Here is a 144,179-nt window from a genome sequence, read left to right on the forward strand (position 1 = left end):
TTACTGTCATCCAATCATGAATTCAATTGTTCTCAGTTCATTCATTCTAAATTCCATTTTCAATTTCTTCTTCAAGTTCTAGCAACCTTATTCCCAGACCCAAACATCCGATTTATCTGAAATATCCGATGTATGATCAGTTTTGTGCAAAATATCTTGAAGCAAGTACACATTTTACCCCCACCGAAGCCATTGATATTAACCCAGATGACAGCATACTAGCAACCGTAACCGTGATATCAGTATTTTGTATAGATGCGTGACTTCTTGTAGCGGAATTTCGATTTGAAAGCCTGGACCCGCTAGCTAATAGTGTTAGGTTTCTTCCCTTTTCATTGTTAAACCCTGTAAGGCTTTGAATCAACTTCCTTATATTCAGTTGGGAAATACACTTGCTATTCTGTAGTTTGAAAAGTATTTTGTCTTGCTTTAACGTTACTTATCTCTTCTTCTCTGTCTTTCTTTATTGATACATTGTATGTATCTGAAATTGGAGAAAAAAACCTTTATTACTTCCAGTGATATGGAACGTCTTTTAAAAATATTTTCCTCCCTAGATAATAGGAAAAAAGATATATCTTAAATAAAAATCGCTTCTTACAAAAAGTTTTTTTTTCTCGTACTTTCTTACATCTCAAGCATATAGTTCAATCTAATTCTCCACTGCCTGCCAGTCAGACCTTGTCATGTATACAATACTAGTTTGTGTTTGTGGATAAAATATCTCAGCCCTCTAACCACAACTGACAGAGCGTTTCACAAATCTCATCTCACACTCATCTCTCAACCGAGGAAAGCAAAGCAACGCTAAGAAAAACTACAAATAGCGTGGATAGACCGACCTTCTCCGTGTTCAGTCACACACCGATTCAACGCTGCAGCGAGTGAACACACATAAGCAGCTCTGTCGATTGTAGCAATAAATTTATTTTAGATATCAGATGGGAAGATAATTGATTAAGAAGGAAGATTTATCTTTTAAGGAGCTGTTATAGGCTGTAAAGATAGCAGTTATTTAAGTATCATCATCCATCATACGTGGGAACACGCATGCCTGAAACTTCTTATTGCCTGTAAGCTGTTTGCTAACAAGTGTATACAACTTATCATCAGTCGTGAGAGGATCTTGATTTCCGAGTAACGGTCAAAAATACTGAAAGCATAATTTACTACATGTCTGTGAAATCGATGTTTTATAGATATATTTATTGTTCATCAACCATATCTACAACGGAGGCCAGTGAACCCGATGTGCTTTGCTTCTAAAAAGCATGGATTAAATTAATGCTGTATTATACGACAACTCCGTGGATGGAAGATATACAGCAATTTGCTTTTTTCTTCGTTTCCTAACTTTGATATGAAAAATATGCGTTGCATTCAAGTGCATATACTTGTTGAGATGCTGTGGGAAGCAATTATCCTGAGCGTATAGAGAAGAGACCACGATGGATTGATATTCAGATGGGTGTTATGCTATCGAGAGAATGCAATTATAGCCAGATATTTTCTTAACATTTCAATTGTACCTCAATTGGAAATATATAGTTGATGATTGTAGGCTGGCATACTTTTGTGGGAGTTATACAATGATTTTAGACGCAACAGCTAAAATATTGAGCCTGCAGACTTGATTATTTTTTAATATCGTCACTGTTTTCACCTTTTAAGTGTTAGATGATTTATCATCTGAAAGTTGCCATTTGGGATGTTGTATTACTAGAGTGAATTGATACCTTGTCAAGCAAGTCCACCTGTGATCAAAGTTCATCCTATATATCAATTTAAACTACTGTGCTGCAGAGATAATTTTATATACTCTAAAATGTTTGTCGGAGTTGCAATAAATGATTTCTACATAATGTAAATATTACCTTGATATATTGTAGCCGATACGACTCTATTCAGGTTCGTCCTGTAAGCACGGAACATTTCACAGAAGCAATAAATCGCTTCTAACTCTTCAACAAGACGCAGTTTTGCAGAAGACATCAATGCATTTAGCAGTACCGCAAGATCCTCATTTAGTTAGTACTACCCACCCTAGTCCAAACCCTAGCCCATCCCAACCAGCCATTCCAACACTAGTCACGAGTCCTCCTAGTATCACCTATTGCACAGTCTCCAACCAATCCCTGGATGTAGACTCTTCCACCTCATGCAATCATTCGGAAATTGACCCTGATGCTGAAGATCATGATCACAGATGCGAAGCGGGTAAATTGTGCACACATACCATCGTAGAAACGGAAGTGGAGTCTTCTGGTCTTTCAGGACCTCGAGCAGCTCCCTGTATGCCTACCATCGTAGTGGAGAAAGAACCGGATCCTAATAGCATGGCAGATGCAAGGATAGTCATTTTAGGAGCGCAGAAGGTTGGCAAATCTGGTAAGTGACAATGTTCTTTATTAAAGATCAGAATAAAAAGTAAAATACCATCATGACAACAGTAAAAACGGCAGACTGTGACATAAAGCAACATGTTACCAGTCAGTCACACGGATTACATCAAAGACATGTCTAGCACGAGACATATAGTCCTATAATCCTAATGTACCTGATGCCACCGCAATCATAAGCTTTCTGTAGAATGCGCGTTGTTTTATTTTACTTGTAACTAATGTATCTTAATGTTTTTTGGATTGTTCACCTGTTGTTAGATAACATGGTCGATAATTCATATGGAGCCTTACCATATTGCTGTTAATCTGAAACTTTGATCGGACTTTATAGATCGGACATTACGTTTTTCGAGAGTTGTAAATGAGCAATTTTGTTTACACATACCCCATCTTTACACACGTTGACAAAAAGGTATAGAATCAGATAGACATTACATATAATTCTACATCCTGATGTTAGGGTTAAGGGGGTGCTACACCCCTGGCCAATTTTGTGCCTATTTTTGCATTTTTCTCAAACATTATAGCGCATTGGTGGTAAGTAAGATATGTATATTATAGGGGCAAGGACTACAACTACTGCACTGAAAATTCAGCAACTCAAGGCAAGTAGTTATTGATTTATTGATCAAATATTGGTTTTCCCTCATTTTTGACTGTAACTCCACAACTGTTGTCTGTGCTGAAATAAAATTTCCAGTGCAATAGTTGTAGTCCTTGCCCCTATAATATACATATCTTACTTGTCACCAATGCGCTATAATTTTTGAGAAAATGCAAAAATAGGCACAAAATTGGGCAGGGGTGTAGTAATTTTAAGGATATAGGGCAATCCATTCATATTTTCGAAAGGTTTGGTGAATCAACATTGCCATACAAGGGGAAGCAAATTGAACATTCTTGAAAAATATGAAATAAAATTAGGGTCAAAAAACGGTTTCACTGTGTTGCATTGAAGGTTATGAATGCAAAGCTTTGTTTTCATACTTTGTTTTCATCTCAAAATGTCAACTTTGGGATCTACAAACTGATCACGTTCAAGATCAATTGTCAGTGGGAATTAAGAACGACTGTCAAGAAGTCAGTTCCGTTTGGATCAAAAAAATTAAATTGTCACATTGTTAAAAATGTCACACTCACATTTTGCCAGTAGAGTTATGGTACACGCATTTGAATGGAGTTCCATACTTACCAATACTTTCAATCATGTGACAACAGCAGACTGTGGCATAAAGCAACATGTTACCAGTCAGTCACACGGATCACATCAAAGACATGTCTGGCACGAGACATATTATCATAATGTACCTGATGCCACCGCAATAGCTTTCTGTAGAATGCGAATTGTTTTATTTTACTTTAATAAATAGCAAACTTATTTATAGCTACAAAATGTATCTTAATGTTTTTTAGATTGTTCACCTGTTGTTAGATCAAAATGAACAGTTTAATTATGGTCGATTATTCATATATAGCTTTACCAGCCATATTGCTGTTAATCTGAAACCTTGATCGGACTTTATACATGATATTACGTTTTTCGAGAGTTGTAAATGAGCAATTTCTTTAATACACACCCCATCCTCACACACTTTGACAGACAGGTATGGAACCAAATAGAAATTACACTACATAGAATTCCACATTCTGGATTAGCATAAGTATTATTAAGTATTATTAGGGCAAGCCATTCATATTTTCGAAAGGGTTCATCAACATTCTCATAAAAGGGGAAGCAAATTGAACATTCTGGAAAATATGAAATAAAATAAGTTTGATGGACGTCAAAGAATATATATCTTGCACATTTATGTTGGTTCTGGAGTGCATGACAAACAAAATTTCGCAATGCATGTCAGATATTTAGAGTGAAACATCAAACATACCATGATAATCTTGTTTTCTTTATAGCAACAATGCATTTTGCTTGTTGATTCAATAATAGATGCATGATGGAACAGAGAGTAATAAGGATATTTCTATTGTATGTCTGAACAAGTATTCAAATTAATGCTCTTATGTAACGCTTATTTAGCTTCCCATCAAGCGTATAATTATGATGATAAAAATATGATTTAGATTTGCATCTCAAACATGATCATTAAGCTATAAACATGATAAATATATTTTAATCCGGAACCATTATTTAGACATCTTGCGCCATGCTTTAACGATTATGTGGCTGGGTTAAAAGTGTGCACAACTGGTGCAAATTCCGTTGCAAAGACAAACATATCTTATGGAGATTGCGTGCTTTTTCAGCTTCTGCTCTCAAACTATGGAACTCTCTGCCATTAATATAAGGGGCTGTGCAATAATTATGAGCCCGGGGTAACATTTCCAAACGGCTCGCCAAAACTCGCGTGTTTCCCCCCCTCAGCCTGCCCAAAATAATTGCACAGCCCCTAATGCGTACAACAACATCTCTGGACATTTTCAAAAGCATGCTTAAGGGATTGGACAGCAACGTTTGCACAGTATTTTTTGTGGGACTTGACAGCACATCAGGCACATCAAATTGCATTCTGAATGCGAGGAATGTCCTTTTGATATCAAATAATTTTCATTTTTTGAAATTCCCGATGTAATACAAATTATTAAAATTTGATATTTTTTACATTTAACAGTCCTGGAAGTAAATTTTTATCAATCTAATCTCCCAGCTACATACACTTTAAGTACATATCATTAGATTTACTTCGAGGACTGTTAAATATAAAAATAAATAAAAAAATATCTATTTTTGGTAATTTTTAATAAGTTGCCATTAAATTTGTATTATAACGCGAATTTCAAAAACTATCAACATTATTTGATATCAGAAGGACATTCCTCGTATTCAGAATGCAATCTGGTGTGTCTGATGTGCTCTCAGGTCCCACAAAAATGCGATAAGATGTCATTCCATTCACACAAAAAATGAATTGAATTTTTTGTAATGCACTTAAAAGTTCAGGCCACGCAGCATCTGGAACACTATCGAGGATACAAATTAATATTAAAAGCTTTTGAATTGGAACATCACTTTTAAAATTATTGTTTTATAGCTGTTACCTTTTACCATGTTTAAGCACAGTAAAGTTCGTGACAATTTTGGCAAGTTCCTCGTAAGAAATTTCGATTTAGTCATGCTTTTGCATCGTCCAATTTGATGTGTGCATAATACATGAATCGCTGTACATCTTTGACTGAAAGCAATTAATCATGTGAATCGAAAATTGTGATGATAAATGCATGGATCCGTATTCCTGGCTGAAAAGGTATATTGCGTCCCTGGGCATAAGAGATCCTATGTACATTTGTACGGTCTATTTCATTGGCAAATAGGAAACAGTAATAAAATGTCAAATTGGGCTATTCCATTTAAAATCCACACTACCCCTGTGAAAATTTTGGAAATATCTGCCAGGGGGGTATAAATTTCCAATGGAATGAACACAATAGGCAGCTCCATCTGAATATCCTACACCTCTGAGACCTGACTCTTCCATTGAGGGAGAGTGAGTTTCAAATGGAATTACTCCCCCTTTGGAAGATATTCCCAATATCTTCCACAAAGGCAGTGTGGATTTTAAACGGAATAGCGCATTGGACGGTCTTTTAATTTTACATGGGATACAAAACACTCTTAACTTATAAATCTTTGAGCAGATTTTGTATCCCTTAAAAATTGGATTTTTTACAACCATTCCCTATTTCCAAATAAGTCACAGTAAAATTAATGCACACAGAAGGTTTTTACCGGTCTTCTTTACTGCCCAAGCAGTAGACTTCTCCGTAGTCCACTTGCCCATTGTGCATACTCTTTCTATTACATTTAGCATAAACCTCCAATTTACACTAATGTGTGTACAATTAATCGATTTTCACATCTGATCTTTTCAGTCACCGTACTCTCTCTGTTTGTTAGCTTCTCATGTGATATTTTTTACTGTGTGTTCACTTGGGAGGTGCAGAGATTAACATCAAAAGCATCCCTGCTTGGGTAGACTATGCCATATACCAACACATCTTAACAACCAAAAATCACATTTTCATCAAATAACTTTTATTTTGTAGCCTAGATGTAAGAGTATAATCATAGGTAATTTCAATTGCCTGGCTCGTAAGATAACAGAGATATGATAATGGAGGTAAGACTTTTTGAATTACCCTCGTTTTAATCATTAAAGATATTATAATCATACTGATATATTATATTTTTTATACTTTGAACATGTTGAAAACCAAACCATCTCACACGTATCAAAGATACGGTAAAACACGATTCGAGTGCAGAATATGAAATGGATTTCTTGGAAATGCTTCAACCTTAATGCAAGCATCACTTTTCACATTCATACTCTGAACTTGCACTGCTCAAATCTCGTTTACCCTAGCTGCCAATATTATGCGTTATTCTCGTCAAATATTTTCTTGGGAATAAAACATGTAACACAGAATTTGAATAAGGTTTATGTATAGGATAATGGCCGCTGATTAGAACGTGAGTGGCTAAGAATGGCCGTGGGCCGGAGGCCCTAGGCCATTCTTAGCCACTCACGTTCTAATCCTTGGCCATTAACCGACTTAATACACACTTATGACGTCGCGCTATTGTTTTACCGCTCCATTATTTTCCACGAATGGAGTGTTATTGAAATTTGATGCTCTTTACAAATTGATCAATTGCTCACACTGAATACACTATCAAATACACTAATAGAATGATCGTACTAGGTGCGGGTGAAAAATACACGGACTCAGCTTTATGTAAAATTTCTATAGAATTACCCATCATATCACGATCCAGGTGTTTAGTTTAAATCATCCGTAACCACGTTCTTGAATTATAAAGATCTAAAATGTTTGTTACCCAAATTGAATAAACGTAGATTCGTAAAATCATTAAAGTGATTAGAAGTACAATCAATAGTTCTTTATGCCCACTTCTAATGTGTTAACTATTGACATGATTGAAGTAGTTGCGTTAGGTCTGTATTTTGCATAATAAAGAAAATTGGCAAACTGGTCATAGGTTAATATGAAATAGTTAAATGCAGATCATTGCAGTTTTGTACCTCAAGAAAGGTAGACCTGCCGCTATCATGAGCAATGATATTCTTCTCTATGAATCGAGTGTTCGATTTTGGACAACCTTGCAATTATGGACACTATTTATTTATCTTGGATACTAGTAATTATAATTTGTGATGGAATCATTCCGAGGATATATATCGTTGATTCGCAGCAAGGACCTAAATCAGGTATGATTCTACTTTAAGCCGAAGTAAGGTACGAAAATTTTATATGTGTAAACTTAGTTTTATTTGGTTGGCCTTATTGCAACCCATTTTACCTAGGCCTATTATGTCCCTGAACTTCGGCGGCAAAAAAAAACAACAAACAAACTTCGCCGCTTCCTACGCGAAATAAAAGCTCAACTTCCAGTCCCCTCCCGAAATCAACTGGAGCGTCCCTAACATTATAATATTTAATTATCGGATAGGCCTACTGATCGATGTAAGTAAATATTCAAACATGCCAAAATACTATCAGATGAAACATCAGATGTACTAAAGTGAAATAAAAATTATACCGAAAATAGACCTACTGTGGCTTTTATCATTATTAAACATGCCCAAAGCAAACGATTTAAAAAAACAGATACATAGGCCTAAATACATGATACATAATGTGTATTATGTAGCAATGTTGCCCAAAATGTAACAAATTAAACGTTGGTCCCAAGCCACTGAAAACGTATAAAAATATAAAGAACAAAAAAAATGATATAAAAAACACTAAGCGTAGAAAGAAAGGTCCAAATAATTTAAAGTTACGGGCTTACTAAGTTAAGCCTAAATAAGCATTTTCCACCAAAGTGAGGGTAAAAACACATCTTGCATAATAAGTATATACAACTTTTAACCTGCCCGTTTTGATCTTGCCTTACTTTTCACAGATTGCATTGTAAATTTATGTTTAAGGGCTCGGATAGCGACGTTTTCACGTGTAGGCCTATATAATATATTTGAGGGACCTGAGAGCAAATCAGACACATCGAATTGGATTTTGAACACGAGGAATGTCCTTCTGATATCAAATAATTCTGATTTTTATTAAATTCGCGATATATACATTACACATTTTATGGCAAATTATTAAAAATTGTAAAAAATAAAAAAGTAAATTGTATAAATCTAACGATATGCACCTAAAGATTATGAAGTTGGGATGAACAGCTGTCCATCATATGAAAATTTTGACCTTCATTATTACAGATTTTTTCCTCAAAACACTAAAAATGTAGGTCTTTTTGGAAAAAATGTTTATGTTCAATATGAAAGGTCAAAATTTTCAATTCGGCTTTTCATCCCAGCTAGGCCTACATAGGCCTACAGTTTCATTACATATCATTTATTAGATTTATAAAGTTTACTTCGAGGACTGTTAAATTAAAAAATATGACATTTTAATAATTTGCCATAAAATTTGTATTATATCACGAATTTCACAAAATCAAAATTTTTATTTTTTTTTTATATCAGAAGGACAATCCTCGTATTCAGCATGTAATTCGATATGTCTGATGTGCTCTCATGTCCCATAACAATAATGTGCAAATGTTGCTATCCGCTTCCTTAATTTATTGTATTAATGAAAATCATAGTTTTGTTGTTTTTCGTATCATTGTTTTGCATGAATGAAGTGATGATAACAATACTGCACTTTACGCAAATACATGCTTTTCGAAAGTGCAATTGTTATTAACACTACATTCGTAAATGCCAGTACTTTTTCCCTGAAAAGTATTTGCTTTTCAGAAAAAAGAGAAAGGCATTTACGAATGGCGTGTTATTGTAATCATCGCTCCATTCGTGGAAAATAATGGAGCGGTAAAACAATAGCGCGACGTCATAGGTGTGTATTAAAGATTTAGATATTCCTCTTGGCATAATGTTCGAGGCATCCATATAGCGCAATATAACGATTTTCTTGCTCTGCTGGTTAACTCCAAGCTTCCCTGACTCATCATGTTCATGTACAACTAGTTTTGTTGGTCGATTTAGAATCAATGATCCAACATTCCCATAAACATGCTAAAATAAATACATGTAAACAATATGAAAGGAATATTCCAGGAAACAGGAAGGAAATTATGAAAATCGAAATAACCTTGGTAACAGGAAGTGGCGGATCAAAGAAAGAAATTAACTTTAAACGAAAGAAATGAATAGGGAATAAAGGATCGAAAGTGTGCGAGTAAAGGAGAGACCGACCCGGAGACAGAATGAAAAGTAAGCAAGACAAAACATTTTTTTTAAAGATAGAAATTAAGAAAGAAAGAAATTCAGAAAAGAAAAGAAAAGAAAGAAAGAAGAGAAAGAGAAGAAAGAGAAGAGAAGAAAGAAAAAGAGAAGAAAAGAGAAAAGAAGAAAAGAGAAGAGAAGAGAAGAAAGAAAGAAAGAAGAAAAGAAAAAAAAAGAAGAAAGAAAGAAAGAAAGAAAGAAAGAAAGAAGAGAAGAAAGAGAAGAGAAAGAAAGAAAGAAGAGAAGAGAAGAGAAGAGAAGAGAAGAATAAGAAAGAGAAAGAGAAGAAAAAAGAAGAGAAGAGAAGAGAAGAAGAGAAGAAAGAGAAGAAGAAGAAGAGAAGAGAAGAGAAGAAAGAGAGAGAAGAGAAGAGAGAAAGAGAAGAGAGAGAAGAGAAGAGAAGAGAAGAGAAGAGAAGAGAAGAGAAGAGAAGAAGAGAAGAGAAGAGAAGAGAAGAGAAGAGAAGAGAAGAGAAGAGAAGAGAAGAGAAGAGAAGAGAAGAAAGAAAAGAAAAGAAAAGAAAAGAAAAGAAAAAGAAAAGAAAAGAAAAGAAAAGAAAAGAAAAGAAAAGAAAAGAAAAGAAAAGAAAAGAAAAGAAAAGAAAAGAAAAGAAAAGAAAAGAAAAGAAAAGAAAAGAAAAGAAAAGAAAAGAAAAGAAAAGAAAAGAAAAGAAAAGAAAAGAAAAGAAAAAAAAGAAAAGAAAAGAAAAGAAAAGAAAAGAAAAGAAAAGGAAAACAATTACAGAAACGGTAAGAAAGGGAATATAATTAGTAATGAAATTGCCAAAATACAGAAAGATGTTGCCATGTGGAATGAATTTGAGTGGCGTGATGTAAGTATAACTCGGCCATCATCTGTTTATAAGTGCAAAGAAAATATGAACTCCAGGCATTATATTTCAATATTGCAGGTCTTACTGCTAAACCAAAGTGTTAGTAAACCTTTGGCGGTGCAGTGTATAGAATGTACAAAATTGTATAATGAATTCGTCATTATAGTGCAGCATATGAAATAAATTTCTTGGAAATGCTCATGCATGCATCAGTTTTCACATTGCATACTCTGAACTTGGAAAAAAATTGAGAAGCTTCACGAATTTCGTTTACCCTAGCTGCCAATACTATGCCTTACTAGCATCAAATATTTTCTTGGGCATAAAACATGTACACAGTATTTGAATAAGGTTTATAGATTTAGATATTCTCTGGGCATGTAATGTTCGAGACATCCAAATAGCGCAATATAACGATTTACTTGCTCTGCTGGTTATCTCCTGGAGCCGGTTTCCTTGACTCATCATGTTCATGTACAACTAGCCAAGAATAATGTCGGTTTTGTTGATCGATTTAGAATCAATGATCCAACATTCCCATAAACATGCTAAAATAAATACATGTAAACAATATGAAAGGAATCATCCAGGAAACAGGAAGGAAATTATGAAAATCGAAATAATCTTGGTAACAGGAAGTGGCGGATCAAAGAAAAAAAATGAAGAACTTTAAACGAAAAAAAATGAACAGAGAAGAAAGAATGACAAGAGAGAAACGAGAAAGAAATGAAATAAGTGTAAGAGCAAAACAGAGACAGAATGAAAAGAGTAAACAAGACAAAAAATTGAGAAAAAGATAAAAAAGAAAGAAAGAATAAAGAAAGAAAGAAAGAAAGAAAGAAAGATGAATGAATGAATGAATGAATGAATGAATGAATTAATTAATTAATTAATTAATGAAAGAATGAAAGAAAGAATAAATGAAAGAAAGAAAAAAGAAAGAAAGAAAGAAAAAAGAAAGAAAGAAAGAGAAAGAATGAAAGAAAGAAAAAAGAAAGAAAGAAAGAAAGAAAGAAAGAAAAAAAAAAAAAAGAAATCAAAAGTTATTACAGAAACGATATGAAAGGGAATATAATTAATAATAAATATGGCAAACTACAGAAAGATTTTGCCATAGCAAAGGAAGAAAGTAAAGTATGCACAGTGAAATGGAATGAAACATTAATTGTTCAAATAGAGTCCACTTTTCTTACATTTGAGTTCAACATTAACTGAAAAATTCAAACATGATATTGATCGAAATATGAGTGGCGTGATGTAAGTATAACTCGGCCATCATCTGTTTATAAGTGCAAAGAAAATATGAACTCCAGGCATTATATTTCAATATTGCAGGTGTTACTGCTAAACCAATTATGTGTTAGTAAACCTTTGGCGGTGTATGAAATGTATAATGATTCGTCATTATAGTGTGAGTCGAGGGATAAAAAAATAAAATAATCTAAAGAAGATAGATATCTCATGAAAAAACGGTGTTTTTTCGACGGGAATACGCAAACTATGATGAAATTTTATCAGTATCGTACTGATAAAATTTCATTATAGTAAAAGCTATCATCTGAGCGTGTCTGTCTCAGATCCAGTGGCCAGGATATTTAAGACCAGGAAGGGGTCAAGGTGGCTTTGAGGGGGAAATTTGACGAAACTAAAATGGTCGAAAAGGTCTGAAAATCGAACATATCACGACGGCCAAAATCCCACGGGGGCAAGAGATGAGGGGAGATGTTTCAGGTGGGCAACTTTCCCCTTTCCCCTTAGCAACACTACTGCTCAGATCATGCCTGTAACCGAGCACATATTTTTATTCTTAAAGTTGTCTATTGTTAAGATATGAATATTGCCAAAAAATTACAACCGATTCTTTGTTATAAAAGTCTTTTTTTTGTGATTTTTTTTGTTCGCCGTATTTTATCAATTGACGCACCAATATAATTCATTACATGCATTCATACATGTTTCAATACTGATATGATATAGCATATACTATATTATTAATTTATGAAAGATTATTCACATAAATAGATAAAAAAGAACAGTGAACTCTGAGCTGAAACGTTGAGAGATTCAAGTATAAAAACTTATATAAAAATTATAGAATTTCCCTTTTTTGCAATTCCATTTTCATCTACAAATTCACCTTTCCTTCAAACATAGGGGCCTGTCTATGTCGAGTAACGCAGAACGTTTTTCTGCTTAGTTCTAGTCAATCAGGTCGACGATTGCATCAAATTAGATTAATATCGATTGACGACTGGCAATCGGGTAATTTGAAAACACTATCAATGGGAAAACACCGAATTCGTTGGAATTATTTTATACCTTGCTAGTGTGTACCTAGAACAAAAATAATTCCCAAGACATACAATACCTGGAACTTATTAGCATAGTTATAGCATGCTTATTTCATATGATAATAATGCATTATAAATATTATCTTTCGAGTAACGACACATTCTTGTCAAAGTTCTCCGACATATAGCAACCCCACGGCATGCGTTGCACAGGTAATATGTATTCTATAAATAAAACGTAATTTGTTTGAAATGTGTTTAAAAGGCGTATAAATTCTTCGTTTTGACAAGTTTTGACGATTTGAAAAGTCTGTGTTGAAAAGATAATATTATGGAATGGTTTTTTTCACTGAAATCCAATATGTATATTTCTAAGATGAGGTTGCAAGGAATCGAACAGAACTGAAAAGGGATTTTTTATTGTTTGACTCTCCTTTTGGTTCCTTTTCTTTCGCTTTATCTTTTCCCTTTTTTTTTAATCCTTTGTTTTATTTCTTACCTGTCTCTTATTTTATTTTATTTCTCCTGTTTCCTTTCTTCTTTCTTTCATTCCGTTTAATTTTCACGTTTTTTGATCTTTTCGTTCACGTTATTTGTCTGACTCTTCCTTATATTTATTTATTAAATCTGATTTGCTTGATTTCTTGTGTTGCTTTGATTTTCATTTTCATTGTTGTACATGTGATATTAAGACAAAAATATACGTTTGTTTGCTTGGTTACTTGGTGCTTTTGATAGGAATCGAACTGCATTGACACCCAAACCGCAAAACCATATTGCACTAGAGTCCTGACATGCCTGACGTGGCATACTCAATCTCAAAGATATAATAAAGATCCAGTAGAAGAAAGTCGCTCTCTTCAATTCATATGATCATTTGTCAACGCTTCGGTCAATTGAATGGAAATTCTGAATCCCAATGGCAATTGCCACCGTAGCGAAAACATCTTCAACTGCTATCTACTGAAGACGTACACAGTTTTTCTACATCTTCAACTGCTATCTACTGAATACGTACGTAGTTTTTCTAAACCTGCAACTGCTCTGTACTGAAGACGTACGTCGTTTTTCTACAACTTCAACTGCTATCTACTGAACACGTACGCAGTTTTTCTACATCTGCAACTGCTATCTACTGAACACGTACGCATTTTTTCTAAACCTGCAACTGCTATGTACTGAAGACGTACGCAGTTTTTTAACATCTGGAACTGCTATGTACTGAAGACGTACGCAGTTTTTCTACATCTGCAACTGCTCTGTACTGAAGACTTGCGCAGTTTTTCTACATCTGCAACTGCTATGTACTGAACACGTACGCATTTTTTCTAAACCTGCAACTGCTATGTACTGAAGACGTACGCAGTTTTTCAACATCTGGAACTGCTATGTACTGAAGACGTACGCAGTTTTTCTTCATCTGTAACTGCTATCTACTGAAGACGTACCCAGTTTTTCTACACCTGCAACTGCTATGTATTGAAGACGTGCGCAGTTGTTCTACATCTTCGACTGCTATGTAGTGAAGACGTACGCAGTTTTTCTACATGCAACTGATATCTAATGAAGACGTACGCAGTTTTTCTACACATAGAATTGCTATCTACTTAAGACGTACGTAGTTTATGTATGTAGGAAATGTCAGCTATTTGAAACAAGCTCTAGGGTCATCTACAGAGGTGTATTTCTGTAGAATGGCCTGAAGGGCATTTTGTTTTGCTTTCACGTTTTTCCTGTACTTTACTTAAAAGTGTTAAGGGGTCTCATAGTATAGCGACCCTTTTGTAGTGAAGACGTACGCAGTTTTTCTACATGCAACTGCTATCTAATGAAGACGTACGCAGTTTTTCTACACATAGAATTGCTATCTACTTAAGACGTACGTAGTTTTCTACATCTGCAACTGCTATCTACGGAAGACAAGAAAGCACAATTGAAGAGAAGACGTGCCCACTGATGCTGCTCGTATCACGGTTGTTTCAAGGATATACCTAGAAAATAAAGTTGATGAAGAGGCTTGTTCCAAGTTGATCTGCAACTGCTATCTACTGAAGACCTGACTACCCAGTTTTTCTATTTGCAACTGCTATGTACTGAAGACGTACGCAGTTTTTCTACTTCTTCAACTGCAATGTACTGAAGACATACGCAGTTTTTCTACATCTGCAACTACTTTCTACTGAAGACGTACTTAGTTCTTACAAAAGGTACATGAGAAGGTAGATAATAATAACAATTTGGCTAAATGCCTAACTTGTTTAAAAGGTGTTACCTTTAGGGCTTTACAGTCTACATCTTCAACTGCTATCTACTGAAGACGTACGCAATTTTCTACATCTTCAACTGCTATCTACTGAATTCACCCAACTGCTATGTAATGAAGGCGTACACAGTTTTTCTACACCTGCAACTGCTCTGCTATGTACTGAAGACGTATGCATTTTTGCTACATCTTAAACTGCTATCTACTGAAGACGTACGTAGTTTTTCTACATATGCAACTGGTATCTACTGAAGACGTAGGCAATTTTTTTTTTATATCTTCAATTGCTCTGTACTGAAGATGTGCGTAGTTTTTCTACATCTTCAACTGCTCTGTACTGAAGACGTAAGCAGTTTTTCTACATATGCAACTGCTATCTACGTACGCAGTTTTTCTACACCTGGAATTGCTATCTACTGAAGACGTACGTAGTTTTTCTACATCTGCAACTGCTATCTACTGGAGACAAGAAAATGCAATTAAAGGGAAAACATGACCACTGATGCTGCTCGTATTATTGTTGTTTCAACTATATTCTATATACCTAGAATATAAACTTCATGAAGAGACTCGCTCTAAGTATTTATTATGAGGAAGTCGCCGCTGTGTAATAATATTTCCTTCCATGATGAAAAATAAATAACCTGCCCACAAATAACCTATAATAACGCTGCTCATTCATACAGTGCATATTATTAAAGGTGATACATTTTTAAAGTTTTATTTTACTTAGAATCCGTCAATATTTCACCCGCCTTTTCATCTTTCTTTTGATGTAAATTATGTTAATTGTTGTCTCTTCGTGCTTATAATATTTTCCACTATTTCTGTTAAGATGAAATATTAAAATACACAAAGTGTATACATGTAAACATCGCAAAGGCATTAAATATAATGGGCACTAACTTGTATAGCAAAAATACTTTCATAAACTGTGATGACAGTTCAGAAATAGAAATGCCTCCTATGTATGAACCCATGTGCCAAAATAGTATCATTCATATTACTGGCATGTAGTGTGTAACGAGGAACTTGCCCAGCGGGTATATATTTAAGCACATAGTTGAATGCTTGTATGTGACTTTAATGCCTCCACGTTCTTGGGTATATAATGGTTTCTAAGAGGCCTGCTACGTGTGTTGATCACGGGCTTTATGTATGTAGGAAATGTCAGCTATTTGAAACAAGCTCTAGGGTCATCTACAGAGGTGTATTTCTGTAGAATGGCCTGAAGGGCATTTTGTTTTGCTTTCACGTTTTCCTGTACTTAAGTGTTTAGGGGTCTCATAGTATAGCGACCCTTTTCAGGTTAGCCCCTGCTGAAACGTAAACCTGACATACACCAACTATCATGGGTGAGAATTGCTATAGGTCAGTGCATGTCACTAACTTTTATATCTGGTAAGTTTTTGGTGGCAAATGAGTGAAAAGCGGTATTTTGCACATTAAAGAGATGTGCATTAAAGAGAAATGTCAAGAATAATTGGCGGTTATACAAAGTGTTTTTTCGTATGATTTTAGTATACCTTCGCGTTTCTGACTTACTGTAACACTTCAATGGTCCCTAATTTGACTATTTACCGTTTTTACATATGTACTCACAATAACAATAATTTTTCACAATGACATGGCCAAAATGTATGTATTATGGTAGACACTTCTTCCCAAGAAGCGCATATTTGTTCAAGTCACCCTTCTGGTGTATTTTGGTTGATATACCAAAGTTTGCATTACAAATTGACATGTGCCCCCCTAGACTGCTGCCCTCAGTCGTCAACCGTCTGGATTGACGACTGAGAAAACTACGTGGAAAAAAAGTGACGGATTTTGCAACAGGATTCCTGTGGCATAGAGCGTGCGCAGTTGTGTCCAAATTGACCTTTTGACCGAGTTTGTTGTTTTTAGAAGTTCAGAGCGCGATCTTGTCACAGCGGCGCGGTACAGCGACGCGGTACACGGGCGCCGCTAGTCAGTCTCGCTATGGCGCACAACCAAAGTCTCATTGAATAGTTTTCAGAAGTCCGTCATGATATTGGCTGTAAGATAATCAGTCGTCACTACGAAGCATACACAGTACATGCGAAGTGTAGACGGCTGATTGGAATTAGTCTCCCCCCCCCCCCACATTTTACCCTCCCCCAGGGCTCATAATTATTGCACAGCCCCTTACCACATGTACAAATCCGTAAACAAATAACATATATGAGTTCGAAATAACTTTGCACCCCACAATTCGCCTGTTGCGATACAATTTTCAAAGTGTGGTGCAAAATTGCGATACCACATTTCACTGACTTTATGTGTTTGACTGATACTTCAGACTGCCCTGACTGAAAATCTAAAAAGGAATTGGAAAGAATATGCATATAATTAGGTCATCAGTTTCAGTTATTTTTCATTTGTAGTGCACACAATAGTAAAAATCATTTTTGTAGTGCACTTAAAGGGAGACCACACTGCTGCAGTGTCTGGGAGTTGAAAATTACCTTTGCCAACAGCTGCTTCCTCTACCTCCCTATCGAGCGCATCGGACATGAAGAGCAAATCTGGATTTTGTTCGGACCAACGTGTCGGTCACGAATGTGTGCATTAGCACGACAATCCACGCCGTCAGGAGTGTGTTCTTCTACATTCGTTACGTAACAATTCTATTAAACGAATGGAATTTTCAGCATTTTTTAAATTTCATCTAAAATTTCCCTTTCGAATATAGGGTACTACGAGTCACGCATTAACGTTTTTTTTTTGTTTCTGACATCAGGTCGACGATTGCATCAAATTAAATTAATATCAATAGACAATTGACAATCGGGTAATTTGAAGACACTATTTCAGTGGAATGACACCGAATAATAATAATACAATTCCCAAGACACATATTTCTGAAACTTATTAGCATAGTTATATTATTTATATGACAATTGCATTCTAAATATTATCTTTTGAGCAATAACATATCCTTGTCAAAGTTCTCCGACATATAGCAACCCCACGGCATGTGTTGCGCAGGTAATATTCTATGAATAAAACGTAATTGGTTTGAAATGTGTTTGTGGAAGGCGTATATGATCATTGTTTTGATGAGTTTTGACAAGTTTAAATATGAAAGGAAAAGAACAGAACATTTCGCTTCTATTTCTATCTTTTTTCATTTCTTTTGTTTTGTTTCCTTTTTTTCTTACATATACTTTTGCAGACTCAATCTTCTTCCTCTATATTGAGTTATCAATGTACAAGAGCTGGGTTGCTTGATTTCCAGTGTTACCTATGTTTTCAGTTTCATTGCTGTGCGTGAGATGAATACATCACAAAGATTAGCTTCTTTTTTAAGTGAATCGAACTAAATTGACACCCAACCCACACTAATACAACCCTCGGGTCCTTTTGTGACATACGATAAGACCTAATAGAAGAAAGTCACACCATATAATGAAAATGATCACTTGTCAAGTTAACAGACATTTTGAATCTAACGGCACAAGGAGAACAAGCGAAGGTTCCTTACATTTAATTAACATCAATCAATACCCTTTAAGTACACAGTATGCTGCTTAAGTAATGACTTATAATAATTATGAATTTAAAACCCCACAGCAGCTGTGTAATAGCCACGTAACTATGTTATAGCTATTAGGCTTCTGCACCATTCATGTATACACTCTGAAAATAATGGGTAAAATTCAATAACATTCATGGGTCATTATAAGCGTAAACTGCGAAACAAAATCTAAATCAGCCTTAGAATGCATTATTACACAACAGGTGAAGTAAAACGTGACATTAAACCTGTATAAGCATCGGCAAAATGTTGTCCAAAGGGTAAATATGCACCTAAATTATGAACCCATCTAGTACATCCATTGATGACCAATGTTTTAAACTGAACATATTTACATCCGATAAAAAAGATACCTGTCGAAAATACCGGGCAAAATGGACATTCGCGTTTCGTAATGTTTAAAGCAATCTTTCTGACGTAGAAATGTTGATTGTCAAAAATTCTTCCTAAAGAACAAGCGGAGAACAAGGTAGATGTAAAATAGTGTATACATTTCTTATATTTAATAGGTCAATGGCATGCTCACTTAGCTTCTGTATACATGTCATTAGACAACAGCATACCTCAGACAAACATTGCCCATGTTTCATATCATATCAAATGATCTAAGATATTATTGCTGACGTCATCTAGTGTGGAAATGAAACTTTCCATCTGTCATCAGAAGAGTTAATTAGAGATGATGTGACTGTTCATTCTTACGTCGCCTCATATCACATCAGCTCAACACGGCAATGATATATGCTCAAGTTGATCGACATTCTCTGGGACATCGTGATCAATACATGCTAAAAGGGTGGTTTCCAGTGGTGACGCTAGGGGAATGAAGCGGCAAATGCTCCAAATTACAGCTTCCCCCAGTTTACCCTCCTTAAAACAAACAAAAATCACTGAAAATTTACAATTTTGCTCAAATTTTAGCCTCCAGTGAAATTCACTTCACCGTCACCGCCACTACAACCAACCGATAACAACACCAACACCGTAAAAAGCAACTGAGCGACGACAACAACAACGTCACGACAATGCTATAACACCAACCACCAACAACATCCCACTATAGTATTAGCACCACCACTACAACAACAACAAGACTTAGACATATTTAGATATAGTATACTATAAACCTTTTTTGCGAAGGCCTCGCCTATTACAGTTTCATGATATCCGTGATTACTAATAGGAAATATGAAGAAACATTGTTCAGAGCTATTTATTGTTCTTGTATCGTTTTCAAATATCAGTTCAATTACAAATTGTGACGATTTCCAATGCAAATTTTAAGCAGTCGAAGTCACCTTTTCTATATCTCTGCAACTGATACGACTGAAGACGTAAGCAACTTTTCTACATAAGCAACTGCTATCTACAGAAGATAAGAACGCGCAATTCAAGAGAAGACGTGACCACAGATGCTGCTCGTATCACTTTTGTTTCAAGTAGATATACCTCGAATATAAACTTGATGAAGAGGCTTCATTTTTTAAGTAGTCGAAATCACCTTCTCTATATCTCTGCAACTGATACGACTGAAGACGTAAGCAACTTTTCTACATCAGCAACTGCTATCTACGGAAGATAAGAACGCGCAATTCACTTCACCGTCACCGCCACTACTACCAACCGATATAACAACACCAACACCGTAAAAAGCAACTGAGCGACAACAACAACGTCACGACAATGCTATAACACCAACCACCAACAACATCCCACTATAGTATTAGCACCACCACCACCACTACAACAACAACAAGACTTAGACATATTTAGATATAGTATACTATAAACCTTTTTTGAGAAGGCCTCGCCTATTACAGTTTCATGATATCCGTGATTACTAATAGGAAATATGAAGAAACATTGTTCAGAGCTATTTATTGTTCTTGTATCGTTTTCAAATATCAGTTCAATTACAAATTGCGAACGATTTCCAATGCAAATTTTAAGCAGTCGAAATCACCTCTTCTATATCTCTGCAACTGATACGACTGAAGACGTAAGCAACTTTTTTACATCTACAACTGCTATCTACGGAAGATAAGAACGCGCAATTCAAGAGAAGACGTGACCACAGATGCTGCTCGTATCACTTTTGTTTCAAGTAGATATACCTCGAATATAAACCTGATGAAGAGGCTTCATTTTTTAAGTAGTCGAAATCACCTTCTCTGTATATCTGCAACTGATACGACTGCTTTTCTACATCAGCAACTGCTATCTACGGAAGATAAGAACGCGCAATTCAAGAGAAGACGTGACCACAGATGCTGCTCGTATCACTTATGTTTTAAGTAGATATACCTCGAATATAAACTTGATGAAGAGGCTTCCTTAAGGGGGTACTACACCCATGTGGTAAATTTGTGACAATTTTGCATTTTTCTCAAAAATAATAACACACTGGTAACAAAAGTTATGTATATTATTGGGGCAAGGAATCCAATTACTACACTGAAATTTCAGTGACTCAAGACAAGCGGTTCAGTATATATGATAGGAAACGAGGTACATCCTAGCGGTACCTTATTTCTTATCATAAATAACAAACCGCTTGCCTTGGGTCACTGAAATTCCAGTGTAGTAATTGGATTCCTTGCCCCTATAATATACATAACTTTTGTTACCACTGTATTATTAGTTTTTGAGAAAAATGCAAAAATAGACACAAATTTATCGAGGGGTGTAGTACCCCCTTAAAGTATTTGATATATTTACTATGAGGAAGTCTCCGCTGTGTAAATATTTCCTTACCTGATGAAATACAAATAACCCGGATTCACAAGTAACCTACCACGCTGTTCATTCATAATCATACAGCATATTTCTCTTTAAGGTAGTACATGTTTTAAAGATTATTTCATTTATCTTCCTTTTTTTCTTCACCTGTCTTCGCATGGAAATTATGTAAATTATTGTCTCTCCGTGCATGTAATATTTCCTAATAATTTAAATAATTTATATCAAGGATATCGCAAAGGCATTTAATATGATGAGCATACTTTTATAGCAAGAATACTTTCACAAAATGTGATGACTTTTTAGAAATAGAAATGCCTCAAATGTATAAACCCATAATAGTGTAATTCAAATTACTGGCATGTAGTGTGTAACGAGAAATTTGCCCAGCAGGTATATATTTAAGCACATACTTGAATGCTTGTATGTGACTTAATGCCTCAACGTTCTCAGGTATACATGACTTGTTAGAGGCCTGCTACGTGTGTTGATCACGGGCTTTATGTATTTAGAAAATGTCAGCTATTCATAACAAGCTCTAGGGTCATCTACAGCGGTACATTTCTACTAAATACCTAAAGGGTATTTTGTTTTGCTTTCACATTTTTCCTGTGGTTTTTTACGCGAAATTAGTTTCAAAATGAAAATTACGCGCGGAGAACTTGCTTTCCCGCCATCAGCCAGGTAATGGTTGAATTGCCTTTGTTATCATCTTGCATGAAGCACCCATTCAGAGTTATATTAGCGTGGATTTAATGTGAGGAATGTAATTTGTAGAATTCTCTGATTTGATAGTACATTAACCCCCTGAGGATTCACGTCGGTAGTTCATAATTATATCCTCCCTCTTGTAATGGGACATTCACATCAACTTGTAAGAATTCAAATTGAATCCATATCCTTGCGTTTTGCATCATGATATAAAAGCGCGTTCGATCAAGCGGAAGTTTGAAGTTGTTTGAACACTGCGTACCAAAGGTCAGGATTATGTGGATCCAGATGTAACCCAATTAATTTAAAGCGTGATTTAGACCGGGGGATTTAGACCATCTAGACAGTAAACAGTAGCTATTAACAGTCCCGCGTGATTTTATATATAGTCCCTATATTGTAAATGAACTGTCAACAAAGTGCTGTCCGCAAAGGTTGAACTTTTTAGCGTAAATGTTAGACAACTTTAAAATTAAACCTGCGCACACTGTTCACTATTAACCCTACCTTAATGTTAAACTTATAAGTAATCCAAAGCCCTAAAACCTTAAACGTTGAGTTTTTGCAGCAGAAGGTACAAATGGTGAAGCTGAAATTAGGTAAAAAATGATAATTCGTTCATTTGTTTTCTAACTGTCGCTTTTAGGTTTGGTTTGGTGGTGTTTTTATGGTTTTACAGCTTTTTTTTTACTACTTCAATTGCACAGGTGCGGGAAAGTAGTCAAAGTACCGTACTCGGACGTTGTCGTTATTAACCAATACGATGCCTTGACTACCTAATATTTATGAGGTATAGTAACATGAATTACGCTACTGGTCCCTTAGAGTTTTTAGCATTTTTGCTATACAGATTTAGTCTCTTAAGGAATTCTTTACGTGTTCTTGAGATTATAAGTTTACCAATTCGTCGCACAGTCGAGGGCAATATATAACACATATACCAGTTACATCAGATGACCTTTTTCAATCCAGCTTTCCAGAAATCGACCATCACCTGAGTTGATTAGCATTATAGTTCTCAAATGTTGACAGTTGGTAACACATGTCATGCTGGAAACATTTTGGTAATAGTGTGGTTAAATGCGTTATTATCGCTTATTCAGCTTCAACGTTGGTAAAATAGGACTGGTTTGTTTAACGAGGCATTTCGTGATCCACAGCCTCATCCCCAACTTTTCTCCACAAAAAAAGTGAGATTTTTGTACTTTTGGACTGGAAACCTCTGACTACATAATACTTATGTACGAAAAAAAATTCTGCAGATTAATTCGTTTACCAAAAATATGGTCAAATTTGATTTACGTTCTGGTACTCCAGAACGAAATTACAACACAGTTGCCTATGATATATGGAGCAGTGTACACATAATCATGTGTAACTCGCAAACGCAAAATCGGAATCAACTGAAATTTTGGGAATAAGTTTTTTCGTGAATACCTGCTGAGAAGTGTCATTAAAAGAGGATGCTAGGATCACGAAATACTATTTTCAGGAGTCTTGTAGCCAAAAGGGGCAACGGTTAGCAAAACACATGGTATTGTTTGAATATACGCAAAAAATAAATGATTTTATCATTATGTTTATTAAAATTGCTTGTAAATGCAGGGTACCCACACGGCATCATTTCAAAACTGAATTATTGTTCATAGGTCGTCAAAATAGATATAAACATGATAAACTGTATTAAAACAATGTGATCCATCGTGGGAGTAAACATTCTGTAGACATGTTATTATATATATATTTCTTGGAAAGTAGCAGCAACAACAACGGGTAACAAATATAAATTCATGAGTGTTATAACATGTATAATAAGTTTTTTTAATATAAATTACATGATTTTGATCTGAGACAAGTATGCCTCACAACAGGTATAATGGTCTGAAGCTTGAACAATAGGTATGTCATTCGTAGTTTGACAAAATGAAACGCGTGAAGAATATCTAATAAACATCTTTAAAAAAGTAACTTACCCCCCCTGGCTTACCCCCTTAAATAATGACCATTATTCAAAAACGGGATTTTGTATTACAAATCTGTAAAATGCGTTGGAAGCAGAATTTATTTCTGCACATTTTGACACCTCATTTGCAGCAATTGACTAAATATTGACGTCATAGCGTACATTTGAATCAATGTAACCCAAGATTTGAAAGTTGCAGTAAATTGTATTGATTTTGTATTCAGTGTAATGGAAGGAAATATGTGTAATGATATCTAACTGTTTTGATATTGTAAAAATTTGTATGTAAGTGCAACTTTCAAATCTGGACCTCACTACATTAAATTGACCGGTGTGGTATCGTATCAAATGAGGTGTCAAAATGCGGAGAAATAAATTCTGCTTCCAATGCATTTTACAGATTTGTAATACAATAGCCCCTTTTTGAATAATGGCCATTATGTAAGGGGGTTAGTTACTTTTTGTGAGATGTTTATGAATGAAAAACTGAACATTTTCGTTTTCATTTTACTAGAGCGCTCAGACAGTACGCAACAAAAGAATAATCTCGAATGTGATAAAAATTAATTTAAGGCTCAAGTTGCCGACGAACAGCTCAGATATCATTCATCGTAAATGCTTCCGTAGTGGGAAGGGTAAATAACATCTAGGCCTGCATTAAGCAAGACCCTAATCGAAAAGCTTCGAAATAGTGTGACAGTCGGTGCCTAGGACTTAATCCAGCGAGTGATGAATGGGTACTGGATTCAGGGGAAAATAGTGCTAGCTTACACAAAAGAGAGATTTCCACAATAATGGTTGAATTCAAAAGACATTGACAATGCCTATCTTTCTGTAGGGACTAGAAATAAATTATTATACATTAGAAAAGAAAGCCAATAAATCTTAACATTTGTTATTTTTATACGTGATTAGAAAATGTCCTAATAAATGTTTATCAAGCTTATAGTAAATACCAAACATGCACTCATGTTGCTTTGGAAAATTCGACACAGTTTACATTTTTGAAAACAGACAAACAAATACAAACCTCTGAATATTGTGTCTGTGAAATGAGTCATTTTATTAAGTGTTGTTTGAAATTTAGTTTTCCACTTCTTGAAATACCATTCAACAATACTCAAGAAAGAAAAACAGAGAGAAAAAAAAAGGCAACGATAAAAACATTTGGCATAATAAGCAGCCATTTTGAGTCAGTGTACTTTTGTGTTCATCTTTATTAACAAGTGATTTCAAATCTGTGAATGCAATTAAGTTTGACGTGTTCCCATTAGTATACAAATATACTACTGAATTGCCCAAGAACTACTGTACTGTCTCAATCTGTCTGTAGCTTATGGGTGCACTACACTAAATCCTTCCGCATTTGGTATAACCCTTCATAGTTCCGGTAAAAATAGCGCCTATGCGAAATATATCGGCGTCCCGAGGGAACCAAATTTGAGTGACTCTTGGTTGTTTTGATAAAAACGATAGAATAGGAGCTCAACATTACATATCTGTTCAGAAAATTTTCTGAATCGAATGTGCATGGGTAATAGGCCCTCGGAACAATATCATGGCCGGAACTGGTAAGGAGGCGAGCGTGTCGGCTGAAATTCGGGATGGCGCTGTTCAGGAGTTCGTATCTCTCAAGTTTGTCTTAACTTGTCCCAAAAATTAAATTTAAATAAAAGTTTAATCTTTATTTAAGACATTGGTTTGATCAAAATAATAAAAATGTTGTTACATGGGGTAGAAAAACAAACTTACTTTCTTGTATTTTCCCGTGTATTTCAATGGGACGATTATTTAGTGGTGTGTGCCCTTATAGTGAACATCATTAACTGCCTTTCCTGCCAAATAGATTATTGTAGTAGTCTCTTGGGACAAGTATAATAAGTCTAACGTTTTCGTGTATGTTTCTTCCGTTTCCACAAACGCTGGTATGCCTTTTACTGATGTTACTTTACGGATACTCTCATCAAAATGACAAGAAACTCATCAAATTTGGTAATATTGCCTTGTCATTTTTAAAAATGAATAGATTCTTCTCAAAAATGACAAAAATAAAATGTGAATAGTTTGTCTTATCCAAGGGGATACAACAAATTATTCTCAGGTAATTATTGTGAATACTGTGAATTTTCTTCCTGCGATATTTATTGTCAGAACAAAATAGTGTTGAATGTGGCTACCGGCATCACATTTGACATGTTTGAGGACAGATTTTGTCAAAATATTACGTAACCTCCTATAATTATACGGTGATGTGATCAAGCAAAATGAGTCGGATGTCGAGCATATTGATTTTGAGATATAGCCAATAATAGTATTCAATTTCCTTGTTCTGAGCAACACTAACTGAATGGTCATATCTCTGGAACCGTAAAGCTAATTATATTGTGATAGTGTTTCAGCAAAATAAAGCTCTCAGAATGGCTCATGTAATGAAATTATTGAAATCTGTACTTGAACGAGGGATGTTAAATTCCAGTTTAGTTTGTTAATTTTAGTTTGATGCGTTCCATTAGCTCCTGTACGTATAATAGGGAATTGCTATTGGACCGGAACTACATCTGCGTGCATATGAATGGATTGAATAAAGAGGGCATTAGATTTATTTTGAATTGAGGCGGGATATTCAGTATCTGTTCGAGAAGCCTCCTGCAAGTAGTTGGCAGGACTAATAGTTATTCTCAAGGGTGAGTGTGGAATGGAGTTGATGGTTTATTTGGGTGGGTGTATGGGATGTGTGGGTACTCTGTATTGACACACCGTTTTAAAGGAGATTTAACTCTTCTTGCAACATCTTCTTGCTGTTATTGCAAGACGTGGAAAACTAGTATTTCTTGTGTGCTTTTCCAGTACTCTAACCGTTATTGGCGGCAATAGAGGAGCTGATTCTTTACCAGACTGAGGATGTGTGCCGCCTCTATCTGCCTAGTTCAGTTTCTCTTCTCTGTCATCTTTTCTGTCACTTCAATATAGCAAATTTGATTTTTCCTTCCTTTTGCAACTCAATTTACTAGGATAGGAAAGCAAATTTATTTGGCTTAATTGTATGTCATCGCTCCATCCTTGGTTTGCCTAGGATACTAGGTTGCCATCCTACTTGCTAGGGTTAGAGGCACATGATTCGGGGAAAGATCAACACTTAACCAGAATCAGGACACATATCCCCAGTCTGAAGGTGACAAAGCATCCTCATACGGACAACGCCCTGTCCTACTTCTTTGTGTTGTGTTGTCAGGTAAAAGTTAGTGTTGGTGCAAACTGGTGTTATGAATATCAGTTCTAGAGAAATAGGTACAAGCTTATTACCCTCGCCACCTGACACAGAGATACAGAGAGTTTAAATTAAAAGGGGGAAAGTTCCCATTATTAACACTAGTACATGTACTTGCACGCAAGCATTGGATGACCTTACAAATGCTTGCTCTAGTTCGGACCAAGTCGCACCTACCCACCAAGTTTCGAGAATAAGAGGAGACTTCCATTTTGAACAACACGTGATCGCTTTATGAGGCATCAATTTTGATATTTTGTCTAATTTGTATTTTACCATGTTTACTGGATAAATATTCAATGTATTGTAAATGGGATGTAAATGGTGAGTACAATTTAGATTGCCTAGTTGAAATGGATTGGATAAACAAATGTAAAATAGATACCAAAATCACAAAAATTAAGCTTATGAAAAACTACTTACAACACTGAGCCACAGAGATACAGAGAGTTTAAATTAAAAGGGGGAAAGTTCCCATTATTACACACTAGTACATGTACTTGCACGCAAGCATTGTGCTACATTGATTATGTGTGATTCAACAATATGCAAGAAGTGAAAAACTACATTGTTTGTATGTGTGTGTCTCTCTTTCTCTTCTCGTACCCTGCTCTATTAAATCCCCTTTATGCTTCTTATAGCTGCAATAGTTCAAATTGACAGGAAAATCCTCTTTATACACTTCGTACTTGCAAGCAATCATTCTGCTACTTTAATAATCGTGTTAGCACAGTTGAGAGTATAGATGGATTCTTTTGTTTTTCAACGATAATAATGATTAGTTTGATGCATCCCATTAGCGACTGTAAGTAAATTTGGGAATTGCAATTGGGCTGGGACTTTATAATGCTGTCTGTATATTAATGGATTGCGTGAAGATGGCATAAGATTAACTTTGAATTAAGGCAATATATTCAGTGTCTGGTTTGGGAAACCTCTTCGAAGTAGGATGGCATGATCAGATTTTCTCAAAGGGGAATGTTTGAGTGAGATGTGTTTCTGTTGGGAACCGGGTTAGGGGTGTGAAGTGTGAGCCCTGGTAAGTGGCGTGATGTGAGACTGGGGGTTTGTAAGCGCATGTTCCTTTAGCGCTAGTATTATTGTGGGAAGGGGGTAAAGATATTGGTATTGCTAGAAGCTGAACAATTACATTTGAACAAATTGTATTCGCTCTCTAAAATATTTTTTTCTATTATTTCCAAAAAAGGCATCTTTTGGTAGTTGTTTGCTCCAAAATAGGGCATAGCGTGTAGCTATTGGTTTATATCAATATTATAAAGTTTTGTTTCAATGTTCTTGATCATCACCATCCCAGCAGACACAAATGGTATATAGCGGGTATAAAACGTTTTAATAACATTCAAACATATTTCATGAAAGCTTACTGCAAAACATTCCAACATAATGTTATTTAAGTGTTGTCAAAATATTTTGCAGAAATATTTGCCAAAACAATATTTTACAATTACAATTACATAACTACAATTTTAAAATGTTGTTATAGTCTCAAAATGTTTCCACATGACCTCTATATAAGTCGACATTTGAATGTTGGTTTCAGGTTTTCGCCAAATCAGACACGTTTTTAACACATTTACGATATTTCAGTTTTGTGTTTGCTGGATTCATACCTGTTTTACTCAAACTGGTTAAAATAGGCCATAATTATTAATAACTGTAACACTATGGACCACAATGGCCTCAATGGCATAGTTCAATAACCTCAATTATTATAGTGCAAAATTTGACCTCAAGTTACAGAGTATGAGTTTTTTTACCCATATTTTCAAAGGTCATTCAATGAACCAAGTGTAAGTGCAAAAAGTATTGACATGTGTGAAATGACTTCTTACGCATGCCAATAGGCAATATTATAGCGTGCAAATGTTCAAATTGAAATGGGGAAAGTTCTCTTCTATCACTTTGTACTTACAAGCAAGCATGCTACTTAACCGTTTTAGTTGTATAGCCCCGGATTCTTTTGTGGTTCAACAATACTAAACGAGGGATGTTAAATCTTCCAATGTAATTTACTTTGATGTGTCCCATTAGCGGCTGTAGATATACTTGGGAATAGCACTAGGACTGGGACTGTATAATAATGTCTGCATATTAATGGATTGCATAAATACTGCATTAGATTAAGTGTGAATTGAGGCGACATATTCAGTGGCTGTATAGGAAGCCCAGCTACAGTTATTATGGGTAGCCTCAATAATCTCACAGGAGGGTGTTTGACTCAAACACCCTCCTGTGAATAATAAACGCAGGCTACAGTTTGAGAGTATTGTGGGGCGTGTGGAGGGCTGAGGTTATTTTTCTAGCTTTTCCTGGGGCCCAAAACAAAACCCTCCAATTTCCCACAATGACCTCAAAATAGATGGTGCGCAGTTATTATCGTCTAATTAAAACATTTTGAATAAACGTTTTAAGAACATTTTTGGGTTTTTGTAGTTTTTGTGTGTTTTTTACAGTTGTTCCATATAATAAAGAGTTACAATAATCAATTCGAGAAATAACAAGTGAGCGGACAGCGTGGTTGCAAGTATCGTTATCAATATAACAGCGAATGCGTCCTATATTACGAAGATGATAATTTAAAGAGCGAGAGACAGCAGATATTTGAGATGACATAGACATGGTTGAATCAAAAAGAACTCCAAGGTTGCGTACAGAATCAGATGGTTTGATAATTGTTCCACATACATTAAGAGTTGGTTCATATATATATTTCAAATTATATGCAGAGCTAGCAACAAAGAATTCGGTCTTATCTTCATTCAGTTTAAGCTTATTTACATTCATCCAATTCTTGATTTCAGCAATACATGATTCCAATTTGAAAAGAGCAGTTACACTATCTCCAGGTATGCGGGGATTAAATTCTGTATATATTTGCGTATCATCTGCGTATATTTGATAGTTCAATCTGTGTTTCTGGATAATTTTTCCAAGTGGGTATGTGTAGTAGCTAAACATCCCAGGACCTACCACTGATCCCTTGGGTAGGCCAAATTCCATTGTTTGAGTTTTAGAAAAATCACCACCTATATCAACTTGGCTATTGCGTCCTTTGAGGTAGGAGAGTATCCAGGATCGCACGGCTCCATTAATGCCAAGAGATTTTTCAAGTCTATCATTCAAAATATCAAAATCAATAGTGTCAAAAGCTGCACTTAGATCTAATAATACAAGATAAACAGCTTTTTTGTTGTCCAGTGCACATAGAATATCATTTTTTTTTTTTTTTAGAGCAGTTTCTGTTCCATGATTAGGCTTGTAAGCAGATTGGTAAGGCTCCAGCAAACAATTTGTAGACATATGGGAAAACATCTGTGACATAACACATTTTTCCATAATTTTTGAAAAACATTTAATATTGGAGACAGGTCTATAATTTTTAAGTTCATTGGAATCCAGGGTTGCTTTCTTTATGATAGGGGTGACAATAGCTTGTTTCAAGGAGTTGGGAAAAGTGCCAGACTTTAGTGATATGTTAATAACTGTAGTTAAGGTGGGAATAATTGATGACATGCATTGCTTGAGTAGCCAGGTTGGAATAACGTCAAGAGAACAATTCTTATTTGGTAACTTGCATATAATTTTTCTGACGATTTCTTCCTCTACCAAATTAAATTCTTGCATTGACTGTATTTGATTGAGTTCTTGAACTTCTGTATGTATTCGGATGTTATTACCATTTTTGTCCAGATTATTTCGGATTTTGACAATCTTGTTTTTGAAGAAGTCGGCAAACGAATCGCTAAGTTCTTTATATGAGTCACATGATGGTAGAACTTTGGCACCCTTATTGGAAGTTTATTTATAATTTGAAAAACCTGTTTGTTGTCAGCGGCTGCTAGTTGTTCATTATAATAAGTTTTCTTGGCTTCATGTATGAGCTTATTTACAGACGTATGTTGTTCTTTATAGGCTTTTCGGTTTTCTTCAGTGTCATGTTTTTGCCATTTACGTTCTAGACGTCGGCGAATGCGACGTGCCTCTTTGATTTCATCATTGTACCAGGGTGATACTGGTCTTACTGTCCTGATTCGTGTTGTTGCTGGTGCATGTTTGTCAAGGACATTTTGTATGGTTTGTTCAAATAAGTCATAAGCAAAATCAGCATTCATGTTTTCATTTAGATCAAGTTTTGACAAATCCAGATTCAGATCATTTATGAAAGATGGCATATCAATTGTTTTATATTTGCGAGATACAGATTTGATTTTCTGAATTGGTGGTTTCTTTTTGCACACATCGAAATGTATAACATAATGGTCAGAACTGAGACTATTTGCGCACATTACAGTTCTTAATTATATCATCATCAGACCTCGTTATAACCAAGTCAAGAGTATGACCTCGTTTGTGAGTTGGTTCCAAAACATGTTGAGACATATTCAAACAAGATAAAATAGATATGAAAGATGCAACTTCAGGTTTGGTTGGGATATCAACATGCAAATTAAAATCACCTAAAACTACAATTTTGTTAGCACTCATATTTACATCAGAAAGAAAATCATCAATTTCAGTTAAATAGTCCTTAGTCTTAAACCCATTTACAGTAGACGGTGGTGGTCTATACACTACAATATATTCTACACATCTTAAAACATCCGTTACAATAGCAATTAGACAACGCACCGCATCGCAAAGCAACGCATCGCAAATGCGGTGGTAGTATGAACGGACCTTAAGTCTTTTACGTGGTATTTTAGTATACCACTGGGCATTATAATTATGCAAAAAGTAGAAATCCGAGTAAAATTGAGGGCGTCACTGTGAAGCAAATCACACATTATGGCTTTAACTCTTCTTGCAACATCTTCTTGTTGTTATTGCAAGACGTGGAAAACTAGTATTTCTTGTGGGCTTCTCCAGTACTCTGACCGTTATTAGCGGCAATAGAGGAGCTGATTCTTTACCAGACTGAGGATGTGTGCCGCCTCTACTGCCTAGTTCAGTTTTTCTTCTCTGTCATCTATTCTGCCACTTCAATATAGCAAATTTTATTTTTCCTTCCTTTTGCAACTCGATTTACTAGGATAGGAAAGCAAATTTATTTGGCTTGATTGGATATCATCGCTCCATCCTTGGTTTGCCTTGGATACTAGGGTAGGCTGTCATCCTACTTGCTAGGGTTAGAGGCACGTGATTCTGGGAAAGATCAACACTTAACCAAAATCAGGACACATATCCCCAGTCTGAAGGTGACAAAGCATCACCATACGGACAACGCCCTGTCCTACTTCTTTGTGTTGTGTTGTCAGGTAAAAGTTCGGACCAAGTCGCACTTACCCACCAAGTTTGAGGGCCATGCAACCTGTCAGTTCCGAGAATAAGGGCGAAGAGACTTCCATTTTGAACAACACGTGATAGCATTATGAGGCATCAATTTTGATATTTTGTCTAATTTGTATTTTACCATGTTTACTGGATAAATATTCAATGTATTGTAAATGGGATGTAAATGGTGAGTACAATTTAGATTGCCTAGTTGAAATGGATAAACAAATGTAAAATAGGTACCAAAATCACAAAAATTAAGCTTATGAACATGAAAAACTACCTACAACACAACACAAAGAAGTAGGACAGGGCGTAGGTGCGACACCTGACACAGAGATACAGAGAGTTTAAATTAAAAGGGGGAAAGGTCCCATTATTATACACCAGTACATGTACTTGCATGCAAGCATTGTGCTACATTGATTATGTGTGATTCAACAATATGCAAAAAGTGAAAAACTACATTGTTTGTGTGTGTCTCTCTTTCTTTTCTCGTACCCTGCTCTAATCCCCTTTATGCTTCTTATAGCTGCAATAGTTCAAATTGACAGGAATAATTTCCTTTTTATACACTTCGTACTTGCAAGCAATCATTCTGCTACTTTAATAATCGTGTTAGCACAGTTGAGAGTATAGATGGATTCTTTTGTTTTTCAACGATAATAATGATTAGTTTGATGCATCCCATTAGCGACTGTAAGTAAATTTGGGAATTGCAATTGGGCTGGGACTTTATAATGCTGTCTGTATATTAATGGATTGCGTGAAGATAGCATAAGATTAACTTTGAATTAAGGCAATATATTCAGTGTCTGGTTTGGGAAGTCTCTTCGAAGTAGGATGGCCTGCTCAGATTTTCTCAAAGGGGAATGTTTGAGTGAGATGTGTTTCTGTTGGGAACCGGGTTAGGGGTGTGAAGTGTGGGCCCTGGTAAGTGGTGTGATGTGAGACTGGGGGTTTGTAAGCGCATGTTCCTTTAGCGCTAGTATTATTGTGGGAAGAGGGTAAAGATATTGGTATTGCTAGAAGCTGAACAATTACATTTGAACAAATTGTATTCGCTCTTTAAAATATTTTTTTCTATTATTTCCAAAAAGGCATCTTTTGGTAGTTGTTTGCTCCCAAATAGGGCATAGCGTGTAGCTATTGGTTTATATCAATATTATAAAGTTTTGTTTCAATGTTCTTGATCATCACCATCCCAGCAGACACAAATGGTATATAGCGGGTATAAAACGTTTTAATAACATTCAAACATATTTCATGAAAGCTTACTGCAAAACATTCCAACATAATGTTATTTAAGTGTTGTCAAAATATTTTGCAGAAATATTTGCCAAAACAATATTTTACAATTACAATTACATAACTACAATTTTAAAATGTTGTTATAGTCTCAAAATGTTTCCACATGACCTCTATATAAGTCGACATTTGAATGTTGGTTTCAGGTTTTCGCCAAATCAGACACGTTTTTAACACATTTACGATATTTCAGTTTTGTGTTTGCTGGATTCATACCTGTTTTACTCAAACTGGTTAAAATAGGCCATAATTATTAATAACTGTAACACTATGGACCACAGTGGCCTCAATGGCATAGTTCAATAACCTCAATTATTATAGTGCAAAATTAGACCTCAAGTTACAGAGTATGAGTTTTTTTACCCATATTTTCAAAGGTCATTCAATGAACCAAGTGTAAGTGCAAAAAGTATTGACATGTGTGAAATGACTTCTTACGCATGCCAATAGGCAATATTATAGCGTGCAAATGTTCAAATTGAAATGGGGAAAGTTCTCTTCTATCACTTTGTACTTACAAGCAAGCATTATGCTACTTAACCGTTTTAGTTGTATAGCCCCGGATTCTTTTGTGGTTCAACAATACTAAACGAGGGATGTTAAATCTTCCAATGTAATTTAGTTTGATGTGTCACATTAGCGGCTGTAAATATACTTGGGAATTGCACTAGGACTGGGACTGTATAATAATGTCTGCATATTAATGGATTGCATAATACTGCATTAGATTAAGTGTGAATTGAGGCGACATATGCAGTGGCTGAATGGGGAAGCCCAGCTACAGTCAGTCGGGTATTCCCTGTTATCTCACAGGAGGATGTTTGAGAGTGTTGTGGGGCGTGTGGCTGAGGTTTGGCCCTGGGTGTGTGTGGAGTGGCAGTATAGGAGTTCTTGTAGGGGTTGTTTTATGGAGACTCAAATGCATTAGAAGGAGTTTTTCAAGAAACGGACAAACTGCATTATGAAATTTTGCCTGTTCGCCTGTCTGTCTGCCTCTCACTCGGTTCAAATATTTATAAAGGTGATTCCTGGTAAAGATATTGTTTTGATTTGGTTGGCTTCTTCAAGCTTATACGGGCAGTGTGCAATTTTAACCGAAGAAAATGTAACTTCCTAGTTCGTATAGCTTATCTGACATGCATACAACTCTATCCTCTTCGGATAACATATCGTTGATGTTGCATATTTATGGCCTTACATATTTTGTCTACTGCTTATATTTCTGTTTTTATTGATCAGATTGTAGACGTCCATTTTGCCGCAGGATTGTAGCCGATATGTAATCTACTAGGTTCAAATAGTTGAAGGAGAAGAAAAAAGGGAGAGAAATTATTATCGACCATTGCCGGCAGACATGGGATATAAAATCATCATGCAATTACGTTTGTTTAACCAAAATATAGTTTATCAATATGAATGCATATTTACAAGGTTGCAATATTGTCCCTTTATATTCGAAAAGCTTATTTCCAAACCGCGTTAAGTCCACAACCACAAGTTTCTCATTTACGATCACAATTTATACTTTGACAAGTTTGACATTAGCAACAATGAGTTGTACCATCAAAAAGCCATTACTTACCACAACAATGGTGGTTAACAATATGCAGGCTATTGTTTTTAGTTTGGGAAACAAAGGCCTCACACAGTATTGTTACTGTGTGTCCATCCACTGCTTGCTTTGTAATGGTGCATCCAACTGATATTATAATACCTATAGCATCACAACACATAGCAATATCGCACAGGTAAATCAGCAACATGGGTTTGTGGACTTAACACGGTTTGGAAACAAGCTCTTCAATTTTATAACCTATGAGGAGATTCATATTTGAAAATTTAATAATATTAAAGCTACTCATGTATTACCTTCGATTGTTTCATTGAGGTATTCCCAATTCATTAAATCAACTATGGCATCACCGTCTAATTGAAATCACCAGATTTAGCAAAAAATAATTATAGGTTAATAACTGCGCATTAGTTATTTGGAGGGCATTGTGAAAAATCTAAACATTTTGCCTTTGGAACCGAGGAATATCCCGAGGGGCGCAGCAAACAAAATCATATAACTGATGCAAAGTTATTAACCGAATTCATAACCGTCACTTTTAACTCATCACTCAACCAAATCTCAAGATTTTATTCTCCGAAATTTGTTGAAATAAACAATTTTTATCAAAACTTATATTTCGCCCTTCAAAAGTCGAACAGGCTAAAACGGACTTACCACTTACAGCACTGCGCAATCACGCCATGTGCAAATATGGTAGTTGCGTGCGTGTGTAGAGTTCCGGCGCAACAGATGCGCACTACGCGGAAGTCATTGTACCGCGTAAGCATACGCGGAGGTCATTGATGGATATCAATAACCTCCGCGCCGGTGTGCGTATATCATCTAACGAGCAATTTAATTGGGACGCACATATAGTCCAGGAGCAAGATCCCACAGGGGGCCTAAATAAGGACTTGGTTCACCCCCCACTACATACAAGGTTTGACACCATAGGTAGTTAGTATGGACCCTCTAGATCACTGCTAGGTAGGTAGTGGACTCAAATTGTGGTATCATTTTTTTTACAGGTCATTTTATGTATGGACGTATAATCGCATAAAATCACCAAAAATAGGACACAATTAAGGGGTAGGGAAATATAAACTCCAAGAACTCAACTTTTACTCATAATAATGAATTTATTTTGGTATGAATATGTAGCTAATTGATTGTTCTAACTGCCTAGTATTATTTGAAAGCAAACCTAGGTTTCATTTGATCATGATTTGAAGTGGCCAGTCCATACACTAGTGAAAAATCAGATTTTTCACAACAATGCGTAGGGTGGATGTTTTTGTGACATTGCTTCAAATTTTACTATTGTGCCAATTTCTATTTTCAAAATTAATTAAGTTTCCATTTTTTAATTTTGTTTTTAATATCAAGCATATCTAGGCAAACTTTGATGGTCTGGTTCAAATATTGATTGCTCTAACTTTCCAGTATTATTTTTAACAGAAAAACCATAAGATAGACATAAAATATGTGACCGTACACCACGAATGAGCCGTAAATGTCCTCAATTGTATTCTGAGTTACAGTGTAAAATGGGCATGAAGGTCATAAGTATTTCAATTTGGTGCTACGTGTATCTCATTAAATGAGGTACACGTAGCACCAAATTGAGGTACCTATGAATACGACCTTCATGCCCATTTTACACTGTAACTCAGAATACAATTGAGGACATTTACGGCTCATTCGTGGTGTACGGTCACATATGATAAAAATGTTAATTTTTCAATGTGTAACAGCGTAAAATTTGACAATATTAAAGGTTAGGGGACGTACAAACCAACGTAACTCGACATTTATTCATTATAATTAATTCATTTTGGCATTAATATAGTTATTTGGTTGTTGTAATCTTTTAAAGCAAAATAACCATTAATTTTTAGCTGGAAAGACATAAAATGCTAAAAAATGTCAATTTTTCATGTGTAGTACCGTAAAATATGACAATATTAAGGTGTAGGGGACATTCAAATCACCAAAACTCAAGTTTTAATTAATTGATAGTTCTAACTTTCTAGTATTATTTAAAAGCAATTAAACCATTAGTTGGGAGGTAGATAGACATAAAATATACGAACATGTTAATATTCCATGTCTAACAGCGTAAAATATGAATCATACAAATCACCAAAAACAAGTTTTACGGATGAAAATGAATTCCATTTTGGTATCAATATGTAGCTATTTGATTGTTCTCATTTTCTGGCATTATTTTAAAAATAATTAAACCATTAGTTATCAGGTAGTTAAACATACAATATGAGAAAAATGTTGATATTCCATGTCTAACAGCGTAAAATATGACAATATTAAGGGTAGGGGACATACAAATCACCAAAACTCAAGTTTTACTGATGAAAATGAATTCATTTTGGTATCAATATGTAGCTATTTGATAGTTCTAACTTTCTAGTATTATTTTAAAAGCAATTAAGCCATTAGTTGTCCGGTAGATAGACATAAAATGTATGAAAATGTTAATATTCAATGTCTAACAGCGTAAAATATGACAATATTAAGGGGTAAGGGGACATACAAATCACCCAAACTCAAGTTTTACTGATGAAAATGAATTCATTTTGGTATCAACATGTAGCTATTTGATTGTTCTCATTTTCTGGCATTATTTTAAAAGCAATTAAACCATTAGTTGTCAGGTAGTTAAACATACAATATGAGAAAAATGTTGATATTCCATGTCTAACAGCGTAAAATATGAAAATATTAAGGGGTAGGGGACATGCAAATCACCAAAACTCAAGTTTTACTGATGAAAATGAATTCATTTTGGTATCAATATGTAGCTATTTGATAGTTCTAACTTTCTAGTATTATTTTAAAAGCAATTAAGCCATTAGTTGTCCGGTAGATAGACATAAAATGCATGAAAATGTTAATATTCCATGTCTAACAGCGTAAACTTTGACAATATTAAGGGGTAAGGGGACATACAAATCACCCAAACTCAAGTTTTACTGATGAAAATGAATTCATTTTGGTATCAATATGTAGCTATTTGATTGTTCTCATTTTCTGGCATTATTTTAAAAGCAATTAAACCATTAGTTGTCAGGTAGTTAAACATACAATATGAGAAAAATGTTGATATTCCATGTCTAACAGCGTAAACTTTGACAATATTAAGGGGTAAGGGGACATACAAATCACCCAAACTCAAGTTTTACTGATGAAAATGAATTCATTTTGGTATCAATATGTAGCTATTTGATTGTTCTCATTTTCTGGCATTATTTTTAAAGCAATTAAACCATTAGTTGTCAGGTAGTTAAACATACAATATGAGAAAAATGTTGATATTCCATGTCTAACAGCGTAAAATATGAAAATATTAAGGGGGAAGGGGACATACATATCACCAAAACTCAAGTTTTACTGATGAAAATGAATTCATTTTGGTATCAATATGTAGCTATTTGATAGTTCTAACTTTCTAGTATTATTTTAAAAGCAATTAAGCCATTAGTTGTCCGGTAGATAGACATAAAATGAATGAAAATGTTAATATTCCATGTCTAACAGCGTAAAATATGACAATATTAAGGGGTAAGGGGACATACAAATCACCCAAACTCAAGTTTTACTGATGAAAATGAATTCATTTTGGTATCAACATGTAGCTATTTGATTGTTCTCATTTTCTGGCATTATTTTAAAAGCAATTAAACCATTAGTTGTCAGGTAGTTAAACATACAATATGAGAAAATTTTTGATATTCCATGTCTAACAGCGTAAAATATGACAATATTAAGGGTAAGGGGACATACAAATCACCCAAACTCAAGTTTTACTGATGAAAATTAATTCATTTTGGTATCAACATGTAGCTATTTGATTGTTCTCATTTTCTGGCATTATTTTAAAAGCAATTAAATCATTAGTTGTCAGGTAGTTAAACATACAATATGAGAAAAATGTTGATATTCCATGTCTAACAGCGTAAAATATGAAAATATTAAGGGGTAGGGGACATACAAATCACCAAAACTCAAGTTTTACTGATGAAAATGAATTCATTTTGGTATCAACATGTAGCTATTTGATTGTTCTCATTTCTGGCATTATTTTAAAAGCAATTAAACCATTAGTTGTCAGGTAGTTAAACATACAATATGAGAAAAATGTTGATATTCCATGTCTAACAGCGTAAACTTTGACAATATTAAGGGGTAAGGGGACATACAAATCACCCAAACTCAAGTTTTACTGATGAAAATGAATTCATTTTGGTATCAATATGTAGCTATTTGATTGTTCTCATTTTCTGGCATTATTTTAAAAGCAATTAAACCATTAGTTGTCAGGTAGTTAAACATACAATATGAGAAAAATGTTGATATTCTATGTCTAACAGCGTAAAATCACCAAAACACAAGTTTCACTGACGAAAAGAATTCCATTTTGGTATCAATATGTAGCTATTCGATTGTTCTCATTTTCTGGCATTATTTTAAAAGCAATTAAGTTTCCCACGAGGGGTTGAAGGTCATAATGGGGCCAATACTAAAAAATGATCCTATATTGTAATGTTGTAATCTCAAATTGTTCCTCTCATCGCTAAGAATTTTAAAAAAGACAATTGTCATAGTTCTACGAAGCTTAGTTCAGGGGTTATAACGTCGAATATATGAAGGTCTTTCTTTTTGTTAACAATTAGGATAAAACTTAATTAATATATCAAGACAGTGTCAGTAAGTTATTCCCATATCCCAAATACCTCACTCTGCTCCAACTCCTATTCTACCATATAATAACTCGTCATTAAAAAACTCAAAAAAAAACCCATGCTGCTGGAATATGATTTTTAGCTGTTGTTTTTTGCTCCTCCTACTCGTTGGCTGATTTATACTTCAACAGTTCCTCAAAGCGATATCAGAAAAGCTGCTATCTCATTGTTCATTGGCCCGCAGTATGCGCTCGCCCCGGGGCACTCAACTTTAGAATTGATGGGTATGTGCCTACAAGCGTCGCGAAGTAGGGGCATATCAGTACAAAACGTTGGGGTTTTTTTATTAAAAAAAAGGGGTCATTATGTACAATCAAAATGAAAAAGGGGTCATTGGGTATAATATTTTGAAAACTGAAGGTGCATGGTCATCGGGTATAGTCGACTTCAAAAGAGGGGCATATATTGACAGGCACATACCGTCACTTCTAAAGTTGATGCCCCCCGGGTGCTCGCATTATATTTTGTTCATGGCTCGGCTTTTAAAACTCCCACACATCACAATAAGGCTATTGAAAAGTGTATAGAATAGCTAATAGACCGGTCCCTGCGATTAGTCGCGGACCCGGAGCGACAATATAGTAAACACATCGAGTTTATAACACAAGTGACACACCTTTGTTTCCAATGGACATTTTATTGTGAAATGTCATTGTACAAGGAATACATTAAAAAAAAATTCCACCTAGCCCCCGAATGAAAAGTATTTAATTATCTTTGTAATCACTCAAAAAGCATTTGGTGTGAATTTAACATCCGAGCTAGAGGCTATTAATTTTTTACGAGCCTTTTTATTTTACATGTAAAGCCTATGGGGGTGACGATTAGAAATGGACGGCAATATTGAAAAACCTTCATTTTGGGCCATTTTAGACACTAAAATGCCCATAAAAAAGAATAGCCTCTAGTTCGGATGTAAAATTCACACACAATGCTACCTGAGTGAGTACAAACATAATTAAATACATTTCATTCGGGGGCTATATCAAAAACAAAAAATGTCCTGTACCCTAATGGTTATGGAACAAAGGTGGACAGGAGTCGTGAAAATATGGAGTGTTTCATTGAACTTCTACCAGCAAAATATGGAATAATACTAACACAAGACACCAATCGAGATGATGATAGCAGCCATAGTGGAAGGCTTGTATTTGACCTTCTTATGAATCCAATTTCGTGGCGAGAAGTTGAAAAGGTAATGTATATTTCAAGGAATTTGGGTTCAAAAATTCCGTATCAGCTCGTATCATCAATTCCGTAAATATGGCGTATAGAAGCACAACTTGACAATAAACTGAACTATTTAAACGCAAAGGACGCACTGAATACACATGCATAAATTTGTGTTTCCTTGCTGCCGGAATGGTTGCAGAACTCTTTTTTGTCAATAAAGTTGGACAATTTATGAATTTTGATTGGCAAAATAGCGAAAGGGAATAGACTTTTCCAACCATGTAAAACTACACTGGGTTGTTGACATGGTCGACATACATTAAGGCATATGCACGTTCCTAAAGTAGGAGGTAAGTACTATAATTATTTATTTAAAGTGTTCAACATACCAGCAAAAAGTCATAGGGTCATCAGAGTACAGGGACTTTGTGAAATACTGGGTACAAAAAAAAAGTGCGTGAGCCGATATGCAACATCAAATATAAAAGCCGATTTACATAATTTCCCATGACCTTACAGAAGTGATCATGCTCAAATATAAAACTATAGAGTTTGGTCCTTGATATGCACCATCAATTGTGTACTTGTGATCAATATTGCTAGGCAAACAATCACAGCAAACATGCCAAAATCCTCCCATTTCTCCTCAATTTAAAAATAAATTACCCCATCCCTTAAATACATTTTGATACCAAGATGAATTCATTTTCATGAGTAAAAGTTGAGTTGTGGCAGTTTATATTTCCCCTACCCCTTAATATTGTCATATTTATTTATGCTGTTAGACATAGAATAGTTACCTTTTCCTCACAAATACTGTGTATCTACCTGACAAAATAATGGTCGCTTTGCTTTAAAATAATACAAGAAAGTTAGAACAATCACTTAGATACATTTTGATACTAAGATGAATTCATTTCCATGAGTAAAAGTTGAGTTATGGCAGTTACAAATTTCCCCTACCCCTTAATATTGTCATTTTACGCTGTTAGACAGAAAATTTACCTTTTCCTCACAGTTTCTGTATATCTGCCTGACAAATAATGGTCGCTTTGCTTTAAAATAATACTAGAAAGCTAGACCAATAACTTGGATATATTTTGATACCAAGATGAATTCAATTTCATGAGTAAAAGTTGAGTTATGACAGTTTACATTTCCCCTACCCCGTAATATTGTCATCTTCACGCTGTTAGACATAGAAAAGTTACCTTTTCCTCACAGTTTCTGTATATCTGTCTGACAACTAATGGTTGCTTTGCTTTAAAATGATACTAAAAAGTTAGAACAATCACTTAGATACATTTTGATACCAAGATGAATTCATTTTCATGAGTAAAAGTTGAGTTATGGCAGTTTATATTTCCCCTACCCCTTAATATTGTCATATTTACGCTGTTAGACATAGAAAACGTACCATTGTCTCACAGTTTCTGTGTATCTACCTGACAACTAATGGTCGCTTTGCTTTAAAATAATACAATAAAGTTAGAACAATCAATTAGATATACATATTGAATTGAATTGAATAGAATTAATACCAAGATGAAGTCAATATCATGAGTAAAATATTGAGTTCTGATGAGTTATTTTCCCCTACCCCTTAATATTTTTCTATGTTATGCTGATATACGAGGGAAATCAACATCAGTTTTTGTTGGGTTTTTTGGTTTTTTTAAACATTTTTTGTCTTTTTCCCAGTGGTTACTCACGTCCTACACATAAATATTCACATCAATGGAAACTTAACGGATTTTGTAAATGGAAGTTGGTGCAGTGAAGTGACATATTAAGCCATGTACACACACATTCATCCCCTCACCCCACACATACCCTATGTACACCCAGCACCCCCACACACCTCGTCCCACAGACACCCCAACGAACTCATACATATTATAATTATTGGAACTGTTACAATAATCATATAATAATGTTTCCCTTGATATGCTTAACATTAAAAACAAAATAAAACATTAAAATTTAAATTAAAAAATTAAAATGGAAACTGAATCGATTTTGAAAATATAAAGTGGTATAGTTGTGAGATTTGAGGCCAATGTCAAACTTTACACATATGGTTTTAAAAAATCAGATTACAACTCATTTATGGACTATATACTTCCAAATATGGTCAAATGAAACCTGTTTTTGTTTAAAAATAATACTAGAAAGTTAGGACAATCATTTAGCTACATATTGATACCAAAATGAATTCAAAATCACGAGTAAAAGTTGAGTTCTTGGAGTTTATATCTCCCCTACCCCTTAATTTGGTCCTTTTTGTGTGATTTTATACGATTATACGTCCATACATAAAATGACCTGTAAAAAAAAGTGATATCACAATTTGAGTCCACTACCTACCTAGCAGTGATCTAGAGGGTCCATACTAACTACCTATGGTGTCAAACCTTGTATGTAGTGGGGGGTGAACGAAGTCATTTTTTGAGGTTGCTGCTCCTGTACTAATATGGCGTGATACGCGGAGGTTATGAATAATTTTTTAGTATTACTTTTTATCGTACTTTGTTAACAGAATGCGGACCGCTTACCGATTAATTATCTTTACTCATGATACATATGAGTGTAGATGATACAATAGTTTTGACCTGAATCTAAATAATAATTTGAACCTTCTCTTTTTTCACGAGCATAAACCTAAGCTAATAGCTGTTAGAATATGCTTTCAAAAGTATAACTGCTTTCAAAAGTAATGACTTTGTGGGTATATGGGTTAATTAGTCTGAGTATGAGATACACTATTTTGGTTATGTTTCCGTTATTCTGATGGTTTAAAAAAGGATTTTTTAAAGGATCAAATTTCGATGGGACTTCGTTCTTAACTTAATTTAACATTTTCCAAAAGTTTAAACTGACTTTTAGCACAAAAATTCACTAACCTTGAATTTTCGATGTGTGACACACATCTTCATCAGAAGAAATCCTAAGATGTTGTGATGGATTTGCCCTTTTGTTGATCATTGGCAACTTTTTGTCGAATGAGGGCGTTGTATAAGGTTGGCAATTCCAGTCCTTGATGATCGCGATTCAGTTCTGGCGATTTCTTCTTGATCTGGATGGCCTCCCGCACTAAACGGGGGTACTCTCTATCATCCTTGGCTAACACCTTTGTGGATTCCCAGTCAATATTGTGGTGAGACTCTGTTTTGTGCCCTGCAACAGCAGAGGGTTTGCGGCTGGGGGCAGTTGACTTGTGCTCCTTCAGTCTATCTCCGCAAAATTTAACATTTAACATAATTTAGAAAGTTTGTTTTTGTATCTATTGCGGAATATCATTATCACCCTTCGTAATTATGAATATTGACCTTTTAATGGTGGTACCACATGTTTTAATCAACAATCCCTGATTTAAGTCAGAATTCTGACACAATGTCTTACACGAACTCACTACTCGTCTACAGAAGATAAAAGAATTTTGCTATTTATCACGTTCACAATCTAGTTTTCAGATTGCATGTCTCTAAATGTGAAAGCGTGGGAATGAGAGACAGCTCTTTTTGCAGTGGCAATTTGTCTCTAAATGAAACGAGACATGCTGAGTGGGATATCATCACTACAACAAAATCATTCTTTTCGACTGACATTCACTCCTAAAAGAGTAATGCTATTTCCTAATATCATCCTTTGACAGAGTTGTTTATTTGGTTTATTTACTCTTTCAATTTTCTTTAGGTAGTTTATCTTATTATTTTCGATCATATACTGCACATATACTCTTACAAGCTTACATAACATATTGCTTCACGAGTGCCAAGATTGATGCAGGATTATAACATGTCGTCTTGTGAGTGCAGAAAATGTTTTTAAAGAAAGGCAATAGCTGTCTCAACAATTTTACTGACTCGTGCATAACCTTGCCTAGAATGCTTCGCAGTCTAGATTTAAGAAAAAATTAATTCAACCAGAAAAATCGGCACTACTGTTTTCGCTGGTTGAATTTTTTTTTTTAAATTGAAATGAAATTTAGACTGTGAAGCAATAACCTTTTCATAATATCAACTTCATTACTGGTCTAGTTGTTGTTATTTTACAACTAGTCCGGAAATCATTTGTGTCAAAATGGATCTAAACTTTGATTAACGTTCGTCCTATTGAGCGAGATTTATATATTAAAAGTCAATGGTTCACTGTTATTATTTGGTGATGTATAACTATTAGCTTCGTCTATCCAATAATACCAAAATAAGAAGAAACATTTCCCACATGGTGTCGCTATGACGTCATAAAATTGTGAAATTCTGGTTATGTAGGGACCTAAAATTGATTTAATAATGTAACTATCAGCAGATTTTCTGCTAAATATGAAAATGACTATTTTAAGTCCTGTTAAAGGCGATATCCCTTAGAATAATTTCACAAGAATAAAATCTGTAGAAACCTTAGCCTACGATGGGCTTCACCAACCTATGCCCCTTATGGTTGACTTTGATAGCCGCCTTTACCCCATGGTAATGAAGGTTAACAGTTATTTTGTATCACTACAATGAGCGCAAATGATGGATCTACGATTAGCTTGAAGCCATTTGGTTGTAAACAAAAGTGTATTAGGGACCGTTCACAAACACTTGTTAGGGGGCCTAATGCAAATACTGAGGGCCCCCTAGCAAGTGTTTGTGAACGGTCCCTTTGTTTGTCGGTCCAGATGAAAACGTGGGGCTACCGGGTTAGTATATAAATGTAGATGTAGGTTGAGGGTTAATATATCTTTGATATTGTTCTTACCCCGGGTACTTACACAGTTTGCAAACGAGCAATAACTAAGGCTTCGTACTTACTTTTAATGAAGCAAGTATAACATTTGTCTTAATAGAATAGCTATAGTTTGCTGTACTGCCCGTATAGATGCGTTTTTTTCAGCTCACTATTCTCGCTCCACATAATAATATGATGCATATGCCTATATGATTGTATTTTGAGATCAAACAGCGCAATAGCTATCTCGCCTCGACACTTTACAAAATTACAATAACTCTATATGCGTGAATACCGTATTGTAATACTAATTTTGCACTCGAATGCATACTCTTTCTCTATCCTAACTCCCCCCATGTTGATTATCAGTGTGAAAAGTTCATAATAGATTGATAAATCTGATTCTATTATAAGATCCCTAAGGTTTATACATATGCAGTTCAACGGCATAGTTCTTAAATAAAATATGATTAATGTTACGTTTGTACCACTCATAAGATCTGGTGTATTGTGAGTGCAAGATTTGAGCAACTATGTTTACAAATTTCCCTTTTAATTTTTTTTCTTTTCAAAATTAAAGTTTTAATATGATACATCTAATTCTAAGCACATCTTCCATTGCCTTATATAATGCAGGAAATGCATATACAGGCTGTATCAAAATGATTGTTCTCCAGCCGATTTCGTGCATCTGAAAAAAGAAATATTCCAAACGCACCATTGGATTCGCTTGAAATAGGCTGTATACTTTGTACTTCATATTTCAAAGTCTGGTCATTTTAAGTGGATCCAATGTTTGGTTTTAAAAAGGCTGGCCTTGCAAAAACACCCAAAACTGCTGGAGATGGAGAACCGGCAGAGAAGAATCATTTTGATAGAGCCTGCACACTTTATGTTTGACAGGTTATATAATACAATCAATTGTATGTCGAGGTGCATGTAATTCTCACATGGGTTGACCCAAATATGCCTGTAATGGATTTAATCCCATTTCTAACATTGATAGTATTATTTCATCCGAGTCTTAAACCAACATAACCAATAGTTCACGCGCGCAAAGAAATGAAATCCCGTGTAAGTACTATTCATCCGCCTTTGGGCATTCAAGTCTTATTTTCTCGTTTCAAAATAAAAACGATTTCATGAAGACATGCGCGGGTTGATGGAGCGTTAAGTTTTTGAGGCAAGATTATTGCTGTCACTTCTTAGATAGACGTGTACGATGATCACAACTCTTTATTAAAGACACACAAAATGGCAGTAGCTGCAAATATTGATAGACTATCATGTAAAATGGAATTTGCAAATCTTTCGTTTGAATAGGTTAATGCATATCATGGGATTTAAGGATATTTATTTATTTATTATTTATCAAGTTGAATATTTGATTAAAGCGGAGAGATGCATCATCTGATTATTAAATTACGAAAGTAACATAAAAGCAAAGAATTGTTTCGTTTTGGCACAATCATAAGCATTATAAGCGATTTATTGAGTGCCTTAATTAACATATCCAAACATCAATTTGGAACTACCTCAGTTTACACGATAAACTATTGACGTGAGTAAAAGATACCATTTTGAAACCATACATGCATTCGTTAAATTACCTCCAAAATGTCTTGCATGTACCTGCCTGTAGGATTAATCTTATATCAAAAGTACATTTGAGTACTATTAGAATTAGAAACACGTCAATCATCCAGGGCGATTTAATTTTAGTCAACAAAAACGTAGAAACTCTATTTTCTCCTTGACCAGAATAAAAATGTGAAAAAAGTGCGGAGCAATATCCTCAGAAATCCCAAATCAAGGTATACAATACTGTGAAATCCGGGCTTAGGGCTACTGTGGTATATTTTCATTCTATACAACGACATAAATCTTAGTTCTTGTACTAATAATACGACCTACATTTAGAGTCTATGTTATTAGTTTTCTCAGATATCTTACTTTATATTGTTCTTTATTGCGCATTGTAATAGGGTTTATCCCGAAAATTCTCATATTCCATCTGAAAAAAATTATGTGGTTGATATTTGTCATTTTTATTGAGGTACCTAGTTGTTGAACTATTGTATGGTTGTAGGTAATACTGTTTGGGTTCATTTTAGGTCAAAGAAACATTTATAGAATTTGCTATTTTCTTTTTCTGGGGCATCCAGTGTTTGGGAAAAAACTTGTGACAAAACGGATAGTTTGATATGTGTTTTACAGCAGCCAAGCATTTATCCTTTTTCCCTGTATTATAGATATTGGGAAGTGCCCTGAATAATTTAATTTGATCATTTATCTTTGTTTACAATTTAAAGGTATTTCATGAAAGTTGGGAATACCCTTTGTCGTGTGATCACAGTGAAGAAAGTCAGGCGTATCTATGCATTGGGTATTCCCTAGAATTTAAAATAAATATGACATCATTTTACAAATCCCTTAGGAAGTGTTGTAATGTGAAAAGTTAATGTTTATGATTTGGCTTTGGAATTTCCAGATTATATCCTATGTTGTGAAAGTATGAATGGAGTAATGGGCTATTAAAACAATGGGACATGCTGGTGTTTTATAGTATATATGAAAATGTAAACAAAATTTTGGGAGATATTACGACAGTGTTGTTGTGGACTATGTAATGAACTTACAGTCTATAATGGCTTCAAAGAAAGGTAATTGCGATCCAGACATATCTTATGTTGTCAATGTTCTACTATCCAGTAATAACGGAGAAGATCTAAAATACGTCAAAGTGCGTACCTTTTTCAAGAAAGGAATATATTCTTCTGTCGACTTGCTGAAGTCTACTTAACACATCTGTCAATAAAGTGGATTAGTGCATAGAAAAGCCCGTTTCCTGGAGAAAGGGAGTGATTAGTTAATGCAGCACCAGTTTGGAAATTATCATCTGTGCGCAAAGAATTAATATTCAAGTCAACAGTGGACTTCGCTGAACAGTGATTTTTGCAGGACAAATGAATCAAGATACATCAGTCATCCGGACAAGTGAACCCAACAGAACTTTGTAATCAACAAGAAGAGTGCCGGATAAGTAACATTCCTAATCTATGTATTTTGTTGATTCTTAATGATTGTATGTATTTATGTTCAGTAACAAATCATTGTTAAATCATACTTTACTTTTCAGTAAAGATTCAGGTATTGTTAACTTAATCAAACAGTGTGTTTTGTTGTGCATTCTGAGGTGTTTTTGGCCCTGAGTCATTAACGACTCGTAACAATATACCCCCATCCTGGAGTTAGCCCATACTTTCGGGAGGGACTAGGAGCTTTTTAACTCTAATTCTCAAAGAACTGGTATCAACCTTCAATCCTTTCTCTGCTCTCTCGGTCACAAAAACCCTAAATATTACCCTACTAAATATAACGAAGAATTTAATGATGTGTTTTCATAATTAGAAATTACAATGGCCATTGTTTGAACGGGACGTGCACGTATATAATGTGACCTTATGAAGATGCATAATATGTACATATACTAGGATATCTCAGCAAATTATCACCATGATCACATCAGATGTTTCCTGTCCAAAATATTATCAGTGGGTTTTTTTCTTGGTATATTAACAACAAAAATATACTAGTTCGTTGCTTATCTGATATTCATACAACTCTACCCTCTTGGGATGACATATCTTTGACATTGCATCTTTATTGCCATTATATTTTGCCTATTTATATTTATATTATTACTGATTAGATTGAGGATGTCAGAATTGCCCGAAAACTCTAATCCTCGTTCAAACAGTTGAATAAGAGACAAATACCATTGATCATTGCCGGTAGAATTGCATCCCTTTTTCAGTACGGTGATCGATCATGAAATTACGTTTGTTTAGCCAAACTATGGTTTATCAATATGATCACGATGATCTCATATTTACTAAGGCTGCAATGTTGTCCCTTTTAATTTACAACCCATAACGCGCTTCATATTTGACTATATTACTCTTTCAAATTTAAAAAGTAAGGCTGACAGTTTGTCCCTCTAGTTTGTCTTGTGATCAGCCTTTTATACCAAATGGTAAAGAGGGAGGTTAAAATGTGTATCATTACAATGAGCAAAGGATGGATCTACGATTAGCTCCAAGTCGTTTGGGTGCAAAAGCGTAGTATGCCGTCATTGATACGTCATTATTGCACTCAGCACTCACGCAATTCTGCACATAATATAATACATGTATGATTGTATTTTGAGATGAAACAGCAATATTTCTGTCTCGCCTCGACACGTTACCATGTTTACATAATCACAATAACTCCAAATGCGTGGTGAATAGTACTGTGATAATAATTTTGCATGAGATGCGTATTTCGTTCTCTTTTGCTTCACTGACTTTCCCGAAACAACGTCCATTGTCAGTGAGAAAAGTGAATGATCAATTGATAAACACATGGATTCAATTATTAGGTTCCATAAAGGTTCAGTTCAACGGCATGGTTCAAGAATTAAAATATAATATAATTTTACGTCTGCGCCAATCATGAAAGCAAGCCCGTTTGATCAGATTATTGTTTAAAAAGTCATAATGATAGAATTTTGCTATAAACTTCGCGCCATAAGATCTTCTGTATTATTATTGGGCGACTTGAGCAAGTATGTTCACAGAATGTCCTTTCAATGATTTAGCCCACCTAAATCTTTGACTTTTTCTTGACTTTAGTGTTAATGTAAATCTCTAATTCTAACCACATCTTGCCTTGTGTAACACAGGAAACGCACATTTACCCGCTGATACACACAACCTGAACGGTTTTTTTTCTAAAAAAGTAATACAATTCATTCAAACCCAATTGTACAGGGTGTCCAAAAAAAGAGGCCCCTCATTGCGCCTCTTTTTCTCCTATTTTTGACAAGTTGATTAAATATATTTTGGTATGTAAAGAAACCTTTAATCGTTAGCTTTAATAAACCAAAACAATTGTTTCAATCGGCTCACAACTTTTGAAGATATGCCCTTTTGAATAAAAGTACCCGTTTTTCACTCTGTCCACGGATATTTTTTTCCTTTGTGGCAAATTACAAGATCTTCACAAACGTATTACTGAATGCATTCGCAAGTATCCGGCGCAAAAGGATGGTACGCAACGCAATTGATGCAATGAGCACCAGGGCTGAAACCTGTATTCGCCAAGGAGGCAAGCAGGTAAACATGGTAGAGGGCAGAGCAGCACAGTAAAATCACTTCAGAAGAACCAAAGACAAACCAAACAGCCTTTTAGGGCTACCTTTTATCCTAAAAAGAGAAATGACTTATGTTGTAAATGGAAAAAAGAAAGCAAGAAACAACAAAGTAAGAAAGTAAGAAACATAACAAAACAAAAAGGCATAAATAATCAAGAAAAAATAAGTAATTGCAAGTAAAGCAAAAGAAGTCCCATTAGGCATCCATTTTACTCACAAATTAATGACACTATTAACAAAATCCATTGCCCATAAACCCACCGGTAAAGCCCATTCCATAAATAAAGTTATTTTATAAAGTTATCATTGAGGAATGTTTGATATTCGTGCATGATATGTGTACTCCTTTTTAATCTTTGAAGTAGCCAAACCTTCTGTGTGGACAGAGTGAAAAACGGGTACATTTCTTTAAAAGAGCATATCTTCAAAAGTTGTGAGCAGATTGATATAATTATTTTGGTTTATTAAAGCTCACGACTCAAGGTTTTTTTACATACCAAAATATATTTAATCAACTTTTCAGAAATAGGAGAAAAAAGGGGCATAATGAGGGGCCTCTTTTTTTTGGACACCCTGTATGTCGGGGAATCTCCAATTCTCACATGGGTTGACCCAAATATCTCTGTAATGGACTTAATCCCATTTCTAACATTGATAGTATCATTTCATCCGAGTCTTAAACCGACACAACCAATAGTTCACGCGCGCAAGAAAATAAAATCCCGTGTAAGTACTATTCATCCGCCTTTGGGCATTCAAATCTTATTTTCTCGTTTCAAAATACGACGATTTCATGAAGACATGTGCGGGTTGATGGAGCGTTAAGTTTTTGAGGCAAGAACGATTTATTGTTGTAATTTCTTAGATAGACGTGCCTGCGATCACGACTCTTTATTAAACTACGCAACAATTGCAGTATCTGCAAACACTGACAGACTGACATATAATAAATAGAATTAGCGAATCTTTCGTTTGAATACTGCCTGTCAATGGATTTAGTGATAATTTGTTTAAGTTGAATTTCGTTTAAACCGAAGAGATGCATCATTCGATTAGAATTAAATTATGAGAGTGAAATAAAACAAAAAATGTTTCGTTTTAATTACCAAAACCACAAGCGTGGTAAGCGATTTATTGAGAAGTGAAAAAGGGAGAGCGTGGTCTAATGGTTAGGGTACTTGCCTTTAGTGCATGAGGTCCCGGTTCAATTCCCGGCGGTGGAGATTTGCTGGGACTTGGAAAAAAAAATGTCTGAAATTAATTGGCAACATCTGTAGATTAAATTCAGACATCCGCTCTCCCCATGATTCATTTAGAATTGGGTAAATGAATCATGAAAGTACTCCGTCCTTCGGAGGGGATGTTAAGCCGTCGGTCCCGTGTACAGAGAGCTATACCTGTTCATGTATCTCGCAGTCAGTTTCGAAAAGAGTAGGGTGTTAACCCCTGACTGTTCCCAACCCGTCCCGGTGCTCAAATGGACCCCAATGGAAATAAGCTTCAATAGAGGCTTTCTTGGGTTATCCAGGGTTGTCAAAACCCGAACAAATCAAATCAAATCAAAATTCTACATATCCAAACATGTACATGTACTAACTTGCTAATATTTCAATTCTGCATCGCCGTTATTGTGTTTTTAATCGTCACGGATGTATGAGCAATGTTTATTAATATTTTTTGACCAATCATCATTAATTGAGTGTGACTGAATTTAAAGAAAATATGCTAAGAAAGTTCATACATTTTTATACAGTACCTGCAGCTGTACCTGTACGATTGTTGTGCTATTAGAATTAGAAACACGTCAATCGTCCAGGGCGATTTTAATTTGGCCACAGTGCGGAAAAACGTGGAAACCCCATTTTCTCCTTGACCATAATAGAAATAATAGAAAAAAGATGCCGGAGTAATATCCTCAGCCAAGGCATACAATACTGTGAAATCCGGGCTTAGGGCTACTGTGGTATGTTTTCATTCTCTATATCGACATAAATCTTAGTTCTTGTACTAATAATACGACCTACATTTTAGAGTCAATAGAATGTTATTAGTTTTCTCAGATTTCTTACTTTATGATTTTTACATTGTTCTTTATTGCGCATTGTAAGAGGGTTTATCCCGAAAATTCTCATATTCCATCTGAAAAATTATATGGTTGGTATTTGCCATGTTTATTGAGGTACCCAGTTGTTAGTAAGTCTAGGTAATACAGCTTGGGTTCATTTTAGGTCAATGAAACATTTATCGAAGGCGATTTGCCATTTTCATTGGAGAAGCAGATAAAAGAAGAGAATCGTAAGGGTGATGTGGGAGTGTGTCGGGTGTGCTGGAATGCAATAAAGGAGGGGTGGGAGTGTGTCGAGTGTACTGGAATGGAGTAAAGAGGAGCGGGTGGGTGTCGAATTAACGTGTTAGGAATTTTAAATTTATTGTATGTTCAGAATCTGGAGTGTGTGGTGTAGGGTATAGTGTGGGATGGGGGTGTGGGTGCTTGGGGGTGAAATGGATGGCTATGATGACTATGTTGGGAATTGTTATTTTTCCAAACATGTCATATGTTATTCACGCTAACCCTTCACCACAACATTAGAGTAAACTTGACAAGTCACATAATATATGTGTAACTCCATAACTTGGGGCGATTCGCTTCGTAAATAGTACAATGTAGTCAAGTACATCCTTTACCCAATACAGAACATGCGCATACCATCATCTTTTTGATCTTTGCAATGTTGATATGAAGTTACACCCAGTCGCTTGGTACGAGCGATTGACGTTGCAGTAGATTACATTTTTACAACGCAACAGAATCTTATTAGCTAACAATTAATCGCTCAGCGAACGATGGTAAATTTATTCAGCTTTCATGACTAAGAAAGGTTCAAGTGCTGAGAGATTCCAGAAGAATCGTCTTCAAGATTCAAAGCTTCAGCAGTAAATTATAGATTTGGCACAATTTTTGTCTTTCAACGGCGCCCGCCCGTGCTCCACCTGGACTTGAGCAATGCAAGCTTACAGCAATTTCTCACTTAACGTGCTTAAGTAGGCGCCCAACTACACTTTTAATATGCCCTGAATTTCATTTCACGAATGGTATCTGAATGGACTTCGAAATATTTTGATAGTGACATTTGAAACTGCATATATTCATGAGAGATACATGAGGACGAATAAATGAACAACTACTAAATGCGTTTGAGAAAATTGAAATACAATGGACAGAAACCTTTGGATAAAATATTGACCCTTTGTTTGGACAGGACAAGTTAGTATGACCTTGTGGAGATACAAAGATGTAACGATACGAGTCATCTCTCATTTAAATTTCAAATCTCTGAGTGGCCGTCAGGGATCTATACGAAGGGATAAGCATCCTAGGTTACATAACCAAACCGGAAGATGTAGCCTAGGTCTAGACAATAGGCGCCATATTGCAGGAGGGTTAGAGTTCATAGAGGAAACGTTAAAGGTCAGTAGATTTAGGTCACCCAGGCACATCACTAATGTGTTTCACGAGTTGTAATACCGACAGGTAAAAACATTGATTTCTTACAATTCTCCCGATTTTCAATTTCTAAATATAAGTAAAGTACTTAACAAACCATTCTTTGGTGAATCTATGCAATATGACGGTAATTTGTGAAACATCTATGAATCAATCTTAAACATCTTCATGATATTATTTTTTTGCGCATGGTCAAATCATGCTCTTACGCTATCCACAAACTATCCGGTGGATATTTCAAAGCAACGATCATGCGTTAAAATTTACAAAATGGCGAATGATGTATCCTAGGTCTAACAATAGCGTGACGTAGTTTCCGGCATTGTTCCTATGCACTTTCACCCTCCTGTGGCCGTATACACTTGCTGCCTCTATTTTTTAACCACTCTACAGGTGATTTCTTGACACACACACATTTTATTTTATTCTATTTTGGTTGTAGACATGGTAAGTTTTTGACTTTGTTACAAAAACGCAACATACAAACGAACAAACAAACATGCACTTAGAAGGCCCATATTCTACAAGTTCCAACTGCCGTATGTCAATTTCATCAAGTTTGTCAAGTTCTTGTTAAATAGCAAATGAAGTAACACAATTATTTGTATGATGTAGTCATTCTCTTAAAAGGGCATTTCGTGATCCACAGCCTCATCCCCCCCACTTTTCTATAAAAAAAAAAGTTGAGATTTTTATACCACTGGGAACCTCTGGCTACATAATGTTTATGCACCATAAATGTCTTTCAGATTAATTCGTTTCGCAAAAATATCGTCAAATTTGAATTTTGTTCTGGTATACCAGAACGAAATTACAACAGTGGCTCATGGAGCAGTGTAATACACATAATCATACATAACTCGCAAACGCAAAATCGGAATCAACTGGAATTTTGGGAATAAGCTTTTTTCGTGGATATCTACAGAAAATGTCATAAAAAGAGGATGTTAGGATCACGAAATCCTCCTTTAATTAATCGCAATTAGCGTCCTGTAGATTACTGAGTTTCTGAAGAAACGTGCCCATCAAGTTTCTAAATAAGGCAGCTCTTTGGATTTTATCAAAAAGTGGAAATGGTAATCTCAGTGAACCGATTAATGATACTTCCACTATATTTATTGAAATACTAAAAATAAGATAAATGCTATATTATTATGAACAAAATCGCTTTCTTTCTTGGTATATCATGCATGAAATGATAATATAATCTCTATATAAACAGATCAATGATTGCTCCATATTTATATTGGAATGCTAAAATAACACATTAATACCACTCATACCAAATAACCCGATTTAGACTGACTGATTCCGTATTTATGTCAAATCCAGTCTGAACACTATAAACAAACATTGATTTCTGGCTTTGAATATAATATGATAATACGCATAACAACATAAACATCTATCCAAAAAGTAATTACCCAATTGGCCATTATTCCTAAACGATTGATCGTATGTTCAACAACTCCTCCTATACCTTTATACAGGAGTCAACCGTTGTTAATCCGTGATGAACCCACACTTTTACTGTAGCGTATACGCGAACGCGAGCGAGACTACGCGTTACGCGAGAGCGCGTAAAATTCGTGTGTGCGTACGCAAGCTTTACAAGTTGAATTCAGGTAGCGGCTAAACATTGCAGTTTTATTCTGTGGTTTTATTGCGGATATCAACAGAGAAATCATCGACGTCTTTGCAAGGCTGAGTGGCAATGATTAACTTACACTCCTCATAAAAATAATCATGTGAATTTACGATCTTTAGCTTCTTTTCGTTGTTGAAAGGGATTCGATCATGTTTCACCGTTGTTCATCACCGTTTAACAACTCGCGTCCGGCGCGTCTGCGTGGTTTACTTCGCTCGGGCAGCTAAAGCTGCCCTCGCGAAGTAAAAGCTAAAGCTGCCCTCGCGAAGTAAACCAGGCAGACGACGCGGCCGCATCGTTGTTAAACGGTGATGAACAACGATGAAACATGATTGAATCCCTAAATAAATTTGGGATATGCAGTCGAAGCTGAATTTATTTCTGCACTTTATGACATCTCATTTGTTGCAATGATTCCAATATTGATATCCCAGCGCACAGTGTCAACACCCTGTATTATAAAAAAAAATTTCATACAGCTTCATACTCCGTTGGTGATCAATATTCTATTGTTGACACAGATAAAGAAAGTTTACATATGCATTGTGACATAGACGTGTGATTGAATCTATTCTATACAAGCACCTGGATCTTAGGTGAATGGGCTAAATGTGTTCCTATATATAATTATATAATTGTAATTCTCAAAATTAAATATATCACAATTTCAACTTACGATTAAAAATCGTTACGCATAAAATGCAGTAAAAATATATCCAGATCAAACAGCAATGGTCGCTAATTAGTGTATTTAATTTCAAGTTAGTGTATTAAAAACAAAACCTGGGTTTTACCTGAAAACAAATCGAATTTCCTTGTAATAGCAACACCACATGGAGTACTAGAGCATGTACGCAAATCGTAATAATGTGTAGAATAGAAACTTGGTGGTATCTCATATGATAGTCGTATGATGCTTAGCCTGCGTCGCTCGGCCTATCTCGAACAAAATCGCCATGCGTAGCTATTGAAAAACGAGAGGATTCGCCGTACTCTCACGGCAATTTTTGACACGAAGATATAGGGATGATGACGCTGTGCAGCGTACATTAAATAAATGCAAGTAACCCAAGATTTGAAAGTTGCAGCAAAGTCCTATTGCCTTATATTCAGTATCCATGGAAGAAAATGTTTTCAGCGCTCAATGGATTATTCTTCTTATTTCGTGAATTTGGAGGAGGTCATATTAAAACATTAAATGTTTTCTGTGACCAAGAAGGTCACAAGACGTAAAAGACCAAGGGATACATTTGTGAACTCTTCCCATTCAGTAAATTTTATATCTAACTTTACCACTGAAAGAACAACATTCAATTGTATATAGGTCATTCAGAACCTTGTTGGTCAGAAAAAATATTGAAATCTTTATGTTTCAAATTGACATTACGCTGATGTGAATACTGAAAATTGTTATTGATTATCACTTTTTTGATCCCCTCCAAATGCACGAAACAAAAAGAATAATCCAATGAGAGCTGAACATATTTCCTTCAATGAATGAATACTGAATATAAGGCAATAGGGTTTTGCTGCAACTTTCAAATCTTGGTTTACTTTCATTAAAATGTAGCTGCGACAACAATATTGGGACTAATTGCAACAAATGATATGTCATATAAGCGCAGTAATACACTTTAAATTAGAAAGACTTAAAATTTAAATCTTAGTTGAGTCTTGAAAATTTAAGTCTTTAAGATTTATTTTACGCGGGGTTTGATTTAAATTTTCTTTGGGATCGGGAAAAAGAAAATCTATTTTTAAATCTTTCGAAAGACTTAAACAGTAAACCAATCACAACGCGATGGTGCGTGCACGTGATCAAATCGAAACGTTTTCCTGGACTGCTCAGCCGCCATCTTTCTTTTGCCATTTCGTGTAGTAGCGAGCGAATGAATGAAGTGATATGGACGAATTTTTTTTGCAGAATGGCATCCCAGATGCTGTAATTGCCAATGTCAGTGACTATAACTTCCATGAGAAAGCTTACATTGTTGTGCACGAAGGGCAAATGTGAACATTATCTTCAATCTCCGAGGTAGTAGTATGTGCTTCTGCTGTATAAGCTTACCTATACACATAATATAATTTATAAATGGGTAAGCTTATTTCCATGAAGGATCACACTCGGCCACTGCAGTGACACTGAAATTATCACTGGCACTGCAGACTATTGCTTGAACTTTAGGAAAGAAGTAGTCCTGACTTGGTATTACTGCCGTGAATAGACGTATTGCTTGATAAGAAGTCACACAGACTTGTATTTAATATCGATATTTAAATCCCCATAAAGATTTATATTATTTTGAAATAAATCCCAGATATGCTTAAAAGTAAATCTTAAAGGACATGAATTTTAAATCCAATGGACTTGCATTTTTAAATCCCTGTGGGACTGAAATTTATAAAACTTTGTAAAGACTTATTTTAATCCTATATTGATTGGTCCCTAACTACAGTCTCTGAAAGTTTTGAAAGTAAGTCTTTTGGATTTGAATTTAAATCCCTGTAATTTAGCATGTCCCAAATTTGGTACACGATCAACCAATAATACTAGCCATTAGTAAAGCGGGGGGGGGGCATTAGTTTTTGGTAGATGTTTACTTCACAACTTCGCATAAATCTAAGTAAGCTGTTATCACAATTACGTATATTAATTGTTTGGGAATCAAAATTGAATTGATTAATATCATTGTCGATGGCTTGTGTCATTAATGGTATCCAACTTTTTATATTATATATGTATAGATGATGTGCCCAGTAAACACGAAAATGTTCTTAAAACGTTTGTTCAAAATATTTTAATAACATTTAAATGTCAGGTTATATAAAGATTATTGAAAAATATTTTGTGCAAATATTTTGTCATTCAGTTAAATAACATTCTGTTAGAATGTTTTGCTTCACGTTTTCACAAATGTTTTATGAATGTTAAAACGTTTTTGTTTATACCCTTGATGTTTGCTGGGGTATACTCACTACACTGACCTCTCCTCTCTATCATTACATGTTTTTGATGACCTCTCCTCTCCTCTCCTCTTTGCTCCTCTCATGTCCTCTCCACTCCTCGCCTCTCCTCTCCTCTCCTATCCTCGTCTCTTTGCTCTTCTCCTGTCCTCTCCTCTCCTCTCACAGCTTCTCATCTCCTGCTCCTCCCCTGTTCTCTCCTCTCCTCGTCTCTTTGCTCCTCTCCTGTCCTCTCCTGTCCTCGTCTCTTTGCTCCTCTCCTCTCCATTCCTCTTCTGAGTCTCCTCTCCTGAGTCTCCTCTTCTCTCCTCTCCTCTCCTGTCTCCTCTCCTCTCCTCTCCTCTCCTCTCCTCTCCTCTCTCCTCTCTCTCCTCTCCTCTCTCCTCCTCTCCTCTCCTCTCCTCTCCTCTCCTCTTCTCATGTGTTGTTAGCATTGGTATTGCAAGAAGTGGAAACTTACATCGTTTGCAAATCTGGTTTCTCTCATCATCTCTTCTCTTATCTCTTGATGATCATTGAAAGTCTGTACCCAGTGGCGTAATCAGTGGGGTGGCCGGGGGGCAAGAAAAAGAGGGAAGAAAAAAGGGGAAGGAGAAGAGAAAAAAGGGGGGAAAGAGGGAAGAAGAGAAAAGGGAAAGAAGGAGAGAAAAAAAGAGGGGAAAAAAGGGGAAGGGAGAAGAGAAAAAGGGAAGGGGAAGAGAAAAGGGAAAGAAAGAGGGAATTTGAAATTTGTACTCTGAAACACTGATTTTTTAGCTTCTAATATGCCAAAGACCAACAGCTTCAGGGGGCTCCGCCCCCTTGACCACCACCTGGACCCCACCTGGACCCCACCAGGCGGGCCCCTGGACCCCACCCGTTTAACGCTTCGCGGCAAGCCGCTCGCGACTTTTGGTCAAGAATTGGGAAATTTTTCAATCTTGCCCCCCCCGGAAGGTCAGGTCTGGTTACGCCCCTGTCTGTACCTCCCCTTTCTCTCTGCTTGTTCTCTTTCCATGTCTCCCATATCTCTCCCTCATTTCTCTATATTACCAAAGAAAAGATATCAATGCATAAAATCTGCTCAAAAAGAAGTCTTCATTCCACCATGTAATGTACCCGGAGTGAGTGTAAATGACCTTATTCTTTAACTTGATACAGCCGGAAGGCAACAAAATTCCCTCGAATAGAAAACTGAAATCTGATAACGCGATAAAGATATCATCCTTTTGATCATATAAAAAGAACCCGAAATACATGCATGTACGCAATTTGATTTTAAATCTGATGATTTAAGTTTATTTGACACTAATCGCATATAGAAAGTGCAACAAATTTGCAATATGATGCTTAATGAGTTTCTGTTACTAATCTTTTCATTCCTTACGTACTCAATTTCAAGAGAAAGCAAAAGATAGAGAAGTACTAATTTAAACATATCTTATGGAAGACGTCATATGAAAGCTAATTCCTTGCAATCAGATCAAATTGTTCGTTTTATTGTTGGCATTTCACGATATTTTGTAATGAAAGATTCTGACACATATCATCTGAAACACGGATACCAAGCATATTGAAATAAGTGTTATACAGTCACATCAATATGTTAAGGGCAAACTTTGCGAAACGAGGGGTTAAGGGCTATCATTTTCTTCGGAAGGAAGGTCTCAAATATACAGGGGTCATAACTTTTGGAAAGAAAAATAGGGGGTCATAAAATGGAGTGTCATGTGAGTATCAAACCGACAGCTAATGCAAGAACAATGAAATTGATATAAATTATCTATATCAATTTGATTATTCTTAATCAGGTTAAACATTATGACCACAAAAATATTGTTGACATTTCATTTTTTGTCGAAATAAAACCTTCATAGAAAGAAATTAATTTGTTAACAAAATAGTACACGACAATCGTGGGATTAAAACAGTACACCATGCAGAATCATGCGAAAAGGAGTCCAAATAAGCAATGATTAATTCGCCTGTAGTTAACACAAGCGTAACGTCTTTAAGTGATACCAACATTAGGGCTTATATGACAATTCTGAAGTACAAATTCATCGGAATCATGTCGATCTAGATCAGGTCAGGGAAACGCAATAGTCATAATTATTTAAAAATATGACACATTGGAACACGTTCACATTATAGAAAAGTCGATTCAATAAATAATTTTAACTTTCATACATAACCATTTGAAATGATATCTTAAAGGGCGTCTCGGGCAATCAAAACATTATGCCTTATGTTAGAAAAATAATTATCAAGCATGAATCACATGGTTGTATTTAAACCAAACTCATATTGACTATAAAAACGAATAAAAACAATCGGCTCTCAACACGCGATATTCAAAATTCCCGCGCCGAAATTGTCTAAGTGCAATGACGTAATGGTTATTTGTGCTCCATTGTCGTCAGCTTTCATTGTGTTACTGAGACGTCAATGCACTCGACAATTACGGCGCTCGGGAATTTTGAATATCGCGTGCTGAGAGACGGATTTTTTTAAACCACGTGATTCGTGCTTGATAATAATTTTTCTTACATATAAGGCATAATGTTGTGATTCCCGGAGACTTCCTTTAACACATTATATGACAGTGGCGTAGCGTCATAGGCACGGGTGGCACGTGCCCCCCCCCCCAATCGATTGCCAAATTTAGACTTCCCATAGGAAAATTGCCAAAACAAGGCTTGTGCCCCACCCACCCCCCCATCGGATGACCCACGCTACGCCACTGTTATTATGAAAAATAGGTAGGAAGCATTATAAACTTTCCCGATCACCCACTTTAATTCAGACTGATTTAGGCCAACTCGTGTCGTATAGACAGGTCTAGTTATGCCGTTTTATTCCACGCTAATTCTCCTTAACATATATTTTTAGCTATGCATCTGAGGTTTAAATTGGAGCCCCTGCATGCTCACGTAATTTCCGTTCACCACGGTTTCCAATCAAATCTCACATTTTATGTTATGCTTTGTTGAGTGATTTAAAATCTCTCAGGCGGTGACAGCAATAGACAAGAGGCCCAGGGAAATGTTTTGACACGATTTTCCTCTGTTATTATCATTTTACCCGCTTTCTTCTTTTTTTTTTTTTCTTATATATAGGATTCTCTTCATTCGCGTTCTTTTAATCTTTCTCTATCTTGTCTTTTTTCTTTCCTTCTTCTTTTTGTGAATTTTAACTTGAAGTGTACAATTTTACACTTTCAAGTTAATATGTGCCCTTTTCATTTTTCATTGTCTTTCTTTCTTTCTTTCTTTCATTCTTTCTTTTCTTCTTTTTGCATGTGTGGTCTAGCGGTGCAGCACAGGCCACATGATCGTGAGATTGTGGGTTCGAGCCCCGCCTTGGCCATGCGTTTTGTGCCCTGGCTTTGAGAAAGGTACTTCAAAACAATTACTCCTCTCTACCCAGGTGTATAAATGTGTACCACCATTCTTTAAGGAGCTGGGAAGGTAACATACTCTGTGGAGGAGGTGTAGCGATCCGCCTACAGCAACATTACATGGAGGAGTCTGGCCCAATAGTCAATTAAAGAGAAATGGGCACTCCGTTCACTGTTTATTTACAGTTTCGCCTCCTTTAATTTTTTCTTCTTTTTACGCATTTCAAATTTATGTGTGCAATTTCAATCGCTATGAGGTTCAAATTTACACTCTATTTAGTCATACATTGTGAGATCAATTTGCGATGTGTTCTGACTTTAGTCAAAATCAGTAACGTTTTCTCGAGCATGCTTCTTTACACGTGTTTTGTAAATTTTTATACCACGGCACGTGAAATATCGTCCATTGTCGCCATGATTGCACCCAATTACCAAACTCCTCAATGTTCTGACCGCTCTGTTCTGACTTTATTTATTTTTCACCTTGTCAAATTGTCCCCTAAAAATCAATAACGAATTCTCTGAGCATGCTTCTTTACACGTGTTTTGTCAACTTTTAGCTACTTTTATACCACTGCACGTGAAATATCGTCCATTGTAGCCATGATTGCACCGTTCCGATTGCCCAATTCCTCAATCATCTGACCTCATTTATTTTTCACCTTGTGAAATTGTCCCCTAAAAATCAATAACGTTTTCTCTGAGCATGCTTCTTTACACGTGTTTGTGAACTTTTATACCACGGCACATGAAATATCGTCAGTGTCGGCATGATTGCACCCTCCCAATTGCCCGATACAGATAGAGGGAACTGGTATACAACACTTTATAATTGGTGACACACCTGTGTAGTTTTTTAAGTGTTTACATGAGGTAATTTTAATTACACAAAAGGTAAATGCTTTTTAACTGTCATTTAAACCAATTACAAATTTTATAGCAAACTTATATGTATTGTATTCTGCATTTATTAAATTTTTAAATAAAATTCATATTAATCTTAAAAACATGACTAAATAAAATGAAAATAAAATAAAACAACATCCTTCAAGTCTGTTTATAAAATAGTTTATAACAATGCTTTTAAACGGTCATTTAAGCCAATTACATTTTTACAACAAGCCCGGTTATTGTGTTATAATGGTTAATTCCTGTTAATCATGAAAACATAAGATAAGTGAATAGAAGTAAAATAAGACAAAATCCTTGAAATTTGCTTATAAATAAAACAAATATAATTAGTTAAACCTTCCTCCGAGGACAAAATGAAAACCCGTGCCAACTTTAAAGAAATTATTGTGTTGTATATTATGAACATTTCAATCGATATAAAAAGTAAATTCAATCGATAATTATGCCTCAAAATTATATCAATTTGGATTCAATGAATATTTCATTCGATAAACTAGAAAATAAAATGTGACATGTGTTTACGCAGGCTATCTCAATTGCTTTGACCACCTACTACGTTGATTTATATTGTAAAAGTATGTAGGCTATATCTGAAAGTACGGCGAATTCTGCTATCTACTGAAGATAGCTTTTGCTTGGAGCATTTTGGAATTTGTGTTCAGGTTACAATAATATCGTGGCATGAACGGAATTTCCCAACTGTGGATCTTATCGCCAAAATCGCTTGAATGTAAAGCACAAAGTACCTCCTGGCTACGGGCCCGGGCATGCTTTTACTCGATGCAATCTGACATATCCAATTAATAATAACCTTGTCCAAAACTAACCCTAAACTTCTACTAATCACAATAAATCGCAAGTGCACTCATAGAAATGACTTGTTCGCCTTGTTGGCGCAATTCAAAAGGAGTAAGTTTGGACAACTCAAAAATAGTGTAAAAGTTGCCAAAACAAAATTCATTTTAGTTATCCGAACTTAAAAATGCTGAAAAAGCTCAAAAGTTCCGTCAACCAATCAACTTTGTTGGCATTACTTAAAAAGTTGATGTAAGTCGTTGCGTCAACTTTTTAAGTAATGCCAACTTCTGAATTCAAGTTCAGGGAACTTAGAAAAATAAACAAGGTTCAAAGAACCAATTAGTTGAGTTATTGTAACTCAACATGTCAGTTGATGTAACTCGTTCATATTAAGTTACTGGTACTTATTGTTTTGAGTTATCCCAATTTGGTTCTTTGTTACATAATTCACGTTGGATCATTTTCTGCACAATTAGCAGTATTCAAATATTTATTTTTGTAATCAGTGCAAAATTTTGTATAGCACACCTCTAGAAAATTATGCTAACCTAGGCTAGTTTCATTTTCTGAGTTGTAACAACTCAATAAAGTAAGTGCAAATGAGTGCGACCAACATAATGATATCGAGTCAGCGTTACTCAAAATTGTACGCGTTGGCATTACTTGGAAAGTTGACGCAACGACTTACATCAACTTACTGAGTAATGCCAACGAACAATTTCTATGAGTGTGTGGTTATGAGTTTTTCATGTTTCTTACAAAATAAGTATTAAAACTGAAAAACTAGGATCTTAGGAAAACTTAGTACGACCTCGTAACCTGTTATAATAAACGATACAGTAATTACCCCCCCCCCCCCAAGTGGCTTTCATTCTGGCCCTTATTTGTTAAACTGCAATGTTTATTTTAAACAAAATTCAGGGAAGCAACTCTATATATATAAGTGCAGTCTCCTAGTCTACCCACATACATGCATTACCATCGCAACCAGGATCTGCTCCCCGGGTAACGTACGGGTAACGTACATCGACACATGATTGATAGATGATGAATATGAAATATATATATTTTAATCTTCTATTTTGAAAATCAATGCTCTCCCTTAGCCAATTTGGTGTTTTTTTGCCCCGTGGTTTTGCCTGAGGCCGGTCCCGAGCCCCAGGAATTGAGGTACATCACACTTTTACTTTAATATTGTTATTAATATAAATAGGCGTATGGATATTAAGATTAGTTATAAATTAAGGTTTATATAGATTCATGTTCGATCCAAAGGGTAATTGTTATGTTGGAGGCGCACAAACGTATATCAAATGTATGAGAAGAGCACTGAACTGTTTCATTTCTCAGTCTTTCTGGATTAATTCGTCGGTCGCAACACATAGTGGCGTACGTGAAGGACAAAATACGTCTCCGAGCAAAACGTTTTTGAAGGATATGCTACTAGTAACTGAGTCGATACTCGCCCACTGTTATGTCTCAGTGGCCCGATACCATTTGAAATTGAAGTTTAAGGTTCAAACTATAACACTGTATCGTTAATAGTAAACAATAAATAACTATTATAGGATAATAGCTAGCTCTAAACCTGTACGCCACTATGTGAAACAGAAAATTTGAAAAATCACTCTACGCCACTATGTGTTGCGACCGACGAATTTGATTGTGCAATAACAAACTGAGATGTTTCAGGCGCCTTATTACCTTATGGACCAGTGGATCGAGTATAATTGTCCCATGTTGTTGTATTTGTTACAGGTCATGCGTAATAAAGTGTTGTGACAAATAGATCGAAATAAATATGATTTTATTAAAGATCGTCCCAGTTTACGTCCATTAGTGTTTTTATTAATAGCATTATTGAAAGATGTTTTACTAATGCCGTCAAACACATAATCTTGAAGATGTCCGGTTCTGTATCATCCGTTGTTGTGGTAGTCGGTGTCATTGTTGTTGTTGTTGTTGTTGGTTTAATGTTGTTGCTGCTGTTGCTGCTGCTGCAGACAGGCCAGATTTACCTGGGGGAGAGGGGGGACTATGCCAGGCCAAAATCTGGAGGCCCCAAACTCACCACGAGGAAGGCATGTGCACTCAAGAGGCCACGTTTTGGTTTACACATGGAGTGCCTACGTGCCTACTATAAGAATAGATCGACAGTGGCTGCAGAAGCATTGCGATTTAGTGGGAACAATCACAATTTTCCTTTGACATTTGCGCGAAAAATTTCAATTTCAGACAATTTTAGCCCCCAAAATGTTGCAATTTTACCATATTTTGGTCCAAAACATGGTGTTTTGGGGTGAAAAGGAACATGCACAGGGCAATTTGGGGGCCCACTGAAATTTTTTTGGGGTCCATGGGCATGGGCGCATCAGACCCAATGGTAAATCCGGCCATGGCTGCAAATGTTGTTGTTTATATGTTTATCTTTTATTCATATTATTTGCTACTTCTTTGCTATTCATTTTGTTATTGTTTATCAATCAGATCGGTTTATATGGGTCAAAGTAAATACAGAGTGTTCCAAAACGTCCTTTACTAAATGACGGAAGTCCAAAATCAAATAATGAAAACGGATAAATGCACCCCCAGCAAAAATTTCCAACTAGAATATTTGGGTGGTTTGGAAATGGTGTTAATGCTTTCAATGAAAAAGAAAATTATGTAAACTTCTGGTATCAGAATAATTGTACAAATGTGCTCATTTCAAACACGTTTTTGCAACAACACTTGTGAGAGCTATAACTTCATAGGCTCATTTCATTTCCTCAAGTCATTTGTGCAGTTTTGAGGAAAACAAAAATCTGACAAATTGACTTAGGCAATTTGGTAATGATGCAGTGTTGGTGTTGTGTTGGTGTTGGTGGTGTTGAAATTAAAATAGGCCTATGTGCGTAAGATTTACGTATTCAATCTAAAGATAAAGACAACTTCATTAATATCATGAATATAGTGCTGCGCCTGGGACTCATGGAAGAACAGAGGATACCTTAAAACATCCACTGAATGAGTAACCCAGGCTAAAGAAGAAATAAAATAAACAAACAAACACGTGCTACAAGTCCTGGAATAAATGTCTAAGTCATTGAAATAAAGTTCCTATGTCACACTCAAAGATTTAGGCAGAAAATCATTAAAGTGTTTGAGGGCGCTCTCTATTGTAATAATGTCGAAATCTTTTTGTTAGAAGGTGGCAATTTTGGTGATTCTCGATACGATGCGCCGCCAGCGGTTGCTCTTGCTATTTTTGACCTTCAGAGTCAACATCGCCGTTCAGTCACCATTGGATTTTCACGCGAGTGTAATAATAATTAATAATAATGTTGAAAACAGCTCCATAGAAAATGAATCTACTATACTTTGATCAATTACTATTTTACTGGGTATTTGCGTGTAACATCATAATATTGACATTAAAAACACAAAATGACATTTTGTTCCTGTATTGTATTCGTATTACGCGAGCTTTGGATGTCGACATTTTCCCATTATGCACTGTGTATTTTGACCTCTCCCCAGCAAACGCTGGAGGCGCATCGTATATCGACCGAATTGTTATAAGGATTGAGATATTAAAAGCAAAAAAAAGAGAGACTTTTGGAACACTGTATTATTTTCGTTTAACTTTTTGACCTTCCATGAACACATTTGTTATGTCTTACTAAATTCCGGAAAGCATTATTATTCTTAATTGAATGAAATCATAATATTTTTGTATTGCTATTTTTGATACTATAGAGAACATTATACAATAAGTTATCAATTACACCTATGTGAATACTTTAATTGCTCAGTGAGTTTCTATAAATAAAAGGATCGACATAGTATTTTGAAATAATCCATTGTCCAAAATATCCATACAACAAAAACATTGTGTAGGTTTACATTTATTTACCAATATACCAGGCGCCACTTTGCTGCGTTCAGAAAGGTAAGCCGTCTCAAGCGGTGATTATAGAGATTAATTATATCATTTCTTTATAATAAACACAATTTATTAATGTGCTATTGTGGGAAGTAGCCACTCATGTCGCGAATATCACTGATTTGTATTAATTATAAGACACATTTGCGATATTACAGATAACAGATTATATCAGTCGACTTATTAGAATTACAATTCTGGTAATTACAAATATTTTGTCAACCTTTATTCGCCTCCTCGAGGATCTGATAATCGGATTTGCAATGAAAATATCATCTTTAAAATGATTATGTCAGCTTTTTTACACTCTATAAAAATGAACAGGTAGGCTAATAATTTCATAGATTCTGATCTTAAGTAGGCCTGTGGTAAAATATTATGCTTATATAACAGAAGAATTTGATATGACGTATTTACACTTTACAGCAATACACAGGCCACCAGTCACCAAAACACTATGACATTGTCACATCTTCAATAAGTTTTATGGCCCAAAATAGTATTCTTTTGGTTCGTAAAACTATCTTTTGAATTGCTTCAAACGACGTTTCCTTGTCAATGCGACTAATCTATGCGTTCACTTTACATGTCCGATACATAGGAAATCTCTAATTTATCTTCTTGTCTCATCACTAGGCTTTGTGTGCATTTGGGAAACAATATCTTATCGCCGATGGCGGTTAATACTATAATGTCTTAAGGTTCATAGCTCTGTCGTCAGCAAACAGCGATAAATTATCGCCGATAGTTTTATACATGGTGCCGTGTTTTTACTTGAAAGAGCAGACTTGTGCTGATGTAGTCCAGGAAATCCCTGGATCTATTATCCGACTCCTATGCACTAGCCTCATGTAAATCTGCGAGTCATTTGGCGATTCAATTATTAATGGAGCTCAAAATGTATTCATTATATTAAAGGGGCATTTCGTGATCCACAGCATCATCCCACCTCCCTTTTCTCAAAAAATGTTCTGATTTTTATATCACTAGAAACTTCTGACTACATAATGTTTATGTACAAAACATTTCTTGCAGATTAATTCGTTTAGTAAAAATATTGTGAAATTTGAATTCTGGTACACCAGAACGAATTTAATACAAAGCATCGTCTATGGAACAGTGTAATGCACATAAATGTGCATAACTCGCAAACGCAAAATCGGAATTACCTGAAATTTTGAGAATAAGCTTATTTTTTGGATTTCTACTGAAAAATGTCATAAGAATAGGAAGATGATAGGAACACAAAATACTCCTAGAATTCACTAGTATATCAGTGGGGTTGAGTAGGACTGTGGTAAAATATTATGCTTATATAAGGCCCTTCACAATTAATTCTTAGTTTCCTGTTTCAAGTTTGAAAATAAAGGACGAGGCGACTTTTAATTATTAATTATTAATTATCTATTAATTATTAATTAACTATTACTTTCTTTATTTTGAAAATGTGGTCGTGACTATTATCAACAGTCCATTTGGGCATTTTGACTAAGACTACGGATTTAATTATTTTACCTTTATAATTGATTTTTTACATTAATATTAGTAGGGGACCCTACAATGTTCTTGTTTTATATTCATAATCAAAGTTGAGATAATCAAAAACAGATATTAGCAAATAAAAATAATTACAAAGTTAATTAAAAGATGAAAATATAAAAATAAAAATAAAATAATTAAATATTTTTCCATTCTTGATTTTGGACGCGCGAGGGAAACAGGAAACTAAGGATCAATTGTAATTGGCCTAAACAAAAGAATTTGCTATAAACATGACGTATTCACAGCGATACATATGTCGCCAGTCGCCTAAACACTTTGACATTGTCACATCTTCAATCAGTTTTATGGCCCAAAATAGTATCATTTTTGTTCGTAAAACAAGGGATAAACTATCTTTTGAATCGCTTCAAACGACGTTTCCTTGTCAATGCGACTGATCTATGCGTTCACTCTACATGTCCGATACATAGGAAATCTCCAATTTATCTTCTTGTCTCATCACTAGACTTTGTGTGCATTTGGGAAACAATATCTTATCGCCGATGGCATTTAATACTATAATGTCTTAAGGTTCATAGCTCTGTCGTCAGCAAACCGCGATAAATTATCGCCGATAGTTTTATACATGGTGCCTAAGATTGATAGCGCTGTCGTTTTGAATAGTTATGACTATTCACCGGCACCTTATGCTCGATTGCTTTACTAAACATGCTTAATACTATTATTTACTATGACGTCTACAGATTGGATAATGCTGTCATTAGCAGTTACTGTAGCGATAACTTATCGCCGATGACTTTTTTAGGTGTCATCGAATATTTTTTAATTCAGTCGTTAGCAATAGTGATAACTTACCAATGACAGCTTCACTATCACGGTCACTATAACTGTTTAAAAATAGCGGCAAGTTATCACCGATATATTAAATAGTCAGGTGCCTTAAGATTTATAACTGTCGTTATAACAACGAGTGATATATTTTTGGGTCAATGAACTTGGTTAAAAATGCATTATGTACACATCGATTGTAATTTTGCGGCGAAAGTTTGTGGCGCAACTGTCGTGCATGGTCACTGTCAAGTACGTCCAACCAATCTCAGGATCATTCGCTTGAATGTATAGGTGGTTTTGATATTGAGGGGGATGTGTAGTTATAAAATGTAGTTTTAGCCTATTATCGAAATATTACACAGTACTGAGAAAGTTCTTTCTCATCTTGTCTGGCTTGACACGTAATGAATCTTCAGGTATGAAAAGTTGATGTAATAAGTGATTTAGTGACCGGATATTAGACAAAAAAGTAGTGAATACCTTATTGGAGGTGAGTTAGGCCACAGATACTTTCAGTGCTTTTGAAAATAATTAACTTAATTTGATCCATCAATTCTACGTTTTGTTGGGTTGCGGAAGAGGGCTGAAACAACAACACTTTTGTAAAACGTACATAACTCACTCATTAACAACAATAAAGTAAGCCAATTTTCATAATATATAATTTGTAGAATGAACTTTTGTAAAACATCAAAGTGTTTATTTTCAATAATATATTGATTTAGATAATGAAAATCGATATTTTGGCTGCTTCGACCAACAATTCCACGTGTCTACCCTGAATATGAATAATATCGAACTACAATCGTAAATGAATTAATTTGTACTCCGTAATTTGCTGTCCCAAACAAAATAAATAAACATGAAGTGCTAACAGCGATCCCTTAGGTCGCTTATTAATTTTGCCATTGCCACAACTCTTAAGAAAGCATTATATAGCCCAAAATAGCGCCTTTCTCGACGGGGCCATTTTTGTGTAAAAATGTAAAACTACAGTTTTCGAATACGTCTTTGAATCGCTTCAAACGACGTTTCCTTGTCAATTCGGCTGATCTATGCGTTCACTTTACATGTCCGGTACATAGGAAATCTCAAATTTATCTTCTTTTTTCATCACTGTCTTTCTATGTGTTTATGAAACAATTTCTTATCGCCGATGGCTTTTAATACTATATATGTGGTGTCTTGAGGTTTATAGCTCTGTCGTCAGAAGTAGCAATAAATTTCATATCGCCGATGGTTTCAAAGCATTGGGTCTTAAGATTGATAACGCTGGTGTCTTTTTAAGATATAACATAATAACCATCGTTATAGCAATAAGTGGTATATTGTATATTCTTGTTGCCAATGAACCTGGTTAAATATGTATGTGTGGATCGATGTTTAGGGCGCAAAACAGGTAGTCTAGGAGCAAGGGGTTTTGAAAAATGGTATAGTTCAACACACATGTCAACCAATCTTTGGTACCATGGGGTGTTAATATCGATCCTCTAGATCGCTGCTAGGGGGTAGTGGACTCAAATTGTAGGGCACGTTTTTCGAGGTCACGAAAGGTCACCACACAGGAGTAAAAACTCAAAATGCTTCGATCTTGTTGAAATATATATCAAATTACTCGTCTGATGACAAGAATTTAAAAAATGTATAGTTTGTAATATCTACGACCTATCGTTATTGAGTTATTCTACAAACCTCATTTTAAGGTTAAATAACACATACATCAGACAAGTAATTTGATATAATTTATCTTTCAACAAGATAAAAGCATTAACCCCTGCGTGGTGACCTTTCGTGACCTCTAGCGAAAAACCTACTCTATAATTTGAGTCCACTACCCCACCCCCATAGCAGTGATGTAGAGGGTCTATCCTAACACCTCATGGTATTAAACATTGGTTGACATGGGTGTTGAACTCAATCCTTAACTAAGGCCCGTATGAGATTTAGCTCCTAGACTAAGGGCACTATAGTGTCATGCATGGTTACCGTCCCTAATCTCAAAATTTCGATTGATAATATGACTGATTTGATTTGAGTTTCGGTGCACAGCGCTATGAATTAAGGTTAGCCGAGAGTTTTTCATGCGCTTGATTTCAGAGGGGCGTAAGTTCATAACAGAAACAGCCATGCAGAAAATGAACAAGCGTACCGCGACCGGGACGTAGGTCTACTTACAATAGAATATCGATCCACGGTCAAGAAAAAGGCTATGAAACTTGGCTTGGCTCGTGCCCGGAGCTCGTGAGTCGCGGGGTGTGTGTGTGGGGGGGGGGGGGGGGCATGAGGGGCGGCATACCGGGTCGGATGCCGGGGGGGGGGCACAAGCCGTTTTCGGCAATTTTCATAAGGATTTTATAGATTTTAAAATTGATTGGGGGCACTTCGCGAAGCTTCGTTAAAATGTGTTGATTTTGAATTAAATAGCCTTGATATCTTTGATGAAATCAATGATGCTGCTATTCCCCAGATTACAATGTAATAGGGTACAAATAAACATCAACAACAATATCAAAAAGCAATTATTTGCAAATCGAATTTGGGAAGAATATCAACAAGACAGACTTAGCAGGCCTACAAATTTCTGAATTATATAAAGTGAAAAACAATCAATCACGATTCACTGCAGTCAGCGAATCAATCAAATAAAACTAAAAAGAAAGGGGCAAATAAAGAAATAGTGAGAAAGAAAAAGAACGAAAAAAAGAAAGAAAGAAAGAAAGAAAGAAAGAAATGAAAAAAAATGAAAAAAGAAAGGAGAAAGAAAATTGAGGAAAGAAAGGAAGTAAAAATGAGAAAAGAGAAAAAAAAGTAAATTCAGCCACACGGGGACTCGAACCCACAAAATTGATCATAACATGTTACCAGTCCAACGCTCTATCCACTCGGCCATACATCAGCTTGCGCAATTGACTGTTTTCGAAGCGGATATATAACTATAATTGGATGCAATTAGTACGTGATTACAATCGCGTCCGCACATGGCTCTTAGAATAAACACGCATGTCGGCGCTGAAATTTTGAACGAACTGATGGAGGAAAAACGTTGTTTTTTGCAATACTAGCTTCAATTTGGAGTGAAAATCAAATGGGATAGCAATTGGCAGAATGTTGAGAAATAATGTAGGTATTCAGATGTCTAAATTAACGTCCCGTAATCAAGATATCGATAATTTTACAAAACAGTTTTTTCTCGGGCAAGATTCTCGAAAATGTTCCCCAAAAACGGACTTTTAAAATTTAATCGGTACTGTATTTGGTTCTTCCCCATGACAACATTATTTCTTTAATCGATTTGTAGTACAATACAAAAAAGAAGAAAACAATCACTCGGCGTGGTTTTATACGGGGCACACATTTGAAAAAAACGTCATGGAACGTGTTTTTGATCTTATGAACATGGTGCGAAAAATGGCTTTAAACGAAGGATTTTCAAATTTATTCTAAAAATTTGTCTAAACACACAAGAAAAATGTTAAGCTACATCCAATGCACCAACATTTCACTTGCTGCGATATTTGATTACTGAGAAAACTCTGTTTTAGAGAACAACTTTATACGTCTTTTATACGTTTTTTATACGTCTCTTTGTGTAACCTTAAGCTACTCGTATTATGTCAAAATGAAAATTTCAAAATCAGTGACCTGTTAATATCCCCTATGGATATATCTTTAGAAAATCTAGCAATAACAAGAATTAAATGAAAATATTAAAATTTCTTAGAAAAGTTCAGAATATACGACGTCACTACGTCAAATGCTAACCTGTAGTATAGACATACCTTATGCGCCTGATATATCCGCGTCTGTTAATGGTATTATCTACCACTTAATCTGTTTTGTTTTGATTGTAGATAAATTGGTCCATTTCATTGTGTGCTCCAAAGAAGATGTGCAGACTGTTTCTGTTTCAATAAATGGCTACCGTAGGTTATTTTTCAGCAGATTGCGGGTCTCTGATGTGCATGTGAAATTTATTCTTTTCTTCGAATTGACCACAGAAATAAACAAAATTGGGATTTATCACGGGACCTCAGTATTGCCAAAATGCGATTTTAGGCAAACATTCATGGGGCGCCTTAACGCTCTAAAAGGCTTAAGAAAACAGTGCGGAAACGCTTAAAATTTGCAAATTTTCCTGCCTGCTACGCTTGCAACATGTATCTAGACCAATGCAAATTGGGATCCCCAAAATTTGGCATGTACAAAGGGGAGGGGCAAAGATTTTTTGGCAGGCCGAGAGGGGCAAGCGATTTTTGGCGGGCCGGGATTGGGGGCAAGCGATTTTTGGCGAGCCTTTTGGAAATTTTATTATTGCACAAACGTAAAGAATTAGCTGATTTGAATGTTAAATATCTATAATTTCAATTGCATTTACTGAAATTGGTAAAGTCTATTGTCTCTTTAATGCTCCTCTGAATAGGAGAATTGATTGAACATGAATGGGGGTCTTAAATTAAATATCAGTTGGGGTTCCCATGCTCGTACTATATGGACACAATCTCAGTCCCGATATTGTAGCTCAAATTATAACTTCCATTAACCCCTGATTAACCTTTAACCTGCCGATCTAACATTGCCTCTAATCGATCAGTTGCGTGATATCTTCACTTTAATCACCAATCAGAATGGAGCTTTGCAAATAATTCACCCCAATTTTGTTGCGTGGTAAAATTATTCTAACAATGTTGCTTATTGGTCCATTTGAAAATGATAACTTCTTTTCGACCAATAGGCAGGTAGTTCTCATAGGATTAAACAATCATAGCACAACATTTGACCTCAAGTTGCGAGGTATGAGTTTTTGTTCCCAATGCATTAAAAAAGGGTCACTTCACAATGGTATCAGAATTTCTTTTTGAAACCCCAGGTAAAAACTACAGGGGCATTGTTTGTACTGTAAATAATATTCACACGTGGCAGCTATAACGTAATAATACACAGGTAGTCTGTTGTAAGTATACCTTTAAACACGATATCTTATTCACTGACGCACATACTGGCATAGTTTTTTGTAACATATAGGTGAAGTAATTACAACATTTGGCATCATTGATGAACTCGATATCGACAACTGTAAGAAGGAATTTGGATAAGAAATGTAGTCGTAATTACATTGAGAGGGGTTTATAACTCGATTCACTCACATGTATCGTGTATTATAGATGAATGTTAGAAATAGCGTAATGAGGCACGCATCTGGATTTGTTATTGTAAAAGTGCAATTTTGCTTGATAAATATTTTAATACTTCATTACGATTCCAGAAGAAAAGGGATAACGGTAAATAATTGCTTCCTTTTGTAAGACATGTGAAAACTGATTTTTGAAATGGTTTATTAATAATGATATTATTTTGTACTTTTGTGTATTTTCAGCTGTTACTGTTCGGTTTTTAACGAAGCGATACATAGGCGAATATGAATCAAACATAGGTGAGTAATAACATCCCAAATGTGCTAAGTTTCTTTCAAAGCTAAATAATTTCTTCACAAAAAGTAACGCAGCCGTCTTAAATTCGCATATAGCTTCAGAACTAATAGTATTCACAATATTTTAATACAGAAAGAAAAAAGAAGGGTGATTTATATACGCGCATTGTGATACCCCATTTGCCCAATGTCGTTCAATATTAATTCAATTTAAAAGTCCCAGTTGCCGCGATCAATTTATAATTACGCAAGCATTGTTGCGCGTAAAACCCGCCATTATGAGTTCAAATCAATAAAATAACTGCAACTTTTGAATTCGGGTATTTTACTTTAAAAACACTACTGTGTTGTTAATATTGAACGACTCTGGACGAATGGGGTATCAAAATGCGCGTAAATAAACAATCCTTCTTTCTATGTTAAAATATTATGAACACAATTAATAGTTCTGAAGCTATGGGGTATTTATAACGGCTACGTTACTTTTTGCGAAATCTTTATTTGCACCGTTATTTTTCGCGTTGATATCGTTTTGAAATTATTTTTTCTTAGAGATGGAGATATAATGGCAGACTTGCATTATTTCATATCTTGTTTCAGAGCTGATATTTATACAATAGTTCGATTCAAGTGCTTGATTTCGTTTTCGCTTAGGTTTGTTTGCAATTTGTGACTCTATTGAATGTACTTTGCCGATTGCGTAAGACCTGATCAATCCTTTTGTGTCTTTATGCGCGTATTTGTGGGTCAACCTTTACGGGCTGTTGAGGAAGGGGCGGCAAAATTGAATTTTCTTCAAACACCCCCCACCGGGATAGGAGCAGCCACGGTACGCTACTGGTCTCCTATTCAGAATCACAAAACATTTGGAAGACACGTTCATAAATCATGTCAACAGTATTCACTGAATGAAAATATTCTGGCATTAATAACAAAAGAAATGTATAATAGTCAACACTAGCCACACACATTATAATCGATAGGCTTACTTCCAAAACAATACCCGAAACCAGTGGCGTAGCTAGGGGGGGGGCAAGGGGGCAATTGCCCCCCCAATATGCCATTCCGTCGGTTCAGACGGGACCGTCGGTTCCTTTTGAGTGGTCTACTAAGTGCCGGCCCGGCAAATCATGCATCTGCATCGTCGGCCATGTGAACTTAGGTCCAACTAAAAGTGTCAGTAATGTGACAATTTGATTCAACATTACTTTGCCCCTGGACCCCACCAGGGGCCCTAAGGCGGGCCCCTGGACCCCACCCGTTGCTCGCTACTCTCGCTTTGCTCGCTACGCTCGAATTGTCAATATTACTTGTCGGTTTGTGTCAAAAACTTGCCCCCCCAATATAAAATTCCTGGCTACGCCACTGCCCGAAACGTAGTGACAAAATGATTGATAGCTGTTCCAGTCATGGTCTGCTACTAGAAACGTATCAGCATGATCAGTGGTAGTACCATGAATATAATTACAACTTCAGATTACAAAATCTTTGCAAAAAGGCCCGATTCTCTTTTTGTCTGCGAGCCACAAACTGGAGATCAAAGAATTTAATCAAACAGTAAATGAACATTTCACGATAAAGTCGTAAAGGTCCGCATGTGTAGCAGAGCAATGTTGTTTTCCTCTTTTCTTTCACTAGCCAAAGCAGTGAAAGCACTTCTACTTCAAAACACAATTGTTTTCCCAGCTGTTGTCTCACCTTTTTTCTGTTTAAAATATCAGACTATATCAGGCTTAATTCAAACACCCCCTACTGGACGTGTTAACGCCCAAATGACTTAAGGGTAGACGAGGTATTGTTGGTCGAAGCAACCTAAAAATCGATTTTCGTTTATCTAGATTAATATATTATTGAAAATTAACACCTTGATTCTACAAATCGTATACTTTGAAAACTTGCTTAATTTATTGTTGTTAATGAGTTATGTACATTTTACAAAAGTGTTGTTGTTTCAGCCCTCTTTACAACATAACTCAAGAACCACAGGACCTATAAAAGCATTTCTGTGATATTTGAATTCTTCTACATACTCGAAAGGAAATGAGCAATACAATTTTTTCCGAAGCTCACTACCATTCGCAAGATGTTGTGAACTACCAAATCGCAACACTTTAATATTGTGTATTACCTTAAGCTAATCGTGGATCCATCCATTGCGCTCAATTTCTGATGAAATTGTTTCCCCGGAACCTTAACTGCGGGTAGGACCAGGAAGCTTGGTGAGGCCCACCATAGGTTTTTTTTCAGTAAAATTCATGATTTCCATTTTTGCCCTTGTAAATTAATTCTATGAAATATCGACTCTATGCCTATGATAAAACATTAATTTCCTTTCATATTTAGGAGAAATTCTCATGAAAATCGCATGTCCGGAAAATTTTGAGCCAAAAATCAACTTTGCCTATACTTTTGTACATAGCCAAAATTTTCCTATTTTGAGAGGGCGCGCTCACATTATGACATCATCGCGATTTTATGTGGTGAATGCTTGTACTTATGTTGGCATCTCTGGATAGAGGAAAGCAGGAAACCCAAAGCTATACGGTATATAACGACTATTATAGCAAATTAGGAGGGTGGTTGTAATAGGTTATGTTGCAAAATGTGGCTCAGTAGAACAAGGCTGAAAGTTAAAAGTATGCAAACAGATTGGCAGCCTTATCAACCACTTAACCGCTTAAAATACATTTTTAAACATCGCTAAAAAGAAAATCGATATCGATTTTTCGACGATTTTTTTTCTGTGTGATATAGAGTTTTTGTTTTAAAGTGACATTCTATTTACTGGGCTATGTCAAAATTCACATGGTCCAATTTCTATACATTAAGGCATAAGTAATTGAAAAGGTATTGATTACATCAGGCTAAGTATGGGGACCAACTATGATTTTTTCTAGATCACCATATTATGATGTAGTTGCTTCTTCGCGTGTAGATGCTTAACCGTAACTGAAGAAGAAACGAAAAAAGAGAAGGTGAACAAAGAAGTCACCCCGGGATTCGAACCTCGGACCCCTTGCATGCCACGCAGAAGATCACCGACCTGTAGCCACACGGGTTACTCTTGCCCGGCCAGCGATTCCCTGGGTATATATGTCTTAGGCTAATTGCGTCATCATATCAAGTGCAATGCATGCACGAGCAGTGGTTTTAATAGTGAGATTTAGAGAGACCTGGTTCAGTTAGGGTTAAATGAGTTGGGATATAAAGACTTCGCAGAAAGTAAGGCAGATACACCTGTATCATAGCATCAGAACTTTATTGATCGTATTCACAGTATTTTAACATAGAAAGAAAGGTGTTTTATGTGCGCGCAGTTTGCTATCCCATTCGCCTAATTTCGTTCAATATTAACAACACATTAGTATCTTTAAAGAAAAAACTCCCAATTTAAAAGTTGCAGTGAATTGTATTAATTTGAATTCAGCGAGAAGATAATGGCGGGTGTTACGTATACCAGTGTATACCGCAATGGGCTATTCCAGAAATTAATGGCACCCCCCCCCCCCCCTAAAGAAGACATGTAAGTTTGTACCATAAATTTTTGGGAACTGTTCCTAGACCAAAATTTTGTCCCAAAAATGGGAATTCGCATTTTGACAATAAAATGATTACAGAATTGGGAATTCCCAGTGTCCCTAAAGAAGACAGGCACATTTTTGCCAAAATTGTTGGGAATTCCCAAGCCTAAAATATAAAGGTGTCTTTTTCTTGGGAATCCCCATGTCTTCTTTAGGGTTGTGAAAATAATGACCTTTGGGGGGGGGGAATTCCCAGAGCAAAAAAATGGTAAAAAATTTGGGAATCCTATGTCTGCTTTGGGGGGTGCCTTTAATTTCTGGAATAGCCCAATGCGTGCGTTTCATAACCATTGATGGCTCTAAGTGCAACTTTTCTGTTTTTGTTTCTTCAAATACTGCTGTGTTGTTAATATTGAACGAAATTGGGCAAATGGGTTTTAATAGTAACATCTTGGCTAACAGAAAAAACTTTACTTGGTTTCTTTACTTGTTTGGGCTGAAACGCTATGTTCAATTAACTAAGTCGTCCAGAAAACGAGTTGGGCCACTTTTGACTTTTTCGCGCATATCAAGCATGCATCGTCTAAAATTGAATTACATGATTAGCAATTACATTTTCGCTTTCCAGACAAAAATAAAATGGGTCACGGCGTAAATGTTTTATGCAGTAGAATCAGTTATATCTTGGCTAACAGAATAACTTTACTTTATTTCTTTCCTAGTTTCAGTTCAAACGCCACTTTTTGCCATGTTCGCAGGTTACGTTTCAAGAAAAATGAACTTTCATACTTATCGTCAAAGATTTTAGGACAAAGTTGTTCAAGTTTTTCTTTCACTTAATTGACAGTAGATAAATAATATGATATCTATTTCAAATTTATAAAATAAATATCTCTTCAAATGCCCATCGTTACCAACCAGATGGTTCATGATTCAATCCAATTCAGTCACATTTACTACACAAAGACACGAAAGTGGCCCAAGCTGTTTCAGGATTACTTTACACAATTGGCCATATCTTCGCTTGTAGACAACCGATTTGATTGAAACAAACCTTATGTAGTAGCTTACAACATTACCTTGACGACCAAGCAAACCTCAATACAATCAATAAGTGACATGTTTAACTAATACTATTTTCTAAATTGTAAAAAAAATTTGTTACAACCTGTATACCGTGTACACAATACAGGTTAATCATTCCAAAAAAGTGGAACTCACACAAGTGAAAAGTCCGTCTATATGCTAATCGAATTGCTCTCTCAGTTCAGTTAATCAAGCAAATTTATTTGGGGAAAGGAATAAGCTATATTGGTACAGACAATCAGACATGATATGCGTAAAACAAGGTAGACAATAAACTCTTGGAAGCAATGCCATTGATTTTTGTCAACACCTAGTGTTCTCAAATCGGTAAAGTGGGTCATGTGAAATATAGATCGAGAAATCAGACGACTTGGTTTGGGATATGTATGTTTCAAACGTATAAGGTCGACAAATTTAGTAAAAAGAATCCAAATAAACCACACTTATCATGCTTATCACAAGTTGCCGAAGCAATACTAGAGATGTTTTATTCTTTTATCGTCATTCAGATTTCAAACATGTTATGTAGTATAAATTCTGCATATTTGATGATTTTGTTAAAACACTGAGAGCAATAATAACGTCTGCACTTTGCCATTGTAGGAATAGAGTTATTTGTAACCGATCTCGTAATGGACTAGTCAAGTCAATAAAGATCCATTATTTTACCTCACAAAATACACATGTTCGAGCACCAAACTGATGATTACATAGGTGGGTTTACACCCACCTAGGTATTGGAATCCAGATTTTCTTCCGCTGGCAACAGAGACTCATCTATCAGGGCACAGTTCTTGAACCCCAATATATTTGTATATTCATTGAATAACCTTTGACAAATCAGAGTCTATGGACAAATTTGGGTACAAAAAAACTCATACTCTGTAACAAATTCAAAATGCTATGTCACTTGCACATATAATCATTTCCAATATCTGTGACTATATAGTGAGCATGGTCAGAACAGAGATCAAAAGTAGAATCAGACTTGCAGCTGGAAGTTGATTCCCAATTGGGTAATAAAACCACAGCTTGCTGCAACTCTAATTTCACTGACCTCCAAGCAGGTGATGTCAGCCACTAATACTCCGATTTCACCATTCAGAAGTTCACTGTTGTTGTGGATATTATAATGTGCAGATGATGAGCATTGATCATGTTGAGCTAGGTACTGTTTTGCTATCCAATCTTTCTTCTTTCTTCTTCTTCTTTCTGACAATAACTTCAAATTGCTTCTCCTCCAACATGTTACATATACACCCTACAATTATGTCACTTGCACCACACAGACCCTAGAAAGTTCTATGGTCTGTGCTTGCACATATGTATCGGCTATATAGGGTCTAAACAGAATTGAGGTCAAAGGTCATTAAGAGGGCATTTCCGGTATTTAACCAAATACCTTCAAAATGCTTCTTCTGTCACATATTATATATAGTACAATGATGTCATTTGCATATGCATCGGCTATACCACACGCCTATAACTTGCATACAGAATTGGGGTCAAAGGTCATTAAGGGGTAAAATCTTACAATTGTATTATCTGGATATATGTAAGGGGTGTGGGGCTCAAACTCGGTGACGACAAATCTCATGACCAGGGGAACGTTTTGCAGGGGTCAGGTCAAAGGTCATGCAGAGGTGAAATTTTAGAAATGCATTTCCTGTACATCTGTAAGGAGTACGGGGCTCAAACTTGGTGACAACAAATTTAATGATCAGGGGAACATTTTGGAACACTTTGCAGGGGTCGGTCAAAGGTTATCTGGGGTTAAATCTTAGAATTCACTTTCTGGATACCTGTAAGGGGTATGGGACTCAAATTCAGTGACAACAAATCTCATGACCAGGGGAACATTTTGCAGGGGTCAGGTCAAAGGTCATATAGAGGTCAAATCTTAAAATGTCTTTTCTGGACATCTGTAAGGGGTACGGGACTCAAACTAGTGACAACAAACTTGATGACCACAGAAACATTTTTGAACATTTTGCAGGTCAAAGGTCATCTGGGGTCAAATTTTAAAATTGCATTTTCTGGACATCCGTAAGGAGAAAGGGACTCAAACTCGGTGACAACAAACGTCATGACCAGGGGAAAATTTTTGGAACATTTTGCAGGGGTCAGATACCTCCACAACACCAACACGCCCCACCTAGGTTTGTGGTCTATGACCATCATTTGCCACTAGTTGTTTTTCATTTTCCATTCCTTGTTCTCTACTTAATGTAGGTTTGATTATTATTTTTTCTAAAATAATACGGATCATATATGTCATTAAGATGCAATAAATGTCCTTAGAGTTTTAGCTTGGGAAATGATGAAAGAATATTCCTCTTTTTAGATAGAAGATATGAAGAGGGAAACCTCGCTAAATGGCAAGTAACCCCTCGTCTTAAACACGAATTACGAAGGGGCTGTATAATAAACACAGCCAAATTAAAAAGTCTCCACTAGTTCCATCCCCATTTAATCAGAGTCTGATGACTTTATGGCAAAATAATTTATATAATAATTTTCTATACACTTTCCTTCGAAGGTTGATACCAAATTTGATATCAAAAGTTTCATCATCGTGAGCATAGGAACCGTTGTTTGGAAATTCGTGCAACTATTCCTTTTCTCCGATCGGCACCAGATAAATCGACCTTCCTTTTACGCGCTATTAACCAATCAAGGATCGTAGGGAATTTGATTGACAGTGACGTCAGACGCAAACTAGTCTTTTTATCTCTGTCTTCAATTATAGCTTTAAAGTCATTTGGGTGTAAACACAACTCTGTTATTATGCCGGATGACCGCCCCTCCCCCCCGACTCCGTAGGATGAGGGTTAAATAGATTATCAGTGATCTGGCAGAACTTACAACCAAACATTCAGATTTGTGCATAGATGTGCCAATGAAACGAACAAATAACACATGTGACCTGTTGCCACAAAATGAGCGTAAAGTCGGTAGTTGGTAGTTTCGTGACGTCGTGGCTGCTGCATTGGAGTTCTTTGTTTCACACGCACCTGTTCAAGCCAATAGTATGCTTGTATGTCCTTGGTACAATGGGCCATTCACGAAGGACATACTACTGACTTTACAGGTGCGCGGCAAACAAAGAACGTCAACTAAACAGTCAGGATGTCTCGTAACTGCCAACTTGCGACTTTACACTCATTTCGTTGTAGCAGGTCACAAATATAGAAGTAAACTGATAAAGACAAAATCTGTCTTCAAACAAAGGGTGTGATAAAAGTTCGTATTTATATTCATACGTGTGTGCAGCTGTCGAATTCGAACACCTTGGTTAACATACAAACGATATAATTGAAGACCGAATTAAAAAGACTAGTTTGCGTCTGACGTCAGGGCAAAGGCGCGCCGTGATTGGTTGCTGACCTGCGCAGTACGACATTTTTGGTCTGGTTGACAGGACGTCATACACAAACTAGTCTTTTTAATTCGGTCTTCAACTATAGCAGTCATCTTTGACCATTACTTTGATTTTATTTTGTTAAATCGCAGACACTGGAACTTGCAGTGTATGTAGTTAAATGATATCCCTTCGAAAATATGCCTCTACTTCAGCCTGGTTAGAAATACTGATCGCTTCTGAAGATAATTTTATAATTGCATGTGCATTTCTTGTTGAGTCAACTTACGCACTGAAGTGTCCAATTCCCAGTTGCTAGGAAGGCCATACAATTACCGCATTTTCGAGTACCGTGTCGAAGTACCAATACTACTTAAGCTTTGTACACACTGCTTTCTAGGGTCCGCAAAGTAATACAAAATGTGTGTACACCGTAGCTGTCTTTTTCAAATAGCTTTTAAATGACAGTGATCATTTATCGAACTGCAGCTGTATATACCGACCTTTTGTGGTGATTTTAATGCATATCCTTATTGGTGTTAAACATTGGTTTCTTTCAAAGTAGGGGTTAGGGTTTTTTAAGTAAACTAACGAGCGAAATTGTTATTAGTGTGGAGTGCTATTTCATACTTCACATTTTGCGTTCGGTTCTGACCCACCCTGCTAGAGCTGAAGAAGTAAGCCATAATCCGCGGTTCTTTTCAAAATGTATGCCCAATGTACATGTATTACCGATTGAAATGCGTTTGCACTTTCGAAATAGTCACACAAAACAGAATGTTTGATCAAGAAAAGAGAGTACTCAATCTTTCGCTTCCATTAAGCGCAGAGAGGTTAATTTAGTTATAATTACCAATTACCAACTTGTGAAGCGCTTTATTATTCTTTGCAGCTAAGGGGATTATATCATTTAATCAAAACTAACAGTATGAAAGATGTAAAAGATCAATTAGATAGAGGAGTGATCAGTGATATAATAAACTAGAACACTGTAAAATTCATTCAAAATGAGACTATGCATTTTTGGAACAAGTGTTAATGAAACGAATGTTGAACGTGAAAGAATCTGATGATGAGGTTAAAGTACTTAATTTAACGTGAAAATGAAAATGGTGAAGGGAAATTATTTTAACAATTTCCATTCACCATTCACCAAATGAATATGGTGAGTGGAAATTATTTTAACAATTTCCATCAATCATTTTCAGTTTGCGTTATGCGCCATTGATATAATATGACATAGAAAGCAGTATACCGGTAAAGATATGCAGCAACTTACTAATTCTATTTCAACAACTCTTCCTATACCTTTGTACAGGAGCCAACCGTTGTTAAACCGTGATGAACCCACACTTTTACTGTAGCGTATACGCGAACGCGAGCGAGACTACGCGTTACGCGAGAGCGCGTAAAATTCGTCATGCCTGGAACCTTTGTGCGTATGCCAGCTTACAAGTTGAATTCAGTATTTTTCAGGTAGCGGCTAAACATTGCCGTTTTATTCTGTAGTTTTATTGCTGTTATCAAAAGAGAAATCATCGAAGTTTTTGCAAGGCTGAGTGGCAATGATTAACTGACATTCCTCGTAAAATAATCGTGAATTATACGATATTTAGCTTCTTTTCGTCGTTGAAAGGGATTCGATCATGTTTCACCGTTGTTCATCACCGTTTAACAACTCGCGTTCGGCGCGTCTGCGTGGTTTACTTCGCTCGGGCTAGCTGCCCTCGCGAAGTAAACCACGCAGACGACGCGGCCGCATCGTTGTTAAACGGTGATGAACAACGGTGAAACATGATTGAATCCCTAAGTAGAGTACAGCAGAGTAAGGGCAAAGGAAGTTGTGATTAAACTATTCGTCGACATGATGCAAAGCAGGGCGCACTTGTCGTTTTTGTTAGCAGTAAAAAGCTGGGCCAATTCGAGCAACCATTACTAAAAATGAACCCACAACACACACTTGTGGAAGCACACCATTAAATCAATGCGTCATTCCAAATTTAATGAGTTCCAGTAATTAAATATAAGCTTTTCAGGTATTTTGGGCTACTATTTCGACTCGTAATCGGAGAGAGTAGTATAGTATAACTTCAATAAAAGTATAAGGTTCATACATGAATACTTGAATTGCTATAATATAAAGTTATCTTTCACAATATCGAGAAAATAGGTCCGCGAATATGCTTGCAGTCTTGCGAGCTGATAAAGTGAGGGCACTGTTTGCGTTCTTGTGGCGAGAAACAACTACCTATACATTGAAACATATATAGGCTACAACATAAAATGTTGGTTTATTTTGCAACCATCCAGTTTCACGCACGCTTTTACACGGCGATCATTGCCTGCGTGCTGTGAAACCGATGGTTGCAAAATAAGCCAAAATTTTATGTCGTAATAAGCTCTGAAAATGATGCATCGAGCACCTTTTGCTGTAGCTGATATAACTTTTATGTTATTGAAACTTATAGCCTATGTCGTACATACTTAGCGTTTTTGTTAGCAGTAAAATTCTGCGCCAACTCGGTCCACCGTAATACTGAAAAAAATTATCTCCTGTGAATCTTGGAAACCTTGCCTGTCATTATAAACATCTCAAAAAAAGTAACTAATCCCCCTTAAATAATGTAATGGCCATTATTCAAAAAGGGGCTATTGTATTACAAATCTGTAAAATGCGTTGGAAGCAGAATTTATTTCTGCGCATTTTGACACCTCATTTAATTCGATAGCCCAGAAAACAATAAAACACCAGTCAATTTAATGTAGTGAGGTCCAGATTTGAAAGTTGCACTTACATACAAATATTTAGAATACAAAAACACTGAGATATCGTTACTCAGATTTCCTTCCATTACACTGAATACAAAATCAATACAATTTACTGCAACTTTCAAATCTTGGGTTACATTGATTTAAATGTACGCTGTGACGTCAATATTTAGTCAATTGCTGCAAATGAGATGTCAAAATGTGCAGAAATAAATTCTGCTTCCAACGCATTTTACAGATTTGTAATACAATCACCAGTTTTGAAAAATGGTAATTATTTAAGGGGGGTAGTTGCTTTTTTGAGATGTTTATTACCCACCTTATAAACGGCACCTCCTATTGCACTGATTAAACTGGAGAGACGTTTGCTGTCAATAATAGGAAAGGCATGTGACAGTTTTGACCTGAACCCAAGATATAACTCTCCGTTGTAAACAAACCAATCCTTTAATGAGACAGTTTACAGAGAAACAAGTCGATTGTTCTGTACATTATCATCAATTGCCAATAAATGCAATTTCTATTAACATCACCCGACTTATTTTGTGATTTTTCTGATTTCAATTAATCTACAAAATCCGCGCACACACGCACCAGAAAAGCAAAGTTTATACTTACCCACATATCTTCCAAATGTATTTATTATCTTTTTATATTTTTGTATATCTCGTTATTATTTATTACTGACTTTTTTAAAGGGTCCCACTACAACACGTTTTTAGTGGCATCCTCATCATTTTCACCGTGTTACCCGGTGTTTGTATAAAGCTTTTTCATAACCATTATAATTATTCGTATGGTTGAAATTTGATGTAATACAAGTGTACTGAACACCAACAAATTCCCCTCCCCTCCCCCACTCACTCAGCCCACACACCTCCACCTCCACCCACAAGTCATGTCTACATACCAGCTAGCTACAAAAGTATTTAATAATTTTGCGCAACATTCTATCAGTTACACAATAGATAGTGTGATAGTAATTATTAGCTCCATTCTTTTCAATTTACATTACGTTACTTATATTTCGATACAAGAGCTGTTAACACCACAACTGAAGACATTTTGACGATGGTAATGATGTGTTTGGTCATAATTAATCATATGCTTAAGCTCTGTGGATTAATACATGAATACGATAGAGTCTTTATTCAGGACACCCAGACACAGGAAAGTCAACATTTTGATCAAAGTTGCTCCCGACAGAAAATCTAAAACTCTTGCTGTTAATGGCGAGGATGATATTATGACATAATCATAAGGATGATCGGTGACTGGCAATGAAGTGATTTAATATACTGTTCTATGCGTGATTACGGTATATCGCGGTCCTCAGTGTCTTACTAGAATCATCATGATCATGTCTGTGCAACACTGCGGTTAATTTATTTGTAAGTACTTATTACGAAGTGTTCAATTCAGCGGATTAATTGCAAAATTTGTTATTTTCACCTTACTAGCTTTCTCATCATGTCATACATAATTTAGTGCGTTGGCATTCATGCATCCGTGGGTCATCTGTTCTTAACATATCAACCAATAACAGCAAGTTGCTTTGGGCATCTTGATATATCCATGTGTGGGCTTCAATCTGTGGTAAAAGGGCAACAAGACTATGCTCGCATGATTTTTTTATTTTCACCAATTTTGATGAACAAATGACCTTTCAAGACTAATTGAAAAGTATCCAAGTTCTCAGAAATTGTTTTATGAATGAAAGACACAGGGCCAGAAGTATATCGCGTTTTTGGCAGGTTTACATGGTCCAATAACCATCAGATGACTGACATGTGGTAACAAAGGAAACAGTCACTGCAATTTGATTATTTCCCCTATGATTGGCCATTCAATACTTTCCTGTGATACACCATAGTCTTTTCAAATATAATCTGTGTACAGACAGATCACTGTGTGGGTATCATTATAATAGAGGCGTGTCCAAAATAAGTTAACACCCCTTCAAATATGAAGATATACTGAAGACCCTATGGTCTAATATTTTCAATGTGTATAACATTTGTGGTCCCATGCATACTTGTAAAAGTAAATGTAGATGACACATGCAGCACCAATGGAGAATCAAATGCATTATATATTGGGGAAATCGGCTGACCTTTTGGTGTAAGGTTGAAAGAACACTTAAAAGAATCGGAAACGCCAGTAAGGGAGAAAATTCACACGCGCTGTAAGAAAGGAATCGGTTGATGAGTTAGCTAATCACGGACGACGTGTCACAACAAAATCTTATTATTGATTGGGAGTGCAGCAGCTGAGTGCAGCAGTTTCAAATACTGTTAACTTTCCTGTCCCTGGATACCCTCACAAAAATAATTGGATTCATCGTAACATCATCGTCATCAATCAGTCAATCAATCAATCAATCTATCAATCAATCATTCAATCAATCAATGCGTAATAATTTTGTAAAAGCTATTGCGCATTGTTTGATTAAAAATCAATATTTGCAGCAGAATCAATTCCAAAGCAGTTGTTTTTAAGCGTGCTTCTGGAATTGATTTCACAGTCTCTCATTTTCTTATAAAATCGTTGGCTTGAAACTATTGACCACCTGTTTATTATTAAATTTTGAACCGATATACTTCAGCTCCGTCCTGGTGATCTTTGTCAACATTATAGCAGCTGCAACAACTATCAAAACAGTAGAAAAAGAAGCAACAAGAATAATAACATCATAAAGTAGCAACAACAACAGCCACTGTATCGTGAAAATAGATATAATATTAAAGGGTCTCATTTATATAGTGTATGTGATACATCACTTTACTGATACATATTTACTTTACTTCACTTTTACTTGGTATATGAAACACTCAACATGCTAAGAGAATCGGGTCGAAATATTTGGAAACGAAAGAGCCCCTTTATTTGGTGGAGTGGGTGTTGTAGTGTGTGTCAGTCACATCACCTTTAAAAATGAAAAGAAAAATAACAAAAATATTGTCCTGTGCGTCTTCCTTTTTAGAAAATGCCATGTTATGGGTCCAATTATGATGAGAAATTGCACAATTTTGCGTGTTTCGAGCAAATATCTCAATTGTTGTGTGTTGTGTCCTTGTGCAAGACGGCTTAATTCCCAATTGCTTCACTCCACACAGGTTCAAAATGGGGAGCTGTTAACGTGTAATCACAATCTAAGTTGGCTTTATATCCAGCAAACACAAAATGTTTTTAAAACGTTTTAAACAGGTTATATTTTGGGGGTACGGGTTTGGTTTTGGTAAACACGGGTTATATAAAGGTCATGAAAACGTTTTAAAACGTTATGTATGAAAACACACTACAAAAATTTTAAATGTTTTATTGTAAATTATTTTTTGCAAACATATATATTTTGTTAACACTCAAATAAAATTGTGTTAGAATATTTGCAGGAAGTTAGCAAAAAATGTTTTTGAATGATATAAAAACACTTTATACCCTTTATATAACCCGACATTTAAACGTTTTATGGCAACCTTTTCTAACCTTTGGCGAATGATGTCAAAAACGTTTTGTGTTTGCTGGGTACGCATCAGATGTGGACTTGGTGAAGTGGAAGTGATTCTGACATATCCAAATGGGCAACGGGTTGTCGAAGTGTGCTGGTACTTTTAAGTACACTTAAAAGCGCAGCGCACGTTTAATCACTAACCAACATTGAAAAGACAATTTCTGTAGGCATTACTTTAAGATCAGAAAATGTACCATGAATATATACTGCGCCAATAAAGTATCCTTACACTTGGAAAAATAATCACAAATCCCAAACTGAACAATATATGGGTAAATTTGTTTTTTTAATAGATGCACTATTTTACCCTGCACATTATGACACCACATTGAATCCGATGTGACTTCAAGAAGCAAAGTTACAAGCATTTGATTAGACGAGGGTCCAGTTTTAAAAGTGACAAACTAGCCTATTCAAGACTCCACAGATTAGACATCTGGTTTGAGTGTGGTGAATGGCTAATTTATGCGTTTGGCTTTAATTTAAAACAAAAGGAACAAACGAAAACTGAAACAAAAGAACTGACAAATAAAATGAAAGTTATGAAAAGTACTGAGAAGTAAAAAGTGAAATAAAACTGCTTTAAATAACGCTTCATTGAAGAAACTGTGTTGTCTCTTTGTTGCGCTTGTTGGAATCTTTTTGCGCCTTGTATAGGCCAGTTTGTCACTTTTAAAACTGGACCTTCGTCTATTCAATTGCTTGTAACTTTACTTCTTGAGGTCACATTGGATTCAATGTGGTGTCATAATGTGCAGGATTAGATAGTGCATCTATTAAAAAAACAAATTTACCCCAATATTGTTCAGTTTTGAAATTGTGATTATTTTTCCAAGTGTAAGGCTATTTTATTGGCGCAGTGTATGTCTATATCCATACATCGAATAGATATCCGTATGTTTGATATCATTTTTATCTAGATGTCTATAGACCACCTGGTTTATTATTAAGTCTTAAACCAACATACTTGTTCCCGACGTGGCTTTGGTTGGCCAGACAGGTAGAGATGTAAAGGAAATGTCAATGGGCACTATTAAAGGTGTGCTATGAAGTTACTCATGTCAAATATTTGAAAGAAGCCTTTTTGATGATATATGTGTGCGACAGATTATAATTAGTTAACATTGCTTATTGTTTCACGCATGTAAAATAATGTTTATTTTCTGTTTGGGCGGGTATAATCTGATAAAAATAGTGCCTCGTTTCAAATGTAGATTTAGTTTTGGTTTTGGTTTGGTCACGTGGTTTCCTATTATCCTGCCTAAGCTCTTGACTCACATGATTATTGATATCTTTGTTTCTACTTTTGTTAGAATTTGTATCAAGGAGATTCGGTTTTCATTTCAGTTTCTTATACAATGGAGTAAAGAAGAAAATCACTTGGTTTGAAATTACCTAATCTAACTATACAAAAGAAATTTTAAAATTTCGCAGTGCAATATTCACGAGGAGAGAAATTGAGCAAAAGGGGGCGACTCAGGTGATATAAACAAAATCGATTCATGTCCTTATCGCATGGATACAACAATCGATGGTATATGACTTCCGATATAAACTAGAGACTTTTATTGAAGCAATTTTTACTGGAAAAAATTAGAAGATAGAGGGGAAACGAGCGAGAGCGTGTGTGGGGAGAGGTAAGGGGAGGGAAGTGAAAAGGCAAGGGAAGGAGAGCTCGAGATAGAGGAGATATCGAATGTAGGGGAGGCGAGGAGGGGGAGAAGGATACACTTAGGGAAGAGGGGGTTATATAGGTAGGGAGCGGGGAACTTAGGTAAGAGGTATGGGTTGTGCTTACCGGGAATAATAAACCAATTCAAATCATCTCCATGCATCGTTTATGTTTCATACAAACAAACAAAGCCCCTCCCCCACCCCTCAATATACGCGCATGATTTCTAGGCATAGAATTCGGGGTGTAATTATACGGTGACATGAAAGTATGCCACTTACGACAGAGAGCATCAACTTGATGAGCGCCCGCCTTGATAGATATCCGATAATGATTATGTTAGCACAATAGGCTATTATATACTTATGGTTATATACCCTATACTGTGTCCTCCTAGCATAATAGTGTTATGATTGCAGACAAATCCCTTGATTTTTGGTTTCTGAACCAAAGAGAAACCAAAACTTATAATTTGAAATGAGGGAGTGTGATACCGACCGGGCTTTGACTAATTATCATGGCATTTGATAAACCCCGATCAGGAGCGTGTAATACGTGTGTCTGACTTATATTCATTTTCTCTGTATATTGAATATTAAACAAGATTCTGATATTTCATTTGCAGATTATATTTTCATATTTAATTGCAACAGCAAACAATAATAACAACGGAATAAATGATTGAATGAATGAACAAAAACAACGACAATAAAACAACAACAACAATATAGTACATATGTTCTTTGGCATCCTTAAACCTGAAATGAAACCAATTTGATTGGTTCCATTTTGTCTATACCCCCTGTGGTTCAGACGAGGGGTCGAATGTCACAGTGGGGGCAAAACTTAAAAATAGTCCCACCATGTTGTAACGTTGTAATCTCAAATTATTCCTCTTATTAATTGTCATATTTTTCTACGGTGCTTAGTTCAGGAGTTGTGAGTTCGAATAAGTCAAATGTCACAAATTTCATACACAGAGGTCAAAATTAAAAAATGCTGTATATTAGAGCCTGATAGAACTGATATTAACTTTTGGCCCCATTATGACCTTCGACCCCTCGTGGGAAGTATAGGCGGCCTAGAAAAAAATGGAACCAAATCTAGTTTTATCCTTTGAGGTGTAAGGATGCCATTGGTTCCACTAATGTAGGGAAACTATATGCCAACTCAAAAATCACCCAATAGCGACCTGTATTAATAGACAGTGCAGCTTCAAATCAAAATCGTTAAATGTATTTTACTAAAACACCATCATCGTTTAGGCCTCTACTTCCATTTTCACCTCCTTCAATTAGTCTGTGTTGCATATTATATACCATACTGAATCGTCTTCACCTGTTCTTGTTTTTCTTTCAGATCTTTTATATAGACAGACCGTAGTCCAAAATGATGTACCTATATATATGGAAGTACTAGACTCTAACTCTCAGGTAAACATGGTAAAGTCCACACTCATAATGCTGCGGCTTAAAAAATTCCTTGGTTGAAATATTTTACCCAACAATTTGTTGCATATCAATTTGTAAGCGCTCTTTAGCAAAAGTCATAGTTCATTAAATTGAGGGGTTCAATATAAAAACGACCTATCACCCATTTTGGTAAAAATAAAGGTCACCAAAGGTCATTATTACAAACATGAAACATCATGCATATAACTTAGTAAAGTTGTAAAATCAACGTTTTAAGATGTGAGATTGTTATGTATTGTATTGAAAATTCGCACACAAAAGTCCAGTTTTCTCAAAATAACCCAAATGTGGGATAGGTCGTTTTTATATTGAGCCCCTCAATTTACAACCGTATGACAAAACAGGCGAAAATAGTAACTTTTTGCACAAGATTTGCAATTAAAAGAGAATTGGCCATTGCTCATAAAATGAAGCTAGTATATGAACAATATAAGTGTGCTCTTTCGTTTTTATGATATATAATCTGACAAATATTGTAAAGAACACTTGAGATTTTCACTTTTAAAACCTACATTTTGGTCAAAAATTGTGCTGGGATAGGTCGTTTTCAACAGATTTTGCACATTCGCCTTGCTATAAACATAGAATTGCGTTATCTGTTGACCTAATGAAAAACGTGTTTTTAGGGGAAGTGTTAGCTTTCGTTCGATAAAAAAAAATTCTGATTTGATGAAGGGAACACTTGAGGTTTCGTCAAAAACCAATCACAGATGCCTATTTTCCACTAGATCTCATACATCTCTTATGATGCTATGCACTCAAACACAGACTACGTTAGAGGCTAGACTCGCTGTACGTGGAAAGGTGTTTGTGCTCGGGTGTATCGAGGTGGAAACTATGTGTAGATGCATTTATAAGATAATCGTTTTTGTAGTCATGCAAATCTTTTCATATGAAGAAGCAAATTCCATGTTTTTAACCATTATTGTGCCTTTTACCGGGTGAACAACACAGCGATTGGTTAATTTACTGTCGGTTAAACGTGGGGTAAATTTTTTGTCAAATATCTGAAAATCAAAGTAAATTTAACCAACTTTGATTAAATCTTGCCAATGTTGGGTAAAAGAATTAACCAACAATGTTTTTACCCTAGCAGTGTGTTTAGAGTGTATCGTAATGTAACACCGGTTCCTGGATTTACTTTCTGGCTTTAATGGTACATTATTCAATACCTAATGTATACTGAATGGATGCTTTTTAAGTGTCCAATATCTAATGCATTCAACTAGAGGTTCATGGCAGGGTTTGTGCTCCGATTAGTGGCACTAAAATACCTCATAAATATACATTAGGAAACGGCCATCAACATTCTACATAGAGGCGAATAGTGATTTGTCACTTTGTAAATCTGAGATTATTTCATTTAAATGAGAGAACACTGATGTCATCCTTGATATGAATGAATAAAAAAACCGAATTTAATTGCTAACAAAATTAAGATTCATATGCTCTCAGATTTATGCTCTCCCAATTTAGAATTGGGTACATGAGCCAAAAATTAGCCCAATTTGTTTTTAAAAAAGCGTTCCTCGATCTTTATAGTTTTTGCCTGAAGAATTATTTTACATTAACCAACCATTGTAATGAGACTCAAAAGTTTCCAACACCAACCTTTAAAAAGAAATACTTGTTCAAGAAATAAGAAACAATTTTATTTTATTTTGTTCTAATGGCAAATATTAAACTCATTTTGTTGAGTTTCTCGCCAATTTATGATTGAAAAAATTAGACCACTACGTTATAGATACAACACTCCGTTTTAATCCAATTCTAACATCGTTTACCCACGAGATTAGCGACTGATTTAATTTGCGCAAACGAGGGGCTTCGTTATAGTAATTAGTATATTAGTACTCTCAACTCATGGATGTTGTTGTATCAACAATTAAGTAAATAACACAACGGATAAGGTCTACATTAGTTAGTCCTAGGTTCGTTAGTCCGAAAAGTTTGCTAGTACCCTTACCCTAAACCCAAACGTTTTATGTTTTGGATTAGCAAACCGTATTTTCGGACCAGCGAACCTTATTTTTGGACTAGCAAACCTTGTTTTTGGAATGCCGAACCTTATTTTTGGACTAGCAAATCTTATGTTCCAACTAGCGAACCTTATTTTTGGACTAGCGAATCTTATTTTCGGACTAGCGAACCTTATTTTCAGACTAACAAACCTTATTTTTGGACAAGCAAACCTTATTTTTTACTAGCAAATATAATTTTGGACTAGCAAACATTATTTTCAAACCAGTGAACCTTATTTTCGTACTAGCAAACCCTATTTTTGGAATAGGAAATCTTATTTTCGGACTAGCTAACCTTATTTTTTGACTAGCAAACCGTATTATTTTTGGACTAGCGAACCTTATTTTCGGACTAATGAGGCTTATTTTTGGAATGCCGAACCTTATTTTTGGACTAGCAAATCTTATTTTGGGACTAGCAAACCTTATTTGTGGACTAGCGAACATTATTTTTGACAAGCGAACCTTCTGACCTCATTTTTGGACTAGCGAACCTTATTTTTGAACTAGCAAACCTTATTTTCGGACTAGTCAACCCTTTTTTTGGACTAGCAAACCTTATATTTAAACTAACCAACCTTATTTGTAAACCAGCAACTCGCATACACTCCGGGGCATACACGGTCCCTGGTAAAACCATCCTCTTTAAATATAGCAGCTCACGCTCTGGTAGTTCTGATCTTGGGCGGCCAGGTTGAAAAGTGAGCAACCCTGGTGAAACTGAGTGTGATTAGTCATTTGACTATTTTCTCCAAATCCTGAACTGGAAAATTGTGCAATATATTCCATGGAATAGGTTTCTTATGGACTAGTAAACCTTATTTTGGACTAACAAACCTTATTTTCGGACTAGCTAACCTTATTTTTGGACTAGCAATCGTTATGTTTGGACTAGCAAACCGTATTTTGGAGTAGGGAACCTTATTTTTGGACTAGCAAATCTTATTTACGAACCAGCGAACCTTATTTTTGTACTATCGGACCTTATTTTTGGACTAGCAAACCTCATTTTCAGACTAGCAAACCTTATGTTTGGACTAGCGAACCTTATTTTCAGACAAGCAATCCTTAAAAACAAAATAACAACACACACAATTATTTTATACAATCTTAACCGTGTCGCCCCGATGTCGCGTGTCGCAATATCATGAGCTATTTGTGTCAACTTACATCTATCTACCCATATAATCAAAATAAATAGAACATTGTAAAATAAACGGGATGTAATTCCATAAGTAATCGAGGTACTAGACGAGTAAATCATTTACAAAACTAACTTAATTTAAGCATCTTAATTAAATTTTAACTGCCAAATGCAGTGTATCATTTCGATGAAGAACTAATTTATTATCGTCTCATAGAACGTAGATGCGAGAAAAATGTCATCTGAGATCAGTGTGCCCATTTTGAGACATTTTAGGGCAATGAAATATAAGAGGCGTTGTTTGGCGAATTTGAGCGAGGTACATTTTTCTTGTGCTGTTGTTTTCAATAAAACGTCTGCATGATTTTGGATCAGTTCGATATGCGATTACTGTTAGAAAAGTAGTATTATCGAGCTTTGTCCCATTTTCGGATTCAATTTACTCGAAGAAGCACATAGCCATAATACCTCACTTCCGGTGAAAGGATACATACAACCCATTACTACTAATCCCAGAACTGGTCGTCGCTCACTGGAATTGTACTTTTGTCCAAGGTTGCTAATTTTTTTAATAAAAAAAAATCAAATCGGATTTTTCATTTTTTTCTCCACAACCCCATAACACCCGCTAAAGTCAATTAAAGTGGCCAGTTGCAAAGAGTTGGCAATTCAAAAAAAATCAAAATCATAATCGCTCAAGTGTAAAATATTGTTGATGTAAAAACTTGAGTGAATCATTTGAAAATTATTTTTTTGAAATCAAGGCGATTTCTATTGGAAAAATCATAGCTGGTAAAAGACTATAAAGGGTCATAGCAGAACATCAAAAAATAAACTAATGTAGCCGATTATTTACCAAAACAACATTGAACTATCCATAATTAATCAAATTGTTATATTTGTAAGAAATTGGCTAAATATGTGAAATTATATTTTTAGTAAAGAAAACGAGCAAGGTACACCAACTTGATGTGGGGAAACAAGTAAAATACAGACTAGACAATATGCAGGGGGGGGGGGCAAAACCAGCAAATGTAGGCATAGGAAGTAGGCAAAGTTCGATAGCCAAACAATTACCAGTTCCAAGGCTCACAAAAGTGATAAACCTGCAAAAACAACAAGGATAAAGTAACCTGGAGCAGACAAACAAAACCAAACAGACAAAAAACAACCGACGTTTCGAGCAGATAAACTGCTCTTCTTCAGGGACAGACAACAAAATATTAAAGCAAACAACGAAAACTACATGCTGTAGTTTAAAAACAAATTCAAGTCAAAAACTGAAAGCAAGTTCAAATAGAACTCAGTAGCAAACAAGATAAGCTCAGAGCAAAATAAGCATGTCTTACTTCAATGAAGCACAGTTTACTACTATATTTTTAGTAGTTTATGATGTGATACAATATTACTTATCAATATCAAAACGTACTAATGGCCGGATGGTGTTTGTTAATCCGCTGCTGTATTTGAAAAAAAGTATATATTTCCTTGAATTTTGTTGACACTATTTTACCATCAACATTATTATACCATATATCTTCAGAAGTGTAAATTTTGGTATCTTTTTAAGCCCATTTTTTATGATCGAGCAAAATCTCAAAAGGTAAAATGTTAAAGCCGGGTTGAAAATGTTTCCCAGAATCCTTATGATTTTGGCATAATGTCAAATAGCGATTTGTCTGCTTGTGAAAATTATGTTACATAAAATGATCTTGAATTACTTGAATTACACGTTACAGAGCCATTATAATTTCACACCACCAAATAGTATTACATGGATGTGCGCCCTCAGAAAAACTGATAGATGGCCTAAAGTAAGCATGAGCAGAAATTTGCATAACTTTGGCTAAATTTGGATTGGTCATGATTAGTAATAACAAATCCTGCAAGTGTACCACAGATGGGAGAGATCGAGTATTTTTAATGATTTTAAGCAGCCTTTTCTATATAGAAACACTGGCATGATTTTGGATGTAAATTAGGTAATATCCAGACATCATAGACTTCGAGGGCCAGTCGTAAAAAATAATGACGGCCAACCTATATTTTTCGCAGTCAGAAGGATCAGACTAGGGGTAATTTCAACCATCATAGCTGTCGCTAAGAACTGAGTCGCTCCTGCGAAGAAAAAATAACGTTTTCTTGAGGCAAATTTAGTGCATATCTCTATGGGGATTTATTTGGTGGTGTGAGATCTTATGTCAGCATACACGGCTAGCTAATAACGGTACAGTTTCGCGGTGGGTCGTCCTATCCTTGTTCTCTAATGAAAAAAATCATGCATAACATGATTTTAACAGACAGGTGAATCGCTATTCGGTATTCTGCCCAAACAGTTTAGTCTCACCGATTTAATGGCTATGGGACAAGATGTGATTCAGGGAAAATTCGTTGCGGTATCTTGTATTGCTGTACATGTTTTGCACCGTTATTTTCCTGATATTTCCGGATCCCAAATCTGCATGTATATGACACTTGTTCATTAATTTATATCATTTGTTTTTCTTTCAGGCTGGTGTTACCGAGCGGGAAAACCAAGTCCAATGGGGCAACGCATTTGTTATAGTTTACAGTGTGTGTGAAAGAAAAACGTTTCAGAATGTCCATAAACAAATTAAATATATACAGAATACCAAATCACCGTCAGCAGTACCTATTGCAATAATTGGCAATAAAGTAGACTTAGAACATAGACGAGATGTTCAAACCGATGAAGGAAAGGACTTAGCGGATGAATATGGGTGTTACTTTTTTGAAGTTTCGGCGGCGGATGGATACAATCAAGTGCGTGATGCGTTTGTGACTCTCTTAAAGGACATATATGAATTCAGGAAAAGCAAGATGAATATAAAGCGAAGGAGGAGTAGCGTTACAAGGAATATGGCGAACAAAGTCATGCAGGCAATGTTTGGATCTCCAAGAAGATCACGAAAAGTATCATTACCCTGAAATAAAATGGATAATTAATATGTTTAAAATATATCAACATTTTCTACACTATTATACAATATTACTTAATTGATTGAGTATTGAGATTGAAGCAGTAGTTTATGGCTACTAAAAATGCAATATTTATCATTTTCTGATGTCTTTTTAATTATGTTATCTGAGAGGATAATACTGAACCACGTGAAAGCGCCATATGCTCACACCCAATTAACGACGGACCTGCAGTAGATAATTGTTTTTATCATGTTTAGTGGCATTCCCGTAGTTAAAATCACACTTACATTTTCCCAGCTTGCTTTATAAACCCGAGATATATAACATTTTCAATGCCGATAGATAATAATGAACAGTTGTGCCAAAAGTAACGTTTGACCGAGGATTTGACATGAAGACAATGATGGCACTATACAATATTTCGTGGTATGTGATCCAAGTATTTAGAAATGAGATGGCGCTATTCTGTTTGCTCAGATCCGTAACTCCGTGTATCCGCTGGTACTCATGCTCGTCGGCGAACTTGGAAAACACTGCCCCCTTTTGCATCTCATTTCACGAAGTTTTTAGAAATAAAACCCACCGTTTTAGCGATTTTGCGAATTTCTTCCACTAAAACGCGAACAATATCATAATTATACCCCTTTTTTAGTTGTGGGATACATATAATATATATACGGTACCTGCGGTTGTGCATCGTAAAATTTATTTGAAGTGATGTAATGTGCGCCGAACTAAATGACGAAACAGATGATTTGTGCATGGGAGTCGTAAATGAAGAATAATGATACTACGATGATTTATACATATGATTCGTAAATGAAGAGCACTATTTTCAAATTCGCGAACATGCGGTATGAAAAATTGCCCCCTTTTTTGTGTGTTTCGCGAATCGCATTTCTTTATCTGAAAATACCCCTAATTTCCGACGAGCATGAGTATTAAGAAAGCAAGTTATCGACAAAGCCTAACTTAGTTCCTTTTCTCGTTTGACTATATCATAAAATGTGGGAGGAGGATGGGCTGTGTCTTTTTGGACGCGCGATGAATGGGTGCATTGTATCAGGTATAAGGCACTAGGTAGTGACACCCTGACACCCATCAACATGAAACAAATATAATAAATACATAGCATGCTACTAATGACTGTCACGATGCTTTTATTACAAACATTAAATAAACATATACAGCCTGTCTCAAAAAAGTGAAAAGCGCCCTCTCTGGCAATTAGAAAATACCGTTGTGACATAATGCTTACATCAACTTCAAGGGCGCGGTCTTAGCTCGCCAATGTCGTTTGTTCTGTTCAATTTGCTTGTTTTAATCTCGAGATATGTTTAGTTAAAGACGAAAGGGTAAAATCACAATTGTGCCACTTTTGAGGGAAGAGGGCTTTACATGTAACAGTGATAGCATCAAGTTTATCAAGAGTTCCTTCGTTAAATCAAAAGAATGCATCAATTACATAATACAAATTTTTTTGTGACTGTTTTTACTGTTTTATCATGATGCAGGAATGATGATTCTCTTTTTCCACTTAAAATAGATTAAAAGATAAATAAATATTTCACATTCTGCTGTAAAACTTAAATACATGTGCATGTCAATGATTTTATCATGGTAAATACTGTTCTCTAAGACATGTTAAAAGACAAACAAATATTGCGCACTTATACATGTTATAATTATGTTAATGAACGCGTATTACTTGTTGGGAGAGATATTAAACAAAATAGTGCACGCGTGCTGATTTTGATGCGTCTAATGCATGCGCCCCGAAAGGGGGAGTCCATTAGACGCATCAACATCAGCTATCATTGATTTACATGTACAGCTCTCTTCCCTTGTTAAAGTGGCACAATTGTGATTTTACCCTTTCGTTGTTAAATAAAGATATCTCGAAATTGGAACAAGCAAATTGAACAGAACAAGCGGAATTTGAGAGCTAAGACTGCACCCGTGACGTTGATGTAAGTATTATTTCACAACGGTATTTTCTAATTGCCAAAAAGGGCGCTTTTCACCTGCACAATTTTTTTTGAGACAGGCTGTAGATATTGAATTGTGTATTTCGGTGTTTTGCTTCTTTTTTTTTTTTCAGGCCTGTTATTATTTTTTGGGGTCATGTTTGTGAACGTTGACATAATTATATTCAAACTTCAACCTAATTGGTATCAGCCAATTTGTTGTGTTCGTAGGAAAACAGCACTTGTTTATTAACCTACTGAACTGTTGAACTTAAAAGTAATTGTTGTGAATATTTTGTTAAATTCAATACGTTAGCTTTAGGTCTCGCCACTCAACCTCTGATGCCTCGTCAATTCCATCAACGATAAAGAGGAATAAAAAATAATCATCATATTTTCATATCAGTAAAACCTACGACCGGGTATGGCACCATGGCCTATAGTAAAACTAGTCTTTGCAGTCAAGCTACTGAACTGATTACAGGTTTACCTCGTGGAAATAGGTAAACATGCAGCGTGAAGCTAATCCAGGTGTTCTTCAGGGGTCCATCCTTTCCAGATTTGTAGTATTGGGACCCGTCATGAGTACGGGTACGGGTACGGGTCTGAGCCATGAGTACGGGTACGGGTACGGGTCCCAGACCATGGGTACGGGTACGGGTACGGGTCCCAGGCCATGGGTACGGGTACGGGTACGGGTCCGAAGCCATGAGTACAGGTACGGGTACGGGTCCGAAGCCATGAGTACAGGTACGGGTACGGGTACGGGTCCGGAGCCATGAGTACGGGTACGGGTACGGAAATTGGGACTCGAGTACGGGTACGGGTCCCAGTATGGGTACGGGTACGGGCCATGGGTACGGGCACAGATATTGGGACTAGAAACATTGTATGAGTCCCATTATGGGTACATGGGTATAAACAAAGCTATTATTATTGATTATTGACATTAATTTATTGGCTATACCTTGCTGTAAGTACACTCTTTGATGTCATTTATACCACAACAAATGAATTAAACTACATTTCGCACTAACAGAATTAGAGAAATTAATTTTGTCATAAGCATATACAACATTTTAATTTGTTGTGTGTGCCATGAGTTGCTGAGACATTTCTATTTGCTAAGAAGTACTTCGATTTAGAGAAAATTGTACAACTGTTTTTTTTTTAATTAATCAAGTACAAAAAGAGATTGGTGATGGTCTTAGTGAATCTAGCTTAAATATTTTGGGATGCAAAAATCATGTAAACTATGTCTGTGTCCAATAAATCATAAATTTCTGTAAACATGGTATGGCAAAGGAACTCTGTATCATTTGACTCAAATGCACACACTGCCTAAGTACATGTGGTGGGAAAATGTAGTTTTTATTTGTGCACTTGTGCTAGGAGAGTGTATTTGGATGGGGAATATTAAAATAATGAATAAAATAATGTTATAATAATGATATCAAAACATGATAACTTGAAATTCACCACAAACAACAATTTCTTGAAATGTTTCACTTCCAGTTTGCTATTTTTTCTGTATCAGTCAGAGTATACATGTATGAGTGGCATACAGTGTGCACAGGCTGGAGGCTGTCACAATCATGACAAGTAGGTATATACCCTGTGTGTAGCATACATGTACATGTACATTTTGTGTAGCCAGGACTATATTTACCTTTTTCAGGGCCCTGGACCAGGCTACAATTTAGGGCACTTGCTATCTGGATCCATGCATGTGTTACTCCCCACCCAACCCCATCCATGTAAACTATTGTTTTGATTATGCCTATGATCAGAGGACTCAGTGCATGAGTGGAGTTAACAGGCTTGTGAGAAGTGAGAGTATATCTACTCTCACTTTCTTACATGCATGTAGGCAGGCACTGTATGGTATGGTACCCGTACCCATGGTACCCGTGTCCACGGGTACGGGTACGGGTCCCGGGCCATGAGTACGGGTACGGGTCCCAGGCCATGAGTACGGGTACGGGTACGGGTCCCGGGCCATGAGTACGGGTACGGGTACGGGTCCCAGGCCATGAGTACGGGTACGGGTACGGGTCCCAGTCCATGAGTACGGGTACGGGTCCGAAGCCAAAATAGGGCATGAGTACGGGTACGGGTCCGGAGCCATGGGTACGGGTACGGGTACGGAAATTGGGACTCGAGTACGGGTACGGGTACGAGTACGGGTACGGGTACTACAAGTCTGCCTTTGACCTCTCCTGTTCACCATCTTCATAGATGACACTACACAAACCCATTTATCCTATACGTATCCCACATTCATTCATCTCTCGTTTATGTTTTTTTTTCTGAAAATGGCCATTAAACCACATTTGGCATGAACGACTGACACCTTATCATGTCATAAGGTGTTAGATTTACACCCAAATTTGGTGTAAATAAGGGTTTTTTTCTTAAGGATTAACATGTAACCACGAATAAATTTTACAAAAAGCAAACTAATCCATTCTACAGGTCTAGTTGTCCACCATGCTATTTGGTGCATATGCTGCAGACGAACATTTAGAAGTGAGTACGTGTGTTTTTAGGCTTACATTGAAACGTGCTTGGCACAGGAGCCGTAAGACTGTCTCGAACAAAGCAGAACAACTTCCTATTTGCTTTGAGCTTTCTTCAAACATGTCGAATAAATAAGTTGATTTCAATGTAAACATACATGTATGCTTATAAGTAACAAAAACAAAAAACTCACATTTAATACTCGTCTGTCAATTCTACACAGTACCCAATTGCAAGATGGATGCCAGTGCACGTGTGAATATGGTTGCAGACACCCAATAAGGTTTTAGAAACTTAATCCGAAATAGAAAAGAGTTGTCATCAGTTCCTGACGCCTCTTTGCGATTTTAAATATTAAGGAAAATATTGACAACGGTGAACCGGGGGGATAATTTGAATTAATTTGACACTGATTTCGGTGTGAATCGACATATTGACACCGAAAGGAGTCTAGACGGTGTCATACTAATATTCAGATATAATTACCTAAGACATGACTTGTAAGAGTCTAAATAACTTTCAGTAAGACACTCTGAAATTTGCATGGCAAAATGTTCTCTTGACTGTGTTTGACCATTTTGTAGCTATATTTGTCTTATGACGACCGAAGAATCTCACGGGTAGAGTCTGACAAACAAAGTACTATATTTGAAAAAACACTTACACCATGATGGTAATATTTATTAGTCTTTCTTCATACCCCGTACATCATAATATTAATATTTTGTAATAATTTAATATTATACAAATATTAACTCTCTATGAGTGTAATGGTCGAAATATAATCACGAGATGAAAGGTAGATTGTGCCATGGAACAATACATCTTTCACCGAGTAATTATATTTCGACCATTACACCAATTTAAGATAGTTAAATTGTTTTATATCCTCATGCATATTTTCTATTGGTATTTACAAATACTATTTCTAAAGTAGGAAATCCATTTATTTCATCAAACTAAAGCCATGGTTTGCCCTTTTTTATTTTTGACGAGTTGCCAGGCATAAGTATTCATTTTCCGAACACAAAGACTATTGCATTACACTACATAATTATACCCGAAATTAAATTAAACAGTTTGGTACATTGCGAAGTTTGAGTTCATTAACAAACAAAAAGAGAAGATTGGGGTGGTTACCATATCTATATTATATTTTGCTGATACAAAGTTTGCCAATCACAATTACGCAGTTGACAAACAAGTTGTCTTTACTGTGTGAACATTTTCACTAAACATGACATTTTTAACATTGAGAGAGATGTTATGTTGGATTTTCAAAGATATCACCGTTTTGACTCTATCCCAAATGGAATTGATTTTTTGCAAAAATAGAAGAAATGATCAACATGATCAATAACATTACAGGTTTTACACATATTTGAATTTTCTTTGCCCATTTTATACAACATTGTTTTTGTGGGGTATATGTTGTGAAGAATCTTCCAATTAAGAGAAGATTTGATTATTTGGGATCTTTGATTGATTCTGAAGCAATTTAGCTTGGGCTCACCTCCTGAAACTTCCGGGCATTCCGGGAGGGGTCAATCAAGGTTACATGGGGGTCAAATTTTCAGAATGCTCCAATTATGTCAAGAAATATATCAAATTACTCGTGTGGTCATGAGGACTCCAAAAATGTATAGTTTGTTATTTGTCAGACCTTTCAAGAGGGCGCTATGACGAAAAATGTTCATAGGTCAACGACTTTTTTGAATTCTGACCATAGTTAATAACGTCCGATTTCGGTGATTTTGGTGTCTAATTATATGTTTTCTTGCATGAGAAATACAACTACGCAAATTAAAACTATACAAGGAACCGATGACCTCCTAATTACAATATGGATGCTTTTGGCAGCCATGTTGCAAAAGAGGGTCATCGGTTCCTTGTATAGTTTTTTAATTTGCTTAGGTGAAATATTACTTGACATAATTGGAGCATTCTGAAAATTTGACCCCCATGTAACCTTGATTGACCCCTCCCCGGAATGCCCGGAAGTTTCAGGAGGTGAGCCCAAGCTAAATTGATTCAGAATCAATTAAAGATCCAAAAATAACTTTCAAATCTTTGTTCTATGAGTTAGTCACGAACTCTACAAGCTGGTTTTCTACTATATATCTTGACCAGAAAACATAGCCACTTGATTGTCAAAGAGATCGTTAACTCTTATGAAGCCTGCTCTGATCCAGTCAAGCATAAAAAGTGATTTACTGTTATTAGTTGAATAGCACTGTTATTCCATACGTAAACGACCGGTTTTGTGTTAAACCAATATTTGATCACAGATGAGTAAAAATTGGGTAACTAATCAATGATATTGACACAATCATTGCTCATGGTTTTAATTCTCGCTATTCGCAATAAGGGCGCCGCCAGCGGTTTGCGATGTAATCGTGATGTATCATGGGAAAATCGTGATGTATCATGGGAAAAGGTCGACATCCAAGTCCGCGCAATACGAATATTACCATGCTATTACAGGAACACGTGACAATATTTTAGTTTATCAATATAACGGTATTACACCAAATCGATAGACAAAAAAAAATTGTATTTCAAATCACATTATTAAGTATTATTGAGTATCGATTCGCGTGTAATATTTTATTTTGACAAACTTGATGTCGACCTTTTCCCATGATACATCACGATTACATCGACAAACCGCTGGCGGCGCCCTTATTGCGAATAGCGAGAATTGAGCATTGAGCTATTTCCCTGTAACAGTATCTATGCGAACTTCATTGACGATTGAATTATGTCAAATAAATGATTACATTTACTTAATCAGTCCATATCAGTCCATCATGCTGATCACTCGCACCTGCAAGATAAGTATCTTTGAAAAGACCAGTATTGTGTTCAATCTATGATTGTTATACACAGGTGATGAGTGCACCCTGCTTGTAGTGCAGCGCGATATATTCAAAAATTGTTTTCACCTATTGCTATGGTAGTTAATCCGATTTATTACGTCACTTCGCCAGCGAATAGCATCAATGCTCTATAGTGTGACCCAACCCCACGATAGATTGTTATTCTGTGTTTAGGGAATGTTAAAACACCACAGGGGAGTGAGTAATTTTTAAAGGGGACCCGCTCATGAAAATTCTTCGATTGCCTAATTTCTACGGATAATGCGACTCTGGCCAATTTTGCCAAAATCGCCTAAAATCATCAATTTGTTCCCACTTTTTTTTTTTTTTTTAAAGGTGCCCTGGATCCGCCTTTTCAATAAGAGATGAAGTAGGCCACATCGGTGATGTTACGATCATAATGGGCTTTGTTCCAAAAAGCGTTTGAAAAGCGTTTACCAACGACTACGCATACCTCAGCCTCAAGTATTGATTATAGTCCGACTTCTTTGCGGGTGATCGTTTCGACGGACGTCATGTGTTCAGTCTGGGCATATTCCTGGCTTGTCTCCTGGATATGCAATAAAAGTTGGTGCAGAATGTTTGTTAAAGGCAAAATTCCACTTGATTTCATGTCTTGGAATATAAAATATATCAAACATTAGTATGCTATAATTTCCAAACAGTGTAAGGGTAATATTAAATGCAAAATGGCGACCAGTTGTTTTTTATTTGTTTAAAAATAGCTCAAATTCTTTATCAGATCATAAGAAACAAAATGTCACGGTCGTACATCTCTAAGATGATTGGTTGATGAGTTAGAAGATAAAGTAACCTTTTGTATAGGTCAAACTTTTAAAATTCAAGCAAAATGGTCTCAAATTGTTCTAGGCACAAAGAATCATAACAGAATACGTTCTGCAATGTAAACATGGTAAGCAAATTACCAAAAAATATTAAATAGTAATAAAAGTTCGTTTTGTTCAATCCATTCACAACAAGCGTATTTTGTCAGATAAATCAGTACAGCATTCACTTTACCTGGGTATTCAATATAGGCCTACATAAAAAATTATATTTCGATGAATTTGCAGTTAATATAGTGCCTAGTAAATTTTATAATTAGTATTATACCTCCTGAACATTTGCAAGATTGTGTTTCGTTTCCTAGTACAGAACAATCGGTCAATGAAAGCGAATCTGATGGATCCTCACATGGCGAACAGTTTCTTGTACGATATTGTATACCACCACAACATGTTGTTGAACAGGTGCTCCAGGAGCCCCATGACGTCCAGCCTGCCCAAATATATTTTGAAATTGAATGGTTACACAATGGGCCGGTTCAAATCTTCACATATTGTAACTGGCACACATATTTAAACGTTTTTGTAATCTATTGTAATTCCCTGCATGCCACTGATGCGCATACAGCTGTCATTGCCTCATTTCAAATATTGAGTTTTAGTTTTGGTTTTGGTTTTGGTCACGTAGTTTTCTATTGTCCTGCCTAACCACTTGAATCACAAGATATCGAACTCATTGTTTCTATCTTTTGTTTAAAACTAAACATTTGTGACAGGTAGTTTCGGTTTTGGTTTCAGTTTCTTATAAGTGGTGTGACGAATAAAATTACAGGATTTTCGAGTTACCTGATCTAAGTATACAAAAGAAATGTTTAAATTTCGCAGTGCAATATTCACGAGCAGAGAAGTCGAACAAAGCAGTCTACATTTGAAAGCATTGATTTAGTTTGAAAGCATTGACTTGAGACTACGAAATAGCCTAAGCTGATTTCACTGTGAAAATATATAGACCATCGAAATATTTGCATTCGACATTACAAAAGGGGCCACTATTGTAATTGTATAGGTGCTATAAACAAAATCGATTCATGTCCTTAATCCCATGTACCAGAATCGATGGAAGGCCATTATATGACCTCTAATAACCTAATGACTTTTACTGAAGCAATTTTTACTGCAAAAAGTAGAAGATAGAGGGAGAAGAGATTGTGTGATGTGTGTGTGGGGGGGGGTTGGAGGGCAAGGGGATATGGGCCGGGAGAGAGAAAACATATGAGAGAGAGCATTGGAAGTGAAAGAGAAGGGGAGGAGAGCTCGAGATGAAGATATCGAATGTAGGGGAGGAGGAGGGGAAAGGGGTAATTTAGGGAAGATGTGGTTATATAGGGAGGGGAGCCCCCTCTTAAAGAGGTATGGGTTGTGCTTCCCGGGGATAATAAACTAATTCATAATCAAATCATCTCCATGCATCGTTTATGTTTCATACAAACAAACAAATCCCCCACCCCACCCATCCTTCAATATACGCGCATGTATATGATTTCTAGGCCTAGAACTCGTGAGTGTAATATGCCGCCTACCGTCGACAGAGAGCATCAACTGTCGTCCGCGGGATAGATTTCCGATATCAATCATGATAATAATTATGTTAGCACAATAGGCTATTGTATACTTCTGGTTATATACCCTATACTGTGTCCTCCCAGCATAATAGTGTTATGATTGTAGACCAGATCAGCTCTACTTTTTTATCCCTTGATTTTTGGTTTCTGAACAAAAGAGAAACCAAAACTATATATTTGAAATGAGGGAATATGTCACTACGTATCAATAGCCTTGTAATTTAGCATCGTTTCGGATGTAGCTCTATTTTTATTTATTACACTTTATTTATTACACTTTATCACTGGTATATACAATAATTATAATATAACATGGATTGATCTAAAGCATTTGGAATCATCAGCAAATAACGCAGTTGTGCTGTTTCGGGTACAGTTAGGCGTGTCATTGATGTAACACGAAAAAGCATGGGTCCCAAGATGGACCCTTGAGGGACACCGGATAAGACTGGGAGCCAGTCTGAGTTTGAACTATCAATGACTACTCTTTACTCCCTATCAGTCAAGTATGCCTGAAACCAACTAAGAAGATGCGAATGGAACCCAAATGACTGTAACTTGCGAATGAGTAATTTGTGAGAGACGCTGTCAAGGGATCTATGCCGCATATTGATTGATATCGTTGTGAATTCGGCAGACGGCCGAATCCGGATTCGGCTTTTGGTAATTCATGTTACGCATGAATTATTTTTGAATTAGAGAACAAGGGATCAATGCTTTACCCATAGAGGGCAGCATATCGATTTTTTAATGGTTATCGTCGTTGACCGTACTGCGATGCGCTAGCGATGCATCGTTATCTTACTCTGTATGCTGCCCTCTTTTGATTACTTATTATGCTGCTATCATCTGATCTCCGTTCAAATATTGATATGCTGCCCACTATTATATACAGCATTGATCCCTTGTTCTCTAATTCAAAAGTAATGCTTGCGTAAAATGAATTTACCTATAGCCGAATCCGGAATTCATAATGATTATTATCATGATCATGTACGCCACCATTTTGTCACAGGCACCAACATATCATGTTGTTGAATGTGTGCTCCAGGCTCCCAATGACGCCCAGCCTGCATAAATTTATTTTAAAATTCGACACGATGGTTACCAGTACATAATGGGTCGGTTCAAATCTTAGATTTACAAATTGTACATCACAGAAAAAAAAACTGTGGCATATTCGTATCATTTTCGCATTCCGTTGTCATGGTTGTTATTCCTTTTATGGTGCCGCGTTTCCAGTAATAAATCACGCAGATCGTGACTCCTGCAGCTGTCAATCATACTGTTACTACACATCAATAATAATCTTGCAATTATAGTTCATGATGCAGTCATGTCTACAGTAGAATTCACCTCGACCTTTGCAGGACTTAAACCCCATTAAAAGCTATTAAACCAAGATAACACTCATTGAAACAGCTCAACTGATTAAATCGGATCTTCTCTGGCTGTGCACATGTGTCTGTTTTATATGTGCGATATAGCAATGAGCTGCTATAATACAGCTTCAGTTGGGTAACCGATTATAAAGGAAACGCAAGGAAACAATGGTAGTGGACCTTTGTTAACCAGCATTCTTGAAAAATTGACTTAACACGGTTTGGAAATAATTTCTTCATATTTTTGGTGTTATCTGTCGTTTACATATCCTTCCTAAAACACAAAAGTGCGACCCTTTGTCAATCACCTACAGTACCCAATTTCGGCATACTATATAAGAAACTCATCATGATGATTGCCAGAGAATAGTTTAAATGTAGCTTGTACCGTTTTGTGTGGCATCCTTCAGAAGTGAGCGGTCCGATACCAATATTTTCGGTCAAATCTCCATTCAATTAACACGGGGAGTTGGCTAGCTATGCCTTGCCCTCACTCATATTTTACAAAAGTGCGACTATTTCTGAACATCTAACCTAGCTGTAATTTTAGGTCATGTTAGAGAAATATATTTGCTAGAAGTTTGGAGAATAAGTTAAATATTGGCTGGTTATTTTTCACACAGTGATGTTAACTAGGCAAGTGCCCATTCTTCCAACATACATCATTTGTAGAGGTCACGCGTCAATGGTGAGAGCACTCTGTATTGTGTATAGGAAAACGGACAGTAACTGCAGTATGTTCCATGTCACTCTATTATTTTGGAAGTACGACTATTGATTAATATTCTGAAATGCACACATTGTATATGTGTGGCCAGTGCCAACACATTTAAGGTTTTTTTTTATTCTTATACCTGCATTTATTTTATGGATACACATTTGCAACAAAATTATAATAAATAAAAATTAGTTTTGTTTAAGGTTATGTCCGCGAATAAAAATGGCAGATATTTGTTTGGAGTGGGTCTTTAACAAATTCTATATTAGTAAATCCACATTATTAAGAAGAGGATTGTTGACATTATTTACAATCAAATTACAAAAACAAAAACAAAATCAAGCATTTGAACCGCCCCAATATACTGGAGTTAAAACCATATTGTAATATTTGCTGAGGAGGGCGCCCTCATTATTTTTCGAAATGCTGATTTTTGCATGATTGTAATGTAGGCCTCGGGGTAGGCCTACTTTAATAAATTAAGATACCCTGCAAAAATCCGACTTTAGGTGCCGTGTTGTGACAAAATCTGATATTTTAATTAAAACGACGCGTTCCGTCGATTTATTCATACGATCAAAATATTAGATGGTCAGAACACATAAACAACAGGACCGACCTCAGTCATGATCCACGGAGTGACAGGCATTGGCACAATAATTGATAGCGATTTTGTTTGTTTTGCCTCATTTGTAAAATTAAAGGGGAATGTTCTCACTGCTTATGAAAATGTTTCCTTGAATGTTGATATGAATTACGTTATCATCAATTGTAAATTACCAATATGCCATTAGCATGACAGCCTTTTATTTTTACTATTAGTTCACCTGCGCACTCTGTATTGTTGCTGCATATTTATGTTTGATTATTGTCACCATAGCAACCTGCACCATCACTGCGTAGTAGACACTGCCTGGAGCGAACAATTAAAATTGTTCGCCTCCACAAGATTTTCGATCGCAATTTTCTCAAAAAGCGTATTTTGTCAGATAATTCAACACAGCATACACGTTACCTGGATATTCTATATACATATTATATTTCCGATGAATTGGCATTTAACATAATGCCTTGTAATTTTTATAATTAGTATTTTACCTTCTGAACATTCGAAATTGCAGGATTGACTTTCGTTTCCTAGTCCAGAACAATCGGTCAAAGGAAGCAAAACTGATGGATTCCCACATGACGAGCAGTTTCTTGTACGAGATTGTACACCATCACAGCATGTTGTTGAACAGTTGCTCCAGGAGCCCCATGACGTCCAGTCTGCCCAAATATATTTTAAAATTGATTGGTTACACAATGGGTCAGTTCAAATCTTCACTTTTCATATTGTAACTGGCACACATATTTCAACGTTTTTGTAATCTATTGTAATTCCCTTCATACCACTGAGTCAATCATTATGTCACTACACATCAATAGCCTTGCAATTTTACATAGTTTCGTATGTAACGTTATCCCAGCAAACACAAAACGTGTTTCGACATCATTCGCAAAAGGTTATAAAAGGTTGCCAGAAAACGTTTAAATGTCGGGTTATATAAAGGGTATATTAAGGGTATAAAACGTTTTCATAACATTAAAAAACATTTTATGATAATCTACTGCCCAGCAAACACAAAATGTTTTACAAAAAACGTTTAAATGTCGGGTTATATAAAGGGTATAAAAACGTTTTAATAACATTCCGAAAACATTTTGAAAACTTGATACAAAACATTCTAAACAGAATGTTATTTTGGGGTTGAAAAAATGTTTTGCGAAAAATGTTTGACGAAAATATTTGCAATAACGTTTTTAAAATGTTTCCATGACCTTTATATAACCCGACATTTAAATGTTATTAAAACGTTTTGAAAATAACATCTTAAGAACATTTCTGTGTTTGCTGGGTGCAAATATTGTAACATTGTGTTATTTAAGTGTTGACAAAATATTAGGCAAAATATGTTTGCAAAAATAGTTTACAATAGCATTTAAAAAATATTGTTGTAGTGTGTTTTCATACAAAACGTTTTAAAACGTTTTCATGACCTTTATATAACCCGACATTTTAATGTTATTAAAACATTTTTACCTAAACCAAAAGGCAAAAAATAACTTTTTAAAACGTTTTTAAAACGTTTTAGTGTTTGCTGGGATGCCGCATATTCATAAATGTGATGCGATCAAGCAAAATCAGTCGGAACTCGCAATAATAAATTTTCAGTTTCTTATAAGTTAGTAAAAAGCATTAAGGGGTACTACACCCTGTGTAAATTGTGACTATTTTGCATTTTTTCTCAAAAATACTAACACACTGGTAACAAAAGTTATGTATATTATTGGGGCAAGGAATCCAATTACTACACTGAAATTTCAGTGACTCAAGGCAAGCGGTTCAGTAAATATGATAGGAAATGAGGTACATCCTAGCGGTACCTCATTTTCTATCATAAGTATCGAACCGCTTGTCTTGGGTCACTGAAATTCCAGTGTAGTAATTGATTCCTGCCCCTATAATATACATAACTTTTGTTACCAGTGTGTTATTAGTTTTTGAGAAAATGCAAAAATAGTCAAAATTTATTGAGGGGTGTAGTACCCCTTAACAAAGCTGGATTTTACAGAAAACCGCATTAAAATTGAACAACCAGTTACAAAGATATAAGCAAGAGTTTCCAAAACAAGAGGAAGCAAAAGGAAATTTTTCATTTGTTTGGCTATATCTCAAAATCAATATTTCCGAGTTCCGACTGATTTTGCTTGATCGCATCACAAATATGTATGTCACAAGTTTGTTATTATTACACTACCATATCATGTTGCTGAGCCCAATGACGCCCAGCCTGCATAAATTTGTTTTAAAATTCGACACGATGGTTACATAATGGATCGGTTCAACACTTAGATTTACAAATTGTATCTCACAGAAAAAGAAAACTTGGCATATTCGCATCATTTTTGTAATCCGCTGTAATTCTTTTTATAGTAACCCACTGCCCCGTTTCCAGTACCAAACCATGCAGATCGTGACTTCTGTAGCTGTCATTCATACTGCCATTACACATCAATTATAGTCTTGCAATTATAGCTTCCATGTAACTCTATCGACTTGGAAGTAGTTTGTTCCTCGAAGTTTAATCTGGGAGCAAAGGTTGCTACTTTCAAATTGCAGCTTTTTGCGCGCTTCTGTCCCATTCAATGTTCATACTTGATCAGTTTTTATCTTGAAATTCAGTGGCAAATTTTCTACGCTTCGCGTGGGATTTGTTCAGAATAACTTAGTCAGAGAGCACATTCGCGCGCATTTGTCCCCTGCAATGTTCATATTTGATATTTTTAGTTTGAAATTGGCAAATCACATAATTTGTTATAGAAACCTAATACCGTATGGCAGCTAAACACGCTCCGCTTCAACATTTGTTCAAGGATTTTACAACAACTTCCATCCCCCAATATTACCAACAATTTTACGTCACTGTTGTTAACACCCGCCCTGCGCGGCCTTACGAAGTCATGCACGTCATCGCCGATAAAATAAGGGGCCCGTACGCTCATTTTTGTCCGACACATTCACAAAAGACTTTGTAGGCTATCGGAGCTGATTCTAATGGGAAGATTTTCGATCGAGATTTTCACAAAAAAGCGTATTTTGTCAGATAAATCAGTATAGGATACACTTTACATAGGTATTCTATATATTATAATTCGAAATGAATTGGCATTTAACATAATGCCTTGTAACTTGTATAATTAGTATTTTACCTGGTGGACATTATACATTGCAAGGTTGTGTTTCGCTTCCTAGTCCAGAACAATTAGCCAATGGAAGCAAAACTGATGGATTCCCACATGACGAACAGTTTCTTATACGAGATTGTACACCACCACAACATGTTGCTGAACAAGTGCTCCAGGAGCCCCATGACGTCCAGTCTGCCAAAATATATTTTAAAATTGATTGGTTATACAACGGGTCAGTTCAAATCTTCACTTTTCATATTGTAACTGGCACAAATATTTCAACGTTTTTGCAATATATTGTAATTCCCTTCATGCTACTGATGCGTATACAACTGTCAATCATTATGTCACTACATAATAGCCTTGCAATTTAACATCTTTTCGGATGTAGCGTTATGCCGTATATTGATTGATATGTACGCCACAATTTTGTCACAGGCACCATCATATCATATTTTTGATCATATGCTCCATTAGCCCAATGACGCCCAGCCTGCTTAAATTTATTCAAAAATAATTCGACACGATGGTTACATAATAGGGTCGGTTCAAATCTTAGATTTGCAAATTGTACCTCGCAGACAAAGAAAACAGGGGCATATTCGTATCATTTTTGGAATCCGCTGTTATTCCTTTAATGATGACCCACTGCCGCGTTTTCTGTACCAGATCGTGACTCCTGCAGCTGTCAATCATACTGTCACTACACATCAATTATACTCTTGCAATTATAGCTTACATGTCACTCTATTGACTTGGAAGTAGGCATGTTAATAATCAATGTTGTGCACTGCACACATTGATTTGATATTTTTAACTTGAAATTGACAAATCAGAGAATTTGTTCAAGAAACCTAATATGGCAGCTAAACACGCTCCGCTTCAACATTTGTTCAAGGATTTTACACCAACTCCCATCCCCCAATATTACCAACAATTTTACGTCACTGTTGTTAACACCCGCCCTGCGCGGCCTTACGAAGTCATGCGAGTCACACAGAGCGTGTTTATAGTGAATATACCGCATTTTGAGTATACCGTATACGATAATCCTTGTACCGATACCCTTGCTGTTTATAGTGAGACACCGTTACCGCACAAATTATCATTATCGTACATTTGCAATGACCCCGATGTCACACGGGGAATGTGTAAATATTGTGGCGCGAGCTATAAACAGCCCATTCAACAATATGATCATGGCGGTGAACATGTACCTTCTGTTTTGATAACTATTGGGGGTGAGAATCGTTCCGAATGTCCTGCTCGCATCCTACGCATCATGAAGAAGCTCCTACTTCCGGTAATACCGCACACAATTTATACTGGTGTGTTTATAGTGGGAATATCTCGCCACAATATCCATCGGTTGAGAAGGATATCGATGTACCGTACATACATATACTGCTAGTGTTTATAGTGGGCAAGTATCCGGATAATCTCTAACCGGGTAGAAATTGTACCGCAATGTACCGCACATCTGCTCCCACTATAAACACGCTCACAGTGTCAACACCCTATATTATAAATATTTTTTTCATACAGCTCCATACTCCGTTGGTGAGCGACGGGCGATTGGTATTTCACCGAACGTAAGAAAAGGAGTCCTATCTGATTGGCTAGAAATCGATCGCTAGATCGCTCAGTGGTAAAGTACAAACTCAAAATGTATTCAATTCTATTGAAATCAATATTCTATTATTGACACAGATAAAGAAAGTTTACATATGCATTGTGTTATAGACGTGTGATTGAATATTCTATACAAGCGCCTGGATCTTAGGTGAATGGGCTAAATGTGTACCTTTATATAATTGTAATTCTCAAAATTAAATATATCACAATTTTAATTTACGATTTAAAAATCGTTACGCATAAAATGCAGTAAAATAAATCCAGAGCAAACAGCAATGGCCGCTAATTAGTGTATTTAATTTCAAATTTCATGACAGCCGTTTATTGTTATTATTATTTTACCTGCACACTTGGTATTATTGCTGCATATTTGTGTTTGATTATTGTCATCATAGCAGCCTGTAATATCACCGCGTAATAGACACTGCCTGGAGCGAACTTGTTCGCCTCTACAACATGTTGTCGAGCAACTATCCCACGGACCCCATTCTGTTGAAAAAGTTCAAGAAAAAGTGCAACATTATCATTTATTTAATATAGTGGGTTAGCCCTGGGGTTGGGAGGTAACACGTGTGGGGGGATCTGCACTTTTACCATAGGTAGTTGACCTCACGGAGTTGACATCACCGGAGTAGCTTTTGGTGGGAAAAGGTCATCGAATTTTACATAGGGTCAAATTACAAACTTGCTCAAATTGTGTTAATAGGATTGTACAATATAGGATGTTTCGTTACCTAGGTAACATAGCAAAATAGATCAAATACGCTTGATGACTATTGACCTATTGACCTATTTTGATGATTACGTAGGTATCGTCACATCATAGATTGTGCAATCCTATGTTTGAAAATAAAAGGTTTTATCAAAACGAACATTTTATATCGTTTTATATCATGAAATTTGATTTATATCACTCGCAAATCGAAATTTATTCGATATGAGTTAGACTACATATTGTTATGAATAACTAGCATTCTTCAATCAAGTTTTCGGACCCCGGGGTTCGGACAGCAGCAACCAAAGCAGCATCACGACGGCATTGCCACCATGTATATGATTCCATAGCATTAAACTAAAGCGTTCCCTAAAACAACTGCATCCCAAATGTGCCAGCTTGGGCAGTTTTTTTTTTAAGAAGACCTTGTAATAAATTTAGTTCCCTAAAACAACATCCCATCCCGTGCGCCAGTTCGGCCAGCTTTTTTTTTCAAATACCTTATTAAAACTATTTCTTGATCTAAATATTTGAATAGGTATTCATAGTTAATAATCATTTACTTAGTGTATATTTTCATACGAACCTACCTGGACAATTAACGACACCGCTACAGCTTTTAGTATCATTGTCACCACCAGGACAACCGGATGTTTCAACGTCACTAAAAATGCAACTCATTGTTCGATAATGCATGCATTCTGCCGAACAATTACTCCATGAACCCCAAAGTGACCATTCTATAGGAGAAATAAAATACATTTGATAAGTAATTTATCGCTTCTAGCCAGTTAGAACATGCAAATCTTGCAGGTAAAACATGGAAATATTTATATTGTAATGTTTTTATTGCAGCATTACGGCATCATAGGTTTTGAATCATTCAACATTATCATCGTGATATTTTTTAATTATGCAAAATGGTAAATTCGTCTTGCGATTCCCTAAATATTTTCTTGTATCCGGACACAGCCAATACTCACCAGCACACATACTGATATCGCAATCTTTGTGTTCTTGGCTATGGCCTGGACATTCAGTTGAATTTTGCTTGCCGAGGACACATTGTCTGGTGCGAAATTGTTTGCATCCACCAACGGTTGCGACACAATCTTTCAATACATTCCACTCTGACCAAGTAGGCGTAGGCAGGGGTGTAGTTGGCACCATTTGTTCCTGTTCTATGCCTGTGTAAAGGCAAATGCAGAAATTGTGGAAACCATAATAGGCCAGTGGCGTAGCCACTGGGGGGCCAGGGGGCCAGTGCCCCCCCCCCGCTCGTCAAGGCCGTCGGTTCATGTAAGGCCGTCGGTAGACGGAAGGTGTTGGTGAAAAAAATTGGGTTAACTATAGAGGATAATTATAAAATTTTGTATTTTTATCTATAATCCTTTTTTGTTTTTGCTCTTCACTTTTTCAAACAAAAAAATATTTCCGTCGGTACATTTACAAGTTGTGCCCCCTCGGTTCCAAAATCCTGGCTACGCCACTGTAATAGGCCAGTCAAATTAAGATAAATATGGGGTTAAGCCACCACTAATTGCAACCGAATCCATTTAATAACGATACCTCTCAGAATGGCTTATTAAATAACACATAAAAAACCCGAATTCCAAATAGTGGAACAGTGCCTAATTTGCGCTGCGTAATGGTCATTCATTAAGGGGGTACTACACCCCTGCCCAGTTTAATGCCTATTTTTGCATTTTTCTCAAAATTATAGCACATTGGTGACAAGTAAGATATGTATATTATATTAGGGGCAAGGACTATAACTACTGCACTGGAAATTTTATTTCAGCACAGACAACAGTTGTGGAGTTACAGTCAAAATGGGGAAAAACCAATATTTGATCAACAAATCAATAACTACTTGCCTTGAGTTGATGAATTTTCAGTGCAGTAGTTGTAGTCTTTGCCCCTATAATATACATATCTTACTTGTCACTAATGCGCTATAATTTTTGAGAAAAATGCAAAAATAGGCACAAAATTGGCCAGGGGTGTAATACCCCTTAAAGGCAGAGGTAATTACTTTTTGGTACATAATCAAAGACAGAATTAAGAATACTAGTTTGCGTCAATTCTGCTGCAACAAAATAGGTGCGCAGAAAAAAATCTGCTTCGTATGCATATCCCAAATTTGGCATAAAATAAACTGTTTTTGAATAATGGTCTTTCTTTAGGGGGTGTAATTACTTTTTGTTATATGTTTATAATCAAAGACATAATTAAAAATACTAGTTTGCGTGTGAAGTCATGTGTCAATCAAATTCGATCGTGGACGGGTTTTTTTACGCGTGTCGTGATGGTTGAGTTTCTGAACGCGGCGGTAAAACAACGTGCCTTTATGGTCAATTGTGTACCTTCAAATGGACAAGCCGTCTCAAAAGTCAGATCTTAAAGTTAGAAACTTTAAATATATGAGAAAATACCTTGGTTGGGCTGAAGCCATATGTAGATACCAATTCCACCAGCAGCACAAAGGAATAGCAATATAAGAGCAAGTATCACTTTCTTCTTCTTCGATTGATTTTCTATTATTAATAACCAAAATTATATATTTATTTTGGCACTCTACATTTCGTTTCTGAAGAATGAAGTGTAGTTTCAGGACTTTACGAAACACTTCTGTAAAGCTGTAATGTAGTTTCGTTTCTTGACTATAATAAATTATATAATGCTCCCAAATGGTTGAGCACTTACCAATCATTGGTTTTATCTCGCTTTGAATTATTATTTACTGTGTATATAATTATTTTCTTTCACAACTTTGATACAAGCCATTTCAGCAATTTCAATCTCTGAGCTTTCCTGTATTACTCACTTTATCAAAGAAGCTGAGAAAAATATAAATGTGTTTTCCCCAAATTTAGCATCAAGATAAAAAAAAAAAAGAATGCAATATCTTGTTAATGTATATTGAAAATGTCTTTTTCAGTGAGGCATTAAGTTATGGTGTATTAATATTGAAATTTTTTCAAAAAACTATGTCAAAATAATAACAAAATTGAGAGCCATGATTCCTTAAGGATACACTATTTACACAAATTTGATGCATGTGACCCTTTTTAAATGATCTATTTCTGGAAATAAATAACTTTAGAAGTGGGTCTTGATTCCTTTTATGACTTCATGAACTTGGGCGATATTCAGTGCTTCAAACTCCAAATGAATCGGTTAAAATGCTTCTATTTTCAATGTTGAGCAATATTTTGAAAATCATGATATTGTGTAACCTTAAAGCCATATTATAACATTTCTGTAAAAATAGATTAGTATTTATTATCCATAAGCTCCATATTAGCTTTCACTGTCAGATATGTCCCCTTTTAATTTTGAGCCGAACAAGTGAGGTAAAGCAAAGAAAATTGGAATTTACTACTAGCGCCAATGCATGTTACTCCCGCGGTTGTAATACGGTATGATCCTCTGATGTGTATGTGTGTCCCGCACGCCGTGTACGTGCCGTGTTACGTGTTATAAACATCGCATACGTGTTATACTATTATTTCCATCGTAATAATAAAACGACGGTTCCTGGGTTTTATTCAAAATCTTGGATTTTGACAAAACTACAGCACCTAAAGTCTTGATTTTTGCAGAGTATCTTTGTTTATTAAAGTACATTACAATAATTATGTAAAAAACAGAATTAAAAAATTGAGGTCATTCTCCTCAGCAAATGTTATAATATGGCTTTAACTCACAAAGGATTCCTTTCTGGTTCTCAACCCTCGATATACGCGTCATGGGAATCCAAACACGTTGGCAAGTTTTTGGATTTGAGTCTTTGTCAGGTGATTACAATTCTAAGTTCTAGAAGCACTCCATTCCCAAGTCCCACTACCCTCAGACTTGATACATTAATAGTGCTACAAATTTGAAATGATAACAAGCAGCTATTGAACATATGACTTTCTTGCACCCACGTGACAAATTAGGCCTACATACCTGGTGCAGACACTGTGTGCGATTCCTTTTGCACAGGTAGAGCATATTGTGGACTGATGACACTATAATCGTTGTCGTTGTATCCCGCATTTGGGTGTGATTCCGCGTATGGATTTTCAATAGCAGTTGGGTTGTCATCGGTTTCATATTCTTGTGGTAATGGCAATGAGATTCTGTTGCGAGAAACGATAATGGATATCATTTGTATAAAAATAACTGAATTGAAACTATTACATAATATTTAGCATGGCGTTAAATACCACTGTTTATCTACTACACAATTTCAATGAAATAATATTTAATTTCCTACAGAATATTTTCATATTCAGAACTCTCTCAATCAAAAGCCAATAATGTCAGATGAAACTACATGATTTATATGCCAAATGATCACAACTTAAATTTTCAACTTAAAGTTTTTAATAGGATGGTAAAAAGCATTAATTTTACAAAGCTGGATTTTACAGCAAATCCCAGTGAAAATGAACAACCAGTTCCAAAGATATGAGCAACTAAAGAGTTTTCAAAACAAAATAAAAACAAAAGGAAATAATTCCTTTGTTTGGGTATATCTCAAAATCAACATTTCCGAGTTCAGACTGATTTTGCTTGATCGCATCACATTTTATAAGCTTTTTTCAGTGATTTTAAAGCAGTTTAAAACAAATAGTACCTTTCCTTATTTCCATACATCGCCCAGACCTAAATTTAGTGGTTGGAATCTGAGGTGCATCTTATTCCAGACGACTTTGGTGCATGTACAATTATCCTGGGACTGAGAGTGGTATTGAAATGGTCCCAATTAACAGTGGTCTTCTATATCAATTATGTAATTTTGAATTCCTGATGTTTTTACCAAAAGTATCATTTGTTTTGTTTTTGCAAAATAATTTGCTTCAAAATACTCGTATGAGATAGGTCTAGTAACAAACTAAGTATCAGCAAAAAATCATTCATTCATTCATTCATTCATTCATTCATTCATTCATTCATTCATTCATTCATTCTGCAACTAGCGTAACTGGCCATAATTCACCATATTAAGCTTAATACGTTAATATCCATGGACATTCACACTTCGACTTCATCATCTGATAGGGGCGTTACTTCTTCGTGTCCCAGTTAGTTATGTTTCTACACGAAAGCATTAATTTCACTCTTATCATGCTTATTAGATTCACACCAAATAGCAAACGAAATACGACTTTTTATTTTACCTTGTTTATGTTTATTTCAATGTATTATGTATATACTTACACTGCACATGCTGCACGCCTTCCATTCAGAAGCGGGTACTCTGTTTTATAAAACAAAATTGCAAACACTTGTGAATAATGACAACAATAATAATAATAATAACACTAATAATAATAATAATAATAATAATAATAATAATAATAATAATAATAATAATAATAATAATAATAATAATAATGATAATAATAATAACAAATAAACGAATAAACAATTACAAACCAGTATGAGTTTCTTGAGTGCTCGATGTTTCTACAGATCGCATAGGTATTTCGTACGATGTTTGGTCAATTTCAAAATCAGTTGGATTGCCATCGTTTCTATTTGTTGATGGTAATGACATTGTGATTACATTGAAGAACGATGAAAACACGATGAATATCAACTTGAACTGATTCACTCTCATGGGTTTTTTTTGCACACACAGCAACCCCAAAGCGGATACACTATATAAGAAACCAAAATTCCAAACACAAGCATCTAAAACTGATTGCTTTCGAGAAATTTTATTTTCCAAAACTGAAGCGGAACTTATTGAGAAAAAACAAGAAACAAAGACATAGATTTTGAATAGAAACTTTTGAATCTCACACAATGGGTCGACTCCTAAAACACAAAGTACGCTTATAGAGGATTCAAACTCAATTGGCAATTGTTCTGTCATACAAATTAGGATATGACAGAAACGGGCCAATCAGTCAACTTAAATAGCCGTTCATTTCGGACTCTAGTGGAAGTTCAGAAAATAAATATATATGAATAAAATGGTCCAGTCTAATATTGTTACGTTTCGTTTTGGGGAACGAACACAATATGGTCTTATCTTACCACTTGTTGTGGTGATAAGTCTCAATTAATACTATTTAATATTATTATTCATTAATAATCTTTATTTTGCCACTTGTTTATATTGTCTTAAATTGTTGGTCCTATCCTAACAACTTACAATAATAGTTTGCAGTACCTGAAGCGATCGCCTCGTTACCCAGGTAATACAGCGAAATAGGTCATGACTCAATGGACACACCCAAAGCACATACAGGGTGTCCCAAAAAAAAGAGGCCCCTCATTACGCCCTCTTTTTCTCCTATTTCTGAAAAGTTGAGTTAATATATTTTGGTATTTAAAGAAACCTTTAATCGTTAGCTTTAATAATAAACCAAAACAATTATTTCAATCGGCTCTTAACTTTTGAAGATATGCCCTTTTGAATAAAAGTACCCGTTTTTCACTCTGTCCACGGATAGCAAACAGAGTGGTTGGGATGGCTCATGCTGTGGAGTGGCCTGCACGATCACCAGACCTCACACCACTTGATTTTTTTCCTTTGTGTCAAAATCCAAGATCTTCGCAAACGTGTTCGCAAGTATCCGGCGCACAAGGGTGGTACGCAACGCAATTGATGCAATGAGGACCAGGGCTGAAACCTGTATTCGCCAAGGAGGCAACCAGGTAGAGGGCAGAGCAGCACAGTAAACTTACTTCAGAAGAACCAAAGACAAACCAAACAGCCTTTTAGGGCTACCTTTAATCCTAAAAAGAGAAATGACTTATGTTGTAAATAAAAAAAGAAAGCAAGAAAACAAAGTAAGAAAGTAAGAAACATAATAAAACAAAAATGCATAAATAACCAAGAAAAAATAAGTAATTGCAAGTAAAGCAAAAGAAGTCCCATTCGGCATCCATTTTACCCACACATTAATGACACTATTAACAAAATCCATTGCCCATAAATCCACCGGTAAAGCCCATTCCATAAATAAAGTTATTTTATAAAGTTATCATTGAGGAATGTTTTATATTCATGCATGTTATGTGTACTCCTTTTCAATCTTTGAAGTAGCCAAACCTTCTCCGTGGACAGAGTGAAAAACGGGTACATTTCTTTAAAAGAGTATATCTTCAAAAGTTGTGAGCCGGTTGATATAATTGTTTTGGATTATTAAAGCTAATGACTCAAGGTTTCTTTACATACCAAAATATATTTGATCAACGTTTCAGAAATAGGAGAAAAAGAGGGCGCAATGAGGGGCCTCTTTTTTGGGACACCCTGTACCAGTAAACTATAGGTAACCGATAGCTTTCGAGCCAGTATAGCAAATATAGCCTATATTATAGCACTATATGTGACGTGTCATGTCAAAAGGAGACACTTTTGGGCAAGTTATCAATTTTGAGGTTTTTACATATCATAAATAAAGAGATATTTTGCTCCACACCACAGTTTTCCAAAATGAAATCGGACATTCCTAAGGAAAGATATTGCGTTCGTAAGTAATGGTATTATAAATTTGGAAATTGAGATATCGGCCTTTAAAAATATTATTGACAATGTAGAGAGTAGGAATTATCTTGAAAAATTTCTCAAAAAATACAAGATGCCGGTTATATTCCGGTCTGAAACTATCAGACAATATTGTAAACATTAATAACATCACAAATTCGCAACAAACCCAAATTGTGAAAAAATCACCCGGGCATATTTTTGGCTATTTCTCCACTTACGATCCTGCCCAAAAGTGTCTCCTTTTGACATGACACGTCACATATGACAGTAACCGATAGCTATCGATGTATATTGCACTGAATGTACAGCATAAATAGCGCCCTCTGTTGGACTAGCGCGGTTCCCGAACTATGCGGTTCAGCTATCAAACGTTAATAAAACGTTAATGACACAACAGAATACAGAAAATAATATTTTTTGGCTGCTTTCAATACTTTGGCTGCTTTCAATACTTTGGCTTTAGGGCTCGCCACTCAACCTCTGATCATGCTGTTGCCTCAGTAATTCTATCAACGATAGAGAGGAGTCAAGAATAGTCATCATATTTTCATATCAGTAAAGCCTTCGTCAGGGCACCATGACCTACTAGTAAAACTGATCTTTGCAGGCAAGCTAATGAACAGATTACTTCTGGGATTGCTCATTAATTCACATGTTTTTCCTATATTAACACTAACAGAACCAAGTCACTAAAGCTCACTATTCAAACCACTGTGCGGGCATGCAGTCCACGTGACTTGATGACGCAATCAGCTTAAGTCATATATACCCAGGGAATCGCTGACCGGGGCAGCGTAACCTCCGTAGCTACAGGTCGGTGATCTTCTGGGTGACATGCGAGTGGTCCTTAGTTCGAATCCCGGGGATACCAAGTGACTTCTTACTTCATCTTCTCTCCTTTTTCGTTTCTTCTTTGCCTTCCGATAGCAAAAAAACACGGGCTCGGTTAGGGTTAAAGATCATCCTAAAATAGGAAGATATCCAGCGTAAAGGCAATAAATCCAGGTGTTCCTCGGGGATCCATCCTATGACCTCCCCTATTTACCATCTTCATATATGACGTTACACAAACCCACTCATACTATACATATTGCACATCCATTCATCTCTTGTTCAGTGCCGCCGACAAGGAAGGGTAACCGGGTGCGTTACCCCGGGGCCCGGTGTCCTAGGGGGCCCGTAAAAAGTGAAGAAAACATACTTTACTATGGGGTAGTAAAAGCAAAGAAAAGGGACCTCAGGGGCCCGTAAAATGTAAAGAAAAGATACCTTGTAATTAAGGCATATTTTCTTTGCTTTACTACATGTATACGGGCCAACAAAGGTCTCTTTTCTTGTCCATTAGGCCTAAGGTATCTCTTCTTTGCTTTTTACGTGCCCCCCCAGGTCTCTTTTTTTTTTTTTTTATGGGTCGATCAAGGTATCTTTTCTTTGCTTGTTAAGCTTTTTTATATACTCACTATTCTTGGTCTATTTTCTTTCCTTTACGGGCCTATTGAATCTTTGCTTTGCTTTATACGGGCTCACTACAGTCTCATTTCTTTGCCTGTACGGGTCCATTATAAGGTCTGTTTTCTTTGCTCTTTTACGGCCCATAGAAAGCAAACAAAAGTAGCGGGCCAGTAAAAAACAAAGAAAATAGGCGTGCATTAAACAAAAATACAAGATAGCCTAAAGTTGCAGCACACACTCTATTAAATATTTCACTTGAATTTACTGTTTGCTTTTGCCAAAATGATCATCCTCGATATAATGAAATCTTCGAGAAATCAGGAGAGTGCAGCTTAATCATGGGAATACAAATTGCAAATTTTCGCGCGCTTCACGCGCATTGTGCCCTTCAGTTTATTATTTGATCATTTACCTTAAAATTGGCAATTTTTCCGCGCTTTGCACGGAGTTTGTTTCAATAAGTCCAATCTGGGAGCAAAAGTCGCTAATTCGAATTGCGATTTTTGGCGCGCTTCGCGCGCATTTGTCCAATTCAACGGTTCACACTTGGATCATTTTAGCTTCAAATTGGCAAATTTTTGGCACTTCGCGTGGAAGTTGTTAAGAGTTCATATTGCCCCGGGCCCGTAATGGCTCTCGGCGGCACTGCTCTTGTTTATGTCTTTCTTTTTCAGAAAATGGCCATTACACCGTATTTGGAATGAACCATTCACACCTTATGGTCTGTCTCAAACTGTCTTAAGCCTGTCTTAACTGTCTTAAGCCTGTCTCAAACAAACAAGAACAACTTTTTATTCTCTTTGAGCTTTCTTCAAAATGTCAAAATAATAATAATAGTTGACTTCAATTTGATGCTTATAAGTAACAAAAACAGACATAACTCACATTTAATACTCGTCTGTCAATCCTGCACAGTACCCAATTACAAGATGGATGCCATTGTACGTGTGAATATGATTGCAAACACCCACTAAGGTGTCAGAAACTTAATTCAATAGAGAAAAAGAGGTGTCATCAGTTCCTGATGCCTCTTTGCGATATTTAATATTTAGGAAAATATTGACAACTGTGAACCGGGGGAATAATTTGAATTAATTTGACACTTCGGTGTGAATCGACATATTGACACCGAAAGAAGTCTACTCCCTATTCCAGAAAAATACAGAACTATTTTTTGGGATTAAAAAATATTATCCTGTTTTGCCAAATGAAACATAGCTAAATCCTAATCCTTTAGTTAGTCCTAACTAACAATAAAAGTCAAGTTTTAATATTTGGCCAATTTTTGGAAATAAGGGCCAAAACATGCATTTTTAGGGTGTTTTTCGTATGCTGCGATAATCAAGCCCTAAGACTTGTATTAAGACTAATTTCAGTTTATGCATAAAGTAACACAAACAAGTTTAAATTTTAGCAAAATTTCAGCATACTCAAGATTTTGAATGCTTAGCCTTGTTCCAAGTCTGTGATTTTTGTGACTCGATTGTCAGAAAACAGGCCGAAAATGCATGTTTTTTGGCTCTTTTTTCATGAAATTGGTAAAATAGTGAACTTTTTCTTTTATCTCCAGTTAGGACTAAATGAATGATTAAGATTGAGTTATGTTTCATTTGGCAGAACTTGATAATATTTTTTTAATTCCAAAATATTATTGCTGATTTTTCTGGAATGGGGAGTAGACGGTGTTATACTAATAATATTCGGATATAATTACCTAAGAATCTGAATGACTTTCAGTGTGGCACTCCGAAATTTGCTTGACAAAATGACCTCTTGCCTGTGTAGACCATTTGTAGATATCTGTATTATGACGACCGAATCATGAGGCCACTCTTTCAGTATCTCACTGGTAGAGTCCGACAAGCAAAGTGCTATTTAAAAAACGCTTATACCATGATGGTAATATTTATTAGTTTCTTCATATACCGTATAATTTTCATAATACCAATATTTTGAAATAATATAATATTATTCAAATATTAACAGCCTATGAATGTGATGGCCGATATAATCATCTACCAAAAAGTAATACCCCCCCCCCTTTATTATGAGATAATAACTAAAATCTATGCAACAAAATTTAAAATTTAAATATCAAAATGAAACCCAGTCTTAATAGCCCAACATTTTGGGCCCTCTTGACCCTTTGACCCCCCCCATTTGCACCTAAACACATTTAAAATGTTGGTTTTGTTGCTAGAGTGCCTGGTCGTCACTGGTCACCGCGGATCATCCTTGACCAATTATGTAGAGAACCGCTTCTATTTTGTTGTTAGAAAACTCTAAACGCATTGTCACTTCCGCTACGATCTCCCATGTCGTACACATTTTGGTCAAACATAATACGACACCTTAAACACTATGTCACAGGTCGACCTAAGTTGTGTTTGACCATTTGTGTATGTCGGGCCGTTCTTGGTTGCTATTTCCCTGCAACAGTATCTATGCGAAACGATTGCATTATGGCAACTAATAAATGATTACAGTTACGTAATCAGTCCATATAGCGTGGACATTTCTGCGCTTGCAAACCAGCAGAATTTGTCATAGGTTTGCGTTGGTAATAGAAGAGCCGCGAATTGAGGGCCCTCACATAAAATTAATGCTCTATGGTGTAACCCAACCCCACGATTGATTATGATTCTTTTTGTAGGCATCATCATGAAAATTCTTCGTCCGCCTATTTCTACGGATAATGCGACTCTGGTCATTCTAAGGATGCGGTGATTCGCACATCACCTAAAAATCATCAATTTTGTTCCCTCTTTTATTTTCAGAAGGGGTCATGGATCCGCCTTTTCAATAGGAGATGAATTATTCCACTTCGATGATATTACGATTAGGCTTTGTTCCAAAAAGCGTTTGAAACGCTAACGACCACGTATACCTCACCCTCAAGAGTGTTTTTTAAGTACAGGTTATACTATCATGACTATAGTCCGACTTCTTTGCGGGCGATTGTACGTTTCGACAGACGTCATGTATTCAGTCTTGTATTTATGGGCATGTTCCTGGCCTCGCATTATTTGGACCTGCAATAAAAGTTGATGCAGAATGTTTGTTAAAATCTCGCTTAATTTCATGTCCTGGAATATAAAATGTAACAAACATTAGGATGCTATTTTTTCCAAAAGGAGTAAGGGAATTAAGTGCAAAATGTTTTTTTTAATTTAAAAATAGCTCAAGTTCTTTATCTGATCATAAGAAACAAAATGTTACGGTCGCACATCTCTGAGATGATTGGTTGATGAGGTAGAAGATAAAAGGTCCTTTTGTAATAGACAATTTTTTTAAATTCTGATTTAAGCCAAAATTGTCTGAAATTGTTAATCAAAACAGAATACTTTCGGCATAACTGCAATGTAAACATGATAATATTGGATCGTTGGGTCTGGAGGCCAAGTGCAATCATGAAAAACAATCAGTGGGTGGATGCCCACAATTATGTTCTACATGACTGTTCTTCTAAACGCAGTTGACCACATTTGTAATGTAATCCGATTCAACAACCCATTTTACCTCATGAAAATGTAGATTTCAGATCAGAAAGCTCATATTTTGCTCAATAGTAATGCTCATATTCCCAGTAAGGCCTGAAATTTAAGATTATATTAACAAAAAATAATAGTAACCTCATCTCCCACGGTGGTATTCTGTGGGTCATTGGAGTTAGATTGTTTTACCGATAGGCCCCAATGTAAGGTACAAATCACCGTATCAAAAACCAATACTGGATCAATATTATTTGTAATCAATTAACATTATGCCATCAATTGGCGAATGGTAATATGACATTGCGTTCTTCATATTCACAAAGATTCAGATTTTTTTGAAAACTGCTTAATTACGGAGATTTTAAATAATTTGGTCTGCGTGCATTCATTTCACATCTAAATATAACATTAGTATGTGAAACGTTGACTACTGGAACGGTAACGTTGTGCTATAATGGTTATGGTTATAGTTATTTCATACAGATTCTTTTAAATAAATATATCCTTGTCAGTAAGTTCTACACGTACATCACATAAAGATCCATGTCGTAAAGATCTTGTCGTAAATAAGTATTTCATATAAAGATCTTTATAACGTTTAATACCATACGGTATTAAACGAGGCTTAAGTAATTAGTATTTTCACTCGAATTAAACATGTTATTTCTTTATATGGAAATACATACTGCAATCATCATGTTCGGAGCTAATTCTAATGGGAAGATTTTCGATCGTAATTTTCTCGAAAAGCGCGTTTCGTCAGATAAATCAGTGTATGATATACACTTTACCTGGGTATCCTACATATTACATTCCGAGATTGATATTTAACATAATGCCTTGTAACTTTTATAATTAGTATTTTACCTGAACATTCTTCATTGCAAGGTCGTGTTTCGTTTCTTAGTCCAGAACAATCGTTCAATGGATTCCCACATGACGAACAGTTTCTTGTACGAGAGTGTACACCATCGTCACCACAACATGAGCAGTCGCTCCAAGGTTCCCATGACGACCAGCCTATAAAAAATATATTTTAAAATTCAATAGAATGGTTACACAATGGGTCAGTTCACAGATATTGGGGTCAGTTCAAATTTTTACTTTAGAAATTGCAATTGACACACATATTTCAACGTTTTTGTAATCTATTGTTCCTTCATGCTACTGATGCGTATACAACTGTCAATCATTATGTCACTACACATCATTAGCCTGGCAATTAAGCATCATTTCGGATGTAGCCCTATGCCGCATGTATGTCACAATTTTATCACAGGCACCACCACATCGTGTTGTTGAACATGTGCTCCAGGAGTCCAATGACACCCAGCCTGCATAAATTTATCTTAATATTCGACACAATGATTACATAATGGGTCGGTTCAAATCTTAGATTTACAAATTGTACCTCACAGAAAAAAGAAAAATGGGGCATATTTGCATCATTTTCGCATTACGTCGTTATTCCTTTTATGGTGACTCCACTGCCGCGTTTCCAGTACCAAATCATGCCAATAGCTTCCATGTGACTCTATCGATTTGGAAGTAGACCTATTGATCAATACTGTGCAATGCACACATGTGCATGTGTGGCTAAGGCGGGCATATGTAAGTATTTTTCTATTGTTATACTAGTCTCGGTCCCAGCCGATTTGTGCTCCTTCGTCACTAAACAAACCGTCTGGCGACAACCTCATAGTACGTCTTTTCTAATTGGCTGAACATCAACTCCCAAAATACTGGCGTTAAATTTTGCTGTCAATCAACGCTGGGCTTCAGCGCATGCAGCAGTTGATAGTAGCTATGCGGTTACATAAACCCACACAATGTACGTGAGTACGCGCTGCGCGTCGCGTACATGAAAGGCGATATCAGACGATCGGCGCCTCAGTGGCTGCTAAGCTAGCGTACATTTATCTAAAAATGGTGGAGGGCCTATGATGTTTAGTGTCACTTCAGGTCACTTACACAAGTCACGCCCTATAGCCAATTGAAAACAGTTTTATTTGGAAATTCATTAACCAATCAGCGATTGTCGTTTCGGGGTTGTCGCCAGACGGTTTGTTTAGTGACGGAGGAACACAAACCGGCTGGGACCGAGACAATTGTTATACCTGCCAGTATTTTCTTATGAATACACATTTGTAAATAAAATTACACACAGAAAATGTAATTAAAGTTCGGTTTGTCCGATCCATTCACAAAAGACTTTGTAGGTTATTGGAGCTGATTCCAAAGGGAAGATTGTCGATTGAGAATTTCACAAGAAAGCGTATTTTGTCAGATAGATATGTATAGGATACACTTTATCTGGGTATTCTCCAAACTAATGTACATTTTGGAATAAACAAGCATACTGCCTTGTGACTTTTATATCAGTATTTTACCTGAACATTCTGCTTCATTGCAAGATCGTGTTTCGTTTTCTAGTCCAGAACAATCGTTCAATGGAGGCCCACCTGATTGATTCCCACATGACGAACAGTTTCTTGTACGAGATTGTACACCATCACAACATGTTGCTGAACAGGTGCTCCAGGATCCCCATGACGTCCAGTCTGCCAATATATATTTTTTGATTGGTTACATAATGGATCATTTCAAATCTTCACTTTACACATTGTAACTGGCACATATAGGCTATTTCAAGGTTTTTGTAATCTACTGTTATTCCCTTCATGCTACAGATGCGTATACAACTGTCAATCATTATGTCTATTTAGCATAGTTTCGGATGTAGCCCTATGCTGCATATTGACTGATATGTACGCCACAATTTTGTCACAGGCACCATATCATGTTGCTAAACATGTGCTCCAGGAACGCAATGACGCCCAGCCTGCTTAAATTTATTTAAAGATAATTCGACACGATGGTTACATAATGGGGTCGGTTCAAATCTTAGATTTACAACTTGTACCTCGCAGACAAAGTAAACTGGGGCATATTCGTATCAAAATCATTCGTATCAAAATCTGACATTTTTAATAAAAATATTCATGGTCATAACCCATCAACAAAAGGACCGACCTGAGTCATGATGTTTTGCCTCATTTGTAAGGCTTAAAAATCAAAAGGGGAAACTAATATACAATTACATTTCTTATGGAAATGTTTCCTAGAATGTTAATATGAATTACGTTATCAATATTATTGTAATTTACCAATATGCCTTAAGCATGACAGCCGTTTATTGTTATTATTATTATTTTACCTGCACACTCTGTATTATTGCTGCATATTTGTGTTTGATTATTGTCAGCATAGCAGCCTGCAATATCACTGCGTAATAGGCACTGCCTGGAGCGAACTTGTTCGCCTCCACAACATGTTGTCGAGCAATTATCCCATGGACCCCATTCTGTTGAAAAAGTTCAAGAAAAAGAGCAACACTATTACTTATTCTTATTTATTCCCGGGGGTTGGGAGGTACCACGTTGTGGGGGCAAACCTGCACTTTTACCATAGGTAGGTGACATCACGCTCAAATGGTGGTTAAGAAACCATTCCAATGTATTCTTCCAGTCCTAGGGATTTAGAAATTGTATAGTTTGAGTAGGACACACTATGTATGGGGGTCAAAAACATCAAAGTGCTCCGATTTTGACAAAACAGGTGTCAAATTGTTCGTTTTGAGGATACAATTCAAATAAAGATAGGATTGCACAATCTAGGATGTTTCGTTACCTAGGTAACAAAGCAAAATAGGTCAAGTGCCATTGTGGCATATTGACCTTGACCTATTTTGATGATTACTTAGGTAACGACACATCCTAGATTTATTCGATAGGAGTTACTACATATTGTTATAAATAACTAGCATAATGATTTCTCAACAGCCCAACATTCTGACATCCGCTCCAATCAAAATGTATGTGATTTCCGTATCCACAAGCAGTCAAGATTGGACGTCTCCAAAAACGGTAAGAGACTAGATCCAAATCCAGTGCGCAGCAACCAAAGCAACATCACGACGGCATTGCCACCATGCATTTGATTCCATAGCGTTAAATTAAAGCGTTAAATTAAAGCGTCCTACGAGGGGACTGTGGCTCAGTGGTTACGGCCTTGGACTCATAATCTGAGAGCTTGCTCGACGTGCATGGGTTCGATTCCCCGTCCCACCACCGTGGCTTGCTTCACCCCACCCAGGTGCAATGGGAAGCTGTTATGGGTAGTCACAGTCGTTGTACTGATGGACCCTGCGCCACTTGCAGGCTGCAAACGTGGTTCCGACATATTCTAAAGACGGCGGATTAAATGTAAAGCGCTTTGAGGCTGTTTACGGCATAAAGCGCTATATAAATATCTACATTTATTTTTTATTTTATAAAACAACTGCATCCCATATGCGCCAGCTTGGGCAGGTTTTTTTCGGAAGACCTTGTAATAGTTCGAGTGTTCCGTAAGACAACATCCCATGCGCCAGTTTGGCCAGCTTTTTTTCGAATACCTTATTAAAACTAATTCTTGATTAAATATTTGAATAGGTACTCAGATAATAATCATTTGCTTAGTGTTTATTTTCATACGAACCTGAACAATCAACGACACTACTACAGCTTTCAGTCTCATTACCACCACCAGGACAACCGGATGTTTCAACGTCACTAAAAATGCAACTTCTTGTTCGATGATAATGCATGCATTCTGCGGAACAATTACTCCAAGAACCCCAAGGTGACCATTCTAAGGAAAAATAAAATACATTTGATAAGTCAATTATCGCTTCTGCCCAGTTACAACATGCAAATTTTGCAGGTAAAACATGCAAATATTTATATTGTAATGTTTTTATTGCATAATTTACGGCATCGTAGGTTTTGAATCATTCAACATTATCACCCCGTATCTCAAAAATCATTGGTTTTTATGAAACATGAAATGGTAAAGAAGTCGCGGGGGAAATCTCCAGAAGTAAGTCGGACTTCTGAAGTCGCCAAATTGGGTTATCAAATTTACAACCCTGAAATTGTCAGCTGACTCTCAAATTGATTGATTGTACTACAATCCCAGATGCATAGCGTGAATCCTTATGCCCGGGATAAGTTTGTCTCTCTTGATTGGAAAACAATAGCATTTCGCTTATTGACGGTAGGAGTTACTACATTAGTAAACATCCTAAAACTGCAAGGTCATGGGTGGGGAATAGTGTAGTTTGGGATTGACGGATCTCTGAGTGCCCCTTTAATAATAACACACTATTCTTTACAGCAGAGGACAAAACAGATGGTACATTTCGCTTCAGTCACAGAGCATCTCTATTGGTGTTTTTTGATACTGAGAAGATCTTCTATTAACACCTGTCAAAATGTCCATTCCAGATTATTTTAGCCCCAAATTTGGCTACTTTTGCCTTATTTTGTCGCAAAAGATGGTGTTTATTGGGCTTAAAAGGACGAATTTTTCCAGGTAGATGGAGTATTTGATTGTTTGTTTGTTTGGTTTTGTTTTGCTTTTGTTTTTTTCCCTAATGATGTTTAGGACGTCCCCCATGTAAAAAATTTAAAGGGGTATGTGTCCTCCCCACCACCGTTTCTGTGGGAACATGTTACGATACGGCAATTTAAGTATATGACGGTATGTGAGGTTAATTTGTTAGGAACATTCGTATGACTATATCTGATAGTGAAGTTAATATTTTTTAATTATGCAAATGGTACTGCTTTAAATTCGACTTGCGATTCCCTAAGTATTTTCTTGTATCCGGACACGCCAATGCTCACCTGCGCATATACTGCTATCGCAATCCTTGTATTCTTGGCTATAACCTGGACATCCAGTTGAATTTTGCTCGCCGAGCACACATCGTCTGGTGCGAAATTGTTGGCATCCACCAACGGTTGCGACACAATCTTCCAATACATTCCACTCTGACCAAGTAGGCGTAGGCAGGGACGTAGTTGGCCTCATTTGTTCCTGTTCTGTGCCTGTGTATTCAAATGCAGAAATTGTGGAAACCATAATAGGCCAGTCAAATTAAGATAAACAAGGGGTAGAGTACATCCCCGGCACCTATTTTTAGTGAGTGGGGGTTACAACCCTGAAATTGTCAGCTGACTCTCAATTGATTATACTACAATCCCAGATGCCTAGCGTGAATCCTTATGCCCGGGCAAAATTTGCCTCTTTTGATTAGAAAACAATAGCATATCGCTTATTCACGGTAGGAGTTACTGTATTAGTAAACATTCCAAAACTGAAAAAACAAGGTCATGCGTGGGGAATAGTGTAGTTTGGAATTGACGGATCTCTGAGTGCCCCTTTAATAATAACACACTATGCTTTACTGCAGAGGACAAAACAGATGGTACATTTCGCTTCAATCACAGAACATCTCTATTGTTGTTTTTCGATACTGAGACGATCTTAGTAAAAAAAAATATCAAAATATCGAATCCAGATTATTTTAGCCCGAAATTATTAAGGTGCAAATGGCATTTACCTCGCCATATTTTGCAACTTTTACATTATTTTGTCGCAAAACATAATGTTTATTGAGCTAAAAAAATTCTGATTGATTTTCCAGGTAGATTGAGCATTTGTTTCCCTTAATGATGTTTAGGACGTCCCCATGTACAAATATCAGGGATACGTGTCTTCCCCCACCCTCACCCCACCGTTTCTGTGGGAACATACGGCAAGTACAATGTATGTCGGTGTTTGAGGTTAATTTGTTAAGAACATGAGTACTATGCATTGCGTAGGCTACATATGATTTTAATGAAATGTCGTGACCCGAAATTCATATACGATCGAAATATCTATCGAACATTCGTATGACAGTATCTCACAGTGAAGTTAATATTTTTTTAATTATGCAAATGGTACTGCTTTAAATTCGACTTGCGATTCCCTAAGTATTTTCTTGTATCCAGACACCGCCAATGCTCACTAGCACACATACTGATTTCGGTATCATACCAAATACTATTTTGGGCAGTTAAAGTTTATTTTTTTGCTGATAAATGATCTTTGAGTGGTGTAGAATAAGATTCTAGGGGGTGTAAAATTGTCACCCTTGGGCAATCCGAGATATTCAAAATGGCCGATTCGTAACTCTGAAATAACATTCAAATGGTGTTTTAGTGACAAATGGTATCATACCAAATAATTATAGTGTTTTGGGCAGTTAAAGTTAGTTTTATTTGCTGATAAATGATCTTTGAGTGGTGTAGGATAAGATTCTAAAGGGTGTGAAATTGTCACCCTTGGGCAATCCGAGATATTCAAAATGGCAGACACGTAACTCTTAAATAATGTAGCATTCAAATGATTCTTTAGTAACATAACAAATAATTATAGCGTATTTAGTGCGCATTAATGGTAGTGTGGGCTCAATATGTAATATATGCACGTAGATTATGAATGGACACGCTTCAGTGATCCCAAATTGCCATGATGGCGTCCCGTGAGTTGTGTAATGTATGCTCATAATAGGTAACTGTCTTTTCTTAACATATTGAATGGTTTCCATAACATATGTGAGTGGACGCGGCGAATCAGCCGTAAACTCGGCAAATTGCATTCTGAGTTAAAGTGTAAAATGTATGTGAAGGTCGTATTCATAGTGTATCAATTCGTTGCGACAAGTATCTTATCAAACGCTGTTTAAATCAATCAATAATACTACTGCTGAAGAGGATGATAAGCTTCTACCTATTTCTATAGAATAGTTCTTGTCTTTGTTTTGGCTAAATCCTGTTCAAGTGGTAGATAACAAAGCATTGTATTTTGTCTAGGTATCTATAATCAACAATGAACAATGAGAGGATATTTCTGAACCTCGTTGACTTGGGGATGATTTGAAATGACCGCCAATTATGACTGTTGGATATTTATTACCAGAAATGTAGAAAAGAGAAACATGTAGAACCGATAAAAAATACAATTTTGTCGAAGGAACAGAGTTCAACAAATCATAACCCCGCTTTTGGATATCGTTTGAAGTCAAATGATATACCATTTTAAACCTTATGGTATATATTTTCTAAACAGGAAATAAAACAAAATTGACCGGGCCGACTTTACGGCTGATTCGCCGCGTCCAGTCACATATCATACTCATACATTTCTTGTTATTTAATGTAATCATTCTTAACCATTTGCATAAAGTTTTACCTGTCTTTCAGACCACTTTAGCAATAGAATACACCAATTAGATTGAATTAAAAATCATTACATGTGTATATATTGTCATCATGAAATATGTTCTTTAACACAAATACCTGAGAATTGTAGCTATAATTGTATGACACTCTTTGAAAATACACTTTTAAAGAGTGTGAAGATATAATGATTACTGTTCCAAGGGAGTAATTTGAGTAATAGCTCACATTTGTATGGACTAAGGTTGAGTTTTGAAAATGACAAACTGGCCTATATTATACAGCGAGAAAACATTCCAACGTGCGCAGAAAAAAGACAGCATATTTTCTTCAGTCATGTATTTGTTTCAATTTATCTTCACATACCGATACGGGAACGAATGTAATAATGCTCATCGTTGCTCTCTGAACAATGGGCCACCACGTATATAAACAATCATCAATGCAAGCCAAATTATGAGTATGATTTGTTTGTCAGCTTATGTCAGCCTGAAAAATGATAAATTTCTTAAGATTAACTATCATATAAATTGTAAATACACACGCAAAACTAATATTGGCAATTATGTAGAAGATGGTTCTACCCAGTCCGCCAAACGACTACGTTGATCTCCCCCACTTTTTAACTTCCAGGAATACTAATGTGGGGAAGTGTGTGAACTCCAAAAGATTCAAAGCATCCAGACAGATGGAAGCTTGCATATATATGTACATATCTACACATGAACGTTATGCCAAAATTTGAGTATCTGATAGCAAAATGCGCGATCGTCGTGATAGCTAGGTAAATGAAATCAGAGAACGTTTAGAAATATCTGCATGTGAGTGATCTTCACGCGATGGGAATTAGGCATCACAGAGATCCTGTGCCTCAAGGAAGAACAGATGATTGTGTTTTCAATTCAGTGAGTGTTCCAGGTTAAAGAAAAAATAAAACAAGCAAACAAACTGTATTATTTTACTGTTTTTAATGACAAAAGCAATACACGCTGTGATGTTGCAACATCTGAAGAAGATGCAACTGATGAATTCCTAAAACATGCTGTAGATGTCTGGTGATAAGAGTCGCAAATGGAAACCTGCTGAATTGTATCAAGAATGCTGCACACATTTGGAAATCACATTAAAGGCCCATTCAGTGATTTGCTCATCCGGACGATCGTAAAAATCATCAAAATTCAGATTTTGGTACCTTTGTCATTGTCATAGATGTGCTAACATAGCCTGCGAGTGGTTCAGCCGAAAGCCGTGTATTTAAGACAAAATAAGACATTTTACACGAATCTGTAATTTAGATACTGAAATAATCTAAATTAGCTACATGTATTTGAATGGGGCTTCAACTTCGACAGTACTGCTGTTTTCTTTGTTTTTTGCCAAATTTATCATTTCAAATATAGCAAATGACAATTTGAATGACTTATCCTTCACTTTTAAGCAATTTATAAATAATTTTTACACTTGCGCTGGGATCACTGAATGGGTCTTTAACTCGTGCTGATCGTAGGTGACTCAATGAAGAACTCCAAACAAACTTTGCCGAAGAGCTTCTAGTTCTTTCATCACAAAGTTGTTCTAGTATTATCGTATTCCATTGCATCTTTAACGTACGTGAAATGTGAAGTTATAATGAAACTGTTATAGGCAGTAGCATCCAAAGAGTAGCAAACAGGTAGTACGAGAGTGCAAACACATTCGCATTGTAAAGTCACACTACAATATCCCTATCGACGAGGATTTGGCTGCATAATCAGTATCTGACATGCTACAATTTCCTTGCCGAAGTTGAAGAAGTCCTTGTCAGCTTTACTGATAACAACGTCCTGTGCAAAAGCAAGCAATTGATCTTCAAGTGGCATTGGGTGTCTTACTCAGAGATTCAAAGATGATTATAAACCATCTGTTCGACTACCGGGTTACATGTTGCTATAATGATCGGTCCTACACTTCAAGAATTTCGGCTGCAGTTGCAGGTGCTGTTGATATTAGTCGTCAAGGAATTGAAGGCGCTCAGCTCAAGGAAGAATTGGTACAAGTTGGGCAGATAATTTCGATACAGATATCAGTTCAGGTATCACCAAATGGAAAGCTGTTAACCCCGAGCTGTCACTCAATACACTCCTTGCAAAAAGTCTTCCAAAATGTGTTATATTCCTACCTTTCATTTCGGTGGTGGCCATCTTGGAATTTTTATGCGATTGTAAAGAAGTAAAATGTCAAACTGGATCTGCTTAATTCTAGGGTGTACATTAATTATTGTAAGAAACAAAATCTGGCAAAAGAACTTTACCTTGAAACTAATGGTTTTTGTTTGTGACGTTTAACAGCGGCCATTTTGAATTGCGAGAGTGTCATGTTTAAAACTGTATATAGTTTATATTTAAAGCATCCAAAAGGAAAATAATTTACACAAAATACTTTAAGTTATCATTAATTTTATTATGGTACCGCTAGTGAATAACCGAGCTTAATTTTAGTATCCATAGCGGCCATCTTGAATATTTCTAATTGCCCAAGGGTTACCATTTTACATCCCCCAAAATCTTAATTTGTACCACTGAAAGAGTAATAATCAGCAAAGAAAACTACTTTAACTGACAAAACCATCTAACCTTGCTCTGCCACCGGACTACATCCACCACTAGCGACACAATCTTCCCATACATTCCACTCTGACCAAGTAGGCGTAGGCAGGGGCGTAGTTAGCCCCATGTGTTCCTGTTCTGTGTATGTGTAAATATGACATAAGACAAAATGCAGAAATTGTGTAAACCATAATAGGCCAGTCAAATTAAGATAAATAAGGGGTTACGCCACCACTTATTGCAACAGAATCCATTTAATCACGATACCTCTCAGAAAGGCATATTAAATAACACATCAAAAATACCCGAAATCCAAATATTTTTGGTATATAATCAAAGACAGAATTAAGAATACTAGTTTGCGTCAATTCTGCTGCAACAAAACAGGTGCGCAGAAAAAAAATCTGCTTCGTATGCATATCCCAAATTAGGCATAAAATAAACTGTTTTTGGATAATGGTCTTTCTTTAGGGATGTGATTACTTTTTGTTATATATTAATAATCAAAGACATAATTATAAATACTAGTTTGCGTCTGAAGTCATCTGTCAATCAAATTCGATCGGGAACGGTTTGTTTACGCGTGTCGTGATTAAAACAACGTGCCTTTATGGTCAATTGTGCACCTTCGAATGTACAAACCGTCTCAAAAGCAAATGTATGAGAAAATACCTTGGTTGGGCTGAAGCCATATGTAGATACCAATTCCACCAACAGCACAAAGGAATATCAATATAAGAACAAGCATCACTTTGCAGAACCTCTTCTTCTTCCATTGATTTTCTATTATTTAACCAAAATTATATATTTATTGCGTATATATTTGGCACTCTACATTTCGTTTCTGAAGAATGAAATCTTGTTTCACACTGCTGTAATGTAGTTTCGTTTCTTGTCTATGGTTATATAATGCTCCCAAATGGTTGAACATTTACCAATCATTGGTTTTGTCTCGCATGGAATTATTTATTATATAATTTCTTTCACAACTTTGAAGCAAGCTATTTCAGCAATTATAATCTGTGAGCTTTCCTGTATTACTCACTTCATCTAAGAAACTAAGAAAAATATAAATGCATTTTCCCCAAATTAAGCATCAATACAAAACAAACAAAAAAAGAATGCACGAAAATGTATGTGAAATGTCTTTTCCAGTGAGGCATGTAGTTATGGTGTATTAATATTGACATTTGTGCATAAAACTATGTCAAAATAATGACAAAATTGAGAGCCAGGACGCCTTAAGGATACAATACATTTTGCTATTTTCTGTACACAGATTTGATACATGTAACTCTTTTAAAATGATCTATTTCTGGAAATAAATAACGTAGGAATAAAATCGCTATAATTTTGGATACGCGTTGCTAACACATTAGAGAAATAATGTTTATATGTAAAATAGTTATAAGTGGTTCCTTATTCCTTTTATGACTTCATGAACTTGGTTTTTTTCAGTGCTTCAAACTCCAAATGAATTGATTAAAATGCTTATATTTTCAATGTTGAGCAATATTTTGTATTTTTGACCAACAGCATTATTTCACTGAAACCTAATGAAGCCATAGATAAAATGTTTCCACAACCTGTTGAAAATAATGATATTGTGTAACCTTAACTCACAAAGGATTCCTTTCTGGTTCTCAACCCTCGACATTTGTCTCGGTCCCAGCCGGTTTGTGTTCCTTAGTGACGAAGGAGCACAAATCGGCTGGGACCGAGACTACCCTCGATATATGCGTACATGGGAATCCAAACACGTTGACAAATGAGGCAGTGGATTTGAGTCTTCGTTAGGTGATTACAGTTCTAGAAGCATCCCATTCCCAAGTCCCACTACCCTCAGACTTGATACATTTAATAGTGCTACAAATTGAAATGATAACAAGCAGCTATTGGACATATGACCGTCCTGCATTCACGTGACAAATTAGGCCGACATACCGTACCTGATACTGTGTGCGATTCATTTCGCACAGGTAGAGCATATTGAGGACTAATGACACTGAAGTCGTTGTCGTTGTCTCCCGCATTTGGGTGTGATTCTGCGTATGGATTTTCAATAGCAGTTGGGTTGTCATCGTTTTCAAGTCCTTGTGGCAATGGCAATGAGGTTCTGTTGAGAGAAACGATAATGAATATCATCAACAATAACAGTTAATTTCTTACAGAATATTTTCATATTCAGAGCTCTCTCAATCAAAAGCCAATAATGTCAGATGAAACTACATTTATATGCCAAATGATCAAAACTTTAAAAATATTCAGTTTCTTATAGGAAGGTAAATAGCATTTACAAAGCTGGATTTTACAGCAAATCCCATTGAAATTGAACAACCAGTTCCAAAGATATGAGCAACTAAAGAGTTTTCAAAACAAAAACAAAAAACAAAAGGAAATAATTCCTTTGTTTGGGTATATCTCAAAATCAACATTTCCGAGTTCCGACTGATTTTGCTTGATCGCATCACATTTTATAAGCTTTTTCAGTGATTTTAAAGCAGTTTAAAACAAATAGTTCCTTTCCTTATTTCCATACATCGCCCGGACCTACATTTAGTGGTTGGAATCTGAGGTACATCTTATTCCAGACAACTTTGGTGCATGTACTATTATCCTGGGACTGGGAGTGGTGTTAAAATGGTCCCAATTAGGCCTAACAGTGGTCTTCTATATCAATTATGTAATTTTGAATTCCTGATGTTTTTACCAAAAGGATAGATCTAGTTTTCTTAGAATAAAAAACGAATTTATGCAATTGACTGAAATTGTATCATTTGTTTTTTTTTGTTTTTTTGCAAAAACAAACAATTTGCTGCAAAATACTCGTATGAGATAGGCCTAGTAACAAAGTAGTGTATAATTTATATGGTATTAATTTTATGACTTTTATGTATATTTTTAAATACTTTTAAATACATGTTTGTTGTTTATCTGTGTTGTATCCTGGGCAGCAAGGGAGAACAGTGCTGGTCACTGATTGCATGTCCCAGGTTAAAGAAGAAATAAAAAAATAAAAAATGAGTATCAGCAAAAAAATCATTCATTCATTCATTCATTCATTTTAGCGTAACTGGCCATAATTCACCATTAGCTTTTACGTTAATATACATGGATATTCACACTTCGACTTCATCATCTGATAGGACCGTTACTTCATCGTGTCCCAGTTAGTTATGTTTCTACACGAAAACATTAATTTCAATCTGATTAGATTAACACCAAATAGCGAACGAAATACGACTTTTTATTTTACCTATTTTATTTGTTTATGTAAACCCACCCAAGTCCATGGGAAGTGTTTTTTAAAACGAAACCTGTGTATCATTTTAATTCCTTCAGTTAGATTTACCTGGTCAATATGATAAGTTTT

At 35.9% G+C, this 144,179-nt stretch overlaps 2 protein-coding genes across 2 annotated transcripts; both read left to right on the plus strand.

Moving 5' to 3' along the window:
* The first annotated feature begins 763 nt into the window (after nucleotides 1–763).
* LOC140166707 (uncharacterized) lies at nucleotides 764–93,624 on the plus strand. The gene is made up of 3 exons (XM_072190206.1): nucleotides 764–2,388; nucleotides 76,161–76,217; nucleotides 93,494–93,624. The coding sequence occupies exons 1-3, from the start codon at nucleotides 1,995–1,997 to the stop codon at nucleotides 93,622–93,624; spliced, it is 582 nt and encodes a 193-aa protein (XP_072046307.1). The 5' UTR covers nucleotides 764–1,994.
* Nucleotides 93,625–98,477: 4,853 nt separating this feature from the next.
* LOC140166708 (ras-related and estrogen-regulated growth inhibitor-like) lies at nucleotides 98,478–99,720 on the plus strand. The gene is made up of 2 exons (XM_072190207.1): nucleotides 98,478–98,585; nucleotides 99,283–99,720. The coding sequence occupies exons 1-2, from the start codon at nucleotides 98,478–98,480 to the stop codon at nucleotides 99,718–99,720; spliced, it is 546 nt and encodes a 181-aa protein (XP_072046308.1).
* The last annotated feature ends 44,459 nt before the right edge of the window (nucleotides 99,721–144,179 follow it).

Source organism: Amphiura filiformis, chromosome 12, assembly GCF_039555335.1.
Source record: "Amphiura filiformis chromosome 12, Afil_fr2py, whole genome shotgun sequence".
In the NCBI taxonomy this organism is placed as follows: domain Eukaryota; kingdom Metazoa; phylum Echinodermata; class Ophiuroidea; order Amphilepidida; family Amphiuridae; genus Amphiura; species Amphiura filiformis.

What these genes read in the sequence shown, in the direction of transcription:
- LOC140166708 (XM_072190207.1), top strand. Translation starts at nt 98,478, where the DNA reads ATGATCTTGAATTACTTGAATTACACGTTACAGAGCCATTATAATTTC. An exon ending in AAACTGATAGATGGCCTAAA is followed by an intron (nt 98,586 to 99,282) that starts GTAAGCATGAGC and finishes TTTTTCTTTCAG; the next exon opens with GCTGGTGTTACCGAGCGGGA.
- LOC140166707 (XM_072190206.1), top strand. Translation starts at nt 1,995, where the DNA reads ATGCATTTAGCAGTACCGCAAGATCCTCATTTAGTTAGTACTACCCAC. An exon ending in GCAGAAGGTTGGCAAATCTG is followed by an intron (nt 2,389 to 76,160) that starts GTAAGTGACAAT and finishes GTGTATTTTCAG; the next exon opens with CTGTTACTGTTCGGTTTTTA. An exon ending in CGAATATGAATCAAACATAG is followed by an intron (nt 76,218 to 93,493) that starts GTGAGTAATAAC and finishes TTTTTCTTTCAG; the next exon opens with ATCTTTTATATAGACAGACC.